The following is a 144179-nucleotide window of genomic DNA, read 5'->3' as shown; positions in this document are numbered from 1 at the left end:
GACCATTAGATTTGGCAACAAGAATCCATTAGTGACCTTGATAGAGTGGTTTCACCTTTTCTGGAGAAGGCATAGGTGATGGTATTTTGGGTGCTGTAAGAGGGAGCAGAGAAACAGGGAACTACATGAAAGGGACATGTAGTTGAGGAAATTTTTATTTTCTCTTAAGAAATGAGATATCATGATAAGTTTTTAGATGAATGCAAATGATCCAGTAGAAAGTAGTGGAGATACAGCAAAGTACTAAAGTAGAGGTGAGTGGATGGGATCAGTTGGCAGATGGCAGGACTGACCCTAATCAATGCTTAGGGCTCTATAAAACTGGGGCACCAAAAAATGAGAAACTCAATGTTGTCATCATGGGGAAAGTCTGAAATTTGTTGGACTTCCTTAAATATAATTCATGGTTTGGTATTGTTTTTATTTTGAATTTCATTTGGCAAGGAGAGGGAAACCATCTTTCTCATGCTGTCTTAACAAAAGTCTTAATCGAATCCTGGTGTGCCTCAAATCTGGGACCCGGTATATTGCCCATCAGGAAATCTTAGTATACCTGTGATATGGCAGACACAGTTTGACCAAGTACACAGTGAGAATGGTGAGATGTGGTGATTAGGAAGCTAAAGTAGAATAAGCATCTTTTAGTTTCACATCCATTTTTTGAAATTGGAAATATAATAAAACTTTATTTGTACTCCATTGGAAGAAGCTTCCTCTGGTTTAACTTTCTAGCTATACCTTTTCTGCCCCATATTTAAGAAACAATAAATAGAATATCTGCTACCTTGTCTCTTACTTTGAAAAAGGCTTTTGGTAAATACTAATAAAAAGTTAAGCTTGTAGAGGCTTTATGAATTGAGTTAAAAAATGTAAAGTTTTAAAAATTTATCATAATTTTATGTTAGAATGTGGGCAGGTAAGGATGGCTCAAGATGTTTTTATTTTGAAATAATTGATTTTGATCTTTTTCCTTTTGTAGATGCATGTAAGAAATCACACTAGACAAATGCTATCTCAAAGATTAACAAATTTCAGTTCCTTGTAAGTAGAAGCTGAAAAGAAAATCATCTTGAATGTGTCTGAAGGTCATTCTATAGCATATAACCTTTTTAAAGGGTTGCCACACATAGTTATGCTCAAGGTGTTCCAGTATTAATGTCATTGAGACTATTACTCAATGGACAGTGAAAACTAATAACAATTTTTTAAATGAGTTCCAACTCAATTGTACTAAAGAATCTTAGTGCTGGTCCAATTCAACTTTGTGATCACTTGTGAGCCCTGAAGTGGAAAAGCCTAAAGAAAAGAGCTGTTGGAAGTGTAGCTTACCAACTCCCCAGTGTGGCTGCTATTTTTATCATTTAAGCTGTGTTCAGAATCCACACTAAAAATAATAAGAATCTGAATAATAATTACAACCTTAGGGCCCCAAACAGGCTATTTCCAGGAAGTACAGTGGAGGGGAATTAGTATTCAACTCTAGGATATCACTGATTCTCTACCACATACCCCATTACAGTCACTGTCCATCAGCCTAGTAAGATGCTATAGAATCACTACTTGTCTTCTCTGTGCTATACTGCCTTCCCCGTGCCCCCAACCCACGTTATGTGTGCTAATCATAATGCCCCCTATTCCCCTTCTCCCTCCCTTATAAATAAAACCTAACACAAACCTCAGAGAGAAACTATCTCCTAACACAAAAACTATCTCCTTTTTTTTCAAAAGTCTCAGCAAACTTTTGCTTCTTTCTGACAGTATGTAAGTAACAAAGGATGTTCCAAAAGTATAAGTGATGATTTTAAATTAAAGTGCTTCTCACTGGTGCAAATCTATCTAGAATATTCCCAGTGGCAGGGTATGCTCTGGAGAGGAGAAATGAAAGAGGACATCCTGACAGTATGAGGATGTGCTCCTCTGAAAGGGGAACAGGGTGCACAGTGAGCACCCAGGTTACACATATTAAATCTGATTATATATATGCTGATGCCACCTGGTTTTCACTTACAATGAAAAATGAAAGACATATAGGGTACATTGCTTGCTTAGACACTAAGTTAACAAAAAGCACAACTTACCATTTCCCCCTCCTGAAGAAGGATCATTTGTGTATGTGTGAGGGGTTTACTTTCAATGTGAAGAAATAAGTACATCATATGACTACACACAGAATACATGATCATTAAGTCAGTGAAATTATTTTCTGATTATAGTAGCAGCCTGACTCATAGTTACATGTCTTTGTTTTTTTTACTGTGTAGGTCTCAGCTTAAATATCATCTCCTCAGAGAGGCCTGATCAGACTATCAAGCCTAAAGTCACTCAGCTTTCATTTTCTGCCAAGTACTTCTTATATATCAGATGATTTCTAAAAACTTGTTATCTCTTTACTTTCTGTCCCCTTCCCCCTTCAGAATGAAAGCTTCATCCATAGATGCAGAGACTTTGCCTGTCTTGTTTTCAATAATAAACAAGCCCCCAACTTAAAATTATGCCCAATATACATAAATCATTATTGATTGAGTAAATGAATGAATTAATGAATGAGCACTGAAAAATACTGGTAAACTTCCCAGTTTATCATATAAACCTAAGACAAACCTCAGACCAAAACCAGAGTTGGCACATGCAAAAAAGCACAGTAGGCCAGATCAAATTTATTAATGAAAATAGATGTGAAAATTCTAAATAAAACACTAAAATAACAAATACAACTATAAATTAATAGAATTACTCACCATGACCAATAAGGGTTTCGATACTTTTTCTTTTTTAGCGTTATATATATATTTATTTATTTATTGGTATCATTAATATACAATCACATGAGCAACATTGTAGTTACTAGATTGCCCCCATTATGAAGTCCCCACTACATACCCCATTACAGTCACTGTTCATCAGCGTAGTAAGATGCTATAGAATCACTACTTGTCTTCTCTGTGCTATACTGCCTTCCCCATGCCCCCTATCCACATTACATGTGCTAATCGTAATGCCCCCTATTCCCCTTCTCTCTCCCTTCCCACTCACCCTCCCCAGTCCCTTTCCCTTTGGCAATTGTTAGTCCATTCTTGAGTTCTGTGAGTCTGCTGCTGTTTTGTTCCTTCACTTTTTTCTTTGTTCTTATGCTCCACAGAGGAGTGAAATCATTTGGTACTTGTCTTTCTTTGCCTGGCTTATTTCACTGAGCATAATACCCTCTAGCTCCATCCATGTGGTTGCAAATGGTAGGATTTGTTTTCTTCTTATGGCTGAATAATAGTCCACTGTGTATATGTGCCACATCTTCTTTATCCATTCATCTACTGATGGACACTTAGATTGCTTCCATTTCTTGGCTATTGTAAATAGTGCTGCGATAAACATAGGGGTGCATATGTCTTTTTCAAACTGGGCTGCTGCATTCGTAGGGTAAATTCCTAGGAGTTGAGGTACTTTTTTTTATTTATCAAATAATACAGAGATGTGATTTAAAATTTTTTCAAAATGGGACAGGGGCGCAGAAAATTAAAAGTGAACATCTTTTACAAATTCTTACTCCTAAATCTTGTCTCAGTTTCTATATTGTTGCATTTCCCCTATCCTTCCACTTCCCAACTTTGGCCAGATACACTGACATTGCCAAGGTTAGTAACATTTTACTGCCCTCATTTATCATAAATAATACTTTCATTATCTGTGGCAGAAGGGAAGATAGGTTTAACATGAAATCAGAGTGATAGTGGTCGGATCACTTAGGGCATAAATAATTTTTAGTCTACATTTTAATATAAATCTTAAAGTTTAGTCAATGTTGCAAGATGCAAAATACAAATAAAAGGTATAACTGAGAAAGGATCAGGGAGATTTTAAATTACTTGTTTAAAATACATGTTAGATTGAAAAATCACATACTTAGTTCATATTTATTTTATTTAAATCTTCTAAACTTACTTATTTTCTATCTACGTACTGTTACTAATTGATAGTGTTGAGATAAAATCCCTATTACACTTTTTGTTTCTTTCCATTTTATTTTGCATTTCTAAGTTTTTTACTTATATTTTTTGTACAGTTCCATAGGACATGAAGTTCTAATGATTCCATAAAAAATAATATATATCTTCCCTTTATTATTTAACAATGTATCTTGGAGACATCTTTGTGTCATTTACTTCAATTTTTAATCAGTGACATAGTGTTCTGTCATGTATTTTGCCTTCTAGTGCATATTTTATATTCTTGTGACCCACACTTTATTTTAACCAATCACCTGCCAATCAAGGGCATATATCAAACCTTTGAACTTGCTATTCCTTTGCCTAAAATGTTCTTCCTTCAGATTCTGCATGTTTGAGAAACTTCCTTCAGATTTCTGGTCAAATGCCATTTTATTAGAGATGTATTTCCTGACTGCTGACCACTAAGGGTGCATATGCATACATGTGTGAGCGCGCGCGCGCGCACACACACACACACACACACACACACACACTTGCTCACACACACCAGTACTCTTTGATTTCTTTTTTATATATACAAACATACATATATACATGCAGAAACCCTTTTACCTAATGAAGTCAAGACTAGTTGGCTAAAAGATTAGTTTGCTGTTTAATCAAAAAAATTAGGAATAAAACAGGAAATCATAAAAAATGATATTCTTTAAAATGTATTTTAACAATTTGATTTTAACTTAAAACCTCTTCTTTGGTTATGAGTTCATTAGAGTTTCATGTTGTCTCTCTTGAATAAACTACACAGTGCATTTTCCATGCTTTCCTTTTAAAAGTAAGATTGTAATTTTTAAAAATTACTTATGTCTAGGTAGAATGAAGACTTAAACAACTTGGAGCAATATCAGCATAAAATCCTTCCTGATTTTTCAGTTTTCCCCAATGATTTTTAATTGTTTCCCTCATCGCTATTTGATATATTTTTTTTTTAAGGAACTCAACTTTATAAAGCCTTCCCAAAGCATTTTGTATAGCTTCTTTTGTATTGTTTTTAATGTTTATGTAACATTTAATTTAATTACTTAAATATAATAACCACTATTGTCATAAAAAGGCTTAAAATAAACACAACTTACTTCGGGTAAGCATGAAACTCACCTGGTAGAAGCAGATACGTGGCCACGTATTCACTGTGTGTTTCTATATTATAGAGAGTGAGGACTGTTGTTTATCTTATGAGTCAGTTAAGTGGAGTTTTGGTTAAGAAAGCATCTATGTTGAAGGGAGGTATGTGTTTGTGTGTGTATATGTTAGTATACGCAGAGAAAATTTCTGGTTGAATATTCAAGAAACTGTGACCAACAGTCGCCTCTGAGGACAATGACTGAGTATAATCTGGGTGAGAGAATGACATCCCATTGTATTGTTTGAATTTTTTTGCCATGTGCCTATATCACTCTTTTCATTAAAAATAGTTTCAGAAATTATCTGTATTTACTGCATTTCAGGCTACTGTTTTTGCTTGTTAGGCATTCCTTCTACTTCTTATGATAAGACATCCTGAATCTCTTGTCCCCTTCCCAAGTGGGGCCAATTATGGGAGCATCCCCTCTGGGCAGTGATTGGTGGAGAGAAGAGCACATGACCAAAACTAATTATGATTAGGCCAATCAGGTTCTTCCAGATGTTTTCCCCTAATTGAGGCATCTTTCTGGTGAGGAAGCGATAAGAGAAGAGTTCTGTTTCTACTTATAGTGGAGAAAGCCTCAAGAGACTATTACTCCTACTCTAACAACACAAAAAAAGCCAGATAATCTACAAAATCTTAACTTTCCTTTAGCCTATCGCAGAGCTGAGGTCATAAGACAACTAAGTAAACTGAATCCCAGAGAGTGACAAGCTATTCCAAAGAGAGATGGAACATGAACATGCAAACTCACCTGTGGTACATCATGGGATAAAAAAGGTTACCAAAATAAAAGCAGGTAAGAAGAAACTGGCTAAAATGTTAACAAATTCTTAAAGGCCAAGTGTGATCTAGTGTCACTTTAAATAGCTAGAAGCCCCAAACACAAGAAAAGGTTAACACTCACTAGCAAACTGTATTCCATAGCCTCCACTGGCTACGCACAAGGAAGACTGGAGCAGGACAGAAAACTTATGAGAGCCTCCTCTAGGCAGTACAGGGGTGAAGGTAATTGGCTGCTTCTGGGGCACAGGTACAAAATCCTACCCAATTTCCCAGACCTTTCTTTCAAAGGAAATAACATCCTTAAGCCACTGGGAATGGGTAGAGATAAAATGCTCAACAGAAACAGACACAGAGATAACATGCATGTTGAAACTATCAGACAAGGAGTTAAAACAACTATGAATAATATGTTACAGGATCTAGTGAAAAATATGGACAACATGTATGAACAGATGGTAAATTTCACTAGAGAGAAACTATAAAAAACAGTCAAATGGTTATGCTAAGGAAAAAACATGAAAGAAATGAAGAATTTCTTCAAAAATCTACTATATGTATTATTGGAGCACCAGAAAGCAGAAGAAATAGTTGAAGAGTTAATGGCCAAGAATTTTCCAAATTAATGAAAGATAAGACATAGATCTAAGAAGCCAAGAAAAATGACAAGCAGAATTAAAGGAAACCCCAAACTCCCCTAGATTCCTCATTGTAAGGTAAACCTTTGTATATCTACAGCAAAGACAATAATACTCTTGAAAGTCATGGTTTTCAACTTCATGAGCCTGATGCTTAAGAAAATTAATAAATAAAATTTTGACTTTAAAAAATAAGGGCAAAGCTGGAGGACTCAGAACATAGAATTTCACCATGAAAATTTTTAGTTAATTTGGGATCAATGAGGGTTAACATAAGTTCTATTTTTCCACCAAAACAGAATAAAAGTTTGACTGACTAGCAGAGAAGGGAGAGGATGTGACTAGACCTTAGATTCTGCCTGAGCCCTTGGGAAATTCCCAAGACAATACCTGCTGGTATTGGGATAAGAGGAGGCCCAGGGAGGAGACCTCTGGCAGAGTTAAGAGACTCCAGAACCCAGAAGATGCAAGCCTCATAAAGAAGCTGAGTTCTCAGGCCCCCAGTGTGGGCCTAAGAGGCAGCTGAAGCTGGAGTGGAGGATGGGCTTAATCCTACCCTCTCCACTATAAACTGGGAAAATTAGGTGAGAGGTCCTGCGTACTCACGGGTGAGGCATGTGGAAGTGCTGAGTTTGGACTGATGTAAAGCTCTAAAAGGGCTTGGAGTTTGCACAAGAGGCTGTAGAATGTGTGGATGGCCTCATCCATAGTCATGTCCCATATCCAGTGGTTGATCAATATGGGGATATAAAGCACCAGCCTTCTCACAGAAATGTGGGACAATGTGATAGGTCATTCCAGCTTCAGATGGGGACATACTGGCAGCTGAGGCCTTTGTTGAGACTACACCACAGTTTAACTTCTTCCTCTGCTCAATCCTGCTTCCTTCCCTTCTCCTTCATAGATGCAACACCCAAGAGGACACCCTAATAAACTTCCTGCACGTTAATCTCTATCTGAATCTGCTTCCTGGGGAATCCAAATGCAACAGCCTTTCAGCCTGCTTTGGGAATGGAACACTTTGTAAGTCAGGCTAAAAGTTTAGACATTATTCTGAGGACAAGGTGGAGTCATTGAAGGTTTTAAGAAAGGGTGATGTGATCAGCTGTGGGTATTAAATTCCCTGGCTACAGTGCGAAGAGTGGACCCAAGAGGGCTTGATTGGAGGGCATCACACCATATATGTGCCTACTGAATTATACAGACAAAAGATAATGCTATGAATTTAGAGATGTGATAATAGAGAAGGAGATAGGCTGACAAATTTAGAAATATTTAGGAAGTCCAAACAAAAAGTCTAACTGATGATATGTGGGAGTGAAGGAGTGGGAAGAGTGAGAAATGATGTCCAAGTTTCTGGACTGAGCAACTATTGAGGCCATGGCTGACTCCGATTCAAGTCACAGCTCTTTTTTTATACTATTAGAGTATCAATGATATACAATCTTATATTGATTTCAAATGTACAACACAGTGGTTCAACAGTCACCCATATTATTAAATCCTCACCCCCCCCCAATGCAGCTACTATCAACATAGAAAGATGTTACAGAATCACTGCCAAGTCACAGCTCTGAAAAAAAGAGGATATTTCCTACTTCCTATTGCATCTGAGCAGCACTGTAAGAGGATAAGCAGCCTAATAATTTTCTAGCTACTGTATATGGTGACTTTCTTGCATTCACTCCTGACAGAATGTATCACAAGTCACTCCCTTCCAATGCCTCACCACCACAAAGGAAAGTGGGAGAATGGGACCCAACTATTCATGCCTCCAAAACATATAAGCAATTTTTATGCTCAGAAGAGAAGGCAAATTAAACATATGAAAACACTGAAGAAAAGCCATATGGTAGAGGGGTTAAAAGCATGACTTTTGGAGTTAGACTGAGTTCAGATCCTGAATCTATCAGTTATAACTTCCATAAATGTGGGCAGGTTATTAACTTCTCTGTGCCTCAGTTTCCTTTATCTACAAAATGTGAGTAATGAGGGTATGTATCCTGAAAGATTGTTACAAATATCAAATAAATAATACATATAAAATTATTAAAACCATGCTTACATATAGTAATCACTTAATAAATGTTATCAATTATTATTCCACTAGAATATAATTTCTGTGAAGATAGGAAAATTTGTCCTTTTTTTTTTTTTTCCTGGTGAAACCTCAATGTTTGCAATAGGGCCTGGTGCCTAATAGACTCATACAATAAATATTTTTTGGGCAAATGAAATCCCTGAGAAGATAGTACTAGTTGCCTATCTCAATGTGAATTTTGTGGAACTTTGATAAAAGCCATATAAAGGAAACTGCCCCACTTGGAAATGGCCCTTTATTGCCCTTATGCCTTTTCTCCTCCTAACCTGCAACTAAGACAAGATGCCTGAAGCTGCAGCTGCCATCCTGAACCCTGAGATCCTCGGGGATGGCAGCCATGTGCAAGATGGCAGACAGAAATATTGCAGCTTGAGGCCCCTATATTAACAGAGGGCTGCCAAGCCAACCTGGGAATGCCTACCTCCACGCTTCTTTTACAAGAGAAATATGTTTATATTTTTTTGAGCCATTGTTGTTTTAGGGTGTTTGGTTAAATGCTGCCAAACTAATCCTAATTAAAACATTTGTCAGACTGATGATTTTAAACTATAGTAATAAGGTAAATTGTTCAATCTCTGTGTCCTATATAATAATCTTTAATCACATTATAATAAAAGAAAGGAGACTCAGCACCAAAAAAACAAATAACCCAATTAAAAAATGGGCAGAGGATCTGGACACTTCTCCAAAGATGAAATACAGATGGCCAATAGGCATATGAAAAGATGTCCCACATCGCTAATCATCAGGGAAATGCAAACTAAAACCACAATGAGATACCTCACACCAGTTAGGATGGCCACTATCCAAAAGACAAGAAGTAACAAATGCTGGCAAGGATGTGGAGAAAGGGGAACCCTTCTACACTGTTGGTGGGAATGTAAATTGGTGCAACCATTGTAGAAAGCAATATGGAGGCTCCTCAAAAAACTCAAAATAGAAATAGAGTTTGGCCCAGTAATTCCACTTCTAGGAATTTACCTGAAAAAACAAGATCCCTGATTCAAAAAGACATATGTACTCCTCTGTTTATCACTGTACTATTTACAATAGCCAAGATACGGGAGCAACCTAAGTGTTCATCAATAGGTGAATGGATAAAGAAGATACGGTACATATACACAATGGAATACTATTCAGCCATAAAAAGAAAATAAATCTTGCCATTTGCAACAATGTGGATGGATCTAGAGAGTATTATGCTCAGTGAAAAAAGCCAGGTGGAGAAAGACAAACACCAAATGATTTCACACATTTGTGGAGCAGAAAAATAAAGCAAAACAGAAGGAAAAAAATAGTAGTAGACTCATAGATGTCAAGAAGGGACTAGTGGTTACCAAGGGGAAGAGGTTGGGGAGGGTGGGGAGGCAGGAGAAGGGGATTAAGGGGCACAATAATTGCAATCACAATATAGGTAGATCACGGGAATGGTAGTACAGCATGGAGAATACAATTAATGACTCTATAACATCTTACTACGTTGATAGACAGTGACCGCAATGGAGGGGGGACTTGATAATATGGATTAATGTTGAACCACTGTGTTACATATTTGAAACCATCATAAGATAATCAATGATACTTTAATTTAAAAAAAAGAGAGGTAGGAGATCAGAGATGGAATGGACAAGAATTAAGACATTTCCATAATGCTTAAGGGTTACTTCTTTTTGTACTATGCATTACAGGGAGAAGATGATAATTTCATGCAGTTAGGAAAGGTTGCAGAATAGGATTTTGAAAACCAGTTTACAGTGATATTTGGCAAAGTGATCTGAGTAGGCCATTTTATCCTTTAGGACTTTTTATATGAATTTAATTGGAGACATGCTTTGTCCATAATAAGAGGAAAGGGAAACCCATATGCATTGAAAACCCATGATGAATTAACTTCTTCCACATAGATGAATTTATTTACACATCACATCTGGGATGGTGGGCATTGTTTGCTACATTTTCAAATAAAGAAATCGAGACTGTAATGTTTAATTGGCTTCCCTCAGTCATCATGTAAGTAGCGGAGAGGGGATTGGAACCTGGGTCTGTTTGGCCCCAGACCCTTCCTCCTCCCCTCCCCCTCACTCCAGAAACCAATGACACACACTCATTCTCTAAGGCTCAAGGTCTGTATTGCTCATCATATGCCTAAAATGGTCAGCATATTTATTTCCTTTGGCATATCTACCTTTACTATTTTCATTTTCTGGCCTTTCAGAAACTTGAGTTCCATTACTTTAAACCGTCTTTACTCTTTACAGACCTGTTTTCAAACCACAGATTCCTGTTCACAAAGTGACAGTGGCTCCTTAATGTCTCCCTCTACCCCTCTGACTAGAGTCTGTCCTTCCAGTACCAACAAAATGCATGTGACTGAAATTGAGATTATGAAACTCTCACCAGACCAGCTGTAGAGAGTGGAGGCCTGCCTCGGCCACACCCAATTCTCCTTCCCAGAACTGTTCTTGTTGACTAAATATTACCTCAAGTCTGCTCCACCTTCTGTGGTCTCTGTCTTAGTGAATGTCATCACCACCCATCCTGTTACCTAAGCCAGAATCCTCTGAATCAGTCTTATTGCTTCATTCTCCTTCATCCACCATCTCCTTCATTCTTCTTGGAAATACCAAGCCCCTGTCTCCTTAACTTCAATGTGCAAAATTAATCCATCCCCTATTTCAGGTCACCACTCTCTTACAGATATTAATGCCAATTTTTCTCCTTGCCTCCAGTCCATTCTACAACTAGAGTAGTCACTCCAAAATACAAATCTTGTTATGCTACTCCTCTTTTTAATTTTTATTGAGGTATAACTTAATAAAGGCCCTTAACTTTAATAATAATAAAGGAATTTAACTCAATAAAGTGCCCGAAGTGGGATATAACTTACAAAGTACCCAAATCTTAAATATATGACTTGATATATTTTAAAATATGTATACCAGATCAAGGTATAGAACATTCTGAGGGTAGGGGAATAAGTGAAATAGATGCTACACATGTCAAAATTTATTGAGCTGTACACTAAGATTTGTGCAATTTATTGCATGTACCTCAGTATAAAAAATAAAAGTCTTCACATTACACATTTTTTTCTGGCACTTCATAAGGCTCCCTATGCACCCGTTTGAGTCAAACTCCATCTCACAGTGACTACTATTCTGACTTCTGTCACCAGGGTTTAGTTTGGCCTGCTTTAAAAATTCATTTAAGTGAAATCATACAAAAAAAAGTCTTTGCATGTGACTTTTTCACACAATGTCTGTGATATTCATCCAGTATGTGGCGTGTGTAATAGTTCATTCTTCTTTATTGCTATATAGTATTTCATTCTATGACTACATCCCAATTTATTTACCCTCCTTACTTTTGATAGATATTTGTGTCATTTATAAGTTATAGACATTATGAATAAAACTAAACATGTTTATATATGTATCTTTTGATTGATGCAAGCCCTCACTTCTGTTGGTACATAATCTAGAGTAGAATTCCTGAGTTATAGAGCATCAGTAGGTACTGTATACAAACATTCCATCATCTTTATTAACTCTTGTTATTGTCAATCTTTTTAATTTTGACGATTTTGGTGGCTTTAAATATCGTTCTATGACATTCCACCTAGATGAAGTCTGAACTCCATGACATGATGGACAGAATCCTTTATAATCTGACTTTTGCTTATCTGTTCAGCCTCATCTCTAAGCACTACCCACCTGGAATTTTAAGCTCTTAAATCATACCAAACTTCTTGAGGACCCCTGCATGTTTGGTTTGTTCTGTTTTTCTCCTGGCCTTTGCACTTACTCTTCCCTTGTGTCTTTTCATTTGAATAAATCCTTCTCATCCACCAAGTCTCAGCTTAGACAATACTTTCTAAACTTTCCCAACCCCCAAGATTCAGTTCAATCTGCACTCAGCATTCCACATGCTTATTCTTTTCTTAATATGCATCACACTATATTATAATTGACTGTTCAGTCATCAATTTTTCCTGAGGGCAGGGACTATATCTTATTCACTTTTGTATCCCCAGTGCTTAGAAGAATATAGGCACATGATACTTGCTTTATAATGTATTGAATTAATGAAAAAATTAATCAATGAAATAATTGATTATCAATAGAGTAACTTAAATTATTATTACTAACAACTAAATTATCAGGATACTTTGGAATAATACATTGATTTCTGAATTCTCATTCTTTAGGTTATGCTTTTGACAAGTGATAGTGAGGTTTAAGCACTGTATTAAATAATTAATTATTCAATGCATAGAATGAGATACTCTTCTTAAATCTCATTTTATTAAATAAGTCAACTGGTAGAAGGGGATGAGAATTTTTCCAAATACACATGCCTCCAAAGATTCAATTCCTGCAATTCCCAGCTAAGGCAGAACTTTTAGGAGAGTTTTCAAAAAAATACTGATTCCCAGAGACCCAAGTCTGGAGTTTCTGATTTGGGCCAGAGTGAGTCTTTTTGAGGCTTGCCCACCATAAAACAGGATAGGGTTATCGTCAGAAAGTTCTAGGAAGGAAAGTGATTTATTGACAAGAAACAAGTATAGAAAAGTCAGTAGACAGTTATCTTCAGGCTTCTTGAGTGCTATGAAACCACAGAGTCTGTCATGGTTCATATTAAACTATCATTTTCAGTGGGAAACCTCCTTTGATGTGGAAAGAAGAGAATCAGGTGGAAAGAAGAGAATCAGGTGGAAAGAAGAGAATCATACATACAAGATAATACTGCAAAATCTGCTCTTAAATTGGAACATCTGATGGCAAAATAAGAAATGTGGCTACCTAGCTGAGATCTTGAGTTTGATAAAGATTAGTATCTTGAGTGTGACCCCATGAAATGTGGCAAGTAATACACTTAAGTATGGGCCTTAGAAAATTGGGCCCTAAATATTTGGATTGAGACTGTTGAAGCAATGGTTGGTATCAATCCAGACAATTCTTCCTTCCCCCAGTGGCCCTTTTAGCTATAAATGGAATGTACTGGCAAGATTCTCCTCCCTCCACTGGAACCACAAAGACCTTCCAGGATTTAACCCTGTTTAACAGATTTAATCTTAACCTGGACCTCAAATGTGGCCTCCCTGATCACTGAAAACTAGATGAAACTGACTCAGCTATCCTAATTCCATCGCCAGCAAGAGTTCAGAGCCCTTTGTAAGGTTTCTGCACAGTCAAGGGGGCTTACATCTGATGGTCTCTTCTTCCTCCTCTGTCCAATTTTCCATTCTGAGCAAGTCAAGCCAATTAGGAAATTCAGTCCCTCCACTGGTTTCCAAACAAACCCCCACTCACACATGTAGATTTTATTTAAGAGCAGGGGTTTATGGGGGAGAGATTATGTCACATAGAACACATTAAACAATGTACAGAAGCTACTTCAGATACACCTGTTTTAAAAAATCTTTCTGGTGCCCTTCCCCTTTCCTCAATTCAGGGGATGCCTCTTCTGGCCATTCTGCTCACCCTGAACCCAGTGTCCTATCTTCCCCAGGACCTTTACTTTCCTCTCCCATCACAAACAACTGTTGTCTCCTGTTCTACTGCCTCTCCTTCTCCAGATAAACAAATTCCTTTTTTTGCCTAAGGTAGCAAGGCTAGTTCCCTTAGCCTGGCCATCGGCTGACATGTATGCTCTTAAGGTCCTGCCTTCTACCCCAGTAAGTTTTGAGGCTGTTTTCACTCAAGTTTCCTCCCTTAGGAATTTGGGTGCCAGTTGTAAATTGAATATTTTCTCCACTTTAGTACAAGTCTCTGCCCAGGTTAGAGGTGGGCCTAGAAACAGACAGGATGAAGTTGCTTTCCTTTCTTCATCCAAACTCAGCTATCAGACTGCTTCTCTCCCCACTCAAACCTGAACTATAAAGTACAGAGACGAAATGGAAGGAAGAGATGTGGAGAGGACTATTTAGAGAGGCATGCAAGGGAAGTTAGTGTTTGTGGCTTAGGAAAGAAGAATTGAAATCACATTAAAAAGTCAGAAAGTATATTGCTTCTCTTTGCTGCTTGTGGGCCCCTTGTTTTCTCTCAGACACTTTTCTCAAGCAGTATTTGTGGTCCTGAGATCTGGAAACTGGTGCCTGGGGTTGGGTAGGTCCTGGCCTGATCCTTACTTTCATTAAAATTTTAATATTTTGTTCATCATGGGTTTCTTGTATTAATTTCTTAATAACAGATGTACTGAGATATAATTCATATGCCATAAAATTCATCCTTTTAAAATACACAGTTTAGTGGTTTTTAGTATATTTGTATAGTTGTGCAACCATCACCATTATCTAATTTAGAACATGTTCGTCACCCAAAGCATTACTTTTTATTTAAAGAAATATTACACTAAATATTATTGTTTATTTTGAACACTGAGTGTTGATTACTCAGCCATCACAACTGACACACACACCCAGAGCCAGCCCCCTATCCTGGCCCCAGGGACATCATATATCTTGCCCTCACTCTCCTATACTTCCTTATCTCCCCCACTCGCAACACCACACACATGACTCAAATATGCACAATAACTCTATTCCAAATATCTCTTCCTTTCCCTCACATGTTACAACATTAAAAGAATGAGGAGACATATGAGGGTCCCATGGTTACTGGAGGAAATGGTTATGCTTACCACACCTACAAATACTTCTTTCTTTCATGTTGAAGCACTACCTTGGGTTTCCATTAGTAACCACATTTTTGGGTAACACTTATAACATTTCCCCCATGGACGTGTTGTCAGTTACTACACATTTTCAACTATTACATCATGTTCCTTTTGAAAAAGGCCAAGGAAAGCCTGGCCACGTATAGACAGAGAAACCTATAAATCAAAGATAAACCGAAAAATTAAGGGCTTTTTACTTTCCATTAATAGGAACTGCTTCCTTGTCTTTATGCCCTAGAAGATCTGAAACCAAAGGTAGTTGTCACATCATTAATAAGTGCATGCAACCATTATATATCCTAGGTTTCAGAAGAGTACAATTCAGTAACATAGGAAATTTTCAAGTTGAAAAAAAAAGTTCATAGAGTACATTAGTATTCTGGAATCTTAGGGTTAGAAGTACTCTAACAATTAATTCCCACTGCAATCCAGAAATTCTATCTGTGGCAGCAGGTCTTTACCAGGTGAGAATTCTGCTTCCTCTTGAATGTTGCCAGGGGTGGGCAGCTCTTGACTTCTCAACACTACCACTTTGACCTTTCTTTGGGTGTTGAAGCTAAAATGATTTCCCTAAGCATTAATACTATTGGCCCTAGTCCTTCCCCTAGGAATGAAATAGAAGACTCTAGGCCATCTGTTCTAACAAACAGTCTAATGGGAATTTATTCTTTAATTAACTCATTCAACAAATATTTACTGAACTGCACTGGACCCCATGAACCGTAGTAGCTACTGGGGAAATTATGGTGAGAAAACTAGTTACAACTTCAGTTGCAAAATCTAGTAACTGTGACTTATTTGGGGTACTTGGAAACAGAATTATGAAAGAGAACTTGAATCAATGCGAAGAATTGCTAATATGCATTGGGAAAGATATGTGATTGTTCAATAAACTCATGATCCATTAGTCATTTCTGCTCTCTTGTTAAAATAGGAACTAGAGAGGAGGCAGACATTCTAAGAGCCAGGATATGACATTAGATAAAGCCAGGAGACAGTTTTGGTCCCAGAAAAAGCTGAAGAGATGCCAATGGATTCCAAGGAGGTTGGTTAGCTGGTAGGCAGATCCTGGATGTCTAGGGCAGCCCGGAGCCATGGGTGCCCATGATGTCTGTATTCCAAGATAAAATGCAGGACATTCAGATAAATTTGAAATTCAGCTGGACAACAAATAATATTTTAGCATTAAGTATATATCATGAAATATTTGACATACTGTACTAAAAAATTACTCATTGCTTATCTAAAACTATAATTTAAGAAAACTATATTTTTACTTGCTAAATCTGGCAACCTTAAATGATGCCAATAGTAGGTGAGGAAAACAAAGTTCTCCAACTTGTTTAACTGGCCTTTTCAATCAGCTAGTAAACAGATAGGAAGTAAGGGAGTCAAAATGAAGAAGCCTGTGCCCCAGAGATCTACAATGGGTAGAAAGTGGCAGAAAAAGAAGGAAAGAGGGGACTGGCAAGTGGTGATAAAACTAGAGCCACAGAACTTGGAACCATTTCTGGCATGGAGCCCTGCTATAGATCCTATAGTTTGGTTTTGTTGTTAAACCAAAATCAACCTCAGATCATGTCCGTATCTTAATTTAACATTTGGGGACAGCTAAAAATGAGGTATAAAGGAGCCCGAAGCTATAGACTCTCCTAACTGTGCTAACTGCATTTTTTGGCTGAGCTCTGGTTCATTCTGGGATTAATCTGTAATCTGAAATTTTATTCTTTTCTAGCTGTTGGAGTAGCTGACATTGTTTGCTAGCTCATTTTCATAGCAAAACTTCCTTTTAGAAAACTCCAATTGGTCTAAGAAGAAAAGGAAGTTGTCCATACCCAGGACTGGCTACATAATTTGTGGGGCTCAGTGAAAAATGAAAATGCCAGGCCCTTGTTCAAAAATTGTTATGAATTTCAAGGGGACATTAAACCGAGCATAGGGTCCTTCTAAGAGCAGGGCCCTGTGCAACAGCACAGATTGTACACCCAGGAAGCGAACCCATATGTTTGTCCTACCCATATGTTAACCCATATGTTTGTTAACCCATATGTCTGTCCTACCCATATGTTAATCATGACAGAGAGATAAAATCTGTGTGCTAAGAGCTAGGGAAGAAGTTTGGACTCATTTTCGAACTCACAGGTATAAGACAAATGGGGCAGAGACAGGGAACACCAGTGGGATAGAGGTGGGGGTCAACTGAAGCTATTTACTCCTACATTCCTTCTGAGTTGTTCTCTGGCTCACCCTGACCTTGGAATAGGTGAATTCATCTAGCAGGTCTCTTACTTGTTTCTTTCCAAGCCTTTCACCACTTTTATCTGACATGGTTTTTAGACCCTCTTCTAGTTTTGTTACCTCTCACTGTCCTTCCCTCTCCATCTGACTCACCTGTCCTGGTTCTGGACTATCATAGAGAATCGTATTTCAGGTATACTGTGACAATGCACAGTACAGGCAATTCCTTTTGATCTCGACCCACTTTTAATTCAGTCTAACCATATGTTAACCTTTTCAACAGCTGTTTCATGCTTTGGGTTTACATTAAGCTAATAGTCAAAACTATTCAATCCAATCCACATGAGCTAATCTATGTCAGGACTAGAGTGTCTGCAGATTCTCTAAATTTCACATGTTGAACTTTACATCTGCCTGATTTAAATTTCAGCTCGTTGGTTTCATATCAACATTCCAGCCAACTGAGATCATTGTGGAAATTGATTCTGTCACTTATCAACTTAGTTATGCTTCCTGGCTTTGAGTCATCTTCATATTTGGTAATCCTGCCATCCATGTCTTCATACACATGCCTGTTAAAAATATTAAGGAGGGCAGGGCCAAGGATAGACAGGATTCTCCACAAGAGACTTGCTCCTGAGTGACAGAGACGATAATCCCATTCCTCTGGGTGTGGTTCTGTCAAGTATGGGAGTATGTGAGGAATTGTAAGAGGAACTGATTTGACATTCCCTGAGAAGTGAGCAGTCCTAGGCATAAGACATAAATTAAGAAGGAAAAAAATAGGGACATGAACAAAAAAAAGGAATGGGCAAAGGGGAAGGATGTGGATCAAAAGGAAGGATAGAGAGAGTGACATCAGTTCTAAAAGTCATGTGACCTTGTTTTAAGATTTATCACCTTTGAATGTAAAGTGAGGCTAATAGCCAGTCCTTAAAGAAACTCTCTTGTGAGTTATAATAGTTGGACTTATGGGCCACATCAGATAAAAATCAGGATTTCTTGCAGCTAATCCAAACTGACTTGGAACTGTTTGGGGTTTGGATTCTACCTGATACAACTGGTCATACTCTTTCATCTTATGAAAAATAGAATTAACATCCTTCTCATTTGAAAAGCAGCTGAGAATAATTGAGAAATCATTCCCTTGACTACTCTTATTAATAACCATTGCCCCCAGCAAATGGTAAGAGTAATTTTTTAAGAGAAAGCTGAAGAGATGAAAAAACTTCCTTTGAGCTTCTTCTCCCTGTATTTGATACTAAGGTACTTCTGATTAAATGAATTTAATTCTGATGAAAAGAATTAAAAAGATTTTATTGTTGTCATCTTTTAAAGGGTCCTACTAAAGAAGAGGATTAAAATCAAGAACTAATTTTACTTTTACTGAAATGTCCTCATCAGAATAGATGACCAGGATTCTCCTTCACCCACATTCATCGAATATGCTCAACCATGCCACCCATTTACAACTTCAACATGTGCTCCCACTCTTTCATGATGTTGCTCATGATGTTCTGTTTGCAATGTCCATTCTCCCTTGTCTGTTTGGCTAATTGCTATTCATCCCTTAAAGGATGAGTTCAAGCACCACCTCCTTAGAAATATTTCTTGATCACTCATTTGAATTAAGGAAGACAGGTGTCGCACCTGGGCTCCTGTGTGTAGTAACATATTCTCTCTTTCTTCTACTAAGTAGAGTATTAAAGTCAGGAACTGATTATTATTCATCACTAAGCCCTCAATACTTAACATAGGACGTGAGATGTTGTGAGTGCTCAGTAAATGTTTGTGTAAAGAGTAGGAGAAGAAGGAAGAGAGGAGGAGAAGGAAAAATGAGAAAGGAGATAGGAATAGATTCTAAAATCTCATTCTGTGAAATGGCTTTTATGGTATAGTGCCCCCAAAGAGCAAGTGACCATTAAAAGACCCTTCTGGTCTTATAATTCTAGTCTGTCTTTTTATTTACAGGTATTCATCTATCTGAACTCTGTATGGTAAGCAGTGACTCAAGATATTCAAGTACATTGATGAATGTCATCTGTTAGTTCAAGAAAATCTTCAAGTTTCTGATGAATGTTCAAGTGCACTTTATGATGTTATTTATAATCAGTGTGTTATTGTGAAAAAAGTGTGTGTTTATTATGGTAGTTCAAAGCAACGTAAGATAATTTTTAATAATGTAATGAGGTAATTGAGACTGACAAAGCAATTATCCATCAGACAAATAAAGCTTAACTTTTTTAGAGGGAATTTGGAATAGGATAAATTTCTGAGGAGTAATTTCAACCAAAGGCCAAGGCATGCTACCCAAGAGTTCATCAGTATTTCTCAGCCTCTGCCTTTTTCAACTGTAAATGTAGCATAAACTGTTAGGAGGTCATACACAAAACAGAGGTTAAAGCATCTACAGAACAGTGCATTTTGACTCCCAGAGAAATAGTAAAATAATTTTCTAGCAAGAGCTTTGAGAGCCTTTGTTTTAGTAAACATGGCTGCACATTGTCTGTAACTGGTTCTTTCATTATACAAAAATATAAGAATTCCTAATAAGGACCTAGAGTGACACTGTCATTTCCTACTCAGTCACATGACTAGATAATTCTTTCTGGATTCCACATCCGGAGGTTGAGATGAAATTCAGAGTTATAAAATCTGGGTTTTTAATACCACTGAAATACCTTTAAAATAAATGTGTTAATATGCCAAAAACTTTAAAACCCTTTGGAAAAAAACTCTAGGAAAAAGGAATATGCAGGGCTACACCCCACCTCCCACCCAAGTTAATCCACCGCAATATACCTTTGATGTGTCAGAGTAAGGAAGAAAGCTGATCTCTCTCCTCAGGATACATGTGTATATCTCTAAACCTCCTATCTTACATTCCTACTGGCCCAACAAACTGTATTTTAAAAACCGAAGTCTCAATTCCTAATTCCTGTTCCTAAAAATATATCCCCTTTCTGACTTTCTTACTTCTATCAATGGTACCCCTGAAGAAATGCTCGAATAGGATTTTTTTCAGGTGAGAGAAAGGCCTAGTGAACAGGAACCCACCTGCTACAGAAGCATGTGAGATGCAAGAAGAGAGGGAGAGATTAATGATACCAGAGAGTTAACTGATGGAGTAAGGCCATCAAGGAGGTAAAGAGGGGTAAAATTGACAGCTCAGGTAGCTTTGGCTTAGATTAGTGTTAGATCAGAGGATTAGCTTTAGGCCAGAGGAAGGAAGAAAGGAGTAGACAGATGAAGGTAATTTTGTATACTGGAGATGAGGAATAGAGACTTAAAGTAATTACTCTTTAACTTTCTATTTTCTCTGTAAAGTATTAAAGGAGGCCATCTTGTAATAATTAAGAGATAGGGTGGGACAGAGAAGGGGTAGAGAGGTTGAAGAGAATAGAAACTTGAAATAACTTGTACTTCTGTGAGGAATAGGAGAGGGAGTTGACCACTTATGTGTCATGAAAGGTCCAGCTGCTTTCCCAACAGGTTAGGTAAAAGATGAAGGGGACAAAAGAGCAGACAGTTTTGTCATAACAGTAATTGATATGAAGAGCTAAGAATTGCATAGGGGACATTTAGAATAACATGGATGGACCTAGAGGGTATTATGCTAAGTGAAATAAGACAGGCAGAAAAAGACAAATACCATATGATTTCACTTATTTGTAGAATCTAAAAACAAAACAAAATGAACAAAATAACAGCAGACTCAGAGACACTGGGAAGTGACTGGTGGTTAGCATGGGGGAGGGGTTAGGGTGTGTTGGGGAGGTGAGGGGGATAAAGAGGCACAAAAATCTCAATCATAATATAAGTTGGTCACAGAGATGGATGTGCAACATGGAGAATATAGTCAGTGGTTTTGTAACATCTTCCTATGTTGACAGATAGTAACTCCACTAGTTGGGGTGAGGATTTAATGACAAAACTGTTGAATACTGTGTTGTATACTTGAAACCAATATAATATTGTGTATCAACTACACTTCAATAAAAAAAAGAATTGTGTAGGGGAGAGACAAATAGACTGGAAGAAAATGGAAGAATCAAATACTGGGAAGTAAGTCTTGTTAAGATCAAAGAGTAGGTCTAGAAGTAACAAGGAGTGAGAGAAATGGAAGACTGAAGACAAGATACTAGAGTTTAAGATTCTGGAGGTGGAGTAGTTTGGGGCAATTGACAAGACCCAAGATTTGTCTGTGAATAGGGATTGAAAGGAAGTAGAGTCTTGGAAGTACAAGCAGCGTATGTGGACCATTTCTTCCAGGGAACTTTCCCGACCAATCCAGTTTTTATTTATCTCTCATTCTCTGTACTTTTAAAAAAATAATGACTTCCAGTGCAGAATCTGAAGGGCATCTCTCAGTACTCAGGTGGAGTCGTTGTACAGTGCTATCTTCCAGGCATCCTCCTAGATTCTGATGATGTTGCACACCTCCCTGACTTCAGACTTTGTGAATATCCCAGATCTCCTCAGCTGGTCCAACAGGTTGAGAATGATCAGGAGTGGGGTAGATATTGCATGCTCTGACTACCAAGAAGCCTTAGTAATCCTAGCATATCCTGACTCCTCTTGCTTTTTTTACCCCCTAAGGATTCAGGCCATCAGCAGCAAAAGCAAGCTCACTCTTAGGATTTAGGCATGAGAACAGAGCCAGGGGCAGCTCTTTTGTCTCATCTTCCAAGAAATTTTCTCAGTCAGGTACTCAAGTCCTGGTGGAGGCATTTGGTAACTGACATAAGTTGCATATATTGTTCTCAGCAGCAGGCTGAGGTAAAGGCCATCGTCTAGAAGTTCCAGGAATTGATTAGGTCACGGCCATCAAACAAACAATGCAAAGATGACGGGTGATCAGGAATTCCCTGCCATTCTGACCTCACTGTGTTCCAGTGTCCCACCTGGCACAAACAGGGACTTGAGATCTCTTATGTGATCAGGCAGGAAATCAAAAGGCAGAAAACTGCCTTTTGCAATGATTGTCTCCCATCTGCTGTCTTTCCTTCCAGTTACAATGATCTCTAGGACCTGCAGCAGGGTATTATCGTGAAACAGATGGTTAAGTTTCTACGTATTGGCTCCTCCCCATCTACCCATTCTGCTGCAATTAACTCGACCATTTTCAGCTTTGTTCTAACATATTGACAACTTATAATGTGGAGAAGAGATCATTATCATTATTAATAAAAATAGAAATTTATGAGAGCTTATTATGTATCAGACATTTTATATATATTGACTCATTTAACTTTCTCAACAAATTTGTCAGGTTGGCCCCATTGGCCCCATTTTTTAGATAAGAAAACTGAGAAATTAACTATACCCAAGGTCACAAAGCTAGTAAGTAGCAGTGTCAGTCTTCAAAAATCAAACAGTCTGAATATGGAGACCTTGCTCCTAACCAGTACATTATACTAACTTACTTGTTTTATACAGATAGTGATTGTGTGGCTGTTTGAGATTGTACATTTCCCTAGAAGAAAACTCTTCACAGATGGAATGAGGGGGCAGTGTCTGGGAATCGGGGACAACACAATGGGGCTTTTATCACAGGTGCATGATGGGAGACAGTCAACTTATCAGAAAGCACTGAGGTTGAAACTTAAGGGGACTTCCCAATGCCATTTGAGTGGACCCACTGGATGCTAACCCCTTCCATGTGCACACATAGGATTATCACATCCAGCAAAATTAGAGGATCCCATCACTTCGGAGAAAAAATGTATACATATTTTATTCATTCCAATGAGATCTCTCTTCAGATAAAACTCAATAAAAAATTGACAGGGGTGAGATTTCAAGCCACAAATAACCAAGTGCATACCTGTTTCATGCCTAAACTTGTGTTATTAGCCAATTAATCTACTCCTCCAGGATGCAACATTTTAATAGTTTTTACTGACATGCACACACACTGTAGGGGGTGGGCGGGGAAGGGAGGAGGGGAAAGGGAGTTATCATGTATTAGCCAAGTCCTATGCTATGTGTTTTAAGACAGAATCTCAATTAATCCTCACAGCAGCTCCATGACATAAACATTATTATCTCCACTTTACAGATTAGGAAACTGGGAATCAGTCACCTAAGTAATAAGGTGTGGAGCTGGGACATCAAAGCACCTGGTCTTTTACTATAGCATCCTGCATACTCATGTACAGGTGGGAGGGATGGCAAATTCCACAAGGGCTTAACAAAAAGAGGAGAAGCTGAAGATGAAGCAAGTGCAGTAATGTTTGGTATGCCATGGCCATTAAATCCCTGAATCACTCAGCATGAACGGAATAGGGAGAGAAGCACAGGGCTCTGAGCCTATGAACGACACCTTCCTTCTCATCCTAGATGTGAGCTCCACAGGACTACAAACCAGGGTGTTCTCAAGTCACTTTTGTGCTTCCAACCTCAGGAAGCCAAGCCGGGTATAACCACAGCCTCACAGAACAATTAAGACCCAATCATCTAACTGTCTAGACCTGGAGACTGAAGCCCAGGGCTGGGTAAGGATTTACCCAAGAGCAGGCATAGAGTTAGGATCAAAGGCACAGTTGGAACGTGGGTCGTTCTTCCAAGCAAGTTTTTAGGTGACAACAAGGTCGGCCTTAGGAAATCGGCAGTTCTAGCCACATCTGCTTAAATCCTTAGTGTTCAATCCTAGTTGCGTCTCTCTAGGGATTCTCTAGAAATTTCCCACATGAAAATATCAGCAAGGATGAAGAGGATGTATTTATGTTCAGGAGATACATTTATTTGGGAGATAAAAATCAATAGGACTAATTTGAGGAGTAACTGGGTAGAAATCAGAAGACCAATTTCGAAGTCTGAATCCCAAGTTAGATCTTCAGAAAACCCCTGGCCCTAAGCTGTATCAAAGCAGGGGACCTGATGTGGATGATGTCCTTCCTACCTTGCTTTGTAAGGCCTGGGCCTGTCCGCACAGCTGGTGTTCCCAGTCTGGTCTGTAACTCCCTGACCTTCCAGTCAGAGGATTACAATCAGAGAACGCAGATCTGCTGCCTACAACATACAGTACCTTTGTGGGAATGAGAAAAGTGTGCCCATCCTCTGCACCCCTAGCCCCATGTCTTAGTGAGCAGGGCATGGGCTAGATTTCTGCCCTGACTCACCTCCTCCAGGCACTCCTTTGTGCCTAACTTGTACAACCATACTAGGTAGTGGCCCTTGCTGTACCTCCTTCAAAGCACCCAGATAAGTTAGGGGAATCATTCCTTCCATCATACTTATAACTGCCCACAGAATCTTACCAACCAAATCAGATGTGGGTGTAGGAGAGGGCATTACTCAAAAGATGCAACTCTAATGGGAATTTCTCAGCTCTAATTTAATCTACTTATTCCTGAGTTAAGAGTCTTACAAAAACCCACTTCCACTCCTGATGTTGGGGTCTTTCATACTTTCCTTAATTTGAAGTGGGCATATAGTTCTTAGTACCTTCTATTGGAGCAGTCTGACACACATAGGTTGAAGGATGTCTGGTGAATAAGGGAAGGAAAGAATGAAGAAGGAAAAGAGGGAGGGAACAGGGATGGAGAATTCTCTGTGACAAAGATCATGTCAATGTGATGAAGAACATGGAATTCCTACCAGCCCTAAGCCATGTTGTATTCAGAGAGCTGATTCGTGATTAACTGAGGTAAATGTCTAGGTGGCAATGATCTTCATGTTTCTTTCTTACACAGTTCAGGCCTGCAGTTGCCAGACAATGCTTTAGTGGACCTGTTGGGCACTTGAGAGGTCAGAATACATCACTTAATAGTATACCTTCTGTGCATGGTGCTTTGCTTGACTGGTGAGCACTTCCGGCTTCCTGAAAGGTAGGTTCCTCCCAAATGCACAGGTCACTCTCCATCACAGCATCAACTGAGTGGAGAGAATTCCTAGAGTCAGAGCTACTGGATCTGATGGTGAGATATCTGGAAAACCCATTTTGTGGCAGAATGATTTGCTGAGAGAGTACAGAGGAGAGACTCTTTATAGCAAGTAGAGGTTGTGTCAAGGGTAGTGCCAGGCCCTGAAGGAAATGGGCAATGGCATTGCAGACATGCCATTCTAGAGAAATCAGGGTGACTCTTCACAAAGCGCTAGTGCTTTAGCTTGTGTGGTGATGAAATGAAGTCTTGCTCATCCCATCATTGGCACTATCACAATCGCTATCAACAATAACACCAACGTCAGCAAATATTTATTGGGTACCTTCTCTGTAAAATTGTCAACAGGATATTCACATTTAAGTTCTGACAGTCCTGTTTTTCTTAAAAGCCCTTTCAGAGAGACCCTTAAATATTGGTAATGCTTCAATTTAGGATTTATAAATTAAAGCAGATAGGTTTCCATAGACTCTTTGAATAAGAAAAAAAATCCAGGCTTTGATTTTGAAAGGTACTAAGTATAGACAGAGAAAAGTAAGTCTCCCTCCTACCTCTGTCATCTGGCTTCCCAACTGCTCTCAAAGAGGTGTTTATTCTTTATGGGAAATTTTATCTGAGAAGAGAAGACTTCTAGCTGAACAATGAAAACCCTGGTCAAAACCTTTGCAATGCCACTCATGTGTTTTCTGACCAGGGTTCTTTATGTTTGGGGGAAAGATCCTAATGATTGCTGACTGCAGCTCCCTGTCAGGGAAGCAAACATTCAGATATGCCACTTAAGACAGGAAAGAAGCCATTGCCATCGTCTCAAGGGAAGCTGATGTGAGAATTTGTGGGTACTGTTGACCATGGTAGAACCAAAATTTCAGTGCCAAAGTTAGTGCCAAAAAAAGTCTCAGAAATCCAGTGGAGACAGGGCTCCTCTCAAGCCACACATCCAGTGGCTTCAGTTTACACTCCTGATAATTAGTACAAGCTGCATAGATTCTTCCTGTTGAGAAAATGCAGAGTGGCCCAGCCTAAAGGGTAAGAGTTGTTTTGTGGTACACCTCCTATATTTAAATTTCATTTCATTTTGATTTTTACTTTGTTGAAGTAATTTATGGATATGATAACATCAAATAGGTTCTGCTTATGATTAAAAACAGTAGTGTCCCATAGCACCCCTACACCACCCCCAGTTCTGTCAGCCTCTTCTAAGAGCTCAGAACTTCTACTGGTTACCACCAACATGTTATATATACATTCTTAGGCCTCTATTTCTTGATTTATCAATTTAGGCATTATCTATTGACTCTGATTTATGAAGATTTGGCTCACCATTCCCTTGGATGATTTTATGTAATTTTTAATTCTTTCATTGATTATATGTTTAAACAATATGCATAAACTTCCATTTCTGATTCCATCAATTTTTGCAGGGCCTCTTCACCGCCTACTTTATGTGAGTATTAATTCGTATATACTTTCTTTCACCTTCCATGTGCCACCACTGTTAGCACACTTTTATTTTTACTTCATCAAGTTAGCATAAGTATTCTGCCTACAATTACAGGCAAGACTTCCTTGTTTTTTCCAAGATGAATCGAAAAGTTGCAAACCAGTAACCAACATTTACATTACTGAGACAATGTAAATATTGCCCAATGATGGCCCAGATAGCTTTTTAGGATTGGGTTACATTTCTCTCCTGGAATGTCATGATCCCTCAGCCTTGTAAAACAAATTGTTTCTAACATCAAGATCAAATCTACACATCTATTTTCTTACACTATCAATCAATTAAAATTATGTTACATTTTAGTTTGTTTTTTATTTGCCTTAAATCACATTTGCCTGTATTACTATTGCTACCCGAGCTTCCACAGGGTTAGTATTGAATTGACTCATTTCTGTCCATCTGTTTCTACCCTTTTTGGGTAGCTTTGTTTTTATATGTGTCTCCCAGACACACAGAGCTAGAGTTTTAAATACCCAATTTGATAATTTTTGTCTTTAGGGTGAGTTTAATTTGCTTTTGTTTTGTGATTAATGACACATTTTAACTTAATTCTGCCATCTTAATTTGTTTTCTGTTTACTGTCTTTTTTCTTCTTTTTCTCCCCTTCCATGCCTTCATAAAATTTCTGATATTCATTCCTTCCCCCCTCTATTAACTCCTCCAATACTAAATAAATATTAATTATTGTAGGTGATGTTTCTATTCTTAAAGATTTACATACATAAAGAATTACAAATGTTTCTAATAAAGCCTATGTTAATTCAGTTATTTCTATTATACCTATAACCCAAACACAGGTCTGAGGATGCTAGATCCATTGAATAACAGCCCCATCTTCTTATCATTAGAGTTATAATTTTAACTCTACTTAAAAATACATAGAAAATAGGGCTGTGGTTTTTTAATAGGAAATTGTTATATTTACTGACATTTTATTTATGGCTTTTCATTTCTTTTCTTTTCTCTGTCCATATTTTTCCTTGCTAAAGTACATCTTCAATGTTTCTTTTAATGGGGCTCTGTGCATGACAAATTCTTTTGGTTTTTGTACACCTGAATGTATCTTTACCCCTCTCATTAACGATTGTAGTTCATTGGTCAAACATTCTATGCAGGTGGTTATTTCTCATAAGCATCAGCTTTCCTGTTTTCTGACTTGCATTGTCGCTGATATTAAATCTGCTGTTGATCTGTCATTACTCTGTAGATAATCATTCATTTTTCCCTGGAAGATTTTAAGATTATGTCTTTATCCTTAATGTTCTGCATTTTTGTTATGATGTAGCTTAGTATTTTTATTTATCCTGCTTGATGCTGAACATACACATCAAACCTGAGGGAGAGATTTCATCTTGTTCAGTTTTTTCTTTGTCCTGGTACAAAACAGGCAACTGATGAATATTTCTTAAATCAATCAAAATCTTTCTTCAGTTTTTAGAAATTCTTGGCCATTCTTGTTTCAAATGTGGCAGCTCTACTTCCATTATTGTTCTGGAACTTTTTATAAAACAGTTGTTGGAGACTCGAAAATCTATCCTCCGTGTCTTTTGACTTTCTTTCATATTTAATTTCTTTGTCTTCCTGCAAGACATACTGAGCAAGTTCCCCAGTAATGTCTCCAATTCATAATTAAGTTTTCAACTGCGTCCAGTTTTAATAATATCCTCAACTGTAACTCTTTTTTATCCCAATAATATATTTTTTAACAACTTCATTGAGGTATAACAACTTCATTGAGGTATAACTTATATACTATGAAATGCACCCATTTTACATGTAGTTTGCAGGGTTTTAGTAAATGTATAGACTTCTGGATTCCTCACCATGATAGTTTTAGAACATTCCCATCACCCCCCAAAAAAATCCCTCTGCTCATTTAATCAATCCTTGTTCCCACCTCCAGCCCCAGGCAATCACTAGTCTACTTTTGTCTCTATAGATTTACTTTTTTTTTTTGACATTTCCTAAAAATGGAATCATATAATACAGTCATTTGCATCTGGCTTTCATTTAACATGGCATTTTTTAGGCTCATCCTTGTCCTTGTTCTATGCATCAGAAGTTCATTCTTTTTCAAATTATTATATTTTGATCTCCAAAACTTTGAATGTTCTTTCAGGTATCACATATTTTAGTTTCACTTTACTTGTTTTACAATTTTATGATCTTTTATGTCCTAATTTATATTTTTAATATCTTCAACATATCTATGGTTAAGGCCTTGTCAGATCATTCTATAAAACATTTACAGGGACTGGATTCCTATTCCAAATTACAGATTTTATTAGATATCTTTATGAGTAATAAATTTGTGTCTTGAGATTTTTTTTTTCATTTTAAGTGAAAATTTGTTTAGTTTATGGCTTTCTCCCTTTCCCTCTTTCAGCATCTCTCCTCACCCTTCCTTCCCTATCAGTTTTTCAATTACCTCCACTCAGCCCTCTGGATCCCTAATACAGACCTGGGTCCCATAAATAGTGGATCAGAGATGATATTAAGGATAGGGAAGATCTAGTCCAGCTTCAGTCTGGAATAGTCACTCTACAGACTTGCTGATTAGCTTCATCCAGGAACTTCCCTCTGCTGCTTTGAGTTAGAGTGGCACACTGTTTTCTGGATTCTGTGTCTGATCTTTCTGGATCTATTCTCTAATTTCACTGAGACAGATCCTCAAGTAAGTTCTAAGGACAGGTACTTGGAAGGTACAATTTTAGTCTTTTTGTGTCTGAAAAGATGTTTTCTTCCCTGATCCTTGATTAATAGTTTGCTCAGTGTCAGGTTGTAGTTTGAAAATAATCTTCTCTCAGAACTTTAGAAGTCTAGAAGGACTCTATGTTGAACAACATGTTCTGGAAGATGTCCTGGGGTCATTCAGGATCAGAAACAGGTGAATAGCTTCTTAGGCCTCTGAAGGTCCTTCTTTACACCTGTTCAGGTGTCATTAGTGTGTGTACATTAGAAGGGGACATGTCAGGCTAACAAATGTCTCTGTGGGGAATGTTCAGTATTTTGGATAGTCTGGAGAGGTTGGCTAGGTTCATTTTAGGACAAAGACTAAACCCTGGAGATGGGCTTCCCTGGCTTGATTTAATTGGCTGGTCATGGTTAGAACAGTTCATCTCTGAACTCTACTTTCCCTTGAGCCAGCTGTGGATGGTTGGGGGTTGGGATGGGGTTCATAATCAAGCTCAAGTGCAGAGCATTTTCATGCTTCCTGTACCACATAGCACCCTGTCAGGAACAGAGAAGTGTTCTTTCCTTTCCCTTGTTTGTGAGATAAGGCAATATCTACCTGCCTGTCAAGTGCCTCCAGGGCAGAAACAAAAAGCTGGGCCACCTTGTATGACGTGAAGTAAGTCTCTAGGTCTATTTCAGTTGCTCCAAGCTCACTCCCTGAGATTTAGCCTTCATGCTTCTAAGACAGCCTTTAAAGCCATTAACTCTCACTGTACATGAGGTAGTTGTGGAAGCCAAATATATGGCTCCTCTATGAACAGGACAACCCTACACCAGAGAATAGAAGTAAGCTTCCAATGACATGGGGGTGGGGAAGGCCTGGATGGTGGGAAACATACATAATTTTCATGGCTTAAAGATGCAGCACAGCATCACAAGTTACTCGTGTTCTCTTTTATAAGGTAGTTTGGATACAACTGAGGTGACAAATTGTCCATAAGACTTGTAAACCCCAAAATATACTGAAGCTTTCCATAATTTTGAGAAAGTCCCATTTCAAAATTATTCAAGTTAATAATTATTAACTTATTAGGTATCATGTGGAAGCCTGGTTTGTTTATGTAAACCAGTAATCAACCTGGGAGTCCTCAAACACAGATCAAACAGTTAAGCCAGTTCTGGTAAGATACTAGATCCTGTATAATGCTGTATCCAGGAAAATCCATGCCAGTGATCTGTGTGGAGCTAGATATTTAGAGCAGATCAGAAGGCTACCCCAGTAACAAGTAGCAATGTAGGGTCATGATTAGTACTTGACCTGCAAAGTCAGGTTTCTAGGTTCTTCCTAGTTCTGTTATTTACCACTTGGGTCACCTGGAGCAAGTTACCTGCTTTTGCTAACCTTCAGTTTCCTTTTCTGAAAAATGTGATTAATAGTATTTACCTCACAGGTATTTGTTGTAGTGCCTAAATGAGATAATCATGTAAAGTACTCAGCACAGTGCCAGCATGGAATGTAATGCAGATGAGCAATTATTAATAGCTATTAGTTCAGGATGTCTTTTGTCCTTACCATTAACCACTAGAAAATGATGGTGGGAGGGTTTTCCAGCATTCCAAATAGCATAAAGGTGTTTTCAGAGGCCAAGGTGTAACAAGGGACATGTTTGTTCATTGCTTTAATTGTAGGTACCCCAAAGTTCCAGCTTCATGAATTGGCCATCAGTCAAAGGCTGTGGCTATCTTACATGAGCCCAAAGAAGCTGCAGTGATCTAGAGCCAAGCAGAACTCCTTGTTCCTCACAGAAGAGCTCCAGGATTTTCACAGATCTGAGGAGCGCCTCACTTTAGGTTTGGAAAAGGCATATAGCAACACAGTGAGAATATATTTCATAGTCATACACGCTCATGTATGTAGAATGGAATGATTTCCTTACAACTCAGCTTACTTTAGCTCTGGAGTCCTTACTTCACTGATGATGGAAAACCTAATCCTGTAATCCAAAGTAATTTTGGTAACTTCGATTTATACTCAGTCTTTTTTGGATAAATGATCGTTTTTTCCCTTCACCTCTTTCTGTCCCTTCTCAGTAGTAATCTAAGTTCTGCACGATCTAAGTCCTAGGTAGTTTATCATCCTTCATTTGTGGGGAGAGGAATATGATTCATGGTCATCAGCGAACTACCTCAGTAGCTTCTGTTGAGAGGAACCATCCTTGTTTCCTTTATATTGGTTACCTATTTCCACTATAACCAGCTGAAATGTCTGCATCCCCGTGGCTCACCAGTCACCAGGACTTCACAAGTCACTCTATACTCCTTGCCCTAGCCTCGCCGGGTCAGCTGGCCTCACTTTCAGTCATTTTTGTTTTTCTGCTTGGGGCATAGGAAATTTTTTTTCCTTTTGATTTTTAAAAAATTGTGGTAAAATGTACATCACATGAATTTCCATTTTGACCACTTTTAAGTCTACAATTCACTGGCATTATTGTTCATATTCACATTGTTGTTCTATCACATTGTACCTATCACCACCATCCATCTACACTTTTTCATCATCCAAACTGAACCCAATACCTATTAAATGATAACTGCTCATTCTCTGCTCTCCCAAACCTTGGTAACCACTATTCTACTTTCTGTCTTTCAATTTAACTATTCTAAATATCTCCTACAAGGGAATCATACACTATTGTCCTTTTGCCTCTGACTTATTTCACTTAGCATAGGTTCATTCCTATTATAGCATATATCAAAATTTCAATCCTTTTTAAGGTTGAATAATATTCCATCTTATGTATATATCACATTTTATATATTTATTTGCTGACGGATATTTGGGTTGTTTCCACCTTTTGGTATTGTGAATAATGCCATTATGAACATGGTTATAAAGATATATGAGTTCCTGCTTTAAAATCTTTTGAAATAACTAGAAATGAAATTTCTGGATCATAGGGTAAGATTATGTTTAAGTTTTTGAGGACTGTCATACTGTGCCATAGGAAGTTTTAAAGGTTCTCCGACACCATGCAGGAGTGTGCAGGACTCCAAAGAGCTGTCTCAGGCCCATGTACCTGGTGACCTCATTTAGCCATTGCTTCTCTTCAGTTCAGATGCTTTCCTGGAGACCAAGTCTTCACCACAAAGTATGCCATCTCACCAGGCAACACTCTTAGGAGTTTGATGATGATGGTCCTCCTGCTCTGAAAGCCCCTTATCAGCAGAATTGCTGATGTGTCTCTTCAATATTCATCTTGGGACTCAGGTTGAAAATTGTAAAGTATAGAAACTACACCCGTGAAGCCAAGTTCCTTTCATGTCCTCTCCAATTCTCTTTCTCCTGCCAAGTCCTGGAAATTTTACTTCCTTTTGGCTAGGAAAACTGTTCTTACATCATCCTATATTGTTCCAAAGTCTGGTAATTATGGTATAAAGTTTATAGTTTGATTTTGTCTCTTGATTTTCAAAGCCAAGCATCTAGACTTTAAGATACTTCTACTTTCAAACAAATAACTGAAAACGATTGCAATTCTAAAGTCTCTGTTTGCAAGCTTATTGTCTCTGCTATCAATTTCAACAGCCTACTTTAGAATTCAAAGCCAAGAATTCGACTTTTTGTTCTTGGCTGTATAGGCCCTTCCCTCTAGAGCCACACCTTTAGAAATTATTGCTGCCACCCAATAGCTTGTTCAAGAAAGCTGGGAAGAGGGTAGCTTGTTCAAGAAAGGGTAAGAGTCAAAAGGAAAACCTCCAATACCTCAAAATACTTTACACCTGTAAGCTTGGCTGTAACACAGATCATGGATACAAAGCCTATTACTCAGAGTTATTTAGGGTATGATACCAGTCAGCCATACAAAAGCCTGAGATAGTTTCTCAAAACCGAAGTATAAGAGAATATCAATGTGGGTATAATTGCAGTATTTCCAGAATCTCTCGCCTGGCTTTAGTTCATCTGCATATCAGTAGGTATTCCTAAGGGGTGGAGAGTAAGTAGGCCATCTCCATATCAATAGGTAATTAATGGGTAAGGGGGGTGCTTTTCCGGACCGGAGAGGTGGGGTGGAGCTCTTTTCTGCTGCAGTGTGATGGAGAGAGGCATGGGACAACTGCTTCTAAGAAATACACAGGTTTCTTAAACTTTATCTCTCCCTTTGACTGATTTCAGTTTCAAAGGTATTTTGCCCTGGGATTTACCCCCCGGGGCTACAATCAGGGAGCTCAGGGAGCTGAGAACTCAGAATAACGGGATACTCGCGCATGCTGCGATGGGACGGCAAATGCCAAGATCCAAGGCAAATAACAGCATTGAGCACTGGTACTGGTGATTGGCTTTGACATACTCTCTGTGGCCCAGCTAAACTGAAAAGGCCAGGAACGAACAGAGTAACACATATAGCATGGAAGTAAGTTGATGCTGGGGTTCTTGTTCAGGAAGCCGAAGAATGAGCTCGACAAACACTCAAGGTAGGAGAGTAAGGTACATGCTTTTATTTAGAAATAAAGTGAAAAGACAGAGCTCCTGCCTCACGCCAGGAGGGGACACGAGAGTCCAGGGTGGTGCGTTGTCTAGGGGTTTCATAGGCAGTTGAGGATTTTTCGAGAACATGTAAAAAAGCTTAGGAGTATGGACTTATTAAGTGGTCCCAGAATATTTAGAATTAACCTAACACAAGCAACTTCCTGCTCTGATGATTTCTCCCTGAGATACCAGCATCTTGGTCAGGGGCATATGAAACAAGGCCGCCCGCTCAGCCCCCAAGGTGGGCTGAGGTATTGTTTGCTAAAGAGTAAGTTAAGAATTTCTAACGTCTTAATTTCTTGGGTATTAAAATGCAACCTTACTTTAAGGTGGAATCCCTCTTGCCTTTTACTGTGTTGTTTATGCCCGGGCCTCCTTGCTAGAATAGTTGCCCAGTCTGCAAAATCACCTCGTCAGATCTGAAGGAGGAAAGACAGCACACAGGCCTGGGCCTTTTAGCATGCCAAGGTGAATCTTACACATGATTATAAATGATTAGCATAATAAAAACATGTGCTACTCTTCTTTATCTGGGGAATGTTAACTGATCTCACTGAAGAATGACTCTAGAGCTGAATGTTTAACACAGAGTTTTAGTAGGAGTTTCCTTGCATGTAGTTACATTGCTCTGACTGCAAATACCCTGCCTTGCTTTCTCCGGAGGCCCTCACCTTACTCTGACTACACCCACGGTCCCCATCTCAGAACCACCTTACTTCCTAAAGTTCTGGTATTTCTCTGTATAGCATCTTAACCTGCAAGTCCTCCCAAAGGGACTCAGCAGGACCATATACTTTTGATTCACTTATCCTTTGATTATCTAAAAGTACTTTTTAGTAGGTCATTGTTTAGGAAGGAATTTTCTCAATAGATTGTGTGTGTGTATGTGTGTGGGGGGGTAGATTTTAAATGTAATCTGCTTTGCTTGTTTATTATATATACCAATGAAAAATAACAAAGCCCATTCTGAATCCCACAGCACACCGCAGAAAAGAACCATAAAATTGTAATCAACAGTGGTTGATTATACAGGCATTATGATTTAAGATTCAGGATTCATTGAATTCTAGCTTTCATTCTTGCTCTTAACTAGTTGTGGCTTTGGCTAGGTCATGTTTTCTCTGTGCTCATGTTCCTTTTTTCACTTGTAAAGTGAGTTTAATTATAAGGATCAGCCTCAATTTCAAAGTGGCTTGTTCCTCATCTCTCTTTTTATAACACATCTTTTGAGATGCCCTCCGGTAAATCCCAAAGTTACTTCCAGGTCAGAAAGACTTCATTTAGAATTAGAAAACATTAAATGGTTTGGACATGTGACTAAAAATGATCTTTATTATATATATCTAACCAAAGTGACAATAAAATATTTCAAAGCAAATACAGATAGTTACATAGTTCTGAGCAAAACCAAAGACCTGATAAAGCACAGGAAATTATTTTATTAAAACACAAAATCTTTGCTTTCTAGACAGATTATTATTATTATCAAGAGCAGACCAATAGTCAAAAAAAACTTTTCCTTTTAGCAGATGAAAAAACCATATAGTTTTACTTAAGTGTAAGTACATTACTGATGTCAAAGCTTATTTTGAAAAAAAGGTATAATAAATTCATTCAATTTTAGCCAACTTGACCATAAAAGGTAAGATTTTCTTTCTTTCTCTTTCCCTTTCTCCCTATTGTGAAAAAACCAGGAAAAAGTATTTTTTTCCTTAACAAATACACATCTTCATACCTATCTTAGCCAAAACTACAACTTACTTTCCTTGCACACAGTTTTTTTCCCTATTATTTCTTGTAGTCTTAATTACATAAATTATTTAGAATTCTTAACCCTTAGGAATTTTAATTTCTAGTGAAAAATTAAGAAGTAAATAATTATAAACTGTCTGCTACTGGCAAATTTATGAATGTAATTCATCATTTCTAGAAGCATATTCTTTCTCGTAGTAAATTTTCCAACGTGCCACAAAACATGTTTACTAACACAAATATCTTTAGTTCCTCCATAAGAGAAAAACAAAATGTATAAACCTATGTTCAGTAACTAATATTTCAGTATTTTATCTTATTAGAAATGATTTAGATATTCAATTAATTTCTATCATTTAACTTACTAACTTAGCAAAACTTTAAGGGGGCAAGTTACCAAAGAGATTTGGGGAACTATTTAAGCACACACACCATAACATAGATACTGTGGGAAAAAGTTAACCTAAAAACTCTTATCCCACTTACATCTACCTAAATCACTTGCTCCCAAGATTCTCAGAAGATAATGGAGAGAAACTGAATCCACCTTCTCCCACCTGTACACCAATTCTACACCTATACACAGAGCATTTTACTCTGAAGAACAGACACTGAAGGGAACACCTACACAAGGCATGGAAAAATCACACACACACACACACACACACACACACACACACACACACACACACACACACACACTCAAAAAACAAAATGGCAGGAGAGACGGACATGGTAAGCACAGGGACTCCACGCCCAGCACAGCAAATGGCAGAGGGAATTTCAAGGAAGGGGTATCCCTGAGAGAGCCAGGCATGGACTCCCTGACCTTAGGCACAGGAAAAAAACTTTGCAGGTTAAAGTGCAACTAGGCCATAATGAAAGAATCTGAATTTCAAAACTAAACATCCAGTGCTTGGTGAAGAAACCACTGGAGGCAAAATCTGGAATCAGAGGAGCTGGCTGGTGCCATTATTTGCACTCCTTCCACGCATATTAGGGTGGTCAAGTTTAGGATCTGAGTGCACACACCAATCTTGGACATGGTCTAGGCAACCCCCCTGACCCCTGCACATACCCAGGTACCATGCAGGAGAACCAGAAGCCCACCTTGCTGCCCACTGTTATCCACCAGCCCATGCTCCATTAGTAGGACTGGAAAGTTACCTGGTTCACAGGGAGGGTTCAAGAATCCGTAGGCTGGTACCACCAAGGCAATGCCAGATAACTGCAAGATAATGCTTATGTCGTGGGGCTAACCCCTGGCCACCAGTGGGACTTGGTGAATGCTGACTTGGGAATTCCCTAGAGCAGTCCAGAGTGCACAGAGGCTATGGGGTAATGTTCATAGAGCTTGACTCCACACTGCCAAAGGGACCTGGTAGGTGTCTGATGCAGGCCCAGAGCATGCGTAAGTGTGCAGGTGAGGAGGCACAGAGGACTCAGCTGACACCAATCTGGGAGTTCCCTGGAGTGCACCCTTGACCCACCGCCTGTCCCACCACTGTCCCCTGACCAGTGCAGAATACACAGGCATCCACACAAGGTCCCCTCCAATGGGCCCCCAAGGCTGCACCCCTGAGGCCATGCCCTGGGAGCCCCATCTCCAGGAAAAGACCATCTCAAACTTAGCCTCCAGCTTGTCAAAACCACAAGGCACACATAATCTACACAGGGCAAAGAAGACTTTTAAGATTTGTATTTGCCCTTAACAGGTAATGTTATGGAAGCTTTGGACTAGAGTTTGAGCAAGGGAGATTTTATAGCAACTTATATTTTTAAAAGCACCCCCCGCACACACCACCATTTTTCCTTTAGTTTCAGGCATGTGGGAATTGTTTTAGTTATTTCCTAAAGTGTTTACATTTCAAAGACATGGTAAGATTTAAGTCTTCAATGAACAGAGAAAGGATGCAAGTTTTTTCCTACAAGTTTTGAGGAATATGCTCTATTATCAGAAGTCTAGGGAAATTACTATTTAAGATTTCCTTAATTTAAAACAATTCTTTTACAATGTCTTGAGCTTTTGTAATCTTTTACAAGCATTTTCAGAGATGAATAGGAGAGGTTTTTGGGAATGGTAAAGATAGGCGGGTTTTGAATTATCTCTAGGCTGCATGTCTGGTTTTGCAAAGATTTGTAAGATAAGAACAGTTGCTTTTAATTCCTCAAAGAACTGGGTTGTAGCCTCAGTGAAATCATACGTTGATCCACCCATCCAACTACAGTATCTTCAATTTGCTTCTTTATATTAGGGAGAATATTTTCAACTAAGATGGAGATCAAAGGATTTCTATTTTCTAGAATTTCAGGGTTTAACATAATATGCCTTTGTAGAGTCTGTATAAACCATTTTAACAAAGGCCTTCTTTCTGAGAATACAATTCAACCTTGGACCAATTCACCTTAGGGGGAAAAAGCCTCTACAACTGCTTCTACTAGTCCCTAAACCTCAGCCTTCAGCTGATCATCTGTAGGAGGGCCTGTGAGAAATTCTGGTCTTGTTTTCTTTAGGCAGAGGAGGGGAGATTTCCTCAGGAAGCCATCTGGCTTGTCTGTTAACTATAGTATAACTGTGGGTGGGAAGAACATCCCTTAGCAGCTAATCAAGTTCCAATGGGGTTGTAAATGGCCACTGACCTTTCTAACCCTTCTCTAAATTTGGTAAGACCTTTCGAAAATGGAGCTAAAAAAGGCTTTATAATTTAAAAGATCTGCTGCTGCCCTTGGGACATGAATTTTTTCAGAGGGGTTCTAGGATATATCCATTCAGGACATTGCATAGGAAGGCCTGAAGCTGACCTGAAGAGCCTGATTACAGAGTCCTGGCAAGTACGAGGAGTTAGAAAAAACAGAAAAGCAAGCCCTACTGCCTGTCTCAGGTGCTTTTGCTAGATTCACTTCCTGGCTTTTAGTAGTTACTAAAAATACTAGTATATACCTATATATCCTAGACCTGGAGATCAGGCTGGAGTACTAGCTGTAAATCTTGGAAGTTAAAACTGGAAGATGGGATCGAATTTTGAGAAGAGGAATTTATGTTGGAAGTAGACATTAATTTTTGTTCTAAGTACAATTTCTGTTCTTTCCTCTTGTTAAGGGAGTCCCTAAGGCTAGCTGTTATGCTTTGTGTCCTCTTTTTAACTTACCCTTTCCATAGGTACCAATAAGACAATTGTTTAGGATGAGAGTTCCCTAAATGTCTTATCTTTCAAATACAGCCAATTCAAAGGATCCATCATGTGGCCATTGACAAGTTGGGTCTTATATTAATCTCAATAGCAACTCAAACCAATAAGCTTTTTTATGGCTTAACCATGGACGCAAGCAGCATCCCAAAAGAGAGTGCAAAAGATGCTGTCCTCACAAAATCCAGGATGTCCACTCCCAGATTAGACTAAGAGAGCAAAGACCTTTGTTGTTACAGGCAGTAAGAATGGTGTAGTGAAAATGGTGTCTCTGGTTTCCCACAAGTACATAAGACACATCCAGTCACAGACTCACTAATCAGTGACATTGGGCAGGTGCTACTGGAATGGGACTTTACTAGCACTAATGAGATAGTTAAGGCTGAGAGGACAAAGGCCTTTTGTGGACTAAGACACCTTATGATAAAGTCCTATGAGCTGGCAGAGTTGGAGAAGGGGAACGCTGCCTCACACTGCACCCAGTCTAGCTCAAGTAGGTTTTTCTTATTAGATCAACAACCTATTCAGCTGTCTGACAGATGCACACCAGTACATGCATACTTTGGTTGGTGGAGACCAGATGGTCATAAGGCCAAGCTTTCAGGACATACAAGACAACAGAGACAAAAGAAAACAAGGACCATCTCTGGAAGGAAAGGGATCAACAGAAAACAAGAGTACTTAAACCAAATCTTTACCAGAGTCACTATTCCCAAGGAACTAGTTCACACAAATATTTTTTCCTGCTAATCTAAATTTACAAAAAGAAACGGATTCTCGCCACTCTTGCTTCCATCAGATCTTGTAGGCAGAGATCTGGGTGAGTGATGTAGTAAGAATTCTTATCTTCTACTGGCTTTTGCCAGAGGTCCCAGGATCTCTCAGCTGCAGCAGACCTGGAGCCAGCAGTGTCCAGCCAGTGAGGTCCCTCTTGGTCACCAGCCACAAAGGGGAGAAAAATACTCCCCTTCTTCCCTTTTAGGTTCTTTGGCTGGCCAAATAAACATATGTATGATAGATCAACTGGAGAAAAGCAAATTTAACTTTGTATGAACAGGAGCGCCAAAGATATGAAACTCAAGGACAAGTCAGGCAGTTGAGGCTTATATGGCATCCTGAGCTAAGGAATGGAACAGAGAGGCCTGGGACTTCAAAGAGGAGAGTAATCCACAGGATGATAAGAAGAGCAAATGTTTGGTAACTAGATGTTTGCCCTGCCATACAAATAAGTCTTTGTATAGATAAAGATAAAAAGTTACCTCTGATAATAGCTCTTTTCCTGGGCCAGGCCTCCTATCTAAATTTTTTTAGGTACTTAAGGGAGAGGTAATGTTTTTCTTGAGACTGCTGGATATTGACTGACTTCAGCTCAAAATAATCTACATTTTGATTATTTCGGGGCACATTTTGGGGTGGCATTTTTCTGTTCCCCTTCAATTCCTAGATTCTATTCATACCAGGACCTTGAGAACAAGTATTTATCCAATTTATAGGCAATGACACCATTTCCCACTTTAAAAGTCAGTTTTCACAAGTTACTTGAGAGCACATCTTTCTCCCATTGTTTGTAGTCCCTTTGACCTCTCTGTCTGATGTGAAACTGCTGATATTCTTTTGAGTTCCCAGAGGGTGCTAGTCTGGCTGTCACAGGTTTGTATCTTTAACTTTATGAAGACATGATTATGTCTTCTGACATGCATGGTGTGTACATCTAAAGCATTCAGCACAGATACACAAATTTATGAATAAGGCAGACTTGTTCTTGTTCTCTCTTTGCTTCAGGGAGTATGAAAAGCCATGTGAGTGACACATGGGATAGAATCACACCACAGGAGTACTTTTACCACAAATAGAAATGATAATTATGTGACATGATAGAGGTGTTAGCTAACACTACAGTATTAATCATACTGCAAAATATAAATGTATTAAATTAACACATTGTATACCTTAGATACACAACATTACGTGTCAATTATATCTCAATTTTTAAAAGAGCATCAAGAGTACTTAATTGAGCAAAAAGCTGCTCTGCATAAAACTTCATTCGATTGCTAATTAACATTCTAACACTGTTGACTTTTTATACACCAGAAAGAAGGTATAAAGTGCCTTCTGTAAAGGAAAATAGGAAATGCAGACTTACCTTCTATATAAATGCTGTATACCTTCAGCAGTCATACTGGTAAGCCATTCTGTAGTTTCCCCAAAACTATACCTGTTTTGTTGCCGAGTAGAGATAGCAGCTGAATTTCAAGTATGTGTGGAACTAGTTTTAACGTTTTTGCATTGAATTCAGTTCACATTCTAGTGGATAAGAATGAGGAAAAGTGGCTAGGAATATTGAAGGAGACATTAGGAAACTCTAGGGAAATGTGAAGGAAAGTGAGAAAATAGATGCAGAGAGAACTTTCCAGAACCCCTTCCTCTACTTGCAAAATCCTAATATGTTTATACAAATATGGTATGATTAGGGTTTGTTTGGTTTCTGCTGCCCCAGCATGATTATTAATTTGTTTTCTTTCATTCTCAAAAGTATCAGATTTGGACAATAAATTATATAGTCACTTTACCTATAATCTAATCTCCAAAGTATCGGTTTCATATCAGTGTAGCATTTTATAACTTTCAAGCCAAAGTAACTATTTCAGCAAGTCAAAAACATTTTCTCTTACCTTTCTCCCACACAGGTAAGTATAAAAATGTTGTTGGCAACACTCTAAGAGTTCTGACAAACACCCCAGAATATGTTGAATTAACTGAAGCTAAATAGCTGTAGAACTACTGAGATCATATTATGTCCTATCTTACAAAATGCTGTTTCCATAGGTTGTCATATGAAATCCAAAGTCAGATTATATAGAGAGTTATTTAGAACTGTCTTTTCTTTTTTTGGTCATGCTTTCTGCCTACACATGTGATTCATTCAATATTACAATTCAGCTTCAACAATCTTTACTGGGCAAAGCCTACCTGCCTGGCATCAGCCTTTTACTGTTAGGTAGTCCTCCCAAGACAGTTAGTTAAATCTTTCAGCACTCACACCTTCACCTAAGGTATTTTCACCAAAAAGCTAGATCAAATTACTTTTGGCTAAGAGGAACCTCGGCACATACCAAAAATCATGGCATGATTACATTATAATGTCCCCAAATTCCCTCAATTCTGGATTTAGTGGAAGTCTCCATAATCATTGGAAATTACGAACAGGTCACCTGAAGCCTGTAGAAGCATTGTTCTCTTAGCTTTTCCTAACCAGAATTTTACTATTTACTTATAAACTACTCCAAGGATGAGTGTATCACTAAGATTCTACACCCAATTCCAGTGTGTGGGTTTTTCCCCAGACTTAGGAATTCTCTGATACCAGCTAAGTATCCTACAATTCAGCTCAATTCTGACACTATCCACCCCAGACAGCTTCAGATCCCACAGGATAAGGGCTCAGTCCTACAAGACTGCCTGCTGCCCCAACCTAGGACCACATCACCTCAGATGCCAATTTCAAGTTCAAGTTATCGCCTGTACTTCTGACGAACAGTCCATAGATTGGAGGCTCCAATGATGCTCCTCCTTGGGTTCCATTAATTTGCTAGAATGGCTCACAGAACTCAGAGAAACACTTTACTTAGTAGATTATCAGTTTATTATAAAAGGATATAACTCAGAAATGGAAGAAATCAGTTTATTATAAAAGGATATAACTCAGATGGAAGAAATCCACAGGGCAAGGTATAGGGAAGAGGAGCAATAAACTTCCAGGCTCTCTCCAAGCACACCACTCACCCCAAATCTCCATATTTACCAACCCGGCTCTCTGAAACCTGTCCTTGTGGGTTATAGAGGCTTCACTACATAGGCATCATTGATTAAGTCATTGGGCATTGGTGAGTGAACCCAATCTCCAGCCTCTCTTCCCACCTCTCCCCCAAACCCCCACCTGCCTCCCACAAGGGGTTGGGGGAGATGGGACTTTAAATCACATAGCTGGCTCCACTGGTGACCAGACCCTATCCGTAAGCGCTTTCCAAGTCATCTCACTGACAGTAACTACACTTACCATGGTGACAATATATAGATTTAGTAATCTATATATTGTCAATTCACTAGGTTGTTCATCTGAAACCAATATAATATCATGTATTAACTATATTTCAATAAAAAAGTCACCTCATTAACAAAACAAAGACAGTTTTCTCTCTCTCATCACAGGAATTCCAGGGGTTTTAGAGCTCTGCACCAGGAACCAGGAGGAAGCCCAAGTATGTATTTCTTATTATAAATCACAGTATCACAACCACATTCCCTTTGGGTATTCCCCAGGGATATTTGGTATATATTTCATTTGGGAAGAGCTATACTCTTCCTAGCTTCCTTTCATCTCAGGCATCATTTTACGTATTGGCAGTCCAATTAATTTTTTCATTGCATTTTTAAATACTATTCCTAGATTCTCAGATATTTGTACCCTGGAACCACAGATAATTTCCCTAAGGCTGCATTTACCTATATTCTCACTTTGCTGCTTAAGTTAAAAGCAACCCATAATTTGTGTTAAATACAGAAAAGAAGAAATGATATATGACGTAGAAAAATGAAAAGAAGGAAGATGAGGATAGAAGTAGAAAGAAAAAATGCCTAAAAGAAGAGGAGTAAGAGAAGAAAACATACAGGGAAAGTGATGCAAAAGGAGAAGATGGGAAATAAGAGCCTGTCCTCAATAAGATTTGAAGTTTAAGAAAGTTGCTTTCATATAGCCAAAGCAATCTTAGAAAGAACAAACGGGTACATTCATTAAATAAGTAAGCCCTGGGGAGGTGAAGTACAGCATGTTGACTATAGTTATTAATGCTCTATTGTATATTTGAAAGTTGCTAAGATAGTAGATCTTAAAGGTTCTTATCGCAGGAAAAAAAATTGGAACTCTGAGTGGTAATGGATGTCAACTAGACTTATTGAAGCAATCATTTCTCATTATATATAAACATCTAATCATTATGTTGTACAACCAAAACTAGTATATTGTTATATGTCAATTATATCTCAATTTTTAATAATTATACATACACAAACCATAAGACCCAGCTATTCATTCCTAGGTATTTACACAAGAGAAATGAAATCATATCCACACAAAGACGTGTATCCAAACATTCAGCTTTATTTTGAATAACCAAAAACTGGAAATAACTTAAATATCCATGAACAGGTGAAAACAAATTATGATATATCTTAATTTTTTTAATGAGATATAATTAACATGACATTGTGTAAGTTTAAGGTGTATGATGTCTTGACTTGACATTTATATACTGCAACATAAGTTTTACCTAAAACCTCCATCACATTACAATTATCATTTTTTGTGTGTGTTGAGAACATTTAAAATTTAGTCTCTTAGCAATTTAAGTATTTAATACAATATTATTGACTATAATCACTATGCTGTGCATTAGATCTCCAGAATTTATCTAGCTACTAGTTGTGTCAGTAGCAGAGAAAAAAGCTACTGAAGCAAATGCTAAGTGAATGGGCTTGTAGTCCAAGAGTGTCTGTTCTCTAGCTTTTACCAGGCCTCCCCTTGTCTGCCTGTTTAGCAAAGCATGTTGTTGGGCTGAACAGATCCAGGATACATGGGGATGACAATTCATTCTTATTCAGTCTCATGAGGCTACACAAAGAAGAGTTCACCTGGTTAAGAGTGTCCTTGAAAGCAACCTTGAGTACATTAACTAGAAAAAAGTATAGAGAACATAATGAATGTAAATAAACTTGAGGAAATTGTATGTATTTTTTGGTTACTTATCTTACCCCACCTATTTCTACAAAAATTTAAGAGAGCATACAAATACAATTATAAATTAAAAAATGAAGGCCTACCGATTATATTAGAGCACTTAGGCTAACCTTAGTTGCTGCAATTGAAATTTCTCTCTGAAATTGTAGCCAGTCCTAAAAGAAAAAACTTTTAAGTTAGGGAGCCATTACTGAGGACTACCAACTGTTTTCTCTAGCTTCATGTTTCCATGCAGAACTTCAGCTAGAATAACATTCCTGGCATTTCTCTTTATTTACCCTTCACTTACTCATGGGAGAAATAACTGAATTGATTAATGCATTTGGGAGAAGAAATGGGATATGCATGGCTCAGCATCTTCTGGACTCTGTACAGAGAAGGTTAACAATAGTCTGTTTTCTACCCTGTGGTAAGAAGCTGGTGCTTGTAGGGAGGCCTGAGATTGCCCAACTTTGCCTATAACAGGATAGGGAAGTTTAATTTTAAGTTGAAGTATTAGGAATTCCAGTCTAGAAACACATTAAATCATGGTCTTCCAATATAGCTTTTACAGCTAACATTTTTATTTCCAGTCTGGTTCTATGTCTATTTCTCAATTGATTCTGCCAGATTTTTATGTGCTGGCCTTCCATAAAACAAATTAATTGGCTCTATCTCAATAGCTCATAGTTTGGTAGAAGAGACAAACAGGTTAACTAGAAATCACAAAACAGTGTGATAAATGTTGTATTAGAGGTAAATACAAGGTTTTGTGGAAGTACACAGGAGTAAGCAGCTTCTTAGCCTCAGGGAGGGAGGGGTCAGAGAAGGAAACCCAAAGAAGACAGGAGCTGAATTTTTAAAGAAAAGTAGGTGTTTCCTGGATAGAGAGGAAAATGTTCTAGGCAGAAATGACCAAACAAAGGAACAAAGTAGGATAATATTAGGAGGTAAATGCTATAAAATATTTAAAGATTTACTCATTACTTAGCTATAAATCTTAAGAGGCTCATGTCTTAATACAATGAATTATCTTTGCATTCCTGGAGTGAAATCTATTTGATTTGGTACATTCAACTTTTAAAATGCTGTTACATTGTTTACTAATGTTTTATTTAGGATTTTTGCATTTATTTCATTATTAAGATTGGCCTATAGTTTTTTTCTTTTCTTCTGGTGTTCCTCACTTAATTTGGTTTCATAATTATGTTAGCCTAGTAGAATGAGTTCCAAAGTTTTCCATCTTTTTCAATGTTCCATAAACAACATTACCTCTGTAAAAGTTTTGAATAGAATCTATGTTTAAATGCATCTTGACCTGGTGCTTTTTATCAGAGGTAGAACATTGGTAGCTTCTCTCATTTCTTCCACTGTTGTTGATCAGCTCAAGTTTTCTGCTTCTTGTATCAGTTTTCATAGTTTATATTTCTTAAGTAATATCCTACTTTGTAAAAATTTTCACTTTATTGACAGTTTACCTAACTTTGAGTATTCTTATAATTTTTAAACCTCTTGGATATTTACAATCTTCTGTTAAGTCCATTTTTTTGTGTGTGGGGGAGCATTTCAGCTGCTTTCTCTTTCATCAGTTTTGCAAGAGGACTGTCTATTCCATTAGTATTTCCAATAGACCAGCTGTTGATTTTATCTTATTTGACCTTTCAAAAGCATCACACACATTTTCTGTTTTATCATTTTGCTCTAAGTGACACAAAATACTTAGAAAAGAAGCTATGGGAAATGACAGTAATTCACAGGAAAGGGGAGCTATCTGGAGGCTGACATTTCAAAGTTTAGTGTTTATCAAGATTGTACTCCATAATGAAAATCAATAAAATAACAACCAATAAGAAGAAAATAGGGGTAAATAATCCAGTTTTTAATAACAGTACATATATTAAAAAACATGAATTTAGTGAGAAACATGAAGTGTGTACAGTATATATACATACAATAGGGTAGTATTTATATGGTACTAATGACATGTCAGATACTATTTGAAGCATTTTACATATATTAACCTGTTTAATCTTCACAATAACTCTAGGAGATACTATTATCATCACACCTTGTATTACAGAATGGAAAATGAAGCATACAAAGATGAAGGAATAGGTTACCTGACTAGTATATGGCATAGTTGAATCTGGAATCCAGACACTCTGACTTAGTGCTGCAAATCACTATGCTTTATTAAAGTGTGTGCATATATACAGAAATTGTAAAGTTATAAAACCACTGGGGGAAATGAGAGAAGACTTGAGTAAATGGAAAGTCATATCAGGTTCTTTGATTTTTGAAAACTCTATACTAAAATATGCCAATTCTCCAAATTAATCCATTACTTTTATTCCATCTCAATCAGAATTCCAGTTTTTAAAAAATGTGATATTCTAACAAAATATTTCCTATGTTTCTTTTGAAGAATAAACCTTAGAGGGTAGCCAGGGACATTTTTTTAAAAGAGGAGTACCAGGGCGGAGCCAAGATGGCAGCATGAGTAGAGCAGCAGAAATCTCCTCCCAAAACCATATATATTTTTGAAAATAAAACAGATACAACTATTCCTAAAAGAGAGACCAGAAGACACAGGACAACAGCCAGACTACATCTACACCTGCGAGAACCCAGCACCTCGCGAAGTGGGTAAGATACAAGCTGCGGCCCGGCGGGACCCGAGCGCCCCTCCCCCCAGCTCCCGGCGAGAGGAGAGGAGTTGGAGTGGGGAGGGAGAGGGTGCCCAGGACTGCTAATCACCCAGCCCTAGCCATCTGCACCAGAGCGCAGACACAGTACGTGCATGGGGTGCTGGAAACTAGGGAAATGGGACAGTAAGACCTGTGAGGGGGTCCCCGCAGCCGGCGCCCTGGGGACAAAGAAAAGCGAGTGGTTTTTGAAAGTCTTAAAGGGACAGGGATCCCACAGCTGCACTGAAGCGTCCTGGGACACTTAGCCCAGCAGCTGGGAATCCCAGGGAACTCCAGGTACTCTAACCCCCTGGGTGGCAGCGCAGCTCGGAGTCCCCTCACGGCGATAAACAGCCTCCCACCTGTTTCTGCTCCGACACAGCTTCACCATATCAGAGCATCACACTGAGGCCAGCCATGCCCACAGCAACCACGGAGCTTAACTCCACAGTGGCCAGGCAAGAATCAGATGCCCTGTCTGCACCCAGCTGCCCAGCACAAGCCACTAGAGGTCGCTGCTCTCCCAGGAGAGGAAGGCCACAAACCAGCAAGAAGGGACGTTCTCCCAGGTGACACACACGCCAGCTCCGCACAACTAACTCTATCGCCATGAAAAGGCAGAAGAATTTGATACAGACCAAAATCACAGAGTCAACCCCTGAGAAGGAGACAGACCTAACCAATCTTCCTGAAAAAGAATTCAAAATAAAAGTCATAACCATGCTGATAGAGCTGCAGAGAAATATGTAAGAGCTAAGGGATGAGGTCCGGAGGGAGATTACAGAAATGAAACAATCTCTGGAAGGATTTATAAGCAGAATGGATAAGATGCAAGAGGCCATTGATAGAATAGAAACCAGAGACAGGAACGCATAGAAGCTGATGCAGAGAGAAATAAAAGGATCTCAAGGAATGAAACAATATTAAGAGAACTGTGTGACCAATCCAAAAAGAACAATATCTCCATTATAGAGGTACCAGAAGAAGAAGAGAGAGAAAAAGGGGTAGAAAGTCTCTTTGAGGAAATAATTGCTGAAAACTTCCCCAAATTGGGGGAGGAAATAATCATTCAGACCACGGAAGTACACAGAAATCCCAACAGAAGGGACCCAAGGAGGACAACACCAAGACACATAATAATTAAGATGGCAAAGATCAAGGACAAGGACAGAGTTTTAAAGGCAGCTAGAGAGAGGAAAAAGTCACCTACAAAGGAAAACTCATCAGGTTATCATCAGATTTCTCAACAGAAACCTTACAGGCCAGAAGAGAATGGCATGATATATTTAATGCAATGAAACAGAAGGGCCTTGAACCAAGAATACTGTATCCAGCACGATTATCATTTAAATATGAAGGAGGGATTAATCAATTCCCAGACAAGCAAAAGTTGAGGGAATTTGCCTTCCACAAATCACCTCTACAGGGTATTTTAGAGGGACTGCTCTAGATGGGAGCACTCCTAAGACTAAATAGATGTCTCCAGAGAAAATAAAATCACAGCAAAGAAAGCAGACCAACCAAATACTAACTAAAGGAAAAAATAAAATCAACTACCCACAAAAGCAGTTAAAGGAAACACAAAAGAGCACAGAATAAAACAACTAACAGATACAGAATGGAGGAGGAGGAATAAGAAGGGAGAGAAATAAAGAATCACCAGACAGTGTTTATAACAGCTCAATAAGCAAGTTAAGTTAGACAGTAAGATACTAAAGAAGCTAACCTTGAACCTTTGGTAACCATGAACCTAAAGCCTGCAATGGCAATAAGTACATATCTTTCAATAATCACCCTAAATGTAAATGGACTGAATGCACCAATCAAAAGACACAGAGTAATAGAATGGATAAAAAAGCAAGACCCATTTATATGCTGCTTACAAGAGACTCAACTCAAACCCAAAGACATGCACAGACTAAAAGTCAAGGGATGGAAAAAGATATTTCATGCAAACAACAGGGAGAAAAAAGCAGGTGTTGCAGTACTAGTATCAGACAAAATAGACTTCAAAACAAAGAAAGTAACAAGAGATAAAGAAGGACATTACATAATGATAAAGGGCTCAGTCCAACAAGAGGATATAATCATTATAAATATATATGCACCTAACAGAGGAGCACCAGCATATGTGAAACAAATACTAACAGAACTAAAGGAGGAAATAGAATGCAATGCATTCATTTTAGGAGACTTCAACACACCACTCATTCCAAAGGATAGATCCACCAGACAGAAAATAAGTAAGGACACAGAGGCACTGAACAACACACTAGAACAGATGGATCTAATAGACATCTATAGAACTCTACATCCAAAAGCAACAGGATACACATTCTTCTCAAGTACACATGGAACAGTCTCCAGAATAGACCACATACTAGGCCACAAAAAGAGCCTCAGTAAATTCCAAAAGATTGAAATCCTACCAACCAACTTTTCAGACCACAAAGGCATAAAACTAGAAATAAATTGTACAAAGAAAATAAAAAGGCTCACAAACACATGGAGGCTTAACAACATGCTCCTAAATAATCAATGGATCAACGAACAAATTAAAATAGAGATCAAGGAATATATGGAAACAAATGACAACAACAATACAAAGCCCCAACTTTTGTGGGACGCAGCGAAAGCAGTCTTAAGAGGAAAGTATATAGCAATCCAAGCATACTTAAAGAAGGAAGAACAATCCCAAATGAATAGCCTAATGTCACAATTATTGAAATTGGAAAAAGAAGAACAAATGAGGCCTAAAGTCAGCAGAAGGAGGGACATAATAAAGATCAGAGAAGAAATAAACAAAATTGAGAAGAATAAAACAATAGAAAAAATCAATGAAACCAAGAGCTGGTTATTTGAGAAAATAAACAAAATAGATAAGCCTCTAGCCAAACTTATTAAGAGAAAAAGAGAATCAACACACATCAACAGAATGAGAAACGAGAAAGGAAAAATCATGACAGACTCCACAGAAATACAAAGAATTATTAGAGACTACTAAGAAAACCTATATGCTAACAAGCTGGAAAACCTAGAAGAAATGGACAACTTCCTAGAAAAATACAACCTTCCAAGACTGACCAAGGAAGAAACACAAAATTTAAACAAACCAATTACGAGCAAAGAAATTGAAGCAGTAATCAAAAAACTACCCAAGAACAAAACCCCCGGGCCAGATGGATTTACCTCAGAATTTTATCAGACATACAGAGAAGACATAATACCCATTCTCCTTGAAGTTTTCCAAAAAACAGAAGAGAAGGGAATGCTCCCAAACTCATTCTATGAAGCCAACATCACCCTAATACCAAAACTAGGCAAAGACCCCACCAAAAAAGAAATTACAGACCAATATCCCTGATGAACGTAGATGCAAAACTACTCAACAAAATATTTGCAAACCGAATTCAAAAATATATCAAAAGGATCATACACTATGACCAAGTGGGATTCATCCCAGGGATGCAAGGGTGGTACAACGTTCGAAAATCCATCAACATCATCCACCACATCAACAAAAAGAAGGACAAAAACCACATGATCATCTCCATAGATGCTGAAAAAGCATTCGACAAAATTCAACATCCATTCATGATAAAAACTCTCAGTAAAATGGGTATAGAGGTCAAGTACCTCAACATAATAAAGGCCATATATGATAAACCCACAGCTAACATCATACTGAACAGCGAGAAGCTGAAAGCTTTTCCTCTGAGATTGGGAACAAGACAGGGATGCCCACTCTCCCCACTGTTATTCAACATAGTACTGGAGGTCCTGGTCATGGCAATTAGACAAAATATAGAAATACAAGGAATCCAGATTGGTAAAGAAGAAGTTAAACTGTCACTATTTGCAGACGACATGATATTGTACATAAAAAAAACTCTCAAGAATCCACTCCAAAACTACTAGAACTGATATTGGAATACAGCAAAGTTGCAGTATACAAAACTAACACACAGAAATCTGTGGCTTTCCAATACACTAACAATGAACTAATAGAAAGAGAAATCAGGAAAACAATTCCATTCACAATTGCATCAAAAAGAATAAAATACTTAGGAATAAACCTAACCAAGGAAGTGAAAGACCTATACCCTGGAAACTGTAAGACACACTTAAGAGAAATTAAAGAGGACACTAACAAATGGAAACTCATCCCATGGTCTTTGCTAGGAAGAATTAATATCGTCAAAATGGCCATCCTGCCCAAAGCAATATACAGATTTGATGCAATCCCTATCAAATTACCAACAAAATTCTTCAATGAACTGGAACAAATAGTTCAAAAATTCATATGGAAACACCAAAGACCCCGAATAGCCAAAGCAATACTGAGAAGAAAGAATAAAGTGGGGGGGATCTCACTCCCCAACTTCAAGCTCTACTACAAAGCCATAGTAATCAAGACAATTTGGTACTGGCACAAGAACAGAGCCCAGACCAGTGGAACAGAACAGAGACTCCAGATATTAACCCAAACATACATGGTCAATTAATATACGATAAAGGAGCCATGGACAGACAATGGGGAAATGACAGTCTCTTCAACAGGTGGTGCTGGCAAAACTGGACAGCTACATGTAAGAGAATGAAACTGCATCACTGTCTAACCCCATACACAAAAGTAAATTCAAAATGGATCAAAGACAGGAATGTAAGTCATGAAACCATAAAACTCTTAGAAAAAAACATAGGCAAAAATCTCTTGGACATAAACATGAGTGACTTCTTCATGAACATATCTCCCCGGGCAAGGGAAACAAAAGCAAAAATGAACAAGTGAGACTACATCAAGCTGAAAAGCTTCTGTACAGCAAAGGACACCATCAGTAGAACAAAAAGGTACCCTACAGTATGGGAGAATATATTCGTAAATGACAGATCTGATAAAGGCTTGACATCCAAAATATATAAAGAGCTCATGCAACTCAATAAACAAAAAGCAAATAATCCAATTAAAAAATGGGCAGAGGAGCTGAACAGTTCTCCCAAGAAGAAATTCCAATGGCCAAAAGACACATGAAAAGATGCTCCACATCGCTAGTTATCAGAGAAATGCAAATTAAAACCACAATGAGATATCACCTCACACCAGTAAGGATGTCTACCATCCAAAAGACAAACAATAAATGTTGGTGAGGTTGTGGAGAAAGGGGAACCCTCCTACACTGCTGGTGGGAATGTAAATTAGTTCAACCATTGTGGAAAGCAGTATGGAGATTCCTCAAAATGCTCAAAATAGACATACCATTTGACCCAGGAATTCTACTCCTAGGAATTTACCCTAAGAATGCAGCAGCCCAGTTTAAGAAAGACAGATGCACCCCTGTTTATCGGAGCACTATTTACAATAGCCAAGAAATGGAAGCAACCTAAGTGTCCATCAGTAGATGAATGGATAAAGATGTGGTACATATACACAATGGAATATTATTCAGCCACAAGAAGAAAACAAATCCTACCATTTGCAACAACATGGATGGAGCTAGAGGGTATTATGCTCAGTGATATAAGCCAAGCGGAGAAAAACAAATACCAAATGATTTCACTCATATGTGGAGTATAAGAACAAAGAAAAACAGAAGGAACAAAACAGCAGCAGAATCACAGAACCCAAGAATGGACTAACAGTTACCAAAGGGAAAGAGACTGGGGAGAATGGGAGGGTAGGGAGGGATAAGGGTGGGGAAGAAGAAAGGGGGTATTATGATTAGCATGTATAATGTGGGGGGTGGGGGAAAGGGGAGGGCTTTGCAACACAGAGAAGACAAGTAGTGATTCTACAACATCTTACTACACTGATGGACAGTGATTGTAATGGGATTTGTGGGGAGGACTTGGTGAAGAGGGGACCCTAGTAAACATAATGATCTTCATGTAATTGTAGATTAATGATAACAAAAAAAAAACCCCAAAAAACCCAAAGCAAAACAGAAGGAACAAAACAGCATTAGACTCACAGACACTGAGAAGTGACTAGTGGTTACCTAGGAGGAGAGTGGGTATGGGCAGGAGGGGAATGGGAGGGGGACTGTTGAACCACTGTGATGTACATGTGATAAAATAAAAAATAAGAAAAAGAACACACTGTAAAAAAATTTTAAAAAAAAGGATTACCAAATGAGACTCCTACCCAGAAATTAAAACTTTAATAACTAAATCACTATTAATAAATAAAAATAGCTCAGGAATGAAACATCAATAGAACAAATCACAAATCTAGAATGTTTATACACACACACACACACGATATGGCATATGGGAGCACCTGATAAAGATGTAATTTAAATCAGAAGGGAAAATCAATAAACTACTCATTAAACCACATAACAAATATTATAAACCTATTTCATGCCTTACATACATAAACACACACACAAACACACACATAGTACCAGAGATTCTAAATATAAAGTATGACATAATAAAAATAACGGAATATATTCGAATATCTGCACAATCTTTGGGATGGAGATGGCCTTTCTAAACATGACCCTAAAAGCAGAAACACTAAGGAAGAGAATGATAAACTTGGATACACAAAACAAAAATTGAAAACCTTTTTTCTCAATCTGCTTCCTGATTTTAAGTAACGTATAAAAATTTGTTATAGGTGTGTGGCACTGGTGTTAAGTGGATAACACAGACATCAACCTAAGGTTGCCTAAGGTATTTTATCAGAATGGGAGGGTTTGTTGTCTTTGCCTAAATGAACAGTAAATACCACGTTCAAGGATAAGTTACATTCTGAAGTGCTCTTATTCTTGGTGGCCAATAAATTTCTCATGACTCAGCCTGAAAGAATATGTTTATAACAGACATTTACTCACTCATTCAGCACATATAAAACAATTTGTAAGATCAAGTAGAGAGCTAGAATATATCGGAGGACAAAACTCTGAAGCCATCGGTAGTACACAGGCATACCTCATTCTATTGCACTTCACAGACAATGCAATTTTTACAAATTGAATGTTTGTGGCAACCCTGTGTGAAGCAAGTCTGTCAGCACCATTTTTCCAACAGCATTTGCTCATGTCAAGTCTGTGTCACATTTTGGTAAATCTTGCAATAATTCAAACTTTTTCATTATTATTATATTTGTTATGGTGATCTGTGATCAGTGAGTATGACTTGCTGAAGGCTCGGATGAGAGTTAGCATTATTTATCAATAAAGTATTTTTAAATTAAGGTATGTACATTGGTTTTTAGACAGTACTATTACACATTTAGTAGACTATAGTATAATGTAAACATAACTCTTACATGCACTGGAAAACCAAAAACTAATTTGACTTGCTTTATTGTGATATTTGCTTTATTGTAGTGGTGTGGAACTGAACCTGCAATCTCTCTGAGGTATCTTAACTGGAAAAAGTACTCCTGAGTTAGAGCTTGGTCATTCGGAACACTTCGGCTCTCTGGAAGGTCACTTGATCTCTCTGAGCCCCATTTTCTTTATTGTCAGTAAATTATAATAATACCTTGGGGAATTGCTATGAAGATTAGGACCAAAAAGTAAACAAACATTTATTGAGCTCCCACTCTTTGCCAGGTTCTTAATATATATGAAAGTGTTTGTAAAATATGTTACTATTACATAACAAATTCCCTATTCTAAAAGAGGTAAGAGTAGAGGAAGGGCAAAAAAAGCACATGTATGATTAATAATAACAAAGTTTGAAAGTGAGAAAAACTTCACCAGGAGAAAAAAAAAGGAAAGGATCAGAGATTAGGGAATTCAGCTGGGAAGCTTGAGCTGGGCTTGAAAGGTGAGCAGGTATTTGGGTCGCTAGAGAGGCGATAGGATGATAACACAGACAATATAAAAGAAGAAAAGAAAGCAAAGAGAGTGCGGAGAACAATGGTACTTTAACAAGAGGGTAGAAGTGGATGAAGGTTCTGAAGTAACTAGAAAAAGTTTGGACCAGATCACAGAGCCCTGAAGGACAAACTAAGGACTTTGGACTTGATTCCTTAAGGGATGGTAAGTTGTATAAAATTAGACTTTGGCGTAAGACTGACTTGGGTTTGAATCCTGGCTCATTTCCTAGCTATATAGTTTTGAGCAAGTCACCTAACCTCACTAAGCCTCAGCGTCTCATCTATATGATGGCAATACTAAAACTTAAGTTCCAAGCATAGTACCTTGTACATAAAAGATATTTGATATGGCACAGTTATTACGTATAGGCACTGGTTGACTACGCAAAGACTGATGAGAGTAGTGGGCATAATCTAAATTCTACAATACTATGCAGACTAGATTAGAAGTTAGGAGAAAATTACAGTAGTCTAGGAGTCCTAGAGGATAAAGAAAAGTTAAAAAGAAGGATCAAAATAAATCCAAATAAGAGTTTAAGAGAATATTTTAGGATAGAACATAATTAAGCACTTTTTAGACACAATGGAAACCCATTCTAGGGGAGAGAATGAAGATGTGAGACGAAATAACCTATGACTAAATTCTCAGGAGGTGAGTGGGGGTGAGATAAAGAATCCAAGGGGAACAGTACTCTTTGCTTTGCCTAATTTCTTCTGTTTTTATTCTGTAATACAGAATGTATTTTTTTCAGTAGCATGAATAATTTGGGGAGTAAGGTAGGGCATAAATACTGAAAGAATCATCTTGGAAAGAAAGAGGAATACTTATCCACAGAAAGAAAAGTAAGAAATGTCAAATGAGGCTACATAGACATTTTGAGACAAAAAGATAAAAATGAAGGAACACAACTTCTCATTCAAGAAGAATGTGAAGTTATTTGCAGGAAAAGGGGTGGGTTTTTAAAAAATATATGTGACTAGAAGAATGCAGAGTGTGGAAATAGTTTTGTTTTCAGTAAGTTTAGATTGGGATTTCTCAGCCTTGGTACTATTGGTGTTTTGAGCTGGACAATTCTTTTTTAGGGGAGGTGGGAGGCTTTCTGCTTCATTTTAGGATGTTCAGCAGCATCCTAGCCTCTACCTATTGGATGTCAGTAGCACCCTCTCCCCCAGTTGTGACAAATTTCTCCAGATATGCCCAAATACCTCCTTAGAGGCAAAATCACCTCCATATGGGACTCACTGGTCTAATGTTGGAATATAAGGCACATTAAGATATGGTCATTGTCTTGAGACTCTATTTCTCACATCTAAAATATTGCTGGCACACACTGTCTCCCTCCCACCACCACCACCCAACTTCATAGGATATAATGATTGACAACTGGTATTGAAGAACTAACTGAAGTTGCATAGTATGTACCTGTAGTGGAACCAATAAGCCTGACTGACAGTGTTAGATGTTGCTTCTAGCTATTTTTCTTTGTTCTTATTAGACACAATACAAGTTGTTTAACCTCTGATTGGGTTTGTACATATCAAGCACATGGTAGGTGTTCAAAAATTATTTAGTTATATTCTGAAGTACAAGATTGTGTCTAAATTTAAAATATATTAAGTGACAAGAATTGCTGTTTATAAAATCTTTTGATTTATAGGAAAAGTCCACCCTTTTCATAAAATTATTTTTCCTGTGTATAGATATTACTAATATAATATTCTTCTTTCAAAATTTAGTTCAATGCCCTATCTCTTTCACTTTTAAAATAAAAAGCATAAATATAATCAAGAATCCTCAAACAACATTAAGAATTCTTTTTGAAAGAAAAAGAAATGATGATTTTCCTACCTTTTTTTTTAGGATGGTGTTGGCAACCATGGATATTTATGATTTGTTACAACTTATTAGTTTGAATTTGCATGTTTAGACCTTAGGGGGTTATTTATTTTTTAAGTTGACTCATTTTCCATTAGGTACATAGCATGCTGTTAAGGCTGTGTGGTTCAAATAGCTGTATTTCCCATGAGTGTAATCTGGTGAAAAAGCTAAGAGTTATCCAATTATTCTGTATCACTACAACTTATTAAAATAATAAAGCATTATTTCCTGTTTATACTCCCATAATTCTTATGACATTAATTTCCTCAGGGAATAACTATTATTTTGTAAATGTTTTGTTTTCTCTGCCACTCTGACAGAATATAATCATTTGCTCACCCCAAGTAGCATAGTACCTTGCAAATAATATGTGCTTTAAAATAACTGATGGATATATCAGCTGAGCAACCATTTCACTGTGTGAAAGTCAGAAGACCTGTGTTCTAGACCCACCTATGTAATTTCAGGCAAATCACTTAACCTCAATGGACCATGAAATATCAAAGGTGTTAGAGTAAATGTTGCCTAAGGAAATATTAACTGAAGTGTGAGTTAGCCCTCCCATTTTTCCCAAGAAAATGTTCACTCAAGTATAATTGTTTATTCCAGCCTATGACTTCTTCAAAAGTACAGAGTCAAGTCTAAACATGGATAAAGTTTTCATCCTGGACAGAAACTTAGCTTAAGTTAATTTTTCAAAGTGTGGAAAACATTTAAATAAAAGGTGAGGTATAAATGGCTCATAATCAGAAAAACACTGAGGGGTTAAACATGGGAACAGAGAAAAGCAATAGTATTTATGGAGAAAATGTAAAAATAGGCTACAATAACATCTCTTTATTTGAAAAAAGGTAAACTGCATAAATATGAAATGTTAGGTTTCTCTTCTATACTTGTGAAAATTTCTTTGCATGCTCTTTTCTAGAATTATCTGCTTGAATTAGATTAAGTATGTTTTGTAAAAATGTTTGCTTTCAACTGCTGATGTAAAATAAAATAGCTCCTTACTGATCAAAGGTAGTATGGGAAGCTACACCCATTAATTAGCAACCACAAGACAAGCTACTTATGCAACACATTTGTGCAATATTATTTCATTCCATATATCCAGATTTACTGCATGATCTGGTTTAAACAAATCTGCAATTTTGTCTTAACCAGATTTTCTGCCATACTTATGCCGTGTTCACTTTGGCATGTGTGTGTACAATATTTCAAACATGCTAGTGTTCCTGCAAAAACACTGAAAGTCTACATTTAATAAAAAATACAAAGGACAATTTTTGTGATAGATGTTATTTCAAAATGACCTAGTGCCAGATTTCAAGAAGTGAATTAAATATTCATTTCAGGGCTTACTCTAGATAATGCATTGTGCTAGTTACAAAGTATATAAAGATAACTAAGACATGGCCCATGGTCCATGATCTCAAGAAGATTGCCGTCTGGGAGTCGGAGGAGATAGACACGAACAAATCAACTACAAAGAAAGGCATGAAACTGTCCAAGGCAGAATACTGATAAAAACTGTTTGAATGCCGAAAAGGTAACAACTAATTCTAGAATATGAGTGGAATTTGAACCAAACCTTATAAAATAAATAAGATTTCAACATATGATCAGAATACAAATTAAAACAGCAGAAACAAAGACTTGGAAGTGTGAGGATCTGGGAGAATTTCAGACAATGGCCAATGGTTCAGGGCTCCAAAGTAAATGGGGTTGAGCGAGTAGTTGTTCCATGTTTAAGGATTTCAGAATTTATCCTGTATGTAATAGAAAGATGAAAGAGTTTGAGCAAGGGAGGGATATTCTTGGTAGTTTTAGAGAATCATCCTGGCAGCCGTGTACAGAATTGTGCAATTGATGTGGACAGTAGAGGGGCTTCTCCCCCTTCCTTTATGGCTCTTCAGCTTAGTTTATATTTAACTGTGTCTAAATTTGTTTTATTTCTACCTAGATTCAAAATAATAATGGTGCAAATAATGGTGAATTAAAACTTAAAGATAAAGTAATTGTTCTAAGATTCTTTTCATATGCATAATCTTAGAAATGATGCAGAAACATTTTCTACTGAGAAAAAAACACAGATGATTAGGTATGGTAAAATTACTATAGATAAAGAAAACTACTCTTAGAAGTTTCCAAAGGTAAGCAGGGAGAAAAAATTTGCAAAACATGACAGACCAAGAGCAAATGTTCCTTTTAAGGAGTATACGGCCTAGCTGAAAGTATGGACTGTGAACCAAACTGCCTGGGTTTGCAATTTCATCTCATTCCTTCTAGCTGTTTATTCTTGGGCAAGATACTTAAGTCCCCAAAGCCCCAGTTTTCTTATGTATAAACTGGAGCTTGTAATATAGCATCCAGTTTATAAATAGCTGCAAGGTGTTTAGAATAGTGCTTAGCACATAGGTAAGTGTTTATAAAAGTTAGTCTTAAAATTATTCTAATGTGGTAGAGACTACTATGTACTTCCCAAAACCTGCCTTCTCATTTTAATAAAAGAATCTCAAAGTTGTAACAATACACATGACTGTCCAGAATAAACACTGAATCTTCTAGCCTTTATTACAGTTAGAATGACCATATGACTAGGGCCTACCCGATGAGACATAAGCAAAAGTGTAATGTGGGCAACTTAAGGAATCTTCCTTAAGAGACAGCTGGATACTTACCACATTCTCAAAATTAAATAGTATGAAATTGCTAAGGTTTGGCGAGGATGCAGAGCAAAGGGAACTCTCAAACACTGCAGTGTAAATTGGCACAATCACTTTGGAAAACAATTTGACATTATTGAATAAATGTGAAAACATGCATACTCAATAATACAGAAATGCATTCCTAAATTTATATTATAAACATATCTGTATGCTAGGACACATGTACAAGGACATTGATGGCAGCATTATTTGTAATTACCCAAAACTGTAATGATCCAAAGGTCCATCCACAGTACAATGGATAAATTGAGGTATATTTATATAATGGTATACTATGCAATGATGAAATTGAATTAACATACATACATATAATAACATCCAATGAATAAAAGAAGCAAGAACCAAACTAACACAAACAGTAAGATTCAAAAACAGGCAGAACTACATCATTTAGAAATGCATACTTGGGTAAAACTTTAAAGAAAAGGAAGGCAATGATTACCCTAAAGTAAGGATTATAGTACTCTCTAGGTGTAGGAGGGGACTTCCTCTAGGGAGAGTTGTTATTAGAAAAGGAAACAGGAAGCTTCTGAAATTGTTGCAATGTTCCGTTTCTTCACTTGAGTGGAGGTTGCATGGATGTTTCTTTAAAATAATTTTTAAACTATACATTACCTTACATACTTTTCTCTGTAAACACTATATTTCACAATTTTACTTACCGGGTCCTTGGCCTCTCCTCTTTTGCATTTCCTCTCCATCCTGCTGTCTGAAACATAGGTATTGCCACCTGAGACCAAGAGACCAAGCATCACAACATAGGAATATCAGAGTAACAAGCTGGAAGATAAATCCCTGAGGACCTTTGGGACACAGCTGCTATATCAGTCCTGAACTTCATATGCATGAATAGAAATTCTGTATTATTTTGAATTTTCTGTTCTTTATATAGCCAAACCTGATATTAACTAATATACCTATATACAAAATCTTCAAAAAGACAACCTACTCAATAGACGAGTCACCTGATCTCACACACATACACACACACAATTAAGCAATTTATTCGTGCAAAAAAACCCAAAGCACACATATACATCTAACAAGTGTTTTATCTCAGCAGCAATCACAGAAATGTGAATTAGAACAACAATGAAATAGTATTCTTCATGTGTCCAATCAGCAAACATTTTTAAAGTGTAAAATAATCACTTCTGTTAAGTATTCTGGAAAAGTGGTCCCTCTCAGGCATTAACACAAATTCCTGTAAGTTTTTGGAATGTAAATTGGCAATATCTATTAAATTAAAAATCCTCTTACCATTTGAGCCAATAAAGCAACAGAAATCTATACCATAGAAATAACGGTAATAATATTGGAGATCATTTGCCCAAAATATCTTATTGCAGCATTATTTCTCAAGGTAAAATACTGGAGACAATCTGTTAAATCCATCAATAGCAGAATGTTTGGATAATTATGGCACTTGCTTACTATAAAATACACAGCTGTTAAAAAATTACTTAAATCTACATATCTTGATCTGGCAGGCTGTTCATGATGTGTTCTTTAGTGAGGAAAAGAAGTTACCCATTTTTATGTAATTGGCCAATCTACTTTATGTATGCATGTCTGTATAAATTTGGATAAACATGTAGGAAGGCATGAAAAGATATATCACAGATTGTTAACACTGGTTACCCAGGAATCAGGGTCGTTAATGGAGATTACTTTTTCTGTATTTATCCTTGGTTGACTGTATTGGTTACAATGAGTATTGTGTTACTTTTCTAATTTTTACAAAATTACTTAATTTAAAATTGTTTTAATAACAGGTAAACATCCAGGGATGCAGAATAATCAATACACCTCAATGCCAGGTGAGCATCGTTATAACTGATTATTGCCAAACATTAAATCCAATTGCTGAAACAAACTGCACAAACCTGTGCAAAACAGAATGAAGTAGGTAACCTAAAAAAATAATGTGTCTTACCTAGAAGTTTCATAATTACTATTGTGTTAAAAATTAACTTGGAAGACACCCCTGTGTTAGTAAAATAAATAAATGCATGTTACCTCTTGCAATCTTCTGGGAAGGAATGTAAAGCCAAGCTGTGTCATGGAAAGGAAGACAGGAAGCAAGATATACAGAGAAAGGGACAATGCTTCTTCCTGATTTGGTGGGTCTAGTGATTCCTAAATGAGGGTGTTTGTCAGGGGTGGGGGTGGGGCGCTATAAATCAAGGTATACAACCTGCATGTCCCAGTTCTAACTTGTTGTCTTCCTGCCCCTCCTCAAATGTTCTTCCGCCATCAAGGTATGGCCAGCCCATAGCCAGACACCCGAGTCATATGTGCCTCCTCCCTTCTGCTTTCCTCTTTCCCTGAATCTGGTTGCTAAATCCTCTCCGTTTTACCTCTGGAATGCTTCTGCCCTTCCTGCCTCTGGCCCTGAAGCGTTTGGCAGGGATTAGCTAATGACAATGGGGCTGCCACTACCAAACAAGTCCGACTCCTTTGTCCGGTCTCCCCTACCTTACATACAGGCTCCTCTGGCTTCCTGCCACCTTCTTTACTGTCACCCTCCACCCTGTGTGGCGAAGGTCTCGCTCGCCCGCGAGAACCCCGGGGCTGGCCTGTCCCGCTGCGGCCCTCAGACGCCCGGCCTCCGCAGGATGTGCCCAACAGCAGCAGCGGGAAGGGCCGGGAGACAGAGGGGCAGGATGGGGCGGGGCCCGGCCTGACTGGCCAATGGCAGTGCGGAGCCCAGGACCAGAGGTCACACGTCCAGTGCGCGGGAATTTTCTCCTGAGAAGAGCCGTAGAAGGCAATTTCACCTCCGGTAAAAGGCCTGAGGGGCTGGAGAGAGGCGAGAGGGAAAGTGTTCTAGAGCTGAAGGGAAGAACAAACAGTTCAGGAAAGGGCTAGAGTACAGCAGCTCTGAAGTCTCTGGAAAACACATTTGTGAGTCCCGGCTGATCTGGCCCTGTGAGGGACAGACCCCAGAACCAGCGGCCTCCTCACCTCGTTGGAAGAGAATAGAGGGTTGAAGGGCACAGAAAGACCAATGGAAAGTCAAACTGCTAACGACAAGTTGTATAGGTTAAACAGTATAAGAAAATATAGGAACCTCAACCCCTCCGTGATTTTACATGGTTAAAATGTGGTTTTAAGCAAGGGAGTGAGGAAAGAGAAATCTCGATGCCTTAGGCTGGTGGGAGGAGATGGGAAGCTAACCTGAAGATGTACACCCCGCTGTGCATGGTCCTAAATAATCTTGGCAATAATACTACCTTGCATAAATGTACACCTTAAGTATATGCAATTTTTATTTATAAATTATACCTTAGTAAAACTGGGCGGAGTCTTGAGAAACCTTACTTCTCCGGCCCGTGCATACGAGTCTGGCGTAATTAAGTGTATGCATTTCCATTTGGCCCAGCAGATACCTGTCAAGAGGTAGCACGGGAGAAATAGAATCTTTAGAAACAGGTAAGAGAAAATATTTCAGGAATTGCTACAATTTCAAAGTTGATTATTTTAAAACACCTCTCTAACCATGATTTTGCTTATATTCCCCCTTGTCTTTGATTTTAGAAATAAGGCCAGTTTATCTCTTTTCCTAGCCATCCACTTTTTTTTTTTTCTTTTTCCCATCCACTTTTATAAGATGGATTCACGTATCTGTAATGCAATGAAACAAAGCTGACAGGAGAAATTCTATGAATGTATATGATACATGGTATCTTATTTAAGTACTATATATTTAGCATGAATTTAAATGACTAACTTCAGTACAACAGTACTTATTAAGATAGTTGAGAGTGAAGAATCTGAAGCTGATAAGAATAATCGGCTTCACAAGAAAGGAAAATTTAAGGTAAGTGTTCAAAATAAACTGAGTGGATAAAACTAGGTAGAGTTAGTTTTTAACTTTTTGAAATGACTACTAAAATGAGGCACAATTCGAGACAACTTTTTTCTGAAAGTGCAGTATTGAGAAATGGAAATTCCAGAATCAATATTTGCTTTGAAGACCAATGATACAGTATATGGAAGTGTAATGACTAGTAATCACCCCTAAGAAAACACTATTTTTGCATTGTTTAAGTAAGAGTGAAAGAGGGCGCCGATGTGATGTAGTCCCCACATTTGTTGATACCACAGAATCTAACAACATTAAAAATAATTCAGATAGCTTACTGGGTTTGTTTTCATTGGAAAGCTTATTGTAATATTCAAAATGTCTTCTAGTTCATTGGCCAAAATAATTGTGTTCTGAGTTATGACGTTTGCTCTTAGTTTTTTTAATCCAGTAGTTGAATAGTTAAGAATATTCACTTGATAACTGAAAATAGGAGTAGATTCATAGCCAGTTAATGTAGATGAGATCTTTAGGTCTTCAGGTGCGGTACATTTACCACAGAAAAGAAAATAGATAAACCTCAAACAAATTAAAAATGATAATGAAACTAAAGCAAGACCACTTGGATTAAAATGTGTATTTCATTAATTAAAAACCTACTGATAAACTACTATATGAAAACTTCTAACTTGCACCTGAATTCCTCAAAACATTTTAAATGACGTATCAAAATGTGAAGAACTATCTGATAAACTGGACTCTTTCCTAGAGTAACTTTTCTAAACTGTAATTAATTTCTCTGGTTCTCACGTAAATGAGAACCATCTTGACTCATACAGCATTCTAAATTTTACTTACTGCTTTATTAGATGAAATTTGTTGATTTACTAATGACCTATTGACCTAGAAATAATATGACATAGGGGCTTTATTCCAAATGAGCTAGGTATTAGGGAATTCTAACTTTAGGCTTTTTCTTTTCTAAGAAGAGAGTGAAATTTCCCAAATCCTATTCCTCTGCTTCAGCACAGTTTTGCCTTTGATTATTTGATTTCTTAGGACCACTTAAGAAATATGGTTATCTGGAGAAAACCACCCTACCAATCTTGTGAATTCCACCCTTTTTTGCAACAAAATCATGACCTGGAATATATTTCATCCACTAACTATATGTTGAATGTAGTAAGCAATATGAAAAATGGACAATTTTATATCAACATATTATTTTCCTATTAGATTTAAATCATGGTAATAAATGTTTTTATAGTTAATTTTTTACCATTCAGAGTCTTTATTTTAATAAATGAACCAAAGTTTTGTGATTAAGAATGGTTTTTTGCTCCTGGCTTTGTTACATTACTAACATTTAATTTTAATTTTTGTATTTTCAGGTGTCAAAATTTGTACTGATTTAAAGAAAGAAAATATGTTTTCACCATTCAAATATTGTGCAATAGACTATTTATATGAGGTAGAGTGTTACTGGATCATACCTGTTTACTAAGAATTATGATATAAAAAGTTGTCTGCATTCATTATATGATTATGATAATTTTACGGTCGTCCTTAGATTAATCCTTAGTCTAATTACTTTGAGATTCATTGAAAATTGCTTCCCACTTTAATATACCTTAAAAATACAACTTTTGGGAGGAAGTTATTGACAGTTTAACTTAAAGTAGAAGCTGTCATCAGAAAAGAAAAGGAAACTCATGGCAAGTGTAGGCGCTCTTATGAACAATTTTGAGTGATCTTTCTTGAAAAGAGTGGAAAAAGCAATCCCAGTTATCTTAAAATAACAGTAACAACTCATATTGACTACCTACTATGAGCCAGATACTTTGCTCCTTTGATGGATTATGTCATTTGATCATTTACTCTTTTGATCAGTTATGTGATTTGATTATCATAACTATTCCATAAGGTAGATATTAATACATAGGTTTTACAGGTTAGAAAACTGATGTAATAACTGAAAAGTTAATAACTTGTACAAAGCTGAGATTGAAGCTGGGCATATTGTTGAGAAAATAATTGTAGTAGTTGTCATATTCATTGTTTTTATTATCTTAATTGACAAGTTAAATTTTGGTTTTCTTTATAATTTTCAACCAGTACCCCATCTGCCAGGGAAAAAAAAATTACTCCATTGTAACAAACACTGCGCTACATTTTATAGGAAATAAGAAAGACATATAGGTATCTTCAGGCTTCATTATTCCCTTATAACAGAGTGAGGCAAATGTGTCATTATAACATATACATGGCAGGGAATCAGAAGTCACTGTTACACAAATATATGTATGAATATATTGTCCACTTGCAAAATTAGTCTGTACTGAATCATCCTCAAACTTTTATCCTTGCCTATGGTATCTTAGTTTCTTGATGGTGTACCACTATCCTATGATAAAGTACAAGTACAATGATCATCAATGACAAAAAATGCAGGATTTTGTAAATTCATGAAAACAGTGTTGAAGAATCACTCAAATAACAAGTAAACCTTTACCAAATGGAGATCTGGCAAGATCATATCAGTTAACAGATGAAAGGAAGAGAATGGTTTGAATATCAAAAGAGCAATGCCATGAGAAAATTTGATTAAATCCTCAAATATTTTCTAAAAATATCTTCTTTATGATCAAAGGTGAAGCAATGACTAATATCATGCATGTAGTCATATAAGTGTGGGAAAATTATGACAGAAACAATTATAAGCTATTATAAACAAAATTTTGTTACATATACAATTTAGGTTTTATAAATTTATTTCATTTTTTTAGGTAAAACACCAACCAAGCTTGTTTTTTCCTTTTTACTATGAACATTTGGTCTTCATTTAATATTTTTATAAATTAACTGATTTTTTTTCTTTGTACCTTTTGTTCTTGGATAATGAGGACCCCTTTATTTAATATGTTATAATACCTTCAGCAAACAAAAAGTCTTGGGAAACAATAAAAGAAACTATCATTTGTCCAAATATATAGAATAATTAATTTTGTGTGAGGTTCAGAGTCACTGAGGAAAGACTTCATAGAGGAGATATTGCTTAAAATGGGCCTTGAAAGATGAATAGTGTTTTGTGAATGAATGTAAAATGTAGAATGTAAAAAAAGATGAAGAGAATGTAGGAGGACATTTTTCAAGAGGCACAGTGTAGACCACATTGTTGATGAGGCAGTAGCCACTAAATGTCAAGAAGGGTAGTGAGGAGATTAGTCTATTTAAAGACAACAGTTAGTACTTGAGAGTAATGGGAGCTAAAGATGCAAAGTAAAGATAGAACCAAATTATAGAGAACTGTGATTTATAAGTTAACTGATTTAATGTTCTTTTCAAGAAACAGTTTTATTTATTAGGTTTTTTAAAAATTAGAACATATTTGCTAGTTGTCACATGTGAAATAATATAAAGACAGAAAACAAAAGTTAAGCCATATTATATTCTTAAGTGAAAATAAAACACCTTGCTAAATGGTATATAAATGCTGTGTTCTTGGTTTTTGTCAAAAGCCAAGACTCACACACACAAACACACATTTTTGCCTAATCTAGGAAAAAAAGTCTGTAGAGCACGAATAAGCTATTACTGATATTACTAGGGACCTTGACTTTTTCAGTTATATGGTTCTGTGCTATTTCATGTTTTATAATATGTATTACCTTTAAATAAAAACAATGTGAATTTAAAAGAATAGAAAATTTATATTTTCTGAATGTTGAGAAATCAATATGTTAACTTTGATGAATACATTAAAAGATTTTATAATCTCTCTTACACAGAGCATAGTTAAAAAGAAGTTTTGCAGAGATGCTTTATTACTTCGAATCCCTTCATGTTTATATCAAGATGGAAATTATGCAGGAGTTACTGATGATACCTTCAGAAGGCCATGGACAAGAGGTATTTCTTTTATTGCTCAAAAATCTATTTTTAAAATTATTTCAGGGTTTAGCACAGTAAATTACTAAGAAAATGCAGTGCTTTTCTCATTAAATAAAAATTCATTTATTCAGTCAGAATTTCAGGAAAGTTATAAATTAATATTGTTATAATGAAATTTAGGTGACAAACTAAGGAAATGGAAAGCTTACACTAGAGATTATAGAATAAGTGAAAGATATGTAGATGATGAAGTCAAAATATTCTGACATTGTAAACATTTGTTGTATTATAATAAGCTCATGCTCAATTATAGGAGGGCTACTCTAAGTTGTAAGGATATATCAACTATATAACTATTTTAAAATGTATATGTACAAAATCATATTTTGCTTTTGTCATGTCATGGACTTAAGAAAGAGATAGCCTCTATGGACAAGTCAAGTTAGTTAACAGCATTAATTTATCATGTATTTTGTACCAGGCACTGTGGTGCTATGGACACAGTTACATGTGACATCAAAATAGTCCCTGCCCTCAGTGGGCTTCCAGACTGGTAAGAAGGATGCAGTAGTAAAAACATTAAATATATAAACTAATATGTGGCATTGATAAATGTATAAAGAAGACATAGTAGTGTAATGTGTTATGAAACTTCAAGAGTAGGAAGTGCTATTTCCTATGCTTGTTAGGGAAGGGCTTCTATGAAGAGGTGGACATTTGAAATGAGAGCCGAATGATGAGAAGGCAAAAACCATAAAAAGACATGAGAAATCTTTCAAGCAAATGCAAAGCTACAGACTCAGGAATAAACTTGATGTGTGTAAGGAACAAAAAATTAGGCCACTGTGACTTTCAGTGTAAAAGAGGAGATCTGTATAATAGGCAGTTCGTTTCTGAAAGATAGAAGGCTCTGCTGGCCATCATATGGACTTTGCTTTTATTATGGCTGATGTGGTAAGTCATTGGAGAGTTTTAAGAAATTGAGTGGCATAACCTGATTTATGCTTTGGAAAAATCATTCTGGTTATCTGGAAAGTGGAAGGAGTAGGCTTTGGGAAGCAAGAGTAGAGACAGGAAAATCAATCAGGAAGCTATTGTAGTGGTTCAGAATTTAGACTACAAGGAGAATCAACACTCTGCATAAAAGATGGTGGTGGCTTAGATTAGGCTTATAATAATGGAGATCCGAGAAGGGGTTGAAATTGGGATTACTTTAGAGGTCGAGCCAACAGTGAGAGGGTTAAGAAAGAATTTCTTTTATGTTTCTGACCTGAGCAACCAGGTGAATGGCAGTCCTGTCTCCTAAAATAGGGAAAGACTCATGGGGGAGCCAGTTTGTGGCTGGAGTCAAAAGACATCTAAATGGAAGCTTCAAGAAGGCAATTGATTATATTAATCTTGAGCACAGATGGAGTTTCAAATTGGAGTCATCATTATGTAGGTTGCACATAAACTCACGGAACTGAATAAAGTCACTCAGAGCATGAGTATATAGAGCAGAGAGCCTCAGACAGAACCCTGGAATCCTCTGACAGTTAGAAGGCAGATAGAGTAGGAGGAACCAGCAAAGAAGACAAGTGAACTATGAAAACCAAATGAATGTGTTATTGTAGAATTTAAAGAAGAAAGTGTCTCAAAAAAGAGGAAGTAGTCAAAAGCGTTGGTTACTGCTAAAGGTCAAGTAAATGAGGTTAGTGAGGGACCTTAGCCTGACTAAATGTAGATCATTGATGACCTTGGTAAGAGTAATTTCACTGGAATATTGGGTATGAAAGCCGGATTAAAAAATATTGAAATGAAAAGTGGGATGTAAGATGATGAATATAGACAACTCTTGAGGAATGACACTAGCTGAAGGAGACATGGGGTAAAGAAAGTTTCATTATTGTTGTTTTTAGATGTGTGATTTTTAAAAAATGTGTGATAGAGACTGTAAAATGTTTGTCAATGGAAATGATCTTGGTAAAAAGAGAAAATTATGATTCAGCAAAGAAAAAGTTTAGCTTAGTAAAAAAAGATAGTATCAAGAGCACAATTGGAGGAGTTGGTATTAGATAATAAGCCAGGATAGTTCTTCTCTTGCTATGGGAGGCAAGGTTTGTAGGTACTTACGCCAATGAGATAGTAGAATTGGTGGTAGAAAATGAGCCAGTTCTTCTCCATTTATATCAATTTTCTGTTGTCTCAAACAATGAGAAAGCCAGTTTTACTAGGAAGGTGTACTATTACCATCTGTCAATGTTGGATGCCCATTTGAAATTTACGGTCATAATTTGAAATGAGTTCATTCAACATGGCTGGGCAATTTTTTTCCAATAATTTTCAGCTGTTCTAGTCTATATAGAAAAAGTTGAGAACAGGGGTTTTCTTAAGTCAGTACAAAGGAAAGAGAGGCAAAGGAATCAAGTCTTTGTAAGGGTGGGATTATGGGAGTGGCCATGAAACCTATACTATATGAGAAAGGACATGAGGACATGAGGGAGGATGACTATTAGAAAAATGAAAAGGTCAATGGATTGAAGGTCTCAGTGAGGTTGGAAATAAAGTATAGTTTACATCAAATTGCTTCTCTAAAAGTACAGAAGGAAAAAAAATGTCATTTCTCCCCCCCTTTTTTTTCTTTTCTTCTTTAAAAAAAAAATAATACCCAGATTTTACTGGGCATTTACAGTATGTCAGGCAATGTTCTAAGTAATTTATATGTCTTGTCACATTTAATCTTTACAACAACACTATAGAAAGACCATTATTATTCCTAATTTGTAGATAGGAAACTGAGGTACAAAGAGGTTAAGAGATTTACCCAAGATCATACAGTTAATAAGAACATAATAAACAATCTAGGCAGGGTGATTCCAGAACCTATACTCTTAACCACTAAACTTTCATGTTGTTTCAGTGAGGCACAGACTCAGATGTTAAGAGATTTCTTAACTGTAACAAAAGTAGTAAGAAGTAACATTGGTGGTAGGATACAGATCTTTAACTCTTCACTCAAGGTTGCTTCTTCAGACACTACTATATGACATGCTTCCTGTCCTTAAGGAACAAGAGGTCAATTTTAGATACATGAAGTTTTTAAATATGACTGTATATGATTAAGTGCCAGAGTGCATGTTAACTCACAATATTATGGCCCTTCCATGGGAATATATCAGCATGAGCTGGGATGGTTAATAAAGGCTTTATGAGGAATAACATGAGCTGTTGAGCTATCTGGGGTGATGCTATATAGGCAGAAAAGAGGCTATAAAAATGAGGACATTATGTTTAGGTGATATTTTTCTGTCTGTAGTTGAGAGATTTTTGGTGGAAGGATTGTAGTAATGAGAATGATTATTTAAATATTTGCAATTCAGTATAACTGGAAAAAATTACATTTGCAAACAAATGAAGATAATACCATAACATGGAAGGTGAATGTTTAGCTTCCTTATATTAAGTGTAAAAGAAAATTCTAGATGCTAATGTTTACCATTCTCCTTTCTAGTCTCACCTGTTTCAGTTTGGGGAATGAAAGACACCTCAATTTTGGATCAATGGAAAGCAAGTCTCCTTGTGGAGGAGTTCCTTGAGAAGTATGTGTCCTTAACCTCAAATTTTCCCTCTTCATCTAGAAGATAAAGTTAGTTCTCCAGACACCTCAAGAGTGAAAATACTTTGCTTTATATCCTCACAGATATTCTTTTATTTGGGGAAAAAGCCCTAACCTGAACCACAAAGAGCGGTTAATAGAATTGATTTACATCTGCTTTCTATCTTTCTCTCATTTATCACATATTAACTATTCTCTATGCGTTTGGGTTGCAAAAGACAGAAATATAGCAAATATGTTATGCTTTTAATCAATAAGTAAATTTTTTGTAAAAATTGTCTATAGAAAATTCTTTATATTAAAATCAGGAAATTTTTTTCCTGTAATAGTAGTGCAGATATAAGGCTATTTTTCTAACATACTTTGACAAAACATTATTTTAATTGAATCATTCATCAAATATTTAATGGATGCCATCCTGTATGCTGGATAGAGGATACAAACCAAAATAGGACCCAGTCTCTACTCTCAAGGAACACAAGAAAATAGGGAATAGAGATTTATAGATAATTTAATTATAATACAATTTTGGAAGTACAGTAACAAAGGTAGAAACACATAGCATAATAGGAGGAAGAACTTCTAGCTCATTCTACCTTGTTAACATAGACATAAACTGGAGATTTCAGTGCATATGTAAATAATGTATTGCTTCATTTCATTCAAAGTGTTGATCAAACTCAGGAAGGAGTTAATTATTCACATTTCAAGTTTTAGTAATTTAAGTGTTCCTTAGTTGCCCTCAGAATAAACAAATAACCAATTCAAATGTTTCCAGACTCAAAACACAGAGAAGCCCAATATTCCATTTCTGTCATCTGGGAATTTTTTAAATTGATATATGATATTAGTTTCAGGTGTACAACATAGTGATGTAGCAATTTTTTAAATTATGAAGTTCACCATATGATATTAATTAACATAGATATTATTGACTATATTCTCTATGTTATACTCATCATCCCCATGACTTATTTATTTTATAATTGGAAGTTTGTACCTCTTTATCCTTTTCACCATTTCGCCCATCACCCTGCCCCCATTCCTATGGCAACTACCTGCTTGTTCTCTATATTTATGAGTCTATTTCTGGTCTTTCTTTGTTCATGTAAGTGAAATCATATGGCATTTGTCTTTCTCTGACTTAGTTCACTTAGCATAATACCCACTAGGCCTATCCATGTTTTTCCAAAGGGTAAGATTTCATTCATTTTTATGACCGGGTTTTATTCCAGTGTGTGTGTGTGTGTGTTTGTGTATGTTTGTGTGTACTACATCTTCTTTATCTACTTGTCTATCGATAGACACTTAGGTTGCTTCCATATCATGACTGTGGTAAATAATGTGGCAATAAACAGAAGGGTGCATGTATCTTTTCAAGTTAGTGATTTTGTTTTCTTTGGATAAATTCCCAGAAATGGAACTACTGGGTCATTTAGTATTTCTGTTTTTTATTTTTTGAGGGCGCTCCATACTGTTTGCCATAATGACTGCACCATTTTACATTCCCATCAACATTGCAGGAAGGTTCCGCTTTCTCTACAGCCTCACCAATACTTGTTATTTCTTGTCCTTTTCATACTGCCATTCTGACAGATGTGAGGTGCTTTCTCATTGTAGTTTTGATTTGCATTTCCCATTTTGTCATGTGGGAATTTAAAAGTCAGGTTAGAAAGATAAAATCTAAACATATAAAAAATTAACAATGTAAGGCCTAAATGAAAATATAAGATGATAAAGTCTGTCATAAAACATAAAGGCAGTGCAAAGTGTCTATCACATGACTAAGCTGCACAGTGAGGAAGCAGAAAGGTGCAGTGAAAAGAGCTCTTCACTATGAATGAAAAGATATGGATTTCAAGTCTTGATTTAAAATATCAAGTGCTAACTCTTGATAAACCATTTTATCTCTCTGACTCTCACTTTCTTTATCAGTATAATAATGATGGATCTGTGCTTTCCCAAACTTTTATGTGCATATGAACTACCTGAGGATCTTATTAAAAACGGAGAGTCTAATTGTCTGAGATTTTGCATTTTTCATATGATCCTAGGTATGATGATGCTACTGGTCTAAGAACCTACTTTGAATAACAAGATACAAGATGATCTCTATGATCTGTTTTCACCTGATGAGTTAGATTGGTGGGGCTGTGCATTTATATGCAGGAGAGATCAGCTTCACAAAGTAAACTAAGCATGAGCTGGACATTGAAGGAGAAACTAACAAGAAAAAGCATTCCAGGCAAGAGAAACAGCGTGTCTGAAGGCATAAGGCAGAAATATTCAATAAGTGCCCAATAAAGGCAATGATTAGGCTACTTTGGCTCAAACAAAAGATTCATGTATAACAGAAATGAAAGGCTCTGAGGAATGGACACCGATCATATCTGACCTTCCATTCATTTTGCAGTACCAAGATAGAGTCCATGGCAAGGAAGGTGGTATCAGTGTCACCACCTAGAATAAAATTTACATTTCTCAGCCCCCCTGTAGCCAGACATAGCCAGATGACTAAATTCTTCCCAGTGGAAGGATATAAGCAAAAGAGACGTAAGCAGTTTCTGGAGAATGTCCTTAAAAGGAAGCAGCATGTTTTACTCTTACTTTTCTCCTTCCTGATGCTGGAATACAGCTGCGGTGACTGGCTATAGCAACTACTTTAGACTTCACTGACAAGTACTAAATCTGGCAGTCAAAAGGAGCCTCAGTCCCTGACAAATGGTGGAACTGCCTTACTAGCCATGAAATTCTGACAAACTTTTTGTGTGTGTTTAAGCCACATTAATTGCTTTTTATTTCATGCAGTAAAATTTAATTTTTTAATGGACTTAGTTTTTTTAGAACAGATTTTGGTTCACAGCAAAATTGAGCAGAAGGAACAGAGATTTCCCATGTTAACATTTAATTTTAATTAATTCCAAAGCTACTGCTGTTTGTTACCTAATAGAACTTATGACCTATACCTAATGGAATAAATATTCTGATCATTAGCACCTAGATTTCCTAAATCTTGCTTTCCCTCTCTTTGTTTCTTGTTCCTATGTTTTTACTTCTTAATATTAATTCTAAGGCCTCAAATCTTTTACTAATCTGTTGGCAAATGAGTTTTAACATAATGGCAATTTTCTACCATGTGTTCCTAAAAAACTTATGTTCTTTAAAATTGTACACCAAAAATAACAGGGCATACAGGAAAATATGCTTCTGTAATCAAAGCTGTGCAGCTTGAAAGAGTACTAACAAAATTAATAGATATTCTAATTTTAAAAAATCATCAGCATATTTAAAAGACATGTTAAATTCCTAAAACATAAATACATATTAGAATAAATATAACACTTTGAGAAAAAGGAAGATAACTTGATGGACAGGCTAATGGAGGGGTTGAGGCTATTAAATTTTGGAGACAAGGGAAAAATACAAAAAGGTCAGGGAGAACCATGTAATAAACTTCCTGGCTTCCAGGACACAGTACATGGCCAAAAGAACAAGAGGAAGAACATATAACAGTATTATCTATTTCTCTGGGGCTTGCTGCATTCAAATGAATGCAGGACATTGAACACATTTTTATTAACTGCATAACTAATAACAACTTGCTGAGTGGATATTACTATCTCAATATTGTATACAAGAAACTAAGACTCACATTAAGTAACTTGCCCATACTCTTGCTGCAAGTCAATAGTTGGAGCTAGAAATCAATACTCAAATCCCAGTCTGTCTGACTTCAAGCTTTATAATCTTTTGTTTGCTTCATTTATAAAAATGGCTTTATTCAGATATAATTCATATCTATATAATTCACCCACTTAAAATGTCCAAGTCAGTGGCTTTTAGTATATCCAGAGTTGTATAACTATCACCACAATCAATTTTAGAGCATTTTAATCAACACAAAGAGAAGTCCTATACCTATAAGCAGTCATTCCCCATTCTTTCCCTCCTTCCCCAGACAGGCAACCACCAGTGTACTTTCTGCCTCTCTAGATCTGCCTGTTCTGGACATTTTATATAAATAGAATCATACCAAAGTCATGCATCAATTCCAGCGTGGAGTGGGAAGGGTGTTCCCCACACCAACAAGCAATGCCCTGATTCCAGCTGGGTATCCTACAATTCAACTCAATTCTGACACTGTCTACCAGGTAATGGTATCAGATCCCACATGTTAAGGGCTCAGTGCTACAGAACTGCCCCACCCCTGCTTGTAAGTCAAGATTATCACCTGTGCTTCTGACTGACTACCTGGCTACAGATTCCAAAGAACCCCTCCTTGGGTGCAATCAATTTGCTAGAGAGACTCACAGAATTCACAGAAATATTTTACTTACTAAATTACCTGTTTATTATTAAAGGATATAACTCAGGAACAGCCAGATGGAAGAGATGCATAGGGCAAGGCATGGGGAAAGGGCATAGAACTTCCAAGCCCCTTCCATTGTGCCACACTCCCAGCACCACTGTGTGTTCACCAACCCAGAAACTCTCTGAACCCCATCCTTTGGTGTCTTAGGAAGGTTTCATTACACAGGCATGACTGATTAAATCATTGGCCAATATCAACTGACTCAACCTCCAATCCCTTTTCCCTTCCTGGAGGTCAGTAAGGTGGGACTGAGAGTTCCATCTATCTAGTCACATGATTGGTTCTTCTTCCCCATCCTTGGTGCTTTACAAAAGTCACCTCATTAGCATAACCAAAGACACCTTTATTGCTCTCAACACTTAGGAAATTCTGAGGGGTTTAGGAGATCTGTGCCAGAAACAGGGATGAAGAACAAATATATATTTATTATAAATCACAATATCATACATACAATATGTGATCTTTTGTGACTAGCTTCTTCCACTTAGCATAATGTTTTTCTAGGTTCGTCTGTATGCTATCATGTGTCAGCACTTCATTTTTTATGGCCAAATTATGTTCCATGTTTTATAGACATACCAGTTTTATTTACCCATTCATCAGTTGAAGAGCATTTGGTTTGTTTCCACTTTTTGGCTATTATGAGTAATGCTGCTATAAACATTTGCGACAAACTTTTGTGCAGACATATGATTTCATTTTTCTAGTAGAGGAATTGCTGAGTCTTATGAGAACTCTGTGTTCAACCGTTTGAGGAATCACCAGACTGTTCTCCAAGCAGCTGTACGTTTTACATTCCCACCAGCAGCATATGAAGGTTACAATTCATTTACATCGTTGCCAATACTTTCTTGATGGTATCCTTTGAAGCACAAATTTAAAAAATTTGGATGAAGCCCAATTTATCTAGTTTTTTTTTGTCACTCGTGCTTTTTATGTCACTTGTCATATCTAAGAAGGCTTTACCTAATCTAAATATCTAAAGGGTTTACTTTTGTATTTTCTTCTAAGAGTTCACCTGGGATTTTTTTTTTAAAACAAATCCAGTCATGAGCTGTTATGACTCACCAATGGTATCCCATTTAACCTGGAATAAAATCTAAAGTTCTTACTAAGTGTTACAAAGTCCAGCATGGTCTCATCCCTGCCTATCCATTTAACCTTACTCTGTTCCAGTCACCCTGACCTTTCTGCTGTTCTTAGAATATACCAACCTTGTTCCTCCCCTTTAGGCCTTGAATGGCTTACTCCCTTTCGTTTTTCAGGTAACTGCGAAATTATCAGCTCCTCAGAGGGCTGACTACTACTGTCTCTAAAATATACTTCTTACCAACTCTCTCGCTGTTACTTGATAGCCTAATATTATATTTCATTCTTAACATTTTTTTAACCACCTAACATTTAAAAAAATATTTATTTGTCTATAGTCCCATTAGTCCCATTAGCTGGTAAGCTTCATGGGAACAAAACCTTGTTTTGTTTACCACTCAATTCCCAATGTCTAAAATAGTGTTAGCACATTATAGATACTCAATAAATATTTAAGTTAAAAATATTTAAGTTAAAAAATTAGTGAATAGGAATGGATGAACTTACCCAAAAAATAATGATATGGAAAGAAAGCAAAGACAATCTAGATTGGAAACCTGGGGAACATCAGTATCTTCAGGTTAGGCAGAGGAGATATCAGTGAACAAAGAAAAGATAATATTGGACAAGGAGATGGGAAGAGATCAAGGAAATACTAGTCTTCATAGATCATTTATAACTAAGGAGAATTGATCGGGTTTTCTCAAAACTATAAGATTATTCCCAAAACAAGGATTATCACAAAGTGATGACTCTGTTTCATTTAAATGTTTATTAAAAGCATTTATTAAAAAAAGAAAAAGCATCTATATAAGCAGTAAATTTAGAAGTCTTCAAAGATCTACATAGGAATCAAGGTTCTTGTGAATAATATGGACCTGGGTGATTTGAAATATTTTTTCTTGTACCTTGTATTTTTTTAAAGAGTAAAGTAAAAACTTTAGAGATTTTTCTATGATTTTAAGATATGACATAATCATTTTTTCTTCAGTTACTTTGGGGAATTATGTTGATTTTGGTTCTTTCAGTCTGTATAGGGAATTATTCAAGATAAAATATTTTCGGATATAGAAAAAGTAATTAGGATGTGTAGTTAAATGCCAATAATATATTTATCTCTTGAAAGATTCATTAGAAAGACCTCTTGTGAATGTAAATATCCAATGGTATATACAATGGCAGGTATACCTGGATCAATCAGGAAGAGGCAAGATTAAGAGCAAGGTCAAGGAAGCCAAAAAAAAGTGCCCAGGACTAGCAAGAGCAGGAAGTTGTTACCACCCTAAGCCTGAAGGGGCAAGGGGACTGAGCAGTAACTAACCCAATGAGAACTACAGCTATAGGAGAGGGGCTGCCAGACAGCAGATGAAACTATTGGTAGAAGAATTCAGCTGCTTTCAAACTCTGGCCCAGGTGGGAAGGACCTGAGGAAAAAAATACCCCAACCTGTCTCTTCCCGTCTTTGATCTTCTTCCAGTACTTCTTAACTAGAAGGCAGAGGGGAAAGGGAACTTAGTTGGTTCACAGAGATCAGCCTCCCAAGTTGAAAAACGGAGTATGAAAGGTCAGATAATAATATGAAAGAGCAGTCATTGAATATCCAGCACAAGGGCAATTCTGTCAGTGTGTGGCAGTCTAAAAATCTGTATTCCTTTAACCTCATCATATCTGTTTTTAGGAAATGTATTTTGAGAAAAAACAATTAGACAAATGTACAAAGATATTCCTTGCATTATAGTAGCAAATAATTACAACATATTTAAATCTCCAACAGGGAACTGGTTGAATAAGTTATCATTTACCAATACAATGGGATCCTGTTTATCCATTCACAAATGCAGTGGGATGTACATTGATTGACATATAAATGTGCTCATGCTTCTTTGTTTAGCAAAAAAGAATGTTGTTTAGTATTACAGAATACTATCTATGTACATTAATAATCCACTTTTGTTCAAAAATATTAAAAATAATTGAGAACATAATTTTAAAACATCTCGAATGGTGGGTCTAAGGGAAAATTTTCTCTGTATCTGTTGGGAATTTGGTAATTTTTCTACAATAACATATACTATTTGCTAATAAAGGTGTTTTAAAATAGGACATACATAAAATTGGTAATTTTGTAATGTCATAGAAAAACAATTACAGGAAAGGCGATCCATATTAACTGTGAATTTGAAGTTGTTCCAAGTTCAAATCCAAACTCCCAAACTGAAGTAGAGGAAGCCAGCTTATACACCCATAAGGACTACAATGAAGTCTTCACACTTGTCAGCTGTTCAGAAAAATATCCAGCACTTCAAGCACAGAACCAAGGTAAAACATTTGCTATTTCCATTGTTAAAAACATTTCTTGCTAACATACAGATTTTCATTTCAGTGAGCTTTTATTTTACTGGATTTAAAAAATTATATTTTATTGAAGATATCCACCTATAATATTATAATTCTAAACTCTGCCACATTAGGGAAATATTTTCTTTCATGTTAATCTCTTTTTCGTAAACTTGATTGTTTTGGGGGTTCAAGTGTGGTGGACCTCAAAATAGCCTCAGACTTGATCACAGTGTGATCAATTATAGCACAACATATTGCTATAATGATACTAGCATCAGTGTACAGATCTGATGACACAGAAATTTGGTGTAACATTAAATTAGTTGATTATTAAGTAATGACTATATTTTACTTTCAAAATAAGCTAAAGATTTTCAGTCACATATAATTTATGTTAAAAACCATAATTCAAAGCAGAGTTGGAATAGTTGCAGTATTAGATCAGGAAATTCACCCAGTTTTGACATTATATAAATTTAACATAAATAATAATTAAAAGTATATTTTATCTAAAGTATATTCCAAATCTTTCTTCTTACTAGAGGGTGCTGTGCTGAGTTCCTCCAACCAGATAAAAACTTGCTTAGAACTACCTTTCTTGTATGTACAACAAGCTATTCCCTTTTTAAGTTAAAAAGGGAATATTTTACATTTATTCCTATTATATAATTATTATGTAATGCTACTAGAATTTAAGTTATGCAGTAGCTTGAGCATGAAAAATAATTTGGTTCTTCTACTGCTTTTATGTAAATCCATAAATTGTGCATAAAATTTTTAGTGTTGGCAAATAGGCATGTGATGATATATAGAGTTAAAAACCCTTCTTATAGTTTGAAAAGAGAGATTGCATTAACAACTAAACTTGAGAGTATGATATAATAAGAAGAGTCTGAATTTGGGCTCAGAAGATTTGATCATAGAACAAATCTACTCTTAAAGAGTGACACAATTTTGGTACATTAAAATTTTTAATCATTTTCTATTTTCTATAACTTATTTTAACATATTCTCCTATTTTCTTATAAAAATGTGGACATCAAATAACATATATGTATTTTGTAATGTAAAGATGTGGTTTGTGAAAAAGAAAAGGCTATCCAAACATAGTTATTATTATTAATGTGGCAAACTAGAAGCTACTTTTGGCAAATTTCATAATATCTCTTGTCAGCCAGAATCAGAAGCTTCTTTAACTATTATTCACTGATGAAGATATACTTAAGTTTCCCAAATGTATATGAACTGCCCATATTCTATATTTCCTTAGGGGGCCTATGTCATTAGACATCATTTTATAGATTTAGATATGCAATTTCATTAATTTTCTTTGCAGCTACTTTGATCACTGCCAGATATATAAATATTTTGGCATCACTGTCTAAATCAAAAGGAATGTATTATACTTTGAAATTCAATTGATGTGTAAATTTGCTGTCTTATAAGAAATATAGTTACTCATTAAATTATGTTATTAAATAATAACATTATTTCTTTAAGAGATAAAAACAATGGCTGATTTTCTTGATATATTGATATATCTTTCTTCATTTTTCTACCACATTCACATATTATTTGTCAATAAATATAACAATTTTTATGAATATCCTGTCAGAATGTATAAGCAAATGCAAATGCAGATTTATTTTTAATTTAAAAAGTAAAGTTATATATGCTCATAGTTTAGAAAGTCAAATAGTTATTCAAGGTTTATAATAAAAAGCAGCAGTCCACTGGCTTCATCAACCACCCACATGTTTTTATCAGCTTTATTGACATATAATTGATAGATAAAATTGTAATCTATTTTAAGTGTACAATGTGATGATTTGATACACATAAACAATGTGAAAGGAGATTCCCATCACCGAATTAACACATTCCTCACTTCACATATTTACCCTTCTCTTTTTCTTTTTTTTTAGAAAGCATTTAAGTTCTACTCTCTTAGCAAATTTCAGCTATACCCTACAGTATTATTAACTATAATCACCATGTTATACATCAGATCCTCAGACCTTATTCATCTTGTAACTGGAAGTTTGTACCTTTTTACCAACCTGTCTTTTTTTCCCCCACCCACCTCTGAAAACCACCATTTTACTCTCCAATTCCATCAGTTCTGTTGTTTTTTTTTTTAGATTCCACATATAGTGATTCATTACAATAATTACTGTTCTCTGTATGGCTTATTTCACTTAGCAAAATACCCTCCATGTTCATCTATGTAGCAAAAGGCAGGGTTTCCTTTTTTTTTAAGGCTGAGTAATATTCCCCTGTGAAGTTTGTGTGTCTATATGCACATGATCACATTTTATTATCCATTCATTGTCAACATTTAGGTGATTCCTATTCCTTGGCTATTGTGGATAGTGCTACAATGGAAGTACAGATATCTCTTTGAGATAATGCTTTTCATTGGCCATCTATTTCTTCTTTCACAACATTTACCTTTTTTTTTAGTCTCACTGTGGTTACTAGGATTTCCAGTACATTGTTCAACAGAAACAGTGATAATTGTCATCCTTGCCTTGCTCTTGACAATAAATACTTCAACATTTCACCATTAAAGGTGACATAAATATCATTTCAATGTTTACATCATTTTCAATGTTTACTTCAGTTTCAATGGTGAAATGTTAGAAGAATTCGCTTTTTTGGGTTGAGGAAGTTCCTTCTGTTGTCAGTTTGCTAAGAGCTTCTGATCATGAATGAAGATTGAATTTTTAAAATGTTTTTCTACATCTATTAAGATATCGACACCTGAAGTGTGTAGAATGTTCCTTTACTAAAAATTTCTAATCCTATAATATCTAAACATAAATCATTTTACTATTGTGATCCTACTGTGCATGCATTATTTTATTTTTAAATGTTAACATTATCTTGGGAACATTTCACCATATATTTAAGATTTCTTCAAAACCACGGCTTTTAATGGCTGCAGTTTTAAATCTTACATATGTATCATCCATTTCCTAATTTGAGAACACTAATGTTTTTAGTTTCAAATATGTACATAAATGTATGTTCCCCTTTCCAGTTATTTCCTTTGAATGAATTCATGGAAATGGAATTATTTGATCTAAGTATTTTTTTTAGCTACATGTCCACTAGCATGGTATGAGAATACCCTGTTCACAACAACCTTGTCATCACTGAGTATATTATTACTGATATTGTGGTAATACATTTTAACCAATGTGATGGGCAAAAAATTATATTTTTATTTGCATTAAAAAAATTATTCATGTTTCTTGGCCATTTGCCTATTTTTATTTTGTGAATTCTCACTTTTGTCTTTTTATCAATTCTTATATTTTAATCTTAATATGTCATATATATCAATGACCCCAAATATATTTATTTTGAAATTAACTAGTCCTGTCAATGTTTTCCCTTATGGTTTCTTTCATTGCATTTATACTTAGAAAATTCTTCCTTGAATTAGATAAATATTTATTCATTTTCTTTAAGATTTTGGTATTGTTTAAAAGTAAGAATAAAAAATATTTTTTCTGCATGTTTTGGCAGTTGTCCCAATGTCATTCATGGAATAGTCTTCCCTTTCCCCACTGATTAAAAATGACAGTTATATCATATGCTGAATCCTTTTCCATATAAGAGTTTGCTTCTGGATTTTCTATTGATTTGCCCATTATTGTGTCAATATCATACAGTTTTAACTAATATATAATTATAACATGTATTAGTAGTCTTCTCTTTTTTGTTTTGTTTTTCCTATTCTCATATCTTTATTCTTCCAGATTTACTTTGTAATCAGTTTTTCCAGGCTCCAAAACAGACCTCTTGAGAAACTGAAATGTTATTGGGACTTAAAAAAATTTTTTTGCCATAGTTAGTCTTGCTAATCAGAAAAATGGTTTATCTTGCTTTTTCTGCAAGTTTTTTTTAATGGTCCTCATTAAAGTTTTATGGTTTCTTCCATATTCTTTCTTTATAATTGTGTTATGTTTATTTCTCAATATTTGTATACCTGTGGCCAGTATGAATGAGTTTTTCCATTAATTTTTGACTAGTTTTTTATATATATTTGAAAATCACTGATTTCATTATTTTTTATCAGATACCTTTAGCGAACTCCTTTGTTTTCACTTAATTATCTTGGTTTTCTTTTAGGTAGACAAAAGTATCTTCCACATAGAATAAATTTGTCCTCTTTTCTATCCCTAGACCTGTTTTCTGCTGCTTCTCATACTTCTAAGTAGCCAGAATTTTGTATCCTCGTGAATTTAACACTCCTCTACATTAGAGGAAAACAGTCTCCTCATATCTGTGTTGGTACATATAATAGCTGTAATGTAATAAAGTAAGAACTCCAGGGAATGCTGTCTAGCCAGAAAAATATAAGCAGCACCCTTGGTAAAACCTTTGTAGTTATAAAGAACATTGGTGTGGTATCATGCTGCCCTCAAGTGGCTCCATCAGAAAAGGGTCTTTAGAAAACAAGACCTCATAACTTGATATGAGATGTCCCCGGAAACACCCAGAAATGTGAGGATGAGCCTATAGGAAGGGAAGATGACTAGAGGATCTGTATTTGGAAGTGGAAGGTAGAGATGGGGATATAAACAAGTGCTATTTGGGTTTTTACTGTTAATATGACTTCATTAATACTTAGAGAACAGATGTAGGAAGTCCTGCTTAGACATGGAATTGATTGGTTGGCTTTCTTTGTTACGTAAAAGAAATATACAAAATTAGTTATAGGAAGCTCTTGGCCACAAAATTATCAGGAACTTAAGAGGTTGAGATAATCTTTTAGGCAACTAGTTTACATATCAAGTTCTGTTTTCAGGATAGCACCAAGCAAAGGGATGTTTCCTGGCTGCCTGCTTTACACCACATGGTTATTGAGCACTACGTGCCAAAGATGTAGTCAGACATGGGAGACATCAGTCCATGCAGTCTCTTGCTCATGCCATTCTAAAACTACCTATCTGCCCAGAACAAGAGACCACTGCTCCCCCTTCAAGGTGGTTTTGCTCTTGGAAGCTTGGCTTTCTGACCAGTTCCTCATCTGAACTTATATTTCACCTTTTCTTTTTCCACTCAAGGGCTCATTGAAGAATGGGAGCAAGTTCTGTGTTCCCTCCCTTGGCTCAGAAACTGTTAAAGCAATGATACAGTTAGCCAAGATTCTAAAGTAACCCAAACATGGTAGGGTGAGGAGAGAAAGAAGTTTATTCCAGCAATTAACTGTTAGCAGTAGTGTTTCCTAATAAGTAAGATATATTACACTTCTCAATTAGATATTTTGTGATATAACATTTACTGTAATTCATTTTTTAACAACCATATTTGAATAACCTTAGAGTGGTAGAATTAGGGTCGATCACATTTGTAGGCCTTGTAGACTATCTCCATTCTCTACACCTCAGAGTCTCTGGAGATGAATTGGAGACCCTCAGAGATACAATGATGCAAAGGAAAGACAAGGGTCAACGAAAGTCAAATATTCTTATTTCTTTACAGTTTTGTTTAAGTTACACCTGGCTATTTTGAAGCATAAAGCTACAGGATATTTCCCTCCACTGATTAAACTAATGGTTGTTGAAAAACTGTGGGCCATTAAAACTCTTTTAGGATATTTGGTTACTACTCAATGTAATAAATAATGTTAAAATTTCTTGAACTTTTACCTATATACCAATACTATTCTGCATGCTTTATATACCCAGCACAATCAAGAACTAAAGAATTAAAAATGTGTTTGAAAATTCTGGCTATATTTAAGACTGGCTGTAGTAGCTATCTAGATCCTTTCGTATAACTCTTAGATCTTTTCTTATTCTGTTTTATGTTTTATTTCTTTTCAGATTTGTCTATTGATGATGAAGAATTAATTTTTGAAAATAACTTGGTAGACTATAAAAGTCAGCTACCAACTTTGCATACTCTGTTGAGTAGGCTAAAACTATTTTTAGTAAAGGACCCCCTTTTGGATTTCAACAAACAAATCTTCACAGAAGCTAATTATCTCAGGTACTTAATTGCCCAGTACTGTAAATAATTTTAAGATGAGAAAATATTCTTTGTATGCTCAAAAGTCTAGATGTTATCATTGATAATATATTATTACCATTGCTTTACCTCAACTCTAATTTAAATCATTATGTATTTTGATTGGCTACATTTAGTATGTACTTTGCTTTTAGTAAACACTAATTTAATGTTTTATTTTTGTCAAGGGAATGTTTCTCTTTTCCAAGAGATTTTAAAGTTCTTGTGAATGAAGATGGATATGTGGATAAAGAGAACTTTTGTCAGGAGAAGTTAGAAGATACAGTAGGTTTAAATGAAGCTGTAATACTTGCTTTCAGTAATATTTTTATGAAAGTAAATGCACACTTCTATAAATTTTAGATACACACTGACCATGTACTGTTGTCAAGTTAAAAAGACTTGATAGTGGGTTGAACATGTATCAACTAAGGAGTCAAGTTTACTTCTAAGATAGTGGTTCTAAACCTTGGCTACACATTGTTATTAACTTGGGGGAATTTTAATAAAATACTGAAGCCTGGCTTCTACCCAGATATATCCTGATTTAATTGTCTGATGTGCTACTCAGGTATGGTGAATTTTAAAACTTCTCCCAATGATTTTCATCATTATAGCTGGTATAGGACCTTAAGTGATCATGTTTTAACTTAAAAATTGGAGACTCGAGCTAGAAATGTTGATTTGTGAGTTATACACAAAACAGATAATACTTGAACTACAAGAGAAGTGATCTCACTGAAGGACTAAGCATAAAGATGGTCTTAGACTGCATTTTACATGCTGCTAGTGGTTTAATAAGGAAGAATGCATCTTTGCATATTAAAGGTCAAACTTCCCAAAGGCAGCCCCTCTTTTAGAGCATGCAGTTCCAATAGCACACAGAATTGTTAATATGATATTAGTATATGGAGAATTCTAGCAGTTGAGAGTGAAAATAATTTTTCAGATTAATAAGAAAAAAACCTAGGCCCATATAGATTAGATATATTTACAAAATTTATTTAAATATTTTTTAAGACAGCTGGAAATAAGATACATACATATTTAGGATATCTATCTATCTTTAGGCATTTAAAGGATTTCCTCACAATTAAAATTATTAACCCATGTGGTAAAAACGTTAATTCACCTATTAGCCCCTTTTCTCTAATACACTCTCCCTCTCTGTTAACTCAGAGTTGTTCACATAGTCTCACTTGTTGAGAGGAATTTGGATCCATAGGAATGAAAGAAAAACATTCTATGGAGTGCAGTGAAGATGCATCTACTCTTTTTACTTCTCCTTTTCACCATCTATCATCTGCTGCAGGGATTTTTTTTTAATTTGGAAGTTTTACAATTTGTTATTAGGCCAAAAGAAGATATTAAAAAAGAAGATGTTAATACCCAATATCTAGGGCTATTAAATATCAGTAATGTAATCAGTGGCCATAAAGGACATTACTCAGAACATTGCTTATAATGTAATAAATTTTTGGCTACTACACATCGTTTTTTCAAATGTATGCATAACATTAAACATTTCAAGTTTGGGTTTAGTTTAAAATTTGGTATACCAGTTAAGCAAATATATCTGTTTATGAATTCAGAAATACTTATTTAGAAAACCTCACTTAAAAGTGTTTTACTTATATATTATTTCAGCCGTCAATTTTGCTTGAGTGTGAATTCTTAATATCTACAAGCCACAAACAAGAAGTTGATATGCCAGAACTCTCAGAACTAAAGGAGTCATTAAACTTAATGCCAGAAACAATAAATTTTATAGATGAAAATGAAAAGCTTTTCAAAAGAGGTGAAAATTAATTTTTAAATCTCTTACTTATAAAAACTACTCAATGATGTTATTGTAAAAATTCTTATTCATTAAACCTTTTTCTCTACCTCCAGCTTTTAAAAAAGTATTCTCCAGGTTACAGTGAAATCTCAGAATGATTGATTAGACTCTTCTCATTGTCTTTCTCTTTACATTTGCAAACTTAGAACATCTATGAAATTAATCTAACAATTTCAAGATAATTATACAAATAAAGCTACAACACCAATGGCTATACTATTTTTTTTTAAGTTGTTTCCTTATATACAATGACAAAACACTAACAAATTCTGTGCAGACTTTAGTTAGGTATGTAGAAACTCAGAGTAATTCATGAAATCAGATGACTAGGAATAGACCCAGTCATAACCTAGAATAATGTAGGATTTAGATGGTTTCATCCCATTAGACTTAGTAAAATTGTTTAATTCTTTCTATTGACAATTTGAACTCAAATATTTAACTATTCATAAATTCCAGTTGAAATTATCAAATAAATACTATTAGGGATGAGTTAAGGAGGATTTGAGGTAATCATTGAGAACAGAGATGCTTGCCAATAGACCACAGACTTGAAGGATTCTTGCAGACAAGACTAAATCAAGTGAATTACTGATCAGTCTACAAGTCAAAGCAAGGGAATGAAAAGCCAGCCTGAGTAAGTGGATCATTGGAAATGCAGCAGAACTCAAAACTGCAGGGTGACCCAAGGGCTTTTTAAGCAGAACACAAATCTAGGAATGGTAATGGAGAGGACAAGTGACTTTTACTGAGTCACTGTGGTGTTACATTTCCAGCCTTCACTTGGCTCTGATGGTGTACTAAGTTATTGCCACCGATTAATGAACAAGATTACAAAACAACTAATATAATAATACTTTTGCCGATAGTGGACTTTCTTCCTTTTCTTTCAGATCTTACTACCAAGCATAGAATTAACATTGAGGATATAAAATGCAGCTCCACAGAGATTTTGATCAATCAAAGCCAGTATGAATCAGAGTGCGGTAAACCAGAATACAGTAAACCAGGTAGAAATTTTGAAGGAATCACTGAGTTTATCAGAGGATACCTCTATATGATGTAAAAGTACAGTGCATTCACATGTAAGGTCTACTATGAGACAGTTTTCATGTTTATAATTTGATCATTGTAATCCAAGTTGTCATTTTTCCCCTTATCTGTCCCTTTATATTTGTTACTGTCATTAACTCATTGTCTTTCTAGCTTCAAAACTAAATAATATGCAAATAGTTACAGAGATGGAGAAAATAGCATTAATATTAAAAATAAAAATGTTATAATACTATAGCTCATTAAATAAAATTTTGTATTTTATCTCAGTATTAGCAATCTTGCTGACCCTTATTACACTTTTATAAATTTAACTTTTTAATCCCCCATAGCAACCCTATCATTATTACTACTATCTTACCAAATTTGGAATCTCAGAATCATCTTTTGTTCTGGTGTAATACCAAATTATGTTGCTTTTTAACTACATTGATGATACTGTTATTTAGTTACATTTATAATTGTATCACATTAACAATTTATTTGGAAGTTTACTGCTTTATTTATAAGAGTGATAGAAACACACTGACTACCTATGAATAAGTGAGGATCAGTTTGTCAATTCCACCCCATAAATATTTAAGTCTGTACTAGGTCACCTAGGCTCCAGATTTATTAAGGTAAAGAATTATTCCCCATTAATGTTATTTACCTAACATCACCAATATTTAGTATAGAGATAAAAATAGTACTATCTCCTAAGTACTGACAACATAAGTTGTTACGATTTAAAGCATTATTACACAAAAAACTCTTCGAATTTATCCACACAGTAAACTCAGTAAAGTTTAGTTGTCAATGTATTTTTTTTAAAAACCATCACTATCACAGTTGAGATATCATGTGATATCTTATATAGGTAGAAATTTTAAATGATTATTTTTGTAGTTCAAGAAACCCACATTTTTTTACTGAAAATTTCTGTTGTGACAGAATAATCAAACATAGTAGCTTACAAAAAGTTCTAAACTATACTTAATTTCATTCAATGTTTATGTAATATTATGATTTCTAAATTTTCATGTATTCTAGTAGAGTTAGAAATGCCATTAACTCATCTACATCTAGCAAGCCAATATTCTCCTGTGAATTCGCTATGTACAGAACTTGAGACATTTCCATTTTCTCCTGTTGGTAAAATGTAAGTAAGGATTATATCTAGAACCAAATTGCATTTCAGAACAAAAAATCTTTAATTAAATCTCTCCTTATAAAGAAATTTTCTAAGATATTTCTGTGAAAACGTGTAAGACATAGAACAGTGTCTATAGTAAGCAACTAGAGGGAATATATGACTATGTATGTACATATTTGGTTTTTTGTGAATAGAATGTCTTTAGAAGGACATACAAGAATCAGGTAACCTTTGTTGTGTCCAGAAGGGAACTGGGTAGCCTGGCAATATGGGAACTAGAAAGTGATAGAGCCAGACTCTTATACTTTTTGTATTTTGAATGTGGATATATTACTATTAAAAATAAATAACTTGAAAAATTTTAAAGATTCTGGCATTGGAACAATCTACTTAGGATATTGCCTCTGGAGCTTGCCAATGGTACTGCCTCTGTTGGCATGCACTGCCATGAAAGAGAGCATAGTGGTGTATTAGTTGCCATAACAAATATGGACTGGGTGGCTTAAACACCTTGTCTATGGTAAATAACTCTAAGTCTACCTCTTCACAGTCTAGAGGCTAAAAGTCCATGATCAAGATATTGGGAGGGAGCGCTGAAGTCATTCTGAGACCTCCCTCCTTGACTTGTAGATAGCTATCTTCTCCCTTTGTCTTCATGTGATTTTTCCTCCACACCTATCTGTCCTAATTTCCTCTTGTTATAAGGACACCACCCATATTGGGTTAGAGCCCACCCTAACCACCCCATTTAACTTAATTACCTCTTTAAAGGCCCTATCTCCAAATATAGTCACATTCTGAGGTACTGAAAGTTTGGGCTTCAGTATATGAATATTGGGCCATGATTCAGCCCATAATAAGTACTTAAGAGCCCTGAACTAGAGCCATATTGCCTGAATCTATCACTTACTAGCTCTGTGACGTTAATTGCCCTGTGCCTCAGTTTCCTTATCTGTAATATTGGGATAAGAATAGTATATGCCTTGCAGGCTCTTATGAGGTCTACTAAAAGATTTGTCATAGCTCTCTGACCAGGAATACCCAAGGGTCACAGGGCAGTATGGACAGTTGTTGATCAATAGATTTGTCTATCAATGTACTCCCCTAGGAATATGAGAGAACATATCCCATCTCTAACCAAGGACAGCCACTGACCTTGTTTATCCCTTCAGTGTGGTATCTGTGTTGGGGGAACCAGACATGCAGAACCATGTATTGATCCACAAATGGAGTGATTCAGCACTCCATTGTTAATGCACAGAATGGTCTATAATCTTCTCAGAATTGATATTGCAGGGCTGAATCATTGTATTCTAGTTTGAGCCAAAATTGCATAACTTAATAGTCCAGCATTTTTTCCCTGTAGGTCTGAGACAGCTTTGGTTGCTTTCTTATACCATGTGGAATACATAAAACAATGTTTTCTAAATTAGGTTAGCCTGCTACCCTGGAATAAAGTCACCCCATTCCTCTGCTTCTTATGCCAGACACAAAATGAGCAACATAACCAGTACAGCCCCCTTCTTTCCACTGTAATCTGGAATTTAATTTGTCCTAAAATAACACATTTTCAAAATACAGGGAAGTCTACAAATTTCTAATGAGTTGTTCCCAGGGTTAATACCGTGGGAGCTATGTGCTGGGTTTTGAGTTTATAGCTATGACTGCCTGATGTACCAGAGGAGAGCGCTGTTGGGCTACTGGGACAACTGGAACTGCTCATCACTACCTGTTCAGGCTTCTCAGGAAGGTGTCACAGAATAAAATGGAGTAGCCTGGCATGAGGGTCCCAATTATCTCAGCTTCTGGCAAAGAACTATGTCACTGGAGGGTAAATCTGTGACACAGGTCTTCCATAAGCTAGAACTGCCCTTGTCAAATAGGAGATCTAAAAAATAGCCTGAGACAAGTACAGAAACTGCTTATTTAAATACTTTTTGGTCCCTTTACTAAGGTATAAGATGTTATTTTCAGGACCTATACTGTCTTTTTTAGTGCTCTTTTACTCTTTTATTTACTCTATGTGGCCTAATCCATTTGTTAAGGCAGATTAGCAATCAGAAATAGAAACTAGCAGAAATTAGTATAATCTTGAATTTCAATCTGTTATTGAAAGTACTTAAGCTATAATACACTCTTTTTAATCACAGAAATTATATATTTACTTATTGTTTTAACTCAAATATCTAATGAAAATTTATGACACTTAAGTCTTATCTATACATTATGATTTGCCAAAGTTAGAACAAAAAAGGTCTTTGAATTAGTCAAAGATTCTGGGGCCACTTGAGACAATTTAAAGAAGTTGTCTCAGCACTGCTGCATTCACTTGCAAGAGGTAAATCACTTCCATTTGGCTCATGAATAAAAAAACTTTGACCTCTATTTTAAAAATAGATTTATACCTCAACTGTGAAACTAAAAATGAAGAGGAAAAGTGTTAAAATAAAAAACACTGTGCCTTGCCTGAATATTTCACTTTCCTTTCACTTTAAAAATAATTACCTCCAATCTGAGTAGTCTGGTTGTCAGAGACCTTGGTAAGATTCAACAATTGTCTAGGATCTCAGATTTTGCCAACATATGCCAGATTTTTTTATTATGTGGGTAAATTGGATGGCTTAAACATAAAACCTAGCTTTCTACTGCCCAGGACTGTCAAATAACTAGCAGTACTTACACTTAGTATGCTCATATATGTTCCATATGAACAAAGAAACAGAATACAATCAATTCTCACTTAGGAGGGAGTGGGAGCTTTATGGGCATGGATTAAAAGGTTTGTGAATTAATGGTACCTTCCTATCAAGTCTAGTAACTTCATAGCTAGTGAAGAGCTCTGATTAACACTGATTATCATGCATATTTCCTCCCTTCTACCCCCAAAACCCAAAAAGACACAGACACATATGACTCACTCACACACCCACCAAGATTGAAGGACCTGAGTTTAACTTTAGGACTTGTCACTTCCTGCGAAGGTAGAGCAGACAGAACTTTTTCATAGTTCTGCTACTAAGCCAGTAGAGGCTCCAGAATTTCTGTTTAGAATGGACTTGGGGAGAGCAAGTTTACAAAAGTTCGTATTAAAGCTACTATTTTATATGATAAGTACAGTAATTTTACTTCAATGTAATTTTACTTCAATATTTTTATTTTGGGTTGCTTAGAGGGTTCCTGCTGTCAGTTTATGGAAGTGCTAAAATCCTCCCAAGTCAGCCTCCTCTGGCTCCAAGTTCCATTGAGGGAGACAGAGAGAGGAGTAAGTTATAGACAAGCAGGAGCAATTAAGGAGCTGACCAGCTGGCAAACCTTTCCAGGGAAGGAGGAGATAAGTATTTGAAATTTGATCTATGGAACTCTCTACTTCAATTTACACATTTATGAAGTGGAGTTTATTTTTCACTTGTTTTTGAGTGTAAAGAGTACTTAGAAAAATACTTTTCTTAAAATAAAACTTTATTAAGCAAAAGACAAAATTATTAATGCATTAAACTTAAACTCATCTTTTTCAGTAGTTTGCTTACTGCTGAAGAATCAGCTAGCAGATACTGTACGGTGTCACAGTTAGAAAGCTGCAGAAGCTCTTTGAACTCATTTTTGCTTACAGGTAAGGATTAATTGATATGAATGTTAAAACTATAGATGAAAAGGTACAATCTGTAGAATGTATTGTCAGTTTTATTTTTACTATTATTATTACTGTCGTTATAAAAAGCATAGTTCCAAAATTAGGATTTCAAAATGTATAATTCTAATTTTGGCTTGGTGCTTATAATGCAGATAATAATAATAAGTTGTGCTACTTCAGTTCCTCCATACATTATGATTTCTCCCTATTTAGGCTAAAAAGTAATGAAGTGGAAATACCTAAGATATAGTTATCCTAAAATTTAATCAAATATGTCTTCTTGTTAGGCTCATTATAATTAATTTGAATTTCTGATTTAATAAATCTTACACTAATCCTTCAAAATGATATTAAATATATTAATTTAGTAGTTACTAAGACTAGAATAATGTTAACTTCATGGTATTTCCATAGACTGAAATAAATCCTCTATGTTATTTCTACTGCTATAATATTTTCAACTTTTACAAATACTAGCATCTTGAAGATGACATGTTGGATATAACTTCACGTTTCCCTTTTTTTCCTAATGTGTGAAAATCTCTTTCATAAGGAATTTTCGGTATGGTTCTTTTTGTTCTGTTTTTCATCTTTTTTGCCCTGTGGACTGTTTCTATTTGTTTGTTGGCTTGTTACTGTTTTTTTAAGTGCCAAGAATTGAAGAACCCAACAGTCAATATTCAGTTGCAGATTTGAAAAAGATACTTTCTATTGAAGAAGAAAACCTTGTAATAAACCCTGTAGGCACAGAGTGGTGGAAGCAAGCAGGACTAAATCTGATAATGACAGCAACTCTGGAACATCTGAATACATATTTATGTCATGATGATCTCTCTACTGGTGATACTACAAAGGAGATATTTTTACCTACAGAAGTGCTTCAATTAGAATGTAAGTGCATAATAGTAAATACCACTTGTGTGAACATTTTCAGCATGAGAAAATGTTAGATACTGGCTTTCCACTGGGTGACTGGGGAAATATCACCAAATTCCAGCATTCGATATTAGCTCTGGTTCTGCCAGAATTTATAACTTTGAGCTTCACTAAGTCCCATTTTCTTCTTTGAAAACATGTGGAAATTTGACTTCCTAATCCTAAAATCCTGTCCTGTCCTAAAATGTATAGTCTCAGTTTTAAATTTCTAGTCATTTTCAATTAAAGTGACATTGTTTCCTCTTACAAATGACTGCTAGCCTAGTTTCTGTATACATCAGCCTAGACACAAACCAACACTTACTTTTTCAACATGCCAGCTGAACTTTGAGTGTTTAATAGCATCTAGTAACTGTTCTTCAACAATAGAAATCTTCCTTCATTACCAAAAAGTTTACTCATTTAGCATTTTTACTTATATAACTTAAGAAAGCAAAAATGTCTTTTGAGTTATTTTGGCTGTAATACATGCAGTTATACTTAATGGAACATACTTAGCCTGAATTTTATCTTACTGGAGTATATATGTATTAAAAATTGACATACATATAGTTTTAAAATCAGTTTGTGTAATAGTAATAAATTCACATCTTAAAACAGTTGGGAAAGATTACTTTTAGTTCATTGTAGAGTAAATACATGTATTTAAAAGTGAATTTTAGAAATTACTGTGTATAATCTGTAACTCTCAAAAGTTCCCTTTGTGCCCCTTTGCATTCTGCAATCATTCTCCCTCTATCCTAATCTTCATCCTGACTCCAGGTAACTACTGATCTACTTTCTGTCACTGTGTATTAGCTCTTCTTATTCTAAAATTTAATTTATGGAATCATACCATATGAACTCTTTTGTGTCTGGCTTCTTTTAGTCAGCACATTTCTGAGATTCACTCATAATGTGTGTGCACTAGTTCATTTCTTTTTATTACTGACTAATTTTTCATTATATGGACATACCACAGCTTATTTATCAACTCTCCTGGATTTTTCCCTAGTTTTTTACTATTATGTATAACTGTTATGAACATTTTTGTAAAAGTTTTTTTGTGCACATATGTTATCATTTCTCGTAAGTGACTAGGAGTGGAAATGCTGAATCTTATGGTGTATGTATATTTAACTTTATAAGAAACTACTAAATTGTTTTCCAGTGGTTGTACCATTGCACCTTTACACCAGCAATGAGAGTTATAGTTACTTTATATCTTGTCAGCACTTAGTATTGACAGTCTTAAATTTTAGCCATTCTAATGGGTGTGTTGTGGTATCTCATTGTAGTTTTAATTTGTATTTTCCTATTGACTAATGATGATGAATATCTTTTTACATGCTGATTGGCTATTTGTATATCTTCTTTTATAAACAATATATAACAGTTTTACAATTCACCCATTTAAAGTATACCATTCAGTCATTTGCAGCATATTGATAGGTGTGTAATCATCACCACAATCAAGTTTAGATCATTTTATTATCCCAAAAGAAATTTTGTATCCATTAGCATTCATTTCCTGTTTTCCCCAGCTGTGGAACCAGTAAGCTATTCTCTGTCTCTATATATTTGTCTATTCTGGACATTTCATATAAATGGGGTCATACAAGATATGGCTTTTCATGACTGGTTTCTTTCATTTAGCATGTTTTCAAGATTCATCCATGTTGAAGCATGTGCATCTTATATGAAGTATTCAAATATTTTGTCAAATCTTTAATTGGCTTTCTTTTTAAACATTAAGTTATAAGAGTTGTTTATATATTTTGAATACAATCCTTTTTCAAGTACATATGTTGCAGTATTTTCTTCTGGTCTGTGGCTTGCTTGGTATGGAAGTTTTTGACCCTTAGAGTAACTGTTACCTCCAAGACTATGACTTACTGTAAGCTTATTGGCTATACAGCTTTTCTGGAATTCTTTGCCTGGTAATCTAACTCCAGTTAATTTTTAAAAAAGGGGGGGTGTTGAATTTTTGCCCTTTTTAAAAATTTACTTTATTCAGACCAAAAGTTGAAAAAAAACAAATTACTTCTTTGATTTAATTACATTAATAAGAACCCACAACTGAAAGTTACCTAATACCCTAGTACAACACTTATTTAGTCATGGAAGTCATTTGAATATTTTTATTTTGATTTCAGCATGGCTAGAACCTACAAGTTGTTCCTCACCTATTATACTTATTAATGAGGCATCTACAAATGATCATTTATCACTTTCACAAAAGAGTCCAGCTCTGGCAAAAGAAGTACCAGACCTGTGTTTTTCTGATGAATATATCTCTGTTGAAAGACCAACAAAAGAAGAAAAACCAAAGAATGATCTAGAACTAGTTTATAGAATAGATAAAAATAAAGAAAATGAAGATTACTTGGAACTTGACTGCACAGTACCACCTATTGAATCATCTTGCTCTTCAAAAATTGAAAAAGCATCTCTTAAACTTGGTAAAAAGCAGAAGAATGATTTGGACCTTTTGAGCGATTTTATTTTGCTGCGAAATAAGTATAAGACTTGCACCTCAAAGACCGACGTCACGCATAGGGATGAAAATGTTGGTGGGTAATTTAGTAATGTTTGGCATAGATACCATAGTTTCAAGGACTAATTGTATAATTTATTATAGAAGATAAATGAAGCACTTTCAGATAGAATATGTTATTTTTCAAAGTCAAATAATATGTCATTGATTCATGGAAGTTATTGTGTATGGAGATAGAAGTGAGTGGATAGATATAGGTGTAGGTATGTATTTTCTGAAAATTTAAAAAGTGTGTTTGAACTTGTAAGAAACCCACTATTTGTAAAACTTGCTTTCTGCAACTTGGCTGTACAGATTCATAATATTTCTACCTTTTGTTGATCATTCTGCCATTCATTTTTCTCTTTTACCTGACAGTTCTATCTCAGTATTTTAAGTTACATTTTAATGAGTATTTAAGAACACTTTGCCCATTTGATAGCTTATTACTCTTTTTAAGTTTACCAAAGAGTTTCTGTTAGAGTTGTAACTGTTTTATATTCATTGCTTATAGCCATATCAAAGGTAGTGTAATACATGATACCATTCCACTTCTGGTAAAAAAAAAAAAAGTATTCTAGAACGTGTTTGACATAGGTTACCCAGATGAAATAAGTACAAAATATTTATACGTGAGAGTTAGAGCATACTTAGGTCTTACTGTCCTATATACTATCAGTGTACACAGGATTTTACCCCTGAATCAACTATAAAATAAGACAAGAAGTAAAACATATACCAAAATATTACCTGGGAAGTGTAAGGAGAGAGGTAGCACAGAGACTGAGGAAACAAAAAGAAGGGGTGCTGTGCCATCCTGGAGGTCTAGTGGGCAATTATATAAGGCTTCTTATAGAAAACGCCTGAGAGCTGAAGGGTGAGTAGTAGTAAGAACTGACCTAATTCAGAAAGGATGGAGATAGGGAGAGCTTGGGGCAATAGGAGAGGATTAATGGCAGATGGAAGGGTATATGGAAAGTTAGAGAAAAAGTAGAATGATACATGCCTTTTAGGTGTGAGGAACTAGGTGTTTACTCCTTAACAATATTCAAAGTAGGTGTATTTATCCATATTTTACATATGAGGAAACTGAAGCTAGTGTCAGAACTACGATTGAAACACTGATCTGATGTCAAGTTTCTTTCTGTTATTACCAGTTCAGCTTCCTATCCAGCACAGTGTGAAGTCCATTGACCTGAATAGTTCTTTAATTTAAAATCGATGTGTTTCAAAGAACTTTAACAGTTGTGATCATATTACAAGAAAGCATTTTAAGTAAAGGAATGTTGTTTCCCTAACAATGCAAATTATTATTTTTATTAGAATTTCGAGATAAAGAAGAACATTCTCTGACTCTTCAAGAAGAAAGTCCTATTATTTGTACTAATAAAACCCCAGAGGATATAAATCAGGAAAGGAGCACAAGTCATGTCACTGAAATTCAAGCATCAGGTATGCTATAAGCTTTTGAAATGCATTCAAATTAAGCAAATTTGAAAGCCCTTTCCTGGGTATCTAGGACATTCCTCATTTTCCATGTAATTTTCTTCACTTGTTTCAGATATTTCTTCACTCCACTCCTACTTTCAAGTTACTTCCAAACCTGGAATGCCCCATTCACTGCCTCTGCTCCTTCCTATTGCCCCTACTCCAGTCCACTAAGTGTTACTTTTCCCCTCATTTACATTGCTGCTTCCCTGCATTCATCAGAGAAGAGCAAACTACAATTCCTCAGACTCTTCTGCCCAGCCTGGAAAAGTGAACTGCTAATGGTCGCTCTCTCTATTCTCTTATCCACTGGAAGGGTGATGGAAATTAGTTATTATTGATTCTTATATTGATGAAACATTTTTTTCCTGCTGTGAATAATATTCTTTGACTCTGTAAGAGCCTGCTGTAGAATATCATGCTCTTTATTAAAATCATAAGGAAATAAGATACCTGTTCTTGAATATTTTTTCATTCTTTTGGTTCCATTTTATTTGTGACCTTTAGATGATAATGCAAATCTTTAAATACTGATATCCTAGTCAAAACTAGAAACAATTTATCATTGTTATAAATTTGTTCCACTTAAGGTTGTAAACTAATAGTGGAAGGAAAATAAAAAATTATGTGATTCTCTTTATATTGCTCTTAATACTTGTCATGTTTGAATTACTTACTGCATAAATCCTTCTAATGAATAAGATGGCCATAAAATTATACTAATTCTGTGGAGGGGTTTTTTGTTTTGTTTTACTAGTTTATTCAGAATAAATATTCTAAAATAAGCCTTTATATAGTCTCATGATTTTTAACTCAGGAAAGAATTTGGCTAAAGCTCAGGTTTCCATGAACATGCTTAATTGGTTTGTCAAAAAGAGCAGGCCATCCTTGTAAAAACTTGCCTTTAATGCTTTTACTTTTGCAGATAGCCAGTGCCAAGCATACTGTCTCCTAGAAGCAGCAGCCACTCCTATCTTAAAAAAACTTGCATTCCTCTGTAGTCTGCCTGCTGCTAGTTGGAAATTTGCCACCGTTATTTTTGACCAAACAAGGTTCCTCTTAAAGGAACAAGAAAAATTAATGAGTGATGTTATTCACCAAGGTGAGTGCAAATAAAATTCACATTATTTAAAAGGATAATTATTTTTAAATGTATGGATTATTGTTTCAAATTTAAAATTTTGAATATGTAAGAAATTAGTCATAGTTAAAGGCATGACTGTAATTCAGCATATGGCACCCACAAACCAGTACTGGGGGATCAGCTGTACAGGGAGAAGAAAGCAGGAAACGTCACCTGGTACTACTTCTCAGTGAAGTTCCTAACGGACATATGTTGCTTGACAGATTACTGTTGCAGAAACCAAATTAACAGTATTATTGTTAGCATCTGAACCACCTAGGTACCTCCCCAAAAGTGGGGCTTATTAAAAAATATATTAATTAAAGTCAATCCTGGATTTTTGCTTCTGCTGAAAATGGAGTAACAGAGATTAGACTTGCCTTCCTGCCAGAAATAAACAAAAGCAAAGCAAAATAAATTAAACTAGTTTTTAAGGATCCTAGACATCAGGCAATGAAGCACAGTGCTTCCTGAGAGATGGTAAACATGTGAGGTGAGCCCTTCCATTGCCCTAGCTTACTGACTTGGAAGAGTTACCAGGCCATTGCACAGGGAGGGTACCAGAGGCAGAGCACGTAAGGCAATCTAACTTGAGGAGACAGCTGAGAGCCCAGGGACACCAAGGCAGCTCAAGTTCAAAGGATAGAATATTAGAGACCAGAGAGCTTCACGCAGAGAGTCCTGGAGATCTGCAGAGTCTCCCTCAAGTATGCGTAAGAGTACTGATCAAAAAGTATATGTGAGGAACCTACCTGCAACTGGTGAAATAAGCCATCAAAAAAAATGACAGGGAATAGTACTCTGCACTCACACAGGGCAGGGAATAATGCATATGACCTCCAGTAGACTAGAAAAATCTAATTCATGGGGCATTGACTACAGTACTTAGGAAAGTCTTCCCTTAGTAGTGGGGAATAATCCCTAGACTTAGCACTGTTCTGGACCTGCCTTACAAACCAAAAAGCAAGTCCCAAAGGATCAAACTGTTTCTAAGGAACTTAACTGCATCCCAGAACAAAGCTTAAGAGGACTTATATGGACACAAAAATACCTAGCATCCAACAAGGTAAAATTCACAGTGTGTGGCATCCAATCAAAGATTATCAGGCATTAACAAGAAACAAGAAAATGTAGCCCATAATGACAATAATCAATAAACAAAGAACTGACAAAGGTTAGCATTGTCAGAAAAGGGCACTGACAATTATTATAACTGTAAAATGTAAGCATATAATTCAATATGTCCAATAAGTTAGAGATGTAAATGAGATGCAAATCAAACTTCTAGAGACTAAAACTACAATGCTTGAGATGAAAAATGCACTGGATGGGATTAATGGCAGGTTAAACAGTGCAAAAGAAAAGATTAGTTTACTTGAAGGCATAGCAGTATCTATCCAAAATAGAACAGTAGATAAAAGAATAAAAGAAAGAGTATCAGTGGACTGTGAAACAACTTCAAATAGCCTAACATACTAGTAATTAGAGTTCCCAAAGGACAGGCAAAAGTGTATAAACAGAAAAAAAAAATTGATATGGTCACTGAAAGCTTTCTAAACATAGTCAAAACTATAAACCCACAGATCCAAAACTCAGCAAAACCTAAGCATAAGAAAGCTACACCAAGGCATAATCAAATTGCTCAAAACCAGTAATAAATAGAAAATTGCTGGAGCATCCAAAGGAAAAAAACCTATGTTGCTTAAGGGAAACAAAGATAAGAATGACATCAGATTTCTTGTCAGAAACAGTGCAAGTGAGAAGACCGTGGAGTAACATCTTTAAAATACTGAAAGAAAAACACCATCAACCTAGTTCTCTATACTAGATAAAAATGTATTACAAAAACAAAGGTGAAATAAAGATGTTTTCAGACATAAAAAGCTGAAAGAATTTATCAGCTGTAGACCTGTACTAAAGGAAATGTAGTCCTAAAGACAGAAGAAAATTGGTAAGAAATCTAGTTTTTCTGCTCTGTTCTCATCTCTTCCAGGTCATGATTAACTTGTTTCCACAAGTCATTCCAGGGGCTAGATATACTACCTATATAACTGGTTCTCCTGTTGCTTCTTGATTCCCAATGATTACTACATATTGTCCTTGGCCTTCATTGATTAGATCAGCAATTATCAAACATTTCAGCAGAACTCTGTTCAAATTAATATTTCATTGGCTCCCACTATATAAAACAGAAAGTAGAGTTCCTCTGGTTAAACTGGGGCAGAGGGCCTAGAATCCTGTCTTCTTGGTCTCAGTTTTACAAAAAATCCAATTTATAATCTTCAAAAAGGTCTGAAACTACGTGGAACATGGTAACTGGACAATTGGCCTGTCCCTGTGAATACATCTCGTGTTTGAGTCATATCTACGGACAAATATTCCCAGGTGTCCACCTCTATTTCAGGGTGTTGCTTTATGTGATGAACCTCTACCTTTATGTTAATCACTTGGATAGTTATAAGTTTAATTTTCTTGTTTTATAACTTGGAATCATTGACCTTTTTTCACACCAATGTAGAAATAATCGAATATTCTTTAGAAGCAACAGGAGTATGAACTCCAACTTTAGCTGTCTGGGTTTGAATGCCAGCTGCACCGTTTATTCACAGATTGACCTTGGGCAGTTACTTAACCTTGTTAAGAATATTTCCTCATTTGGATTTGATAATATGGGTGAATGTTGAAACCACAATGTTGTTCATGTGAGACCTTCAGAAGACTGTACATCAATGATACTTTAATTTTTAAAAAAGCATATTTCCTGATTCATAAAATGGGTATCATAATAAACTTGCCTTATGGGGTTGTCATAGATTCAATGCAATAACCAAGTTATATCCAGCCTGGTACATAATAAGCACTCAATAATAAATGTTAGCTATTATTGTTAAGCATGCTGAAACATATTCTAAAATTCTAAGTATATCCTATGTTTTAAAATATGTTTTTGCTTACTTAGGTACAAATGATGAAAGAGAAATGATATTCAAGTATGCTGCTCTCTTACACCTTCTGGTAACAATTAGAGATGTCCTTTTAACATGTAGCTTGGACACAGCATTGGGTTGGTGGAGAAATTCTTTATTTCCTCTTTTTCTTCCTATTGAAATATTTCATTAGGAAGTAGAAATAACTTCTACTTTTCTGAGAAAGACTTACCTTATAAGAAATTATGTAGTTTCTTCTACTTCCATGTTAAACATTTCATATATTTTGACATAACTACAATGGAACATATATTTATTCTGCTTATATTCATTTAAAAAAATTATCTGTAACAACTATCATCACCTAGAAAGATGGGTTTAGGATTCTCTAATCGAGGCCTGAATTACAGTCTTAATGGCCTTACACAGACTTGATTGTATAATCATTTTCATGCACTGCTTTTTAATATAAGATGACATTTTGCTGTATACATTTTAGGTCCTCACTGAATGTTTGTGGCTTTGAATCTTTGCTAGATGAAATATAACTAAATTATTAGTAGTAAAATCGTTTACACTTTCTTTTTCAATTGTGCATGCCAATTAGGTATGAATTACTAAAGTAATAAAAATTAGACTATTTTGAGTGCATTGGAAATTTTTTAAATTTAAGAATTTTTTTCTAAACTATCGAAATCATTAAAATATCTGTCTTACTACATTATGCTTTAGGCCCCTTACTGCAGGATTACTTAGACTTGTTTAGTAATATTCTTTTAGGTTTATACTTTATAATTTATGGAATTTCTAAAACCTATTAAAAATATATAGTGAGGATAATTTTTCTCTGAACTATGACCCAGATGTTTTCTCTAATCTCTGACCCAGACAAATTTTATTTCTCTAATCCAAGGTTTTCATAAGTATTGAGCAGCAGTGAGTTACAGCTGTACTCCCTCGGCAGCACTGGGAGTTATAGTACTTGCCTATGTATTATATTTGTATTATCTGACCAAGTATTATAACTAAGTTACAGTTACATTTAGAAAGCCTAACATGGTGCCTTCCCTTTCTTCTCCATTTAAACCATTTGGGTGTTGATGCTGGATCAGGTTGTCTCCATCCCCAGACAATTAAGGACTGGGGACTAAGGCCTCTAGTTGACAGTATCTGGAACTAGTATAAGGGTGGAGTGTCATATGCCCTTCTATTTAGTCACCTGTCTTCATACTTTTCAGCTTCCACAAAAGATTATCAGTTCTACTAACAGCTAGGCTTACTACTAAAGCATAATAGTAAGCCAGAATGTCAGAATCTAGACTGTCTGAGCTCCCAGTGCTGTAGAAAGAATACAGTTGTAACTCAGTGCTACTAAATACTTATCAAACCTTGAATTAGAAAATAATATTTATGGAGAATTCCTTAAAGTATATTACCTCCGAGTACTCTGCAATTTACCCTAGGATTAAGTGGGACCACTGAGACCTATAAACTTAAGCTTTTGCTCCTCAATGCATTAAATAAATCAATTTATTAAATTGCATTTAGTAAACCAAATTTACTAAAAATGTATTACTAATTGGATCCCTTGAGGAATGCTATAAAAATAAAACCCTTGTTGCAAAACTAACTTTTTAAGCCCTAGGTACCAAGCTTTAATGAATCACCTAGCTACCTTGGGTACTTTTATTTTTATTTTTTTATTTTTTATTTTTTATTTTTCCTGGATAATTATTTTTTATTGAAGGGTAGTTGACACACAGTATTACATTAGTTTCAGGTGTACAACACAGTGATTCAACATTTATATACATGATAATTCTAGGTACCAGCTATCACCATACCAAGTTGTTAACAATATTTTGACTATATTCCTTATGCTATACATTACATCCTGGTTACTTATTTATTTTGCAATTGGAAGTGTGTTTATATATAGGAATATATATTTTTTGTGTGTGAGGGCATCTCTCATATTTATTGATCAAATGGTTGTTAACAACAATAAAATTCTGTATAGGGGGGTCAATGCTCAATGCACAATCATTAATCCACCCCAAGCCTAATTTTCGTTAGTCTCCAATCTTCTGATGCATAACGAACAAGTTCTTACATGGAGTACAAATTCTTACATAGTGAATAAGTTACATGGTGAACATTACAAGGGCAGTCATCACAGAAGCTTTCGGTTTTGTTCATGCATTATGAACTATAAATAGTTCAAATATGAATATTCATTTGGTTTTTATACCTGATTTATATGTGGATACCACATTTCTCTCTTTATTATTATTATTTTTAATAAAATGCTGAAGTGGTAGGTAGATACGAGATAAAGGTAGAAAACATAGTTTAGTGTTGTAAGAGAGCAAATGTAGATGATCAGGTGTGTGCCTGTAGACTATGTGTTAATCCGAGCTAGACAAGGGCAACAAAACATCCACGTATGCAGAAGATTTCTCTCAGAACAGGGGGGGTGAGGTTCTAAGCCTCACCTCTGCTGATCTACCTTGGGTATTTTTAGTGGAGAGCTTCCTCACTTCTCTTAACTTCTTGATATCAAAGAGCAACATATGTCATGCTCCTTTCTCTGCATAGTGGCAAAGGAAGAAAGGTCCCTAGGAATCTAGCTGCCTGCCCTGCTTCCTCCCAGAATTCTGCATTTTGTCCCAGCTTCTAGTTTACTACCTCTCCTAAGCTAGTAAGGTAATGAGTTTCAAGGTTAAAGACATACAGTTTCACTTCTGGGATTTAACCAGAAATAAATTCAGTATTGTGTAATAGATGCTATAGTAGAGATATTAAGTAATGGCACAAAGGATGGAGACTGTTACCTTAAGCTGAATTAAAAAAAATAAGTAAGTAGGAGTTTGCCAAGTAGTACAAAAGGGTATTGTAGGCAGAGTTAAGAGCCCAGAAGTATGACCCAGTGATTGTGCTGCAGTTCCCTGTGGCTAAATTGAAGAATACAAGATGGAAAGCAGTAAGAGCTAAGTCTTAAGAAGTAAGAAAGAGCCAAAACATGAAGAGGCTTTTAAGTTACATGAAAGTTTAGATCTTATACTATAGTTGATGGGGAGCCATTGAAATGGCTGCTACTGGATTAGGTTTGTCTTTCAGAAGGTTATGTCTAGTGGCAGTATGGAAAATCAGTGGGAGGGAGGCTTGGAGGTAAGGAGGCAGAAAGACATTACATCAATCTCTAAGTTGCCCATAATTCTAGCTGTACTAATATAAAATTAGAATTAATATGCACATAAATATAAAAATGTGAACATAAGCATTAAAATTTTTAATTTTATAATTTCATTTACTGCCCAAATATTCGTTGAATGGTCTATATAAGTTACTGTGCCAGGTGCTTTACTTCAGTAATTCACAAAACTCACTGTGCAGTAAAGTCACCAGGAGACCTTTTTTAGACATAGCGTCCCTGGGATACTATTTTGATTTACCTTCAAGGATGGGTCTCAGGATTCTGTGTTTAAAAACTGCTCTTAGTGAGTCTGACTTTAGGCCCTGCTGTTTTAGCAGCTATACAAATTAATATATGTAATCCACAATATCATGGATTATATCCTGAGTTTATAGGCTAATGGGGTAAGTCATATACACAAATAACCAGAAATCAAGTGCAAAAGCTGTATAAAATGCCAAGAAAATAACAATGAAGTGGCATTTCCACAGGACTTACATATTAAATATAGATCCTGGGGTTGTGGAAAAAGGCAATAGCATTCAGCAAGCAGGAAGGCAGGAAAGGATGGGATCTATTTAGAGACTATGTAGAGTGTGGCCAGGTATACTGGTGTGGTGTTATGTAGCTTAAAAAGAGACATTTGGTAAATATTTTGTGGCTTCACTCCATTTTAAGGTTTCACTGGTCAATATCCTTAATTGAAATTAGAAAAGGACAAAAGGGAATGTTAACTGTCTCTGCTACGACTCTTACTTCTTTTCATATTTTTACCATGGAGTTTCTCAAAAAAGAAAAACATGCTTTTGACTTTTCTACTTTTGTTTTTAACAGAATATTTGTCAAGTGCAAAAGATATCTACAAAAGCATTTTAGGCTCGTATTTGGATGACATTTGGAGACAGCTAGAGATTGTACGGTTTATTAAGGGGAAAAATCCTGAAACCAACTATAAAATACAAAAATTGCAGCATCAGATACTAAATTGGATGCAAAGTGAACAGCAAATTAAGGTAAGTACTGGAATAAAGTCAGCTTAAATAAAAATTGGATATAAAATAAGCTTTTAATTTTACTTTGAAATTATAAAAGTCTATACTATTTGGTCCCTTGATAGTTTTCTTCTTAAGTAAGTTAACAGAACAGAATCAGATCCAGAGAAAGAATGATTTGCATCATTATTCATGTCTTGAATTTAAAAATACTTTAGTTTTTACTATACATGCTTTTCTCTGGATTATTTTTCCAAATTTGACAAGTTCTGTCTGATACTTATTGGTTCATGAACATATACCCAGTAATAGAACTACAATAATTCATTTTTTGATACTGGGCCAGAATCTCATCTTATATAATTTTACAAAAAAAGTGTTTAGTTTATGCCTTGGATTATATTGAAAGTTTCTGCCCACCCTACTTTAAGCATATGAAGTTTACATTGATGAAGATTTAAGAGAAAATACTTTTAAAAATCTCTTCAAACAGAAAGCATTTCAAGTTCTTTGCACTAAATCTGGATAAAAGTTTTCCTCTCTGCCCTCCTATATCTTTATCCCTCACTCTGTGGGTACTTGGGTAACTTGTTTAAGTCATTAAAATAAATCAAGTCAATCAGTAAGAAATTAAAACTGAAATTGATTTTTTGTTCCCCTCCCCCACTAAAATGTAAAAGTAAGTAGGAAAGCATAGCATTAAAACTTTGCTTTTCTCCAACAAGTTCAAATTTGTCTGGGTTGAATTTAACAATACAAGCAGACAACTTATGTATAGAATCACCTATGTGGGAATACTTGAAGAATGCTAAGAACACCTTACCCAAAAATACTTGCCTCATTGAAATTTGATCTTACCAGGTTTTTTACTCTGTTGTGTTTAAGCACTGGCATCTTTTACAATACAAATATTTATTTTGTAATCTTATTGTCATTAGTTTCATGTAACCACTTAAGTTTGTGATTTTGTCACTATAGCAAAACTATGAAAAAGAATAATCATTCAGGATAGACATAATATGAAATTCTTATTTTTGATCAGGTGTTGATTATAGTAAGAATGGACTCAGATGGTGAAAAACATTTACTGATTAAAATCCTTAACAAAATGGAAGGTAGGGAGATTTCATTTATGCTTTATTTGATAAATGCTTGAATATATAAAAAAAGATTGATCTAAGTCTTTAAATTAAGATATAATTAACACACCACAAAATTCATCCTTTAAAAGTATATAATTCAGTGGGATCTAACCAATTTTTAAATCAATCTGGACTATAAGTATGCAATATAAATATACTATAATGTACTTATATGTACATTATATTTACATTATTGGCAATTTTTATTATTTACTAAATAATACAAATAATCCTGTGAATTAGTTTTTTTCCCTCTTTTTTATTAAAGTATCATTGATATATAATCTTATGATGGTTGAATTAGTTTTAACTCAATTTCACAAATAAAGAAGTTCTTTTTTTATTAAGGTATCATTGATATACAATCTTATGAAGGTTTCACATGAGCAACATTGTGGTTTCAACATTCACCCATATTATCAAGTTCCCCTCAGCCCATTGCAATCACTGTCCATCAGTGTAGTAAGATGCTATAGTCATTACTTGTAAGAAGTTTAAGTTCTTAAAGGTGATGATGGAACATGCCAAATCTTATAAGTAGTAAACGAGGAATCAGGATTTGAATCTAGGTCTCTCTTGTTCCTGGGTCGTTCTTCAAATCTTTACCTACTACTGCCTCCTCTGTCAGCCCTTTTCACCTTGTGCTGTGGAACCTAAACCTATTACTTACATGTAAACTCTTTTTCACCTCCTTGTCCTAAGTGAAACCTAACTTTCTCCAAATGATACTGCTTCCCCTGTATCCCTCTCATATAGAAGCTGGTAATTTTGTTTATATGTATATACCTTATAGGGATAAGAAAACCATTCCTTGCTTTCTGGTATCCTTTCCAAAACATTATATGGCCATCATCCAGTAACCATCTGAACATCCCCCATCATCCATGGACAGTTGTGCTCCATGGTATTCTCTTCACTTCTAGGTGATCTTAATGTGAATGATTCAGTCAACACCCTGATCTTATAATTTCACTGGTCTCTGCAACAAAAATGAATCCTCCTCAGTTTCCTTCCCTATTATCTACAAACTTAGCTTCATTTCATCTTTTATCTTTCTCTATAGAGGAGGCACACCTGCTCCCTTCAGAAACCAGTATTTCACTTGTGGTTCAGATGCCATCTCTTCCTGCAGCCTCAAACATTGTTCAATTAGTTATTTCTTAGCCCAACCTTCCTCCTGAAAGACTCTCTTCCTTCATCTTTAAGCCCTCCAGGCTAAAAATAAAATAAAACCACTGTCAACCTAGGTCATCCTTTGTTTACTATGTCTCTTCCCTCTATAAACTGCATGTTTTGTCATCTCTCAAAATAACCCTACCAAACTATCAATCCCTCCCCCAAGATAAACCACCAGTTGCTCAGTGTCTATGAGTATATTGCTATTTTGTTTTGTTTCTATATTTCACAAATGAAGGAAATTTATATGCCATTTGTCTTTCTCTGCCTGGCTTATTTCACTTAGCCTGATGCCCTCTAGGTCCATCCATGTTGTTGCAAGTGGCAGGATGTTTATTTTTGTGACTGAATATATTATCCATTCATCTTTTTATGAATTCATCTTCTTTATCCATTCATCTATTAATGGACACTTAGGTTGCTTCCATAAAAAATTATGATTTTTTGCAAAATAAAATTAACTGCACAGAATTGGTGTGTGTTTAATTTGGTTACCTTAAAATTAAGTTTTTGTTCCTCTTATTGCTTTACATAATAAATTCAGAATTTCCATGATATATATACACATACCATAAATATTGTCCATGGTTCAAACTTTCTGGTACCACAGACTTAGAAAAATAATCCAGCAATTTATATTTTAAGCAGTTTCCTCATTCACAGATTTTTAATTCATTTTTATGGCAGCAAAATATATGACATCCCTAAAAATGCACATGAACAAAACACTGAAAAAAAAGTTTTTTTTTTTTAGGTTTAACACTGACTGTTTTACATTCGAACAAAAGAAAAAATGTCCTGGAATCCGAAGGTGTTTTAAATGGGTAAAGTTGCATTTCTTCATATGTGGGGAGCAAACATACCAGTTCCACAGGGAAAGTACAATTTCTCCTTGAACTTTTTAAAAAAGTTTAATAAGATCTGAAATTGCTGTCTTTCCTCTCTTCCTGAAAAATGCTTTCCATAGAACACTTAAACTCAGTCATTGCTTTATGTATTTTATTGTTTTCCAGAATTTTAGTTCAATCTTATTTTAATATCCCCAAATTACCACTATTGTTGTTGTCGTTAGTACAGAAAATGCCTATTTAGATTTAACCTTGTTTTTTTACCAGGTTTTTGCTCAGCATATTTCTTATATCTCCTTCCTTTCTTTTGGGTTCTTCTTCTTCCTAAAGAACATCCTTTAGAAATTCTTTCAGTGAGAGCCTGCTAATAATAAATTTACTGTGAACTTACCTAAAAATGTTTTAATTTTGCCTTATTTTATGTAGAAATTATTTATTTCTAATATTGGGATCCAAATAATAAAAAGAGAAAACATAAATCAAATAGAAGTCCACAAAAGCTAGACATAAATACCTTTTAAATTCTGTCTATCTAGATTGCTATAGATGGAAAAGAGCAGTAGAAAATTTTAATTACAGCAAGTGCTGTTATATGAAAGTTGAAGATGGTGAATTTATGATATCTAAGTATCTATCTGTTTTGTTGTTGTCACTCCAAAGCCCACTCACTGGGGAGGGGGGAGAAAATTTCTTAGTTGTCAGGTAATATTCTATTGTATAGATTCTCAAAGATTAAAACCTTACATCTGTAAGAAAATAAGATTGATTTCTCATGTGATTTGTCTGTTACTGATAGGACTCAGATAACAAAATTAGGGTCTTTTGCATTTGAGGATGTGAAATAGTCTACAGTTTTTATATCCTGGTTTAAAAAAAAATACAACCTCCCAAAACAAAGAGAAAAAGAGATTAGCACAATTGGAGAACAAACCAACAGAAAATGCACCAGTGCCTTTCCAAGATAAGTGGGCACAGATTAGAGAATAGAAAATTGCCAGAAAGTCATCTTTTAGCATCCCAAGTAAATAATGACACAAGTTGAATTCCATTTTCTTGGCTTTTTTTTGTCTTCAGCCCAAGTTCCTGTGTAGTTGTATATAATCAATATATTGGAGCAGATTTTCCCTGGAGTAATTTCTCATTTGTGGTGGAATACAATTTTGTAGAAGACTCTTGTTGGGCTAAGCACTGCAAAAAACTGAATATTCCTTATACAACCTTAAAAGTGATTCTTCCAGACACAGTTTTAAAGAGTAAGTTTTAAAAACTAAGATCCTTTCTTTTTGTTCCATTAGAATGGAAATTTTCTGTTTTCTGTTTCTGATCTATGGAAAGAGAATAGACTATGGCATTGGAAGACTTGAGTTCAAGCTCTAAGCTCACCTCTCTGTGAGACCTTGAGCAAGTCCTTTAACCATCTCCTACTTCATATCCTCATTCATAATATAAGCTTTACTGATTATTTTTGTCTTCATCCCTTTAACTACTGAATTTACTTATAACAGCATAATTTAATGAAATTATATCTAATCCTGAGCTGATACTTTTTATGCAATAGTATTTTTTATTGAATTTTAGGGGAATCATGGAATAGTATGTTGACTGATTCAGAAAACTTTTAGTATGCAACAAAAAATTACATAGAAGTACTTAGAAAACCACTGTGTATACCATTTCGTTTCTTTGTATTTCTCAGTAACACTTTACATAACTAAGGAGTGAATTTCAGATCCATTAAATTGAAAAGCCTGTACATTTTTAGTACATTTTTAGTGCATCTCCCTTTCAATATTTGCCATAAATTACTTTCTATCTACCCTAAGTACGAGTGGAAAGTTTGAATTCTGAAACATTCCAACTCAGTTCTAAAAATATAGTCACTATAATTATTACTTTGGAATCTTTGATATGTATAATTAAATGTTAAATTGATTAAATAATTGAAACATGGACTTAAGAAAGGATAAAAGATAAGCATTCTTGTTTATATTTAGAGACTTCTTTCATGCTTTCAAAGATGAACTTAATTTATTCAACCAATTCCTTGTTTGGGACATTTATAATGCTTCTATTTTCCATTATAATAATACAAGGCTTATAGTAGTTTATATATCATTTCATATTTCTTCTAAAAAGTAAAAATCCCAAGAAGTAAAATGAGTTGTTCAGTCAAAAGATACACTCATTTATATATTGCCAAATACACTCCAGAAATGCTATCCCAATTTCTATTTGTGCAGAAAGTGTAAGAGAATCCTTTCCCCCTTCTCTGTACAAGTAGATATTATTAATCTCTTAAATCTTTGACCCATATGGGCAGAAAATATTTTATAGTTGTGTTAATTTGCATATCTTTGCTTATCTATATCTTTTCATATGTAAATTAATCTTCATAGCCATTTTTTTAAAAATTGCCTGTTTATGTCCTTTGTCCCTTTATCTACTGAGGTTTTTTCTTTTTTTTCTGTTAGTCTGTTTCATTCTCTATGGTAATGGTGCATAATTTTAAATTCTAATGTAAATCACTACTGTATATGTTGACCAGCAAATGTCCAACATGTACTTAAGTGAACAAAGCAGATGCTAACATTCAGATAGAGTATGATCCTATTTTTTTCCTTTTTTTCAAACTGAGTGTTCATGTGTGAGTATAGACATGCAAATACATAGAAAAACGTCTTGAATCGTGTACTAAACACTACTTTAAGTATGTAGTTTCAGTAAATTCTGTTAACTGTTTTATTTCTAGGTAGTAAGATAGCATATGGTTTTTGTTTTATTCTTCAGACCTTTCTTTATTCTTTATTCTGATTTTTCTTAATGTTTTGTTTTTATACTACTCTTTGAACAAAAACCTGTTATTCTAGTGAAAAAGAAAAAGAGCTGGGGTATAAGAAAAAAGAGAAATATAAACTTTTTTTTAATTTAGGAAGCACCTTGCTGGATCATTTTGGTGGTTTTCTTTTGGAAATTCAGATTCCATATGTGTTTTTTGCATCTGAAGGACTTCTTAATACTTCAGAAATACTTAAGTTGCTAGAATCCAAGTAAGTTATTGATTTCATAACTTTAGCAAATGTACATATATCTGAATTGGCTAAATATTATGCTGTATTTGTGCCTTTCTGATTCTAGCCTAGAATTACATCCTATAGGAATAGTTTTCTAGAGAGTTTATGTCAGTGTACATTTATCTCCCTATAGTACATCATAATACTTATTGGATATTATCTGTTCTGGTAATACATGTCAAGTTTGTACCGAAAAAATATTTCATTATCGTTTAAATGTTTTAATTGCACTTCTCTTTTACCAGCAAATATGAACATTTTATGTGGGATTTTTTCCTATGACTTATATGGTCATATCTTTGGGTCACTGGTAATACTGAGAATGAGTGTTTATTTAGAGAAATACTGCCTGGGCAACAGGACTATGAAGTTCTAAATGAATTCTCAAATTGTTAGACCTTTGGTTCTAAGATCATACCAACAGTGAGCATTTAAAATCACATAAAACACTTCATTATAGCACACAAGTTGTCCCAAGAATGTTAGACATTGGACTATATATCAAGAAAGGATAACTGTGCTGTAACCTTAGTTAAAATGTAAATCTATCTTCCATGGTTTTGTTTTTTTATATATTAAGGCCATGGGGCATTCACAGAAAACTATAAGCTTGTAAAAGGTAGTTAAAATCTAGGCTAGTTTTAAGGAGAAAGAAAATTCTGACAAATGCAGAATGTTTCAGACTTATAATATGATGTTTTTCTTTCTTAATTATTATATTATTAGTAGTGGTAAAATAAATTGGTCAAGACATCTGTAATACTATTATGTGCAGTCATGTACGAAAGCAATGGACACCTCAACTAATTTGTCATACATACTGCATAAATCATAATTTCATCCCTCAAATTTATACTGTAGAATAAACCGATGCATGGAAGAAAAAGCACAATAGTTCAAATAATTTGATCTGCAGAAGGACAGTGCAGCTTTTCTTAAAGAATTTTTCTTAGCCATTTCATTATGTCACCCAAAAATATTGTATTTTCTAGCTATAATATCACACTAATGGAGAGATGCTACGGTGAGTCATTGAAACTCTTTGGAGATACAAAGCATTATGTAGTGCTGACAATTGATGAACACACTGCCATAATTTTGCAGGTAAAACTATACAGTAAAAAATATGAATCAAATATATTGAAATATACATATAACCATGTAATTTATTTTTAGCTTTACTATATTTAATTTTAGCTTAAATATAATGTATTAGTGATTTCTCACAAAATTTTGCAAATGGGCTAAAATCATTATTGTGGGAAATGACTATTACTAAGCTTCTTTGATGTCTTATAACTTTTAACACACTCTAAGAAGATAAAGCAAATATAGAATCTATATTATTATATATTGACCTATTATAGTGTTGACACTTTAAAAATCAAATCCTGTCTACTATGTTTCTAAAAGAAGGTAGGATATTAATCCATGACTGGTAATATGGGATTTCCTCTAATGTATAGAGATTGCCTGGGTGTAAGCAGGTTTGTTTTTTTTTTTAAAGAGAGACATTATTTTCAGATATCTGTGTAGTTTGGAATTTAACATATAAATTATTGACTAAATCTCCCTAATATATTAGTTTGATTTGAGTATAAATTACAAAGAAGTAAATTTAATAGGGTGGGAGTGGGGAGCACAAACCAGGCTTAAAGATACAGAGTATAAATTAATGGCAAATATTATGGTAAGGTATAAATCTGATTTGATGAGCAAATATTAACAATATAAGAAATATGTGATGTAAACACAAAACTCTGTTAGAGTGGTCAGGAGATACTGTGTATTGCATATGTAACATTCTTAAAAAACTATTATTTGAGGGGAAATACTGTTTGGGAAAACTGGCTTAATCCATAGTTACATAACTATTAGAGTACTTCCTGAATTATTCACTCTATCAAAAATTAATTTATGTTGGACACTAACAAATAGAAACTCATCCCATGCTCTTGGCTAGGAAGAATTAATATAGTCAAAATGGCCATCCTGCCCCAAGCAATCTTCAGATTCAATGAATCCCTATCAAACTACCAACAGCATTCTTCAACGAACTGGAACAAATAGTTCAAAAATTCATGTGGAAGCACCAAAGACCCCAAATAGCCAAAGCAATCCTGAGAAGGAAGAATAAAGTGGGGGGGATCTTGTTCCCCAACATCAAGCTCTAATACAAAGCCACAGTACTCAAGACAATTTGGTACTGGCACAAGAACAGACCCACAGACCAGTGGAACAGAATAGAGACTCCAGACATTAACCCAAACATATGTGGTCAATTAATATACAATAAAGGAGCCATGGACATACAATGGGGAAATGACAGCCTCTTCAACAGTTGGTGCTGGCAAAACTGGACAGCTACATGTAAGAGAATGAAACTGGATCACTGTCTAACCCCATACAGAAAAGTAAATTCGAAATGGATCAAAGACCTGAATATAAGTCATGAAACCATAAAACTCTTAGAAAAAAACATAGGCAAAAATTTCTTGGACATAAACACAAGTGACTTCTTCATGAATATATCTCCCCTGGCAAGGGAAACAAAAGCAAAAATGAACAAGTGGGACTATATCAAGCTGAAAAGCTTCTGTACAGCAAAGGACACCATCAGTAGAACAAAAAGGTATCCTACAGTATAGGAGAATATATTCATAAATGACAGATCTGATAAAGGGTTGACATCCAAAATATATAAAGAGCTCATGCACCTCAACAAACAAAAAGCAAATAATCCAATTAAAAAATGGTCAGAGGAGCTGAACAGACAGTTCTCCAAAGAAGAAATTCAGATGACCAACAGACACATGAAAAGAAGCTCCACATCGCTAGTCATCAGAGAAATGCAAATTAAAGGCACAATGAGATATCACCTCACACCAGTAAGGATCGCCACCATCCAAAAGACAAACAACAACAAATGTTGGCAAGGTTGTGGAGAAAGGGGAACCCTCCTACACTACTGGTAGGAATGTAAATTAGTTCAACCATTGTGGAAAGCAGTATGGAGGTTCCTCAAAAAGCTCAAAATAGAAATGCCATTTGACCCAGGAATTCCATTTCTAGGAATTTACCCTAAGAATACAGCAGCCCAGTTTGAAAAAGACAGATGCACCCCTATGTTTATCACAGCACTATTTACAATAGCCAAGAAATGGAAGCAACCTAAGTGTCCATCAGTAGATGAATGGATATAGAAGATGTGGTACATATACACAATGGAATATTACTCAGCCATAAGAAGAAAACATCCTACTTTTGCAACAACATGGATGGAGCTAGAGGGCATTATGCTCAGTGAAATAACCCAGGTGGAGAAAGACAAGTACCAAATGATATCACTCATATGTGGAGTATAAGAACAAAGAAAAAACTGAAGGAACAAAACAGCATCAGACTCACAGAACCCAAGAATGGACTAACAGTTACCAAAGGGAAAGGGACTGGGGAGGATGGGTGGGAAGGGAAGGATAAGGGGGGGGGGAAGAAAGGGAGCATTACAATTAGCATGTATAATGTGGGAGGAGGCATGGGGAGGGCTGTGCAACACAGAGAAGACAAGTAGTGATTCTACAGTATCTTACTACACTGATGGACAGTGACTGTAATGGGGGTTGTCGGGGGGACTTGGTGAAGTGGGGAGCCTAGTAAACATAATGTTCCTCATGTAAATGTAGATTAATGATACCAAAAAAAAAATTCATATGGAACCACAAAAGATCCTGAATAGCCAAAGCAATCCTGAGAAGGAAGAATAAAGTAGGGGGAATCTCGCTTCCCAACTTCAAGCTCTACTATAAAGCCATAGTACTCAAGACAATTTGGTACTGGCACAAGAACAGACCCACAGACCAGTGGAACAGAATAAAGCATCCAGATATTAACCCAAACATATATGGTCAATTAATATACAATAAAGGAGCCATGGACATACAATGGGGAAATGACAGCCTCTTCAACAGCTGGTGTTGGCAAAACTGGACAGCTACATGTAAGAGAATGAAACTGGGTCACTGTCTAACCCCATACAGAAAAGTAAATTCGAAATGGATCAAAGACCTGAATATAAGTCATGAAATCATAAAACTCTTAGAAAAATACATAGGCAAAAATCTCTTGGACATAAACACAAGCGACTTCTTCATGAACATATCTTTCTGGGCAAGGGAAACAAAAGCAAAAATGAACAAGTGGGACTATATCAAGCTGAAAAGCTTCTGTTCAGCAATGGACACCACCAATAGAACAAAAAGGCATCCTAAGTATGGGAGAATATATTCATAAATGACAGATCTGATAAAGGGTTGACATCCAAAATATATAAAGAGCTCATGCACCTCAACAAACAAAAAGCAAATAATCCAATTAAAAAATGGTCAGAGGAGCTGAACAGACAGTTCTCCAAAGAAGAAATTCAGATGACCAACAGACATATGAAAAGATGCTCCACATCACTAGTCATCAGAGAAATGCAAATTAAAAGCACAATGAGATATCACCTCACACCAGTAAGGATCGCCACCATCCAAAAGATAAACAACAAATGCTGGTGAGGTTGTGGAGAAAGGGGAACCCTCCTACACTGCTGGTGGGAATGTAAATTAGTTCAACCACTGTGGAAAGCAATATGGAGGTTTCTCAAAAAACTCAAAATAGAAATGCCATTTGACCCAGGAATTCCACTCCTAGGAATTCACCCTAAGAATGCAGCAGCCCAGTTTGAAAAAAACAGATGCACCCCTATGTTTATTGCAGCACTATTTACAATAGCCAAGAAATGAAAGCAACCTAAGTGTCCATCAGTAGATGAATGGATATAGAAAATGTGGTACATATACACAATGGAATATTATTCAGCCATAAGAAGAAAACAAATCCTACCATTTGCAACAACATGGATGGAGCAAGAGGGTATTATGCTCAGTGAAATAACCCAGGAGGAGAAAGACAAGTACCAAATGATTTCACTCATCTGTGGAGTATAAGAACAAAGCAAAAACGGAAGGAACAAAACAGTAGCAGAATCACAAAACCCAAGAATGGACTAACAGTTACCAAAGGGAAAGAGACTGGGCAGGATGGGTGGGAAGGAAGGGATAAGGGGTGGAAAAAAGAAAAGGGGCATTATGATTAGCATGTATAATGTGGGGCGGGGGCACAGGGAGGGCTGTACAACACAGAGAAGACATGTAGTGATTCTACAGCATCTTACTATGCTGATGGACAGTGACTGCAATGGAGTATGTGGAGGGAACTTGGTGATGGGGGGAGTCTAGTAAACATAATGTTTCTCATGTAATTGTAGATTAATGATACCAAAATAAAAATAATTAATTTGTGTTAAAAAAGTAGTTGTTTTAAAGGAAGAAAAAGGGATTTTAGACCATTAGATATAGATTCTTAGGAGTTGATTAACTGCTGCTTTTTCAACTTCCTTAAGTATTCAGTGTAGATTATCCCATGTGTTTTTAAACACATTTTCTGTTGCACATATTTCCTACTGTAGCCAGGTCCCTGTCTGCAAAGGACTTTGCCCACAAAGGGGCACTCTGTACATTCTTTCCTCGTATCTAGAACTTGGGGAGATTTGTGGTACCTTCTTGCTGAAGCTATTTTACAATCTACTGTAGCTTTTCCCCTACTACTTCCAGTATGATTTAAAATTTTCCATAAAATGGGAACCCATACTCATGCTTCTTCTCAAGTTATAATTTCTATATTATAGATTCTTGAAATATTGTAACATGAATTTCATAATAACTATTCAGCCTAGTGAATCTCTTTATTTATTTTCTGGTAGGACCTAGAAGAATTGAATTGTGAGAAGGCATCAGACAATATCATTATGAGACTGATGGCATTATCGTTCCAGTACAGCTATTGTTGGATAATTTTATATAACAAAAATACACTAAACTCAGAGTAAGTAAGCATTTCTTCAATGCAAGTCACATTCCTATTTTTTAAGATATTCAGTCCTCTTCTTTGACCAGAAGTAGCTATGCAAATTTTCCATTTGTTCATCTAATTTGCCTTAAGTCAGGAATTCTCAAGGTGGAGGCATGCTCATAGAAAAACAAATCAGAATTTTTGAGATGATATATTCCCCCTGGGCTTTCTGTGCAAACCATCCTCCCCTCCTCTACTTCACTAAGAATTGCTTAGTGTTTTACTTTTTATTACTTTTTAATTCTGGGTTTGTCTGTTAAAAGATGTCATTCTTAAATCACTCCTCTCTAAAATCTTATTAAATATACTAACTAAATAGCATCTTGTTATACTTTCTTTCATTGATGTTTTTAACTGAAAAATTACTAAAAAATCTATGCTAAGACACTGGCTCAAGTTATTCTCTGTCCTTTCCCTCACCTCTAATTTTATGAATGCACCTCTTCCTCTTTCTCCTTTTCCGCATCTGGCTTTTCTGTCTACATCTGTATTAATCTCTGTTACTCAAAGGTCACTCATGATTCATGCCTTTCTTATAATCATCTCCAAAAGTATTTTTATCCTTCACTACTCTAAAGTCTTTAAGACTGTTATCTGTGCCTTCTTTCTTGAAACTCTTCCATTTCACAACACTTCAATGTTTTTTAATGTATTCTCTAACTACTCCTCTGTCTTTACCTCTTCTTCCTTGTCCCAGTCACCAAATATATCTAGATTCCCTTTTTCTTCTATTCTATCCATTGGAAATCTTATCCACTGCTATAGCTTCAGTCATCATCTTTCTGCATGTAATTATTATATTTATATCCACAGCTGCAGTCTGTCTTTGAAATTCCTGACATGTATGTCTAATTTTCTATTGAATATTTCCACCCTAATTGGCTCTCAAATTTAACATGTTCAAGTATAAATTCATTATATTCCCTCTCCTCTTCTAAACGATGTCTCCTCCTCTTTTCTCTCCTTTAACTATTTCTGACTAGCCTTTCTTTTAGTCACCATGACTGAAAAACGAATCCTATACATTCAGCCACTGGACTTTCTCTTCCATCCATCCCCTCCCTCCATTTCTATTACCAACATCTTAGCTCAGATCCCCATTATTCTGTGTGGACTATTCTACTAGACTACCAGTAGTTTTTCCACAGATTGAGAGGCTGTAAAACATTTTAAGATTAAAACTTGTTTGTAGAGCTTTCTAAGCTTTATCAAGAACTTAGAAGTATTCTGGATAAATAACTGATTCTGAATTTTTTAAAGTTGTTTTTAGATTGCCATTTACCTATAGTCCTAGAGGTACAATTGAAGTACAAGGAAGAGTAAGAGGAAATTTACACTTATTTTTACCCAGATATTCATGAAAAAAAAATTACATAATACTCTGAGACAGCTTTATGTTCAGGATGTGAAGAGTTATCATTTATTCAGAATAATATATTATTATAAAATGTATTTATATTCAGACTTGTAGATATCTCAGTTCTATTTTTTAGTTGATTGGGACATTAGAAACTATCTTAACTGATCAAGTGAGGAAAACTGAAAATAACAAATAAATTGTTTGAATTACATTAGTAGCTCATGCCATTCATTCTGTTTGAGAAGATGTGTCAGAGGTCTCCAAGACCAACCCCAGGTTTGGAGGATTCACAGAACTCAGCATATACTTGTATTCATGGTTAGGATTTGTTATAATAGAAGGTCACAAATCAAAATCAGCAAAGGGAAAAAAAACATGGAGCAAAGTCCCGACGGAGCTTCCAAGAGTCCTTGCTTAGTTGAGTAGTACAGGACATGCTTGATTTCCCCAGCGACAAGTTGTGACAAAACTTGTAAAATATCTACCAGGAAAACTCATTAGAGACTCAGTGCCCAGGGCTTTTATTTAGGGCTGGTTATGTAGGCACGTTCTAGAGACCAAGAAGGAAAGCAGATGTTGAACATCATTACAGTTCAGGCACAAAGAGCCACTCTTACCTGCTTTTATGGAAAGAGCTGGTCTGAGAAAGAGAGCCATTGTCTCTATGATGTTTGAGTCCCCAGATCAAACAGTGCCTTTTCCTAGACTTCTTAGTAATATGACCAGTAAATTCCCTTTTTGTGGTTTAGGGTTCTTGGAGTGGATAAAGTTAGTAGAAATACCTATCAAACATCTCAAGACTCACATCTGACTAGCTAATAACCATAGAAGGGGAAAAAAGAGTGGTTTTTTTAATACAGTAAAGTTGACATATAAGATTGTGTAATTTTAAGGTATACAAAGCATGGATTTGATACATTTATATATTGCAATGTGATTACCATTGTAGTTTAGCTAACACCTCCATCACGCACATAAGGATCATTTAAAAGAGTGTTTTTTTCTAGCAATTCAGGGAAAAAAAAATAGGGAGGATTCTAGTTGTCCTGGCTCTGGTCATGTGTCATACCTGCACCTGTTACTTTAGCCAGGAGGATGGAGTATTCTATCAAGTTGGGTGGGTGTCAATCATATAGCCACCTCTGGGGCCAGTAAGGGAATGAGTTAAACTTCTCTTATTCCCCACCACACAGAAACACTCAGTGTCCCCTAGATTTAACAGTATTCGTAAAGAATGGAGGTGGGACCATTCTTTCAAAAGAATGCTAAGTGGACAAAAAAAACCCAGTCTCCCACACTAACATTGCCTTAGCCAGGTTATTCTAATAACATTATGAAATCTGGACAACAAAATGAATTTTTAATAAGTACAATCAGACATCAGATGAGTAGAAGTATAGTAATATAATTCTTTTTTAGGTACCACCTTACAGAAAGTTCACTTCATCACTTGGCACTGATTTATGCAGCTTTGGTTTCATTTGGGCTAAAATCAGAAGAACTGGATGTCAAGGTATTCTTTTCCTATATGTTTGCTCATAAGTATTTTTCAGAAACCAAAATTATACTCAAATTGAAGTGTCTGGCGAGAAGAAACATTAAGTGGGTAAACTAAAGAACACATGCTTAAAAGCCATAAAAAGAACAGTTTTCAAATTAATAAATATTCTTTCCATTTAAATTTCTGTTCAAAACATCTTTAATGAATTTTAATTCATATTTTATCTCTTAACTGCTACTTACATTTTTTTTTGGTATCATTAATATAAAATTACATAAGCAACATTGTGGTTACTAGACTTCCCCCATCATCAAGAACCCACCACATACCCCATTACAGTCACTGCTACTTACTGAAACATGGTAGGATATGAATAAAAATAAGTATCCCTTGATCAAAAATGTTACTTATGAAAGATATACTGTTTTTGTCAGCTGTAAAATGGAAATCCTATGACATATGAACACAGTAATACCTTGGTGATCTCTGACCAGTCTCCTTTCTTGGCTCGTTTTTTCAGAGTCCAACTCAAACTGAGACATTCCCCCAAATTCAAGGCTCAGTCCTTTTCTGTTATCACTTTATATTCTGACCTTGATAAACTCAGACATTCCACAAATTTAGCTTTCATTTCTGAGTATAATCTTCAAAGTTTTCCTGAGTTTTCTTAAGGTCTGCACCTATAGTGTAGCATTCTACTGGAAATCATCCCACTGGTACCTCAAACTTTGCATGTCCAAAACACAATTTTTCTAACCTATTCTACTAACAGCCTTACAACCATTCTAACCTAACCAGTAGCTAAATCCTCATTTTAACTCTGCAGTGTCTCTAAAATATGCCTCTCCTTTCTCTATTTCCCCAAATTCAGGCCTTCACTCCTCACTTCAGTTTTAAAGTAGCTTTCTGGTTAATCTCCATATTTCTACTCTTTTCCCACTCCAGTGCATCATATATGTTGACACCAATTACACTTCTGAAATACAGCTGTGAATATTTCACTCCCTAAACTGTAAGCTTCTGAAGGAAAGGGAACATATTTATTCCCTTGTTTATTCCTGGCTCCCAGTACAGTACCAAGTACATAATGGACTGTTGATAAATTTGAGTTTTTCAGTTGAATTTTCTTGCCTAAAAAACCTTCCATAGCTTCCTACTTCACTCAAAATAGAGTTCAGATTCAGCTGGCTTCAAACTCCTTCATGATTTGGTCCCTAGTAATCCTTCCTTTAATGTAATTTTACTCGCCATTTCCTGAATATGCTCCACAACATCACCTCTCAGCCATTGCACAGACTTACTCTGATCTGTCTTCTCCCAGAAATACTATTCCCTGTCCCCTTCCTGCCAGCCTTTATAGTTCTGTCTTTTCCTGCCCTACTCAAACACTGTAAGAAATGTGCCCCAATTATCCCTGTCGGGATAAATCTCTGTCTTCCATCCTCCCAGTAACACTTATACCTTTATTATCGTATGAGGTATTTGTTCAAGTATCTTCCACCTTGGAGGGTAAGAACTAGGCCCTTTTTCTTTGTACAACCCATAGCATCTAGCACAGTGCTTTGTACACAAAAAACACATTCAACAAACATCCCTTAAGTAGAATTAAATCAAAGCACAACCTGTCAAAATCAACAACTATTTGAAATAGTATCCCCATAATTTTGATCCTTCATATTAACATAGAAATAAAACTCTCAGAAAAGTTATCTAAGTAAGTGAATGGCAAATGTAAATTCAAGTAAAGTTTCACCACATAAGCAGTCTCTTTTCTTCTCAGCTAGTGGTAAGTGGTTACATGCAAAATATGCTTTAAAGAATATTTTATGCCTCTGTATATGAGGTGTACAATAACCAGGAGTGATATATTCAGATACAGAGACATGGTCTATAGAAGACATGTTCCAAGGAAGACATTTGGTGATGAGATAGAAGGCACTGCCAGGCACTATCCATTCCCATCAAAAGTCTGCTCTCATCTGGATCAAACTATTTCAAAAGGTTTTCAAGTTTCACATAATTTTAAAAGTAGATCAGTTTTTTTCATAGAATTTGAGAAACAAGTATGATCAATTTGCTCCTACTCTACTATCAGTATGTCAACAATACTCAAGCCTCCCATTTCCCTGACTTAATAGTATTATTACATTAAAGTAGGTTCCCTAGATCATATTATTTTAGAAAATATTGTTGCTTTACCTTCCTTTTTTTAGGAATATGGCTTTGGCCTTTTAGAGTGCATCAGTATGGATTATTATTTTATTATCAGGCATCTGAAAAGCCTAGCCATAAAGGAAGTATTGGGAAGTTTAAGTACATTTTCTTAAACTCAAAGAAAATACTGCTAGTAGTGTTATGCTATATTTTATTTGAATATCAAAAAATGTCTATAAATTACTTATGACCTCTTTTTGGAAAAAATAAATCATAAATACACACAAATGCAAACTTTTGAAAACAATGTTACGAGGTTCCTGAATTTCCCAAAGTATAGCCATGAACTCCAGAATCCTTGCCCTAATAAATTAAGGTACTATTCATTACCACCATCATAAAATTATGCCTTTACAAATAAAATTTATATTTAAATAAATAACCACCCACAACTTTGCAATAAGACAAATTTGGAATCAAGCAGTATGTTTCTGTGCACTCTATACACCTTTAATGTAATTTTAAGAAAATCCTTCCTTAGAATATATATACTCCCCAGTTATGTATTAACAGATTTGTATTTGTTATTCTTGTGAAAGAAAAAATTGTCATAATTATTTTGCCAGGTTTGTACAGTCTTCTTTTGTTAAATTTCCAGTTCAGGACAAGATACTTACATTTCCAAGATATGATTATTTAGGGCAGTATTCTGTCCACATTAAACTGCTAACCCATGAATTGTCTTTCCTTCCACTGAATCTAAAAGGTGAAAAAGATAAAGATAGAAATGAAAGCGGAAGGAAAAGGCTGGCATTTCAAAACAGAGAAGGGCATGGAGGAAAACACAAGTGACAGATGGGGAGTAGGGGATAGTAAGAAATTCTCTTCAGAGTTAGGAAACATCTGGCACTATATATTTTAGTCTTATTTTTATTTGAGTACTATGAGGTTTAACCTAGAAAAAGAAAAATATTAAATATTATTAGTGATATCCAAATTGCTTTTTCTTCTAATTCACACCAAATTATTAAAAATACTTTATTAATAAATAATAAATGGAAGTGAACAAAAATTATTTAAAAAAATTGGAAACTACAAGGATATGATATTTAAAGAAAGAAAGAGAATTGCTTATTCTCACAAAACATCCTGGATTTCACATAAATTAATAAATTATACCTAAAATAGTGTTCAAAGATTAGAATTTGCTGGGGGTATTTTTCTTCTAATTATGAACAATATTTAGATGATACATTTTGTTTCCTAACATTTCCTATAATCTAAACATAAAAAATATATTTTTTAGCTTATAATTGTCCCAGGAGTGGAAGAGACTGCATTGATAATTCGACAAATTGCTGACCACAATTTGATGACCTCAAAGAAAGATCCTCATGAATGGTTGGATAAATCCTGGCTTGAAGTTTCACCTTCTCAGGTTTATCTTCTAAACATATAAATTAGATATTTGCAAAGAAAATATAGATAACATGTACAATTCTCTTACTAGTGGCATATTTTTGTCCTGTAGTGCTTACATGAGCATATGTAAGCATAAACATATGCACATTTTTTCAATCATTTTCCAGAATCATGAATATTTTTCAATTTCACAGAACTATTTAAATGGGATCTTTTATAATGAATTTCCAAATCTAACTTATCTAATGACTTCAATACCTAATATTTTAAAAGCATAGCTATTTTTCAAATACCCAAATTTAAACATTTAAGAACAGTAAATATATAAGAGTACTAACCTGGGAATTGGATTAAAGATGGCATGAGAGGTGGGACAGAGACCTCCTCCTAAAACCACATATAATACGAAAATGTAATTAATACAACCAATCCTGAAAGAAAACAGGAAAGAAGGCTGCACCAGACTGCATACACCTGGAGAAAAGAGGAGACCTCACGGAACAGGGTAATGTACCAAAGCTGTGACCTGGCGGGACCCAAGCCCTTCCCCCACCCCAGCTCCCTGGCAGAAGGAAGAGAAACAGAGCAGGGAGGGAGTGGAGGCCTGGGACTGCTGAACACCTAGCCCTGGAGATCTGCTCTGGGAGCATGAACCTACATTGCATGGTGCTCTGGTGAGTAGTAGAGTTGGAAAGCTAAGACAGGCAGAATACCTGGAGAGATGGAGACTGCAGCTGCTTGTGAAAACCAGGAATTCATATCTGGCTGAGCTGGGCAGGCAGTCTAAGAGACTTCCTAACAGCGAGAGGGCTGCTAAGGGGGCAAGGATTGCACAGAGCTTTCTGCTCAGGAGAAAGAACAAGTAGACAAAATTGTCTGGGTGCACTCTGCCCAGCAGGTTGGGAACTTAAATGATCTTCAGGCACTCTATCCCCCTGGCTGGCTACACAGCTCCAAGGCCCCCACCATGATATGCAGCCTGCTATGTCTTCCTCCTGGCTAGCCTGCACCTGGCTCGCAAACCGGCAGCCCCTGCCCTGGCATCAGGCCAGCCAGAGGGAAACCCCACCTACAGCAGCTACAAACACACAGCATTGAGGCTTACACCTCTGTGTTCAGCCCACTGATTCTGGCAGTGGAGACAGGCATAATATCCAGGAAACAGGAAACAGCTCTTTCCATCCCCCAGGCATGAGAACCACTCCCCTCTGACCCCTGACATCACTCCAGGAGCTGAACAGCTCCAGAGAGTAGAGCTTCTGGGTACTAGAGGGCGCAATATACAAATATGAAACATCAAAAGAACTGGGTCCAAACAGAGGGGAGGCTTAGAACCTCACCCCCCCTGTTTTGAGAGAAATCTTCTGCATCCGTGGATGTTTTGTTGCCCTTGTCTAGTTAGGATTAATACTTAGTCTATAGGCACAGACCTGATCATCTACATTTTCCCTCTTATAGCACTAAATTATGTTTTCTACCTTTATCTTGCCTCTACCTACCACTTCAGCATTTTATTTAAAAAAATAATAATAATAATAATAAGGGAGAAATGTGGGATTCACATATAAATCAAATATAAAAATCAAACAAATAATATCTGACTTGATTGTTTATAGTTCATGATGCGTGATCAAAACCAAAAGTTTCTGTGATATGACTGCCCTTGCACTGTTCACCATGTAAGAACTTATTCACTATGTAAGACCTTGTTCACCATGTAAGAACTTGTTCATTATACTTTAAAAGATTGGAGACTGTTGAGAATTAGGCTTGGGGTTGATTAATCATTGTGCATTGAGTCCCCTATACAGAATTTTATTGTTGTTAACAACCATTTGATCAATAAATATGAGAGATGCCCTCTCAAAAAAAAAACAAAAACAAAAACTGCAACATTAAAATAAATCTATATTTATTTATTAAAAAAAAAAGAACTGGGTCCAAAGCAAAATCTCAACACCAGAGAAAGGATCAAGTGAGACTGAATTAATAAATCTTCCTGAAAGAGATTTCAAAATGAAAAATCATAAACATGCTCTTGGAGGTACAGAAAAATATTCAAGAACTCAGGAACGAATTCAGGACAGATATCCAATCATTGAAGAGCACAATGGAGGGTATTAACAGCAGATTAGATATGGCAGAGGAGACGATAAATGAAGTAGAAATTAGGGAAGAGGAGTACAAAGAAGCAGAGGAACAGAGAGAAAAAAGGATCTCTAGGAATGAAAGAATACTGAGAGAAATGTGTGACCAATCCAAATGGAACAATATTCATATTATAGGGGTACCAGAAGAAGAAGAGAGAGAAAAAGGGATAGAAAGTATCTTTGAGGAAGTAATTGCTGAAAACTCCCCCAGTCTGGGGAAGGAAATAGTATCTCAGCCCACAGAGGTGCACAGATCTCCCAACACCAGGGACCCAAGGAGGACAACACCAAGACATATAATTAAAATGGCAGAGATCAAGGATAAGGACAGACTATTACAAGCAGCCAGAGAGAGAAATAAGATCACATACAAAGGAAAACCCATCAGGGTATCATCAGACTTCTCAGCAGAAATCTTACAGGCCAGAACAGAGTGGCATGATATATTTAATGCAACAAAGAAGAAGGTCCTTGAACCAAGAATACTTTATCCGGCAAGATTATCATTTAAATTTGAAGGAGGGATTAGACATTTTCCCGATAAACAAAAGCTGGGATAATTTAGCTCCAGCAAACAATCTCTACAGTATATTTTGGAGGGACTACTATAGATCGAAGTGTTCCTAAGACTAAATAGCTGTCACCAGAGGTAATGAAAAGGGATAGACAAAGAGTACAGAATATGATACCTAATATATAAAGAATGGAGGAGGAAGAAAAAGAGGGGAAAAAAAGAACCTTTAGATTGTGTTTGTAATAGTGTATTAGGTGAGTTAAGTTAGACTCTTAGATAGTAAGGAAGTTACCTGTGAATGTTTGGTAACCACAAATCTAAAGCCTGCAATGGCAATAAGTACATGCCTGTCGATAATCATCCTACATATAAATGGTATGAATGCACCAATCGAAAGACATAGAGTCACTGAATGGATAAAAAAACAAGACCCATCTATATGCTGCCTACAAGAGACTCACTTCAAACCCAAAGATATACCCAGACTAAAAATAAAAGAAAGGAAAAATACATTTCATGCAACTAATAGGGAGAAAAAAGCAGGTGTTGCAGTACTAGTATCAGACAAAATAGACTTAAAAAAAAGAAAGTCACAAGAGACAAAGAAGGACATTGCATAATGATAAAGGGGTTAATCCAACAAGAGGATATAACCATTATAAATATCGATGCACCCAACACAGGAGCATCTACATATATGAAACAAATACGAACAGAATTAAAAGGGGAAATAGAATGCAATGCATTCATTCTAGGAGACTTCAACACTCCACTCACTCTGAAGGACAGATCAACCAGACAGAAAATAAGTAAGGACACAGAGGCATGAAGAACACATTAGAACAGATGGGCCTAACAGAAATCTACAGAACTCTCCACCCAAAAGCAGCAGGATACACAATCTTCTTAAGTGTACATGGAACGTTTTCAAGAATAGATCATATACTAGGCCACAAAAAGAGCCTCAGTAAACTCAAAAAGATTGAAATAGCACCAACCAGCTTCTCAGACCACAAGGGTATGAAACTAGAAATAAATTATGCAAAGAAAATGAAAAATCCCACAAACACATGGAGGCTTCACAACATGCTCCTAAATAACCAATGGATCAATGACCAAATAAAAACAGATCAAGAAATATATGGAGACAAATGACAACAATAATTCAACACTGCAAAATCTGTGAGACGCAGTGAAGGTGGTGCTAAGAGGGAAGTACATTGCAATACAGACCTACCTCAGGAAAGAAGAACCATCCCATATGAGCAGTCTATACTCATAATTAATGAAACTAGAAAAAGAAGAACAAATGAGGCCCAAAGTCAGTAAAAGGAGGGACATAATAAAGATTAAAGCAGAAATAAATAAAATTGAGAAGAATAAAACGAAAGAAAAAAGAATCAATGAAAGCAGGAGCTGGTTCTTTGAGAAAATAAACAAAATAGATAAACCCTTAGCCAGACTTATCAAGAAAAAAAAGAGTCTACACGCATAAACAGAATAAAAAATGAGAATGGAAAAGTCACTAGGGACACCACAGAAATATAAAGAATTGTTAGAGAATACTATGAAAATTATATGCTAACAAACTGGATAACCTAGAAGAAATGGACAACTTTCTAGAAAAATACAACCTTCCAAGGCTGACTCATAAACAGAAAATCTGAACAGACCAATAACTAGCAACAAAATTGAATTGGTAATCAAAAAACTCCCTTAAATACAAAATGCCTGGACCAGACGGCTTCACTGGTGAAATTTATCAAACATTTAGTGAAGACCTAATACCCATCCTCCTTAAAGTTTTCCAAAAAGTAAAAGAGGAAGGAATACTTCCAAACTCATTCTATGAAGCCAGCATCACCCTAATACCAAAACCAGGCAAAGACAACACAAAAAAAGAAAATTACAGACCAATATCCCTGGTGAACATAGATGCAAAAATACTCAACAAAATATTAGCAAACCAAATTCAAAAATACATCAAAAAGATCATCCATCATGATCAAATAGGATTTTGTCCAGGGAAAGAAGGATGGTACAATATTCAAAAATCCATCAACATCATCCACCACATCAAAAAAAAGAAGGACAAAAACCACATGATCATCTCCATAGATGCTGAAAAAGCATTTGACAAAATTCAACATCCATTCATGATAAAAACGCTCAACAAAATGGGTATAGAAGGCAAGTACCTCAACATAATAAAGGCCATATATGACAAACCCACAGCCAACATCATACTTAACAGTGAGAAGGAAACCCTTTCCTTTAAGATCGAGAACAAGACAAGGATGCCTACTCTCTCCACTTTTATTCAACATAGTGCTGGAGGTCCTCAACACAGCAATCAGACAACACAAAGAAAGAAAAGGCATTCAGATTGGTAAAGAAGAAGTTAAACTGTCACTGTTTGCAGATGACATGATATTGTACATAAAAAGCCCTAAAGAATCCACTCCAAAACTACTAGATCTAATATCTGAATTCAGCAAAGTTGCAGGATACAAAATTAATACACAGAAATATGTTGCACTCCTATACACAAATGATGAAGTAACAGAAAGAGAAATCAGGAAAACAATTCCATTCACAATTGCATCAAAAAGAATAAAATACCTAAAAATAAACCTAACAAAGGAAGTGAAAGAGCTATACACTGAAAACTACAAGACACTCATGAGAGAAATTAAAGAAGATACCAATAAATGGAAACACATCCCATGCTCATGGATAGGAAGAAGTAATATTGTCAAAACGGCCATCCTGCCCAAAGCAACCTACAGATTCAGTGCAATCCCTATCAAAATACCAACAGCATTCTTCAACAAACTAGAGAAAATAATTCTAAAATTCATATGGAACCACAAAAGACCCTGAATAGCCAAAGCAACCCTGAGAAGAAAGAGTAAAGCTGGGGGGCATTACGCTCCCCAACTTCAAGCTCTACTACAAAGCCACAGTAATCAAGACAATTTGGTACTGGCACAAGAACAGACCCATAGACCAATGGAACAGACTAGAGAGCCCAGATATAAACCCAACCATATATGGCCAATTAATATATGATAAAGGAGCCATGGACATACAATGGGGAAATGACAGCCTCTTCAACAACTGGTGTTGGCAAAACTGGACAGCTACATGCAAGAGAATGAAACTGGAGTATTGTCTAACCCCATATACAAAAGTAAACTCAAAATGGATCAAAGACTTCAATGTAAGTCATGAAACCATAAAGCTCTTAGAAGAAAACATAGGCAAAAATCTCCTGAATATAAACATGAACAACTTTTTTCTGAATGCATCTTCTCAAGCAAGGGAAACAAAAGCAAAAGTGAACACATGGGACTACATCAAACTTAAAAGCTTCTACAGCAAAGGGCACCATCAACAGAACAAAAAGGCATCCTACAGTATGGGAGAATATATTTGTAAACAACATATCTGACAAGGGGACGACATATCTGACAAGGGGTTAACATCCAAAATATATAGAGAACTCACATGCCTCAACACCCAAAAACAGATAACCCGATTAAAAAATGGGCAGAGGATATGAACAGACAATTCTCCAAAGAAGAAATTCAGATGGCCAATAGGCACATGAAAAGATCCTCCATGTCACTAATTATCAGGGAAATGCAAATAAAAACCACAATGAGATATCACCTCACACCAGCTAAGATGGCCAGTATTGAAAAGACTAAGAACAACAAATGCTGGCAAGGATGTGGAGAAAGGGGAACCCTCCTACACTGCTGGTGGGAATGTAAGCTAATTCAACCACTGTGGAAAGCAATATGGAGGTTCCTTACAAAACTAAAAATAGAAATACCATTTGACCCAAGAATTCCACTCCTAGGAAGTTACCCAAAGAATATAATTTCTCAGATTCAAAAAGACATATGCACCCCTGTGTTTATCCTAGCACTATTTACAATAGCTAATATATGGAAGCAACCTAAGTGTCCATCAGTAGATGAATGGATAGAGAAGATGTGGTACATATACACAATGGAATACTATTCAGCCATAAGAAAGAAACAAACTCTACAATTTGCAACAATGGATGGAGCTGGAGGATATTATGCTCAGTGAAATAAGCCAGGCAGAGAAAGAAGTACCAAATGATTTCCCTCATTTGTGGAGTATAACAATGAAGCAAAACTGAAGGAACAAAACAGCAACAGAATCACAGACTCCAAGAAGGGACTAGTAGCTACCAAAGGGGAGGGGTGGGGTGGAGAGGGTTGGGAGGGAGGGAGGAGGGTATTATGATTGGCACACATGGTGTGGGGGGATCATGGGGAAGACAGTGTAGGACAGAGAAGGCAAATAGTGACTCTATGGCATCTTACTACACTGATGGGCAGTGACTGCAATGGGGTATGGGGGGACACGATAACAGGGGTGAATGTAGTAATAACCACATTGTTTTTTCATGTGAAACCTTCATTAAGAGTGTATATCAATAATACCTTAATAAAAGAAAAGGAAGAAAAAGGAATAGTAAATATGAGAATAGCAAAATTCTAGCATTCCATGATTTGTCAGTAATTACATAATTGAACCTGAGTAGAGTTGTGAAATATTTATGATTAAACAGTTAATTTTTAGAAATTCCTTTTAAGCATAAACATTTCCAAGTTCTCATACCAATCTTGTAGCTCTTTTTGCCTTTATTTTTAAAGGTACTCAAATCATGAAGCCATAAAAAAAGGTAAAGCTCTTTATATTTTAACATGGAATGATCTTCGATATATTAAGTGAAAAGTGGAAGTTGTAACACTGAGCATGCAGTATACTACCATTTGTGTAAAACTAGGGGAAATTAATATTTACATGTATTTGTTTGTAAATGAATAAAATATGTCTGGAAGGATACCAAGAAATTATAACATTGGTTATGTCAAGGGAGGAAAATGGTGGTAATGAGGTGGGAATGGAAATTTTCACTGTATACCTTTTAGTATGTTTTGAATTTCGAGCCATGTGATTATTTTACCAATTCAAAAAAAATAAAATCATAAAACATAAATAAAATATTCATATATATTAAGTCACAGAACTTTTTTATATGCCTAAACAGTACATAGTACTACCAGCCAGTATAGGTATAATTAATGTTGACGTTGTATGTATGTGAGTGCAATTTCCTCCTAACCAGGTCATGTCTACTCTACTCACAGCCTGTCATTTGATAAAACCAAAAGGATGCAAAAAGCCAGTGTAACCCAGAAAAAGGGGGAATATAGCCATAGTAAAAATGGCTGCCATATATTTATTTTTATGAGATCTCTCTGAAAACATTTTCAGATTGCCAGAGTCAGTTCTGATTAATAGAAGTTCTCCCTCTACTCTTCATAAGGCTTTCCTGAAATTATAGTCTGTTAGATACCGCAAGCATGGTCCATCCTAATCAAACGGTGATGGTATAGAGTTTACAAAGAACTCCAGAGAACTAAAGAAATCTTGAGGTATATAACTAAGTCCCCTAAAAAGTTTCTCAGAAAAATTTATCATTAGATAAAACAATTGTCATTTGAAGGAGGCGAAGTCTAATGAATTTTTTACATGAGTGATTAGACTATGAACTTGAAGATCCTTCCCACTTTTGTGATTGTATGAATCTTTACTGCCAAAAAAATTTCTTTCCCTCCTGGCTGTACTTTTTTTTCCAGGCATCTCATATTGAGGGTCAGGTGCAATGGCAAAAATTTTAATCTGCTAGAGTGAGTAGAATAAAATGGGTCACTTCCAAAAGACCACTGGCTGATTATTCCTTCAACTCTTTTCTAGGAAGAAATGTACTTACTTGATTTTCCATGTATTAACCCATTGGTGGCTCAGCTCATGTTGAATAAAGGACCTTCACTGCACTGGATATTATTAGCAACTCTTTGTCAACTCCAGGAACTCCTACCTGAAGTTCCAGAAAAAGTGCTAAAGGTTAGTTATTTGAGATCCATATCCTTGTATGAGTTCATTTCCTTTCCATTTGAGGGTCTATTTTTACCATAAGGGTTTTCAAAATGAGAGGATCCAAGTTTAATTGTATTGGGCTTCACATAGCAAAGAAATAATTTACTTGAACTGAATTTCATGTATAATTCTCACTGGCTGTCAATCACATACATTTTTTTTTTTTTTTAATAATTATTTTTTATTGAAGGGTAGTTGACACACAGTATTACATTACATGAGTTTCAAGTGTACAACACAGTGGTAGAACATTTATATACATAATTCTAGGTTCCAGCTATCACCCTACCAAGCTGTTACAATATCTTGACTATATTCCTTATGCTATACATTACATCCCGGTTACTAATTTATTTTACCATTGGAAGTCTGTCCTTTTTTTTTTTTTTTTTTTTTTTTTTTTTTTTGTGAGGGCATCTCTCATATTTATTGATCAAATGGTTGTTAACGACAATAAAATTCTGTATAGGGGAGTCAATGCTCAATGCACAATCATTATTCCACCCCAAGCCTAATTTTTGTCAGTCTCCAATCTTCTGAGGCATAACAAACAAGTTCTTACATGGAGAACAAATTCTTACATAATGAATAAGTTACATAGTGAACAGTACAAGGGCAGTCATCACAGAAACTTTCGGTTTTGCTCATGCATTATGAACTATAAACAGTCAGTTCAAATATGAATACTGATTTGGTTTTTATACTTGATTTATATGTGGATACCACATTTCTCTCTTTATTATTATTATTTTTAATAAAATGCTGAAGTGGTAGGTAGATACAAGATAAAGGTAGAAAACATAGTTTAGTGTTGTATGAGAGCACATGTAGATGATCAGGTCAATCACATACATTTTAAGTCTATCTTATATAGATAATTCAATGAAGTCAGTTTATCACACTTAAAATCTTTTTGAAATATTAATGTGCCTACTAGTATTCAATTATACACTCTATTCATACGTGCTTAACATTATCTCTTCCAAGCAATTCTGACACCCTTCATTATTGTAGTAAAGAGAGTTTTAGCCTTATTGGTAAAAATTTTAAACTTTGGTCAAGGAAATGGTATTCACATATAACTTGTTTAACTAAAAATTCTACTATAAGTGACTAGAAAATAGATGCAAATTACAATAAGTTTTTCCTTTAATGGAACCTAAATATATTATGTTCTTATTGCATGGATCAGTATAATACCTAAGTATGGACTATTTATTTATATTTGCCTCTTTCTATTTAGATAAACATCATTACTTATATTAACTTGATTAATGTTTATATTGTATTTGTATTTTATTAATTGTTTTAAAAAATTTTTAGGATTTTTGTAGCATCACTTCCTTATTCAAGATTAATTCTTCTTCAATAACAAAATCACCTCAAATGTCATTACCTCAGGAAAGTAGGACTCAGGCTAGTACCTTTACTTCTCAGAGTTCAGCTTCTGGTTTTTCGAACTCTGCCATTCAAGAACAAAATGACTATTTCCAATATTCAGACTTAGGAGGGACAGTGCATGAAGATACAAATACCACTTTAAAGTACAACTCTTCCCTTATGGAACTCAGAGAAATGCCAGGCATTTTACCATTTGTGACTTCTTACAATCAGACTAGCCACGAGGAAGACTCCAGTTGTAACCGTATCATAGTGCAGAATAATCTTTTCCTAAGAAATACAGAATCAAGAAATGCAAAAGGTAACTCCTTTCTAAACCAGAATGATTCACTGACAGATGTCTTTTCTTTGGGATTATCACAAATGAATTGTGAAACCATAATATCACCAATTGATACTCAGAAGAGAGTTGCCCCTAATTTTAAAAATTGTCAGAAAAAGGGAACATTTGAAGCAAAAGGACCTATAAATAAAGAAGTATCTGCCCCTATCTTTTCATTAGAGGGCTCACAATCTCCTCTTCACTGGAACTTCAAGAAAAATGTGTGGGAACAACAGAATCACTTATTCAATTTACAGTATGGTGCAAAGCAGACTACATGTGACAAATGGTACTCTCAGAAAGATAACTTATTCACTAATCAGCAAAAATGTCTATCAGTTGATTTAGACAGCTTCATACATGAAAGTTCAAGTGCTGGGACTGAAAAGACCTTCTGTAGAGAATTACCTTCTGTCCCCAGTTTGGATCTATTTTGTGCTTCTGATTCTAATGTAAATCAAAAAGAATTCAACAGTCTTTATTTCCACCAAAAAGCTGGAAAAAGTTTAGGACAGAAAAGGCCCTCTGAATCTTCATCTGACTCAGGAGACAAGAAATCATTAACAGGTAACACCATCCAATAATTGATAAAACTATGCTTAAATATAGTTTTAAAACATATAATCATCTCAGAAAAAAATTTTTAAGATGCTTAATTACTACACTTTAATTTCAAACAGAAAATCAAAATTCTAATTATAGACTTCTAAGAAAATAAATGCAAATAAAATATGTCAAATTATTGTATCTTTACATGAGTGAAGCATTCAAGTTAAGTTAAAAATAAAAACACAGAACAAATCTAAGTACAGCAGAAGACTAAAATTAAAGACTAAAAAGAAAAATCGGTGAATTAGAAAATTAGCCTCTTTGTTAGGCAGAGATATTTAATGACCTAACATTTATTAAGAGCTTATTATTTGCCAGGTGACATTCTAGGCCTTTTATGTAGGTTATTTTATTATGACATTGAATAAATACTACCTATTAGCTCTATTTTACAATTGATGTTTCCAAACATTTAATCATATAAATTTTTAAAAGGACAATTTAATTTTCTCATTTCTGGTAATTATACCTTTTCTTTCTGTGTCATTTCTTACTGCTTTGGCTTGAGCCTCTAGAACAAAATATCAAGTTCTAATGGCCTTACATACGTAGCCTTAACATTAAGGAGAGCACAAGGGAGGGGAGAAGCTTCAGTTTCAAAGCTCCTCTTTTTGCACGACCCTTTTGTGCGACCTGAGAGGGGCTCAGAAAACCTTGCATTCCCAAACTGTAGAAGCTCCAGGGCTCACAAACTTGGATTTGGTCCCATTTAATAATCATAATTTGTTTTGTTCCTTATTTTAATGGGAAGTATTCTAACCACAGTTTTGTAAGAACTTTCATGAGGAATAGATACTGAATTTTATGCAAATTCTTTTTAACACCTATTGGGGAAAATCAAATATGTTTTCTCCATCAACCTATTAGTGTCGAGGATTATATTTACAGGTTTAACTAATATTAAATCATTTTTGCCATTCCTGTAATAAATTGAATTGGTTTTTGAGGAGTGATTCTTTGAATAGGCTGTTGGATATGATTGCTAATATTTATTTATGATTTTCATCTCTACTTTCATGATGAAATTCATCTGTTGTTTATTTGTTCTCAGTCACATTTTCATATGAAAGTTATTCCTGCTTCATAAGTGAACTGGAGAAAAATTCCATCTTTTTTCCATCCTGGAATAAGCTAAGCATGCATATGACTATATACATCCTTGAACACAGGGCACTCAGTGTACAAGATAATCCTCCCACTTTTCAATGAAGATCTCATAAATAAATAAATGTTAGTATTTAAGCTTTTAGGGATATAGACGGGCTAGCCAAATGTCTACTTACATTTTAATTCATTAACTTAGTTATAAATATATTTTTAATCATATGTAAATAATGTTGGCTTAGATATACTGCTTTTTTCACTTTCCAACAGTTCACGTGAATCTTTGATGTTAGCATCTTCATAATCACAATGGCAACATTTTTACTGGTTTTCTTAGCACATCATTACCTCCAGATACATTGTTTAAGATATAATACTTCCAGAATGCATACTGACACAATAAGTACCCTAGAAAACTTAACCTAGAAAACTTAACCTTGGCATAACCTCAAAATAATTTTCCATTTGTCCTGTAGGTGTGTATTTGTGATCTCTATAAAATTACCTACTGTATTGCTTTATTAATTTGCTTATGATGGCATTCAACTCTTGCAATTATGAGATTATGTCCCCAGGAAGGTTCACTAAAACTTAAAAAAAATTTTTTACCTCCTTTTTTACTGATTTAATCTATCAGCCTCTATAAGATCCAAATCTAGGACTTTTCAGGTTAATATGTCATATATAATACAGTCATATAAGGTGAGTCCACACATGATCACCACCTATCATTTATCGAGCTCAGGGTAAATTCAATAACATTACAGATATGGATTAAGGAGCATGCTTAATGGGGGGAAAACTAAAATCAAGAGTCTTAAATCCAGGGAGATTTAATTATTGGTGCAAGGCAAAAGCATACAAATATGTGTACATAATATTAATTAGCCCTAGACCATTAGGTACAGGTACATTTATACTAAATAATGTAATTTTAATAGTCACTATTTTATTTCAGTTTGGAAATTTTAGCTTTGTAGATAGATGATGAACAAACAGGATCCACTTGAAAAGCTGGGGGAAAAAATAGCTACACTTGATTATTATCAGCAATAAAATAGTCTTTTTTCTCCTTTTAACAGATTTCATGCGCTCTCAACTACCACAATTCAAAAAAAGACGTCTAGTGTATGAAAAAGTCCCTGGTAGAGCTGATGGACAAACTCGTCTGAGGTTTTTTTAAAAAGAGAAAGTGTTGCACACCACATTCCACTGTTTTTGATGATCACCCAGTAACAAAATGATTTAAATTTACTCATACATTAAAGAAAATGTAATCATTCTTAGATGTTCTCCCATTTCTATATTAAATTTTCATAATGTATATTCCATCCAGTTTGCATTTTTGTAAGTCCAATATCCTAATTAGCATAATTGTGATAAGATGCAAAGAGCTCACAGATTCACCTAACACCACATTCTTTTTTTTTTTTAGAGAAATACGAAATTTAATTGTATGCATACAAAAGTCTTATTTAGTTTTCTCCTGAAGAGTCAGCTGCCTCCCAGCTTTCCCCCAGGAAGCCTTTTTCATGCACCTCCACCTCAATCTGACCCTTTGAGTCAAGAAGTAAACTCCACAGTTAATCCTCCACCACTAAGAAGGTTAAAACCTCAGTAAAACTGAAGTTAGAGAACTTCCAATTTAAAGTGTTGTGTTCATACACAGAGTTTCAACATGAATTACTAAGAGAAGGCATTTGCAACCCACATAATAGAAAAAGGGTTTATATTCCTAATACACAAAGAATTCCTATAAATTGATAGGAAAAAGACAAGCTAATAGAGGCATGGGCAAAATATATGAATAGATAGTTCATGGAAGAAACAAAAATAGCCAGTAAATGCATTTGAAACAATATGAAGCTTCATTAATTTTTAGGCAACTGCAAATTAAACTTTAAGGTGCTGTTTTTTCACCTATCAGATGGGCAAAAGTTTTGAGAATTCATAATATCCAACATTAGTATTTTGGAGAGACAACACTTTCTTATATTGCTGGTACAATATTTTTGAAGAATAGTTTGTTTATTTTTAAATGGGTAATTGTAGGTTTCTAATTCATATGGTATTTGTATTTCATTGAATACATTTAAAAGAAAGACATAATCACTTTATTTTTAAATGTCAGAATTTTTAATAAAATTATATTCTTGGCAACTATTCAAAGTTATGATGAAATGTTTATATGTCAACTCTAAAATGGAGGTACACAGGTTTTTGACATAATTTTATGTGGTACACAAGCAAAAAAACACTCAAAGACCACAGACATACTCCTTTCTGGCTTGAGATTATCACCCTATTATTAACTAAAATTGACCTCTACCTTCTCAGATTCAAAGGACATTGAGACATCACCTCGGGGAACCTCTCTGCAGTGTCCGACACCTAATAACATCCTCCTTTTTGAATCAGGCTTAACTCGACTTTGTACCGCCTCTTACTCTCCTCTTTCTACTCCACTTTTATATTTTAATGTTCACTTTCACTTGGGTATGTAGGGGGTGGAGACTTTAAAGAGAAACTATTTCTGGAAATTGAATTGGAATTTCTGTTTTACTCTCTAAGTTTTCACAGGATTGCTCCTAAACCAAGGTGAGGCCAAGGCTCCCCAGATTGCAGATTTCCTTTATCCCTTCTGTAATCAGACGCCACAGGAGAGGAGTCTCTTCACAGGCCTTAGATTCGGCCAGCCCTGTGCTAAGCTACCACCAAATGGAGTACAAGCATCTGAGTCCTCCTGCTGCACTTCTCAGAAAGGCTTGCTGTTCATGCATACATTCTGCCTGGGCCAGTTGGAGAAGGGGAGGGTTCTCTAGTGCTGCTGTCCATCAGATGTACTACTGGGAGACAAGTCTAGTTTTGGGAACCTCAGTGCAAGGATAAAGGATGTGAGCTCTGCAACAGCAGAGCACTCTCAGGGAACAACTGTCATGTTACTGGTTGGGCTGGTCCATAAGGAGAAGCTTGAAGTGTCTAGATAGGCTCTTGTTAGGAGACCAAGTGTCAGTCCAGCTTCTAAGATCCTCTCCCAAAAGCCCCATCATATGGAATTGTTTGGAAGCAGCCCAACATCCTTGCAATGAAAACTTCAGTTCTTTTTCTGAGGGCATTTCCCTATGAGGTTTTTCACATTCTAAGGGGAATTCTTGCCCTTAGATCCACTGCTGGTTATAGTGATACTCCTTTGTAGGCTTTTGAGCAGCCTTACCCCAAGTTCTTAGGCCCAGTCCAAAATTTGAAGGCCTCACCAGAACATCAGCTGTCCCTTCTAACTATGGATGGGTACGATACTCCTCCCCTTGCCACTGAGACTCTGTACAACTGGGGATCAGCACCAAGGTGGCCCACCCCATGCCTCTCATGCTAGGAGCCTGATTATTCTCCCCAGATAAGCCCACTCTAAAATAAAGGATCCAACCATTTTAATAAATGGGATAGCCTGGGTGGAGTGGGTAGAGAGTGCAAACTGGCAATACACAATGAGGGCTAAAAAATACTTGTTTTTCTTTCTTTTGCTTTTTTATTTGGTTTGTTATGATTTCCTGTCATACAAGAATTTCTAAGTTGGTACTTTGTTAAACTATTTAAATTGTTTAATTATTTAAATTTAATTTGGTATGATCAGGTATACACTTCTTGATTTCTGGGTCTCCTGCCTTGCTTAGGGAGATGTCTTTTACCCTAAAGGTACATAATTCTCCTAAATTTCTTCTAATACTTTTGTATTACATTTCTTTAACCATGTGGAATTTTTTTTACATAGTATAACACAGGCCCAAATTTATTTCGTTCTGAATGGACAGCCAATAATGCCAGCACCATTTGTTAGGTACATAACTTTTTAGAAATTAAGAAGTGACAGACTTCGGTGGCTCTTTGCTAACGTTTGAGCTGATCCTGCTTTTGAGTTACTCCTATAATGGCCTCATTTTGAAGTTAGTCAAGTCCTTTGGCCCTCAACAAAGTCATGAAATGAAAATACAATGAGTTCTGGATTCTGGCAGTATAGAACGCCATTCTAGGGGAGAAATTGGGCTCCCTGTGTGTGCTGAGGAACAGGAAGAGTGGAGTAGATTCAGTGGGTAAAAAGGGGATTTTCATGGAAATATTGGTGCAAGATGAACTGGCAGAGCACTCTTCCAAAATATGGGTGGTTTGGCCATTCCTTTTAGCAACTGCCAACTACACACCCTCTCTAGGTACCTGCCCCCTGAGAAACAGTCACCAGACCCTCTCTAGGCTCTGCTCCACGCAGGCCTGCCATCAATTCCAGCAGACTGGCTCCGTATACCCATTTCTGGCAGTAGGTCTTTGCCTTGCTCCTAAGACCTAGGCCCCTCCTTGTTTGTTCCTGGGCTCTTCTGTGCTCCCTGTCTCATCCCATGATGTCACCTCTACAGCCTTCACTTCTGAACTTGTGAACTGAGACGTGGCTCCTCCTGGGTCCCCACCCCTGTGCTCCTCTTCTCCCACTCTCTCGGTGCCATTTAGTTAGATCACCTGCTTCTTTACCCCGTTCCACGGCCTCAGCTCTCTCCGATCTCCCTTTCAGTCTTCTCCCAGACTTCCTCTCCCCAGCCTGAACCCACGGCCCCACCAGGCACTGACATTTTTATCAACATTCTGAACCTTCTCATCCCCTCCAACTTTTGGTGAAACTGTTAACCATTCTCCATTTTCTTTATTGATTTATTTGCTACTTCCTCTTCCTGGGCTGCTAAACATGAGAGATTCATAGTTGACAGCCTCAGCTGGGCTCTCGATATTGATTGGGTATCTTTGACTTGTCGTGACTCTGCTTTCTGTCCGTGCCCTTCCATCCTGGCTCTCAGCAAATCACTGACCTCATTGCCACTGCGCAGAAGAGAGACCCTTAAGCAAGAACTTCCTTGCGCACTTGCTCCTTTCCCCTCTGTCTGTACGCCTCAACTCCTTCCCTCCAGTCCCTGTCCAGCACCCTGTTTCTTGAATCCTGCTGTGTGCCATCTAAGACTTTGTTGCATCACTTATCCCACTGCTCCCATTCCTGGGGTCTTCAACCTCTTTCCATTGGTTCCCTTCACATAGCCTACAAACAAGCACAGATCTCCCCAAGATTAAAACAAAATTTCTTAGTCTGTTGCCTCTTACATTTTTCCCTCATTAGCCAAGTTTCTTTAAACAAGGATCTTTGTCATTGATTCTTCTGTCATTTTCAGTCCTCCATAGTTTTTCATAAATGTCACCAGTAACCACCCAGTTGCCAAATCAAATGAATACCTTCCAGTCCTCAACTGTCTTGAACTCTGTACAGCATTTCACACTGTCCCCCACTTCCTGTTTGAGACACTCTATTTTCTCTTGGCTTTTAAGACCCACAAGTCCCTGGATTGTCGTCTTACCTCTGAGCCGCACAGGCTGAGCCTTCCTTGAAATCTTGACGGGGACACATCCGTAGCTTTCTGTGGTCTCCTCGTCAGGAGTTAGGCAGGCAGGAGGGCGCACAGCAGCTCCTGCTCCCCGCCCTGTGTCTGTTTTCCCAGAGTCTGTTTCTTCTCCTGGATTCAGTTCACCTCATGCCAATCATGCTTATGAGCTCTGTTGGGAGGACATCTGGGTGTGCTTCCTTCTGTCTCTCCCAGTGCAGATTTTAGCCACATTTGCTAAGAGGCTCCATCTAAATCAGCCTAAGTGTGCGGGTTGGGTCTTACTAAGCAGCAGTTTGGTAAATGGTATTGCCACACTGGCAGGCCGCTCTTCATCATGATCCCCCTACAATTAGTCACAGGGGTAAGGAGCTTGGGGTCATGGGTATACATGCCTCCATGTTTCAGCACTGCTAGCTAGGAGGAGAATCCTGGCAGGGTGGTTGTCACTGCCAACGTTCTGATGGGAAAACTGAGAAGTGCTGGGATTCATTACGTGTGTGGGGATCAGCCAGGGTCAGCTGGCCTCTAGCCAGGTCTTTCTCATCTGTACTGATCATGACTGCCTGCTTGCTCCAGTTGTTCCTACAACTGAAGGCAGGTGGTGGTTTTCTTGGAGGTGGGGATGTATAGTAGAAAGATATCTGATTTGATGCAGAACATCTCAACTTTGGCTTTGCTAATTATGAGCTGTGTGACCTTGGATATAGTCTCCCCATCTATGAAGTTGGGTGGGAATATTGAAAACTGGTCTTTCAGAGGCTCTTCAGCTCTAAAGATGGTAATTGTGATTCTAACTAAAACTCTTACCACATGGGGAGCAAGGGAATAATGTGGGTAGGACACAGCTGAGAATTCATGGCCAAGATGGGACAAAGCAACTTACAGGTCAAACTGAGTTGCTTTGGGGAAAGCCTTCTGTAGCTGGTGCTGTTTTTTTTTTTTCTTAGGAGAGCAAGGTACAGGAAAAAGTACAGCATTTAGTCAAGAATAAGAGCAGAGCGTAGGTCTCCTACCTTGTGGTGGTGAGCATCGGGTTCCGTGAAATTGATGAAGTTAGAAGGGAGTTGGGACGCCCTCTGCCTCACTGAGGCCAGGGCAGCCTGAAGAAGCAGGCTGGAAGTCAGAGACAGAGAGAGAGACAGACACACCTCACGGATACCCAGTCGGGCTGTCGGGGCCTGATCCCAGACACGCGGGCCTTTGAGGAGCCGCTTAAGTGTAGCCTCAGCCTAGACTCTCGCAGTTGCCCATGGCTTTCCTCAGTCCCTCGCATCCGAGGAGATGCCTCTGAAAGGGAATCCTGGCCTCCACTCAGCTGACATTCCCGGCTCCCAAGGGAGATGGGGGATCCACTGAGGGAGACGCAGGGGAACCTGTCGCTTGAGACTTTGAGATCAGCAGCCAGGCTAGTCCCATTTAAGTGGCTGACAAGCACCCGATTTTGTGTGCCACAGACAGCTTCCTTCTATAAGGACAGTGAAAGAAAAGGTGGGCTCGGATGCCGATACTCACCTCTGAAGTTATCCTGGACGAGCCCCCAAAGATGATGCCGGGGTTCTTGTTTGCAGAGCCAAAGAATGAGCTTCACAAACAGTCAAGGTAGGAGAACAAGGTACAGGCTTTTATTTAGAAATAAAGTGAGAGAATGGAGCTCCTGACTCATGCCAGGAGGGGACAAAAGAACCCCCCACTGGTGCTGTTTTTTGAGCTATATGCCCATCCTCAAGCTGTACCCCTTGGCTATCTAGGGAGAGTTCGTAGGGCTTTTCTGGAAGTGGCCAATGGATCCAAAGTGATCAGGGGCACAGGGGAGGAATATTGAAAGTCACTGATCTCAAAAGGACCTACACATTCAAGAGCAAATTAAAAAACAGCACTTTACCAGAAAAAAAGGAATTTTTAATTCAGTGCTTTGTTAAATTATTTATTTAATTTGATAGTCAGTGTGGATAAAATGAGAGTTCCTGTGGCCAGGATTCTCACCTGGCCCTGGTTGACTAGCTCACTGCACACCTGTGGGCAATACATGGCTGTTGACTCTATGTAAAGAGCTCTGCCCAGTGCTCTGGGTGCGACACGGTGGCAGGGCTGCACGGCT

At 36.0% G+C, this 144179-nt stretch overlaps 1 protein-coding gene across 5 annotated transcripts; it reads left to right on the top strand.

The window, feature by feature from the left end:
- Nucleotides 1-62663: 62663 nt before the first annotated feature.
- Nucleotides 62664-139987, top strand: SHOC1 (shortage in chiasmata 1). 5 transcript variants are annotated; one of them, XM_036915661.2, is made up of 29 exons: nucleotides 62666-62780; nucleotides 63384-63430; nucleotides 65195-65274; nucleotides 67592-67712; nucleotides 71185-71272; nucleotides 78888-79069; nucleotides 84931-85096; nucleotides 85303-85399; nucleotides 86762-86912; nucleotides 87848-87964; nucleotides 89040-89148; nucleotides 92658-92752; nucleotides 93422-93664; nucleotides 95845-96261; nucleotides 97548-97676; nucleotides 98638-98814; nucleotides 101795-101899; nucleotides 105793-105971; nucleotides 106993-107065; nucleotides 109023-109092; nucleotides 110191-110369; nucleotides 112046-112163; nucleotides 113180-113291; nucleotides 117994-118115; nucleotides 120922-121015; nucleotides 124464-124595; nucleotides 133049-133198; nucleotides 134555-135521; nucleotides 137750-139987. In XM_036915661.2, the coding sequence occupies exons 3-29, from the start codon at nucleotides 65230-65232 to the stop codon at nucleotides 137848-137850; spliced, it is 4539 nt and encodes a 1512-aa protein (XP_036771556.2). In that variant the 5' UTR covers nucleotides 62666-62780; nucleotides 63384-63430; nucleotides 65195-65229; the 3' UTR covers nucleotides 137851-139987. The 5 variants fall into 5 exon arrangements, with proteins under 5 accessions (XP_057354907.1, XP_036771556.2, XP_057354906.1 ...); XM_057498923.1 differs by having other exon boundaries at nucleotides 85303-85450; XM_057498924.1 differs by lacking the exon at nucleotides 65195-65274 and having other exon boundaries at nucleotides 62664-62780; nucleotides 85303-85450.
- The last annotated feature ends 4192 nt before the right edge of the window (nucleotides 139988-144179 follow it).

The sequence above is a fragment of the Manis pentadactyla genome, chromosome 3, assembly GCF_030020395.1.
Source record: "Manis pentadactyla isolate mManPen7 chromosome 3, mManPen7.hap1, whole genome shotgun sequence".
Taxonomy (NCBI): Eukaryota; Metazoa; Chordata; class Mammalia; order Pholidota; family Manidae; genus Manis; species Manis pentadactyla.
This window is presented reverse-complemented; position numbering and strand designations above follow the sequence as displayed.

Coding starts and splice junctions, on each gene's coding strand:
- SHOC1 (XM_057498923.1), top strand. CDS start 65,230: ATGTTTTCACCATTCAAATATTGTGCAATAGACTATTTATATGAG. Junction 67,713..71,184: donor CAGAAGGCCATGGACAAGAG/GTATTTCTTTTA, acceptor TCTCCTTTCTAG/TCTCACCTGTTTCAGTTTGG. Junction 112,164..113,179: donor CTTAAGTTGCTAGAATCCAA/GTAAGTTATTGA, acceptor TGTATTTTCTAG/CTATAATATCACACTAATGG.